Source organism: Abramis brama (assembly GCF_963993115.1).
Source record: "Abramis brama genome assembly, chromosome: 10".
Lineage (NCBI taxonomy): Eukaryota > Metazoa > Chordata > Actinopteri > Cypriniformes > Leuciscidae > Abramis > Abramis brama.
The window spans coordinates 24321002-24465180 of NC_139972.1; the positions used below are offsets into that span (position 1 = coordinate 24321002).

A 144179-nucleotide genomic window follows, 5' to 3' on the forward strand; every position below is an offset into this window, starting at 1 on the left:
AAGAAACATTCAAAAGTGGTGTAACAATCTTCTGATGGAGGGGTTAGACGCTAGTGTTTTGTTTGTGTAATCCTGGAAAAGAAAGGGGCTCATGATCAGATCTGTGATATCAGCCAGTAAGGACTCCTAGATCCTCAATACAAAGCAAAGCCATATGGACAATATTTTCACAGCGTTCTCATGGTTGTTGTTTACATTTCAAGAGTAAAATAAAACACAGAACTCTTCACGCCACGGTAGGCTATTAACTTGGCCAAGTTAGTTCATCTTAATGATGGCATTGTTCATGTGGTAATCAAGAGCATATAGTTGCACTGAATCAACCCAGCCATCTGGATGATGTATCTTGCTGATTCTGAAACACTCCTTTTGCCTTGTCAGATATTGTGAGGTCTGTTTGTCCAGCCAACAGAACACTTGAGAAGACAATGACTGAAATGGTAGGGGATTATATGAGCCAACAGCGGGAAAGATCAGTTGAAGTTCTTCCATGATCATCCAACATGGATAACAGGCATCCATTTGTAATGCCAATTCTGCAGTCCATTTAGTCACAAACAGATGGGAGTCCTGTATAGGAATCCTAACCCAGAGAGAGAAATGTCTGTTTAGAATACAAATTAAGTGAAAGGCACAATATAGGAACAAATGCACTTTAATCAACATGTACTTGAGGATCTTGTCTCCATTTAGTTTCTTAGATTGTTTTAGAATCAGTGTAATTTACCTGTTGACTTCAGGGAATGAGGGCAGACGCTGGCTTCTCGTAAACTGTTGTAAGGAATAATGGGGATTTAATTACATTGGTTACTTTATATGACTTTAGTTTTTACTGTACTGCTGATCTAGAGGCTTCTTTTAAAAATATTAAATTAAAATTTATTCCAAGTGAAATTCTCGAAAATGTAAGGCGGGACTTGATTTGGTCCATGTGGAATTGATTGGATGGTTGGATGGTTGTGGTTTGTTATTGGTCCATCTCACATGAATAACAGTAATAGGTCATCAGAGAAGAGAAGTTGCAGAGAAGAGGGAGTTGAAGTTATTTTGACTAAATATCACAAAGGCACAAATAAAATAAATCAATAAAGTGTGCACAGATAAATTATAATAAATATTGCAATATTCCATAAAAAAAAAATTGATTTCATGGTGACTTTAATCAATTCACAATAATTCATGCAACTTGAAAAATTACAAATTTATTAGTATAGGGAATGTAAAAATTTACATAAACCTATAAATGCTCTAAAGGTTGTTGTTGTTGTTTTGTAATACATAATGCATTAATCTTAACAAATTGAGCCTTATTGTAAAGTGTTATCAATGTCTGAATATGGAATCATATACTGTTGTATTGAAAAACTTTTTTTTTGTGGAAAGAAAAACATATGGGAAAAAGTATTTTTGTAACACATTGATAACAGCTGGCTACAGTGTTTGTTTATATGTTCTGTATTAACCTACTGTATATCTTAACAAAATAAGGAAGGGCCATTCGATTCATACACTCGATAAGACTCGCGCTTTGAAGTGATGCAAAGCCCTCGTGGGTTTGTGAAACGGCGATCTCTACATCTCCATCCAAACGTAACTGAACCCTAGCCTGGCCCTCACTGAGGAAACAATAATTCTCTCCTGTTTCAACAGCCCAAGATAACTGAGAATAAAATAATGAAGTTAGTTGTTTTTCTGGAATAACTAGAAGGGGCCGAGATCAGGCCTAAGGACAGTAGGAATATTTTCTTCAGGTCTGTGAAACCAGTGAAGACAAAATATGTCATATGTCATTTGTTACATGACTTTGATTATCCTTCATGTTTGCTGGAACATTTTTGGTTTGGCAGGCAAAATGTAAAAGCGCTTTTGGTTCACCCTTCTCATAGGGTTAGCAAAACATTTAGCCCTTGATTAAAGTGGACAAACTAATCTCACGTTAGGCCAGGACATTTTAAGCACTTCTGCACCATGTGCATTGAAAACAAGCAGTGTTAATTTTATACCCTGTTCTTTGCTTACTTTAATCCTGCTTCAAATCAAATCCATACCTAAATATATTCCATGCAGCACTCGCAAAATGATGGCAAATTATCAGGCCTTCAGGTCAGAATGTAGGATTTGCTTTAATCATGAACTGCATCTGGAAATAACAGTATTCAAGTGCAATATTCAGGCTTTTAAGCCACCCCACCCTTTTTCATCCTAGGCAGTCTTTGTCTATTCATGATTACTTGTCATTTGTCATTCATTATATGTATTTACCCCGGTAATAGCTTTTAGAAAATACGGCGGCTCAATTTTAGTGCCTCAATTTCTAGAGCCAAAGTAAAGCAACACTAAACAGGGAGTCTGTAAAAGTGTTCTCCGTCTAAAGAGGGAGAACAAAAAGATGACACGAGGGCTGGTATATGCTTCCCCTTGATTTGAGCCAGCTGTGAACCCATGTGCCGTTTGGGGTCTGGCTAAGGTTTTGTCCCCTGCTTAAATGTACTTTGTCAACACATGCAGACACGCACACATACACCATTACTTGGTAATTTGGTAGTACATATACATTTGAATGGCTTTGTTTACTTAAAAATGGAATCAACCATTTGTGTTCAATCAGTAGATGAATGCAGTACACTGTTTAGACCCCATTTAAGACTATTGTAAAGATAAAAGGGCAGGTGTTGCCTTTTTTTATCTACCCAGGCCACCATACTGATGTTTAAATATGTGTTTCCTGGTTTCAGCCTGTAGAAATAATGGACCCAAGCTCAAATTTCCTTGTCATAAATAATGTTTAGGTACAAACTGCAGCTGGCTGTTTTTTATATTTTTTTGTCTTTGTTATACTAAAATGGTATGCTTGACCATGCACTATATTTCTGTTGCTACAGTAGCTGCGGGGCTATTTGTCACACTTGGCTATTTCAGTAATGATTTGAGTTAGAAATAATTTGATAATAATTTATATTTCTTAATAATATTAATAATAGTTATATTTCAGTTTGAGTTAAAAGTCCAACTACACATGTTTTGTTTTGCATTGTTTTGCTTTGCTTTGTTTTGTTCTCCTTTGCTTTGCATTGTTTTGTTTTTTGTTTTGATATGATTTTACAAAGATACATGATTTTTGTTTAGTTGCATTTTGTTTTGTGTTGCATTTTGTTTTGCTTTGCATTTTGTTTTGCTTTGCTTTGCATTTTGTTTCGTTTTGTTTTGCTTTGCTTTATTTTGTTTAGTTTTGAATTTTGTTTTGCTTTGCTTTGCATTTTATTTTGTTTTCCTTTGCATTTTTTTTTTTTTTTTTGCTTTGCTTTGTTTGGCCTAGACTTGCTTCACTTTGCCTAGAGTTGTTTTGTTTTTTTTTGTTTTGTTTTTTGTCTTGCATTGTTTAGATTTTTTTTTGCTTTGTTTTTTGTTTTGTTCTGTTTTGTCTTGCATTGTTTAGATTTTTTTTTTTTTTTTTTGCTTTGCTTTGTTTGGCCTAGACTTGCTTCACTTTGCCTAGAGTTGTTTTGTTTTGTTTTGTTTTGTCTTGCATTGTTTTGATTTTTTTTGCTTTGTTTTTTGTTTTGTCTTGCATTGTTTAGATTTTTTTTTGCTTTGTTTTGTTTTTTGTTTTGCTTTGCTTTGCTTTGCTTTGCTTTGCTTTGCTTTGCTTTGCTTTGCTTTGCTTTGCTTCACTTCGCTTTGCTTCGCTTTGTTTTGTATGTTTCAAGCTATTTTTAAAACTGTAATTTTTGTTATTGTAATTGTAATTATTTTGTTACATTTTTGTTATTTCTCTCCAAAATCAGACTTCAATATTCTATTTTATATTATAATAATAGTAAAGTTGTCACATCTATTTTGAATATTATGATTTATATAATTTGTTAATTTTATTATGTGTTGCTCACATGTGTTGTTTCATAAATTATTTTCTGATTCATAATTGTTTTACCTATTTATATTTAGCTGAAAAGCACATGATGACATTGTGCCCCACTATTTAAGGTTTAAATCTACATCTATTTGTGGTTGAATGCAGTACTAGATGGGTGCTTGGCAAGACTTTGGTGCGTTCCATTATTGTATAGTTAGAAAAGAATGAAATATAAACCAAGATCAAGCCTGTCTGGATCACACTGTATCCATTACATCAATTAAGCTACAGTATTTTGACAGAGTTGTAAATCACTGCAGACAGACCGGTTGAGATTGCCAGGGATGTGTCTCTCTGATATGACAGGGATTGTGTAAACAGACAGAAGAGCCGTCAAATAAGGGCCTCAAGAAGCATGTAAGGACCATTTTCTCTAAGGTAATATTAAAAAGAATAAAACTGAACTGTTTGTCAAAAAGTCTGATATGTTTGAACATTAATTCATTACCTTTTCTGTACATGTTCACAAGTAACATCTAAATCTACCTCTTGTGATTTCACAGCAAGATGGGAAGGTTTCAGACACTCTCTTATGAAAATTCGTCTCAAACACACCCGGCAGTGCTGTGGACTGCAGGGAAACTGGCCAAGAGAAGAGAAAAACAGTCAGTAAAGGGAGCCAATTTGAATGAGGTAAGTGACAGTTTGATGTTATGTGAAGGGACTCGACTAGCAGGTGCTTTGGAGGCTTTTTTAAACAGACATTTGAACTTTTGTGATTTGTAAAAAAAAATTTTCCAGGCCTAGAACAGCGAGGTAACAAGAGTGAAATAATTGACCAAATGAATTTAGCAAAATGACTTTTCACGTTGCCTTGTAATAAATCTCTCATCATCACAAATCAATAGGCCAGACCACCGATCACAACTGACCCTTGCATAAGCGCACCAGCATAATTCAGACCACTGTCACTGAAATAGCCATGGTGGAGCAATTTCAAAGTCTGTGATTGTGTGATGTGGCCAAAGGACTAACCACAAAGTACTGCACCAGATCCCTCAAAACATTACCTGGCTTTTCCACTCGAGTGGTTTATAAGCTAAAACGGGCAATATCCCTCAGTTAACAAACAATTGTGCTGTGCAAGTCTCGATGTTTGGGTGATAAATGCATGAGATGTGAACATTTGAAATAAGCAACAGAGTTTGTTTGGATTCCTTGCAGTAAAAAAAACAAGATAGCAATGGAAAAATGTTGTTGACAACCAGTAAGAGATGTAAATCAGCCAATATAAACACATTTAAACAGATAGCAAAGAATTCTCACTGAATATGAGTTAGTTTTATACATTTGATAAGGAATTTGCTTATATTTATGTGTTTGTGGAAACTCATTTAAATGTTTTTCCAGGAATGACAGTGGCATTGCAATGTGTTCAAAGCATCGTAACTGTGTTTTCCTGTGGTTTACGCAAAAGCTTCGAGACAGTTGTGCAGATTCACGAGAGCTCGGCCGTCTCCACTACTTCTCTGACATGTTGGCTACATATGCTCCCCTGATAGATCATCCTAATCAGTGTTAGCATTGTGCAGACCGTAAACATTTCCAACGTAAGATTAATCTTTCAGTATGTGTTTTGTATCTTGCTGTAGTTTGCTGGCGGCAACGTTAGACTGACTAATCTTTTCGGTTTTTCATAGTATCCTGTTTATGATGGTTCAGCTTTGAAATTAAAATTGGTGTGACAATCTATCTAAAAAAATCTATATTAAGTCTATATTATTTATTTATTTCTCCTGTCAGCAGAGGGCCTGGATTGAATTCTTCTGATTAAAGCGGTTTGTGCAGTGCTGGTGGGGATTTATTTTGTGATAGTCCAACAACTAAGACTTTTATTACCCCAAATTGCTTCAGAGGGACTGTGTTTGCAATTGACTTACAGTAAATTGCTTAGGATAAATGTCTGCTAAATTATACATTTTAATTTCCGCTTCATTTTATTCGGTCAAATCAAAGATGTTGTACTGAAAGTACTTTTCTCTGCACCCATTACCCTCCCTTCTAGCATGCATCAAGCTGACATGTAATAAACATTGTAAACATGACCTCATTGTGCAAAGTGTAGTGTGCGAACTGCCATTAAAGTCATAATCCGAATCATACAGAGTAAAAGAATGGCCCCGCCCCGCCTCAGTTTTAACATATTTACCCGCAAACAAATAAATACAACAGAATGACAGTTCTGAATTCAACAGGAAATAACTGTGGTCACTCAGACATCGTGAATCAACTACATGTTGAAAATGAGCTTATGGGTTTGCTTGGTCTTGTTTGCCTGATGGGTTCCGCTCCACCCAGATACAAATGTTCTGGTTTCTCTGCAGATCCCAATAACATTTAGTCATGTTGTAAACATTTAATTGAGAGTTTACCAAATTGTGGGCAAACGTTCATTAGCTCAGATGCATTCATAGCTGTTTTGGAGGCCATTTTTAACCTGGTGCACATACCTAGTGTTGACGTCAATTTGTAGGCTAGCTTGGAAAGCTATTTTGTTCCTTTGGGAATTTATAATGGGTTTTAAGCATACCAGTTTTTAATTTATAGGAAAAATAAGGTCTGTGGTTAACCTTACTTGAAGATATAGTAATAAATGACACCTATTTATACAGCAAATGTGAATTTTGAAACGGTTTATGCTTTAAAAATGTAAATGCTAACAAGGACTACATCTACCACAAGGATGCATTTACGTGCTTGACCAAGTTAAGAAATTATATGATCTATAAGTTATGACAATATGTTTTTACATTGCTTTAACTCATCAAAATAAGTTAAGCAATTTTAAACTTTTTTTATAAGTTATACAAGATTCAAATCATTTTTTAAAGTCAGTTTAATGTAATATAAGTTGAAACGACTTAAACATCCAAGCTGATTGTACTTAAAGGAGAAGTTCACTTTCAAAAAAACTTTTGCTGATAATTTACTCACCCCCATGTCATCCAAGATGTCCATGTCTTTCTTTCTTCAGTCGCAAAGAAATTAAGGTTTTTGATGAAAACATTCCAGGATTTCCCCCCATGTAATGGATTCTATTGGGACCCAAACGGTAGAAGGTCCAAATGACAGTTTAAGTGCAGCTTCAAAGGGCTTTAAACGATACCAGACGATGAATAAGGGTCTTATCTAGCGAAACGATCGGTCATTTCCAAAATAAATAAAAAAGTTTAAGTTTTATAAGCACAAACGCTCGCCTTGCTCTGTTCTGTGATGCGCGTTGAAGACGTCACGTAATACGCAATTACGTTGAAAAGGTCACACTTGACGTGTTTACAAATGTGCGGAAGGAGGACCATATACACATTTTCAAATGTATTTGTGTCAGTTTATCGTTTAAAATGCCCATTTCGTGTGCGTATCCTGGGTGTTTTAATATTAAAAAGCCAAAAAGAACATTTTCTTCAGGACAGAAATTTTTCAAGCGTGACCTTTTCAACGTAATTGCGTATTATACTACAGGGCCGTTGAATGCTTGAATCTGATTGGTTGACGAACGTTCTAAGGTGTGCATTATTTTCAGGGAAACGCACGGCTAAAGTAGTTCCAGGCAGGTCTTGACCGCATTACAGTTCCATATCACTTCGCGTAGTTAACTGTAATAACGGAAAATAGGATACAATTCATAACAAGAAAAAAACATGCAGCCCCATGCGCTTGATCTGCAATTTTCAATGTCTAGCTTCACAATCAATAGAAACATGCAGTTTAATTTTAATAAATAAAGTATATAGTCCTATCTATATTATAATAAATAGAAAATTAAACTGAATATAGGCTAAATAAATGGATAGTCCTGCAGTACGGATTTTTATTGCAGATAATAACAAATAAATAATTATTGATAGGCCCACTTGGGCTTTGTGTTTCATTTATTTGGCTATAGTCTACTGCCATCTGTCAATGAAAAAAAAAGAAGAATGAACGAATTAATTAAAACGAATTAAATTAATAAATAAATAATAATATTGACGCAAATGCTTTTCTGTCTCATTATTGCAACATCTCTCTCTATAACTGCTGCATTAATAACTGCATAAAGCCGGGGACACACTAAGGCCGGTTATGTAATTTGATACTTATGACTGATCATGTCCAAACGCGTGTTCAGCGCGTTCAGTCTGTGTTCAAAGTCGTGTTTAAAATCTGCTGCTGCGATGAAAACAGTCAGAGAATGTGTCAGCTAGTCGTGTGTCCCCAGCTTTAGTCTGCTATCAGTGGCTCAAACCTCCGTTACTAACTCTAAAATGACGTTTTGGAATTAGCAACGGAGGCATTGGACTAGATGCGTAAGAAATTAGTCCTACATACAAGAGCGTTTTAATGACAAAACTTTACAAACGTCTTGAAATACATAATCTGAACAATGTTTCGAGGTGTGGTAACTGTAGTATAAGCGGAATAATTGACTTCAGGCCGTTGAATTATTAGAAAAATAATGCACACCGAGGTGTAACGGCCACTCCGCTTCGCGTCGTGACCGCATTACCACCTCGGGTGTGCATTATTTTTCTAATAATTCAACGGCCTGTCGTCAATTATTCCTTACTTACGTGACGTCACGAACGCGCATCACAGAACAGAGCAAGGCGAACATTTGTGCTTATAAAACGTAAACTTTTTTATTTATTTTGGAAATGACCGATCGTTTCGCTAGATAAGACCCTTATTCATCGTCTGGTATCGTTTAAAGCCCTTTGAAGCTGCACTTAAACTGTCATTTGGACCTTCTACCGTTTGGGTCCCAATAGAATCCATTACATGGGGGGAAATCCTGGAATGTTTTCATCAAAAACCTTAATTTCTTTGCGACTGAAGAAAGAAAGACATGGACATCTTGGATGACATGGGGGTGAGTAAATTATCAGCAAAAGTTTTTTTGAAAGTGAACTTCTCCTTTAAAAAATTTAAGGCAGCAACTTTTTTTAACAGTATACCAACTCTTTCTATTTTTGAAAAACAGTAGTTTTATTGAGCGAGAATGCATTAATTTGATCAAAAGTGACCGTAAAAACATTTATAATGTTACTAAAGATTTCTATTTCAAATAAATGCTATTCTTTTGAACTTTCTATTTAACAATGTAGCATGTTTTCACAAAAAAATATTAAGTAGCACAACTGTTTTCAACATTGGAATGATTTCTGAAGGATCATGTGACACTGAAGACTGCTGAAAATTCAACTTTGTCATCAAAGGAATAATGACATTGTAAAATATATTAAATTGTAATAATATTTAACAATTGAACTATTTTTGATCAAATAAATGCAGCATGGTGAGCATAATAGTCTGACCCCAAACTTTTGAATGATTGTGTACGCTGTAGATTAAATAGGAAAGTAATGTTAACCACAGACTTATTTTCTTATCCTAAGCTAAATCTACAAACTGAACAGCTCTATTACCTTGTATCGATAATAGTTACATCATCACTAAGTAAACATATTGTTTAGGAGTATAACTGAGTGAAACATTCAAAAGTTTCTGACCTTGTTTCCTGTCCCAATAATAGTTAGATGTCTCTCAGCCATGTGCTACCGAAGGAAGAGCATCTGTATCTTTATTTTCTTTCCCATCAGCAGTTTTTTGGACTCGAGGGTGTATGAGACAGATTTTTTCTTCATTTTTCAGCCTAACTGACTGCCAAGCCTGACTTCTCCCTAAACTCCTTTCATATAAATAAACTATATAGTATATTTTTCAGGAAAACTTCATCTCCTGTCTAATGTATTTTTGTATCTAGATTTTGGCATGGCCTTGTGATCCCATGGGCTCTTAAACGTTATCACTTGATATACCATGTAGACTGCAGTACATGTCGCTTCTGAACATTCAGGTCATTGTCATGGTTTATTTGTACTCTTTTAGTAATGGCTGAAATATTAAATATTAATTGATTCCAAACTATTTATGTATACATTCATGTTTTAAATAAAACATGAAATACTGCACCGTTCTTTATACACATTCACAACCAATGTTTGTTGCATGTGCTTTAGTGTTATTTATTCTTGAAGGACTTATAATATAGAATGAGTTCACTTACTTAAACAAATTGAGTAAACCCGTTGCCTTAAAATTATTAAGTAAATAAACTTAATGCTTAATTGAAAAAAAATTAAGGTATGTGAACTTGACAATTCCACGTTACTTTTTTTGATTAAGCATGAAGTTTATTTACTTAATAATTTTAAGGCAACGGGTTTCCTCAATTTTTTTCAAGTTAAGTCAAGTAACTGATCACTCACAGTGTAATATATGGAACGAAATATCTGTCAATTTATAGTTTAAATAAGATGAATGGAACTTTCCATAATTTTTTTTCTTAATACATACTGAATGGGAAACCATCCAAGTAAGACTGCAGTGAGGTTTCCTATAGGAGGCTAAAATACATTTCTGATATGTATTGATAAAAATATTTGGAAAGGTGTTTTGCACCATAATGAAACTATTGAGTTCTGTACAGTACAAGGTCCTTATGAGTACTTTGCCTTTATCTGTGTCAGAGGGATTTATATGCAAACAGACAGTGATTTGTACTTTTTGTTGTCTCCTAGGATTGATGGGGTCAGAAAGTGATTCAAGGTTATGGCTCCAGCTCTGCAGCAGATGAAAGTAAACATCCTCCAGGGCGTTCGGCATGCTTCTCTTAGACAACCACCAGATGGGAGGAAGTTACATGACCTGACTGTTGTCTTGGCCTTCGCTCGCTCACTCTCACCCAGACCACATCGCAATTTGCAAACCTGTATGATAGTTTTCTCAAGATTACTTTTTTTTTTTTTTTTACACTTTTTTTTATATTTTTGTCATGTCATGACTGTGTATTATATAATATAGATTGCATGGTTTGAATTAATTATAAATCAGAGGGTGAACTAATTTATTCTAACTGGTAATATTTCTGAACAAATAAACAGTACTAAAAACAGTACTTTACATTTAGATTAAATTTAAAGAATATATAAATTCAATTCCTTCTGAAAAAGACTGGTGGCACCAAAGTCTGAGCAAACCACGTCACAATGTTTTGGCTCGCTGTCGCCCCTGTTCGGTGAAGTCACGCTATTACCACGCTCTTGCACGTGCTTTATGAATATTCACGCGGGAGTGGGACGGCTGGTGTCGAGTTTCACTCGAGGAGGTTGGGAGCGTGTGTTGGAAGTGTGGATTCTGGAGTTGGATGCTGTTGTCGAGGCTGACGGACTGATTTCATCCTGTCTGCTGCGCTCAGTTCGGAGGACAGAGCCCTTTTGAACTGGTGCAGCGTACTCTGAGCTTGACAACAACAGGGGAAATACAAAAAACTGGAAATATACTAGTGGAAGTTATTGTGGCACGCGAAAGTTAACTTGTGGGAAGATGGATATAATCTAAAACGGATTTTTTGAAACGACATTTCATTTTTGGGTGGTTTTCCTGCAGTTGAACGTTGAAACAGACTGGATCTCTCTCACTGAAAAGCACGAACAGATGAGTGTAAGTGTTTCATAGACATTGAACTGAGATTTGATATCACATAATTAAGCGACAAAACTACAACGCTTTCATCTTAGTCAACGCGCGCGATTATGGCAAGCCGTTTTAACATTTATTCCTTAAAAACTGACTAACGTTAGAAGCTATCTATCTTGATATCACTAATAGGCTACTTATATTTTGACTTAATAAATAGCCCAATAAGCCAATAGTTACCCAATCCATCTAATAAGCCACTTATTATTTTGGACACTATTTGGACAATACTCACTACTTATTAATTTGGACAGTTGGACTGTTCCATAACTATTCCAGTTTTACTGTTATAAATATCAGTATTAAATAAAGCAACTGTAACTGAAATTTGTTGAAAAACCTTAGTGTCTGATAGTGTAGAAGAGTAGGCCTATAGATAATGAATAGATAGGCTAACTAAAGAACAAGACCTCATGATTAGTTACTGGAAATAGGAACGGTCCGGTCAACAATTGGAATATGTTATTAGTACAGAAATTACAAGATTTTTGGTGCAATTGGACTACTTACTATTATTAAATTAATAGTAACTTAAAGATAGATAATCTAAGAATACATGTTAACACAGCTTGCCATAGTCGCTTGCAGTGTATGGGCTACTTTGTGGGCTAGAATGGAAGCATAGCATAATGTCAAATTTTGTCGCTGTGCATGTTGGGTACCTGTCATATACATTAACAAAGATTTCTGAATTTCTCATTGCAATAGACATTGAAATCACTGCGGTTATTGAGCATTGTCGTACGTTTAGAAGTCCATGGCCATGCATTTAGTTTTACTGCAGTGTTTCATGTGCAATCCAAAGCTTTGGTGAGACCATTGAGATGTCAAGGGAGAAGTTGTAACTCAGACTTGAGAAAATTGTTTGTTTGAGTAGGTCTACATTGCATTTGTTTTTGGGCTTAATACATCTTCGGGTCAGTTGTTTGCATCTATAGTTTAGATTTATGATGGTTATGGTGATTGTAAATTTTATTGTGGTTATTGTATGGTTATCGTAAATGTGTATATGATGGTTATTGTAATCTTTCTGAAGTGGACGTGCATGCATTGTTTTTGTTTCTTGTAGACGGGGTAGAAATGGAGGTTAGGCAACTCTAAAAATAAAAAAAAATTCTTGGAATGAATCAGACCTGCACCATACTGTTAGTAATGAATCAATGCAATTAATCTGACAATCTGTCATAATGCAGCTGATATTTATATCAATACTAAGTTAAGAGAGCTATTATATTTCTTAACCATGACTCACAATACACAGTAGAAGTCGGCTGGTTAAGAGATTTTCTGTGGTTCACTGCTGCAGTTTGACCACTGAGCTACAGTTATTTGTATATTCTGCACTGCTGTTTTTAATCTAGGCTTGTATTGGTGTAACCCATGTGCGGGCCGCAAAAGCCTCCCAAACGTTTTTTTCATTGAGGGGGTGATTTGTATTGCATAACTTTAGTTCTTTGCTTTTGAGAATGAATTAGAGAATACATAAAAGGCCAGAGGAGCAGCTGTGGCAGCCTGTGAAAACCTTGAGAGGTGAGCTTAATAAATCTCGCCTCCAGTCTATTGAAAACGGAAGGTTACTTATCAAACTAAAGAATAATCCCTACAAAATGAATGTATCTGGTTTCAAATTCAACAAATAAAAGTGTTGCATCCACTATATCACATACAACATTTCCAATTAAATTACAGTTTTAATGTATTTATTAATGCCACCCACAGCCTGACCTTTCTTGGCCAGTGTATCTCAGATAATATTTTTGGCAATGTGTTGGACCTCAGAGGAAATCAGTTGCAGAATAACAGGGGCAGATGTCCAGTGGTCATTTATTTAACTTGGTTGACACGGCATATAGATTTTCTCTCCTTGCAAGACATTCCTCTTAAATTGGTTGATCAGTGGAATTCTTTTGTTAGCCATAGAGAAGTGCTGTGCTTTTGTGTTGGTGACTGGCTGGGGTTCATCTAGACCGCATTCCAAATCTCCCTCTGAGGATGAGAATAATTAATATTCAACAAGATAATAAGGTTGTTTTCACTCATTCAGCTCAGTTGACTTCCATTTCTCTGGTTCGTTGGTTGCCAGTGTGATACTGCAGATATAAAGCTACTGTTTCCAACTCTCTCGTTGAATTTTGAGGCTATTAGATTATAACGCCCCGCCCATCACCATCCGTTTGCTGAACTCCACATGTTCGCACTCACGGTTTTGGGATCGATCCACAAGATTAGTCAGTCACATCCCAAGTTAATTCGTGTTTCAGTTTGTTCAGGTGAAGTCATGAGCTTGAAAATGAACCGTGTTCCTCACGCAAATAAGCAGACTGCATCAGGTTGTTTATAGTATAATGGTGTTTAAATAAGAACAACATGTTTGATTCAACAGCCACAATGAAACATTGAGAATCTAATAAATCAAAGATAAAACTAGAAGGCGACTGTGCTAGACAGGAAGTGTAGTTTATTCTGGAGCAAGCCGGGCTGAGGAAAGGTTTAGAGCTTGAACCGTTTTTTATTAGTTTCTAGACTAAGCGAAATGTATAAAGTTTGCTAAGAAAATAGCAGCAGAGTTGATGTCTGACCCTCAGACAGAGCAGAACCAGATCGAATGCTGAAGGGCTTTCAAGACATTCCAGGGATTATGTCACCAGACTCTCGTCCCAATGGACGATCGGTTAATTTCTCAGCTCCGTCCCTGACCTCGGACTGTCTCGGGTGAGCTGAGATCCATTCGGATGTTGGGGGAAAAAAGCGGGGTCGTTGCGCAGTCACACACTCACAACTTTACATCACTCTTGATCTCATCCTTTTGGCTCAGGAAACGATTCTCTGATGATCAGACAGTTCCAGTACCTCTTCTGTGGTGTAGTTAAACCCATCCTTACAGGTCTCTGGTGGAGCTCTAAAACCGTAAGCAGTTGCAGCATCTGGTCTCCAGAGTGGTGAGCAGAGATTGCATGCCAGAGGGCTCTTGCCCCTCGTCTGCATTTCTCATTAGGTTCTGAAGGGCGGTGTGTCTGTACACATGTCCTATAAAGCCATGTAGGGTCAGTTTGTGACCTTCTTGTATTTACTGAAAAAATGCCTTTGTGCCCTCCTGCTGGTTGCTTTTAAGGGGACTGCCACTGTAGTAAGTGTACAGTTTATGACAACTGTAATATGATAATGAATACCTGTAATTGGGATTTTGCATAGTTATACATGTTTGTTGCCCTTAGCATGCCTAATAATTATGGCATTATGACATTCATTGAAACACAGAGATGGGAGATCATGCTGTGCACACACAAACATTCAAGAGCACAGAAACTTATCAACGCTGCCCTGCAACTTTTATTTAAGGTATAGCTCACCCTAAAATGAAAATTATGTCAGTCATTTACTCATTATTTTAAAGCATCATTTACTCACCCTGGTGCTGTTCTAATGCCTTATTCCTTGTCTTTTTCGGACCACAAAAGGAGAATAAAAAAAGAAGAAGATGTCTTTCAAACGCTCCCGTGTGTATCTGTGTAAGCACTCGGTGAAGAGCGTCATTGATGTATATTTACAAGTTTCTGAAGCACTGATCAGTGTACCCAATCACAGACATATTTGATGAGTGCGTGAGCACAATGGCCAATCAGAGGCGTTTGCGATTCCACTCAACAGCGCTCAAAGTGTCATTTCAGTTTCAGCGTCATTTCAGTTTCCCAATTTCAGTACCAACTTGGTACAGCAACAACACTACAACACTATTATAGGCCATCTCTTATGAATTATTATGACTTCATATGATTCTCTAATTAATTCCTTGTTGAAAAGTCACTTTCACCATGAAATATATAAGGTTTCAGAAGTAAAATGGTTTGTGAATGTTGTTTTGTGTTGATTTCTGTGGAATTCTGCAGATTTGCCCCCAAAATCAGTGTAAAAAAATCTGAAGACAATGTATTTTGTAGCTGTCTTTCCAAGAGACAAAGACTTAGCCTAAGATAGTACATAAACATAAAATGGATAACTGTCAAAGTAGCATTTGTAATAGGCGTAACTTGAATCTCCTGAGGGACAGAGGAAGACAAAATATTGCGGCTATGGCTTGTACGTCTCAACCTGATATGGATGTGTTTGACTGTGGGTTCAACAACTCAAATATATATGGTTCTCCATATGGCAACAGGCATACCGGACATGATACCTCTCTTTGAAACGATCCGCAAATGGGATGGTACAGTCTGTGTTCAGTTAAAACTACACATAGTAAATTTCATAAACTCTGTACTGAACTCCTCTGCTGAAGCCAGATGTTTCCAATTTCGCACCGTAACCGAAGCTGTATCAGCTGGTGTCATGTTCAAAGGACCCAGCAGCACGTGTGGTTCTTTGTTTTCTTCAGCGTGCCGACCTCTTCCACAAACATTTCCACAAACACACTCAGCAGGTTGGAGGGTGTGGGAAAAAGATGGTCCCCTGAAGCCAGAACATCCTAAATGCTGGCCAAACCACGGCTGATAGGGCCTTGTTTTTTTCCCCCATGGCTCAAATGTATCTGATGTAGATTAGCAGTGCATATATCTGAGGCCTGCAGGTGGTTTTCTTCTTTCCCACCAGCTCCTGTGGTGCACATCTACTATGGCTTATGTTGGACTACTGTACTGAGAACTTGGGATCAGCTCAACCATTGAGTAAAGGGATGGTGGCACAAAATGCAGTGTTTCCCACAGGATTTTGTGAATCCGTGGTGGGTGGACCTTGGTACCTCTAGGGGGGTCCGGGGGCTATTATGCCCCCCGTATAATTTTTTTGTAAAATATTTTGTAAAAAATTTATTTAATTCATCAATCTGGCGCACTTTGGTAGTTCAAAATTAAGAGCTCCTACCCATATTTAGTGTGCAAATTGAACAAAGAAAAAGTAATTGACTTGTACCTGAACTTTAAAAGGAGTCTCAACCCTTTTTTTAGTTGTGATATTGTATCAGTCTACATTACACTACATAGGAATAATATTATAACTTATTATCATTATTATGACAGTAATAGCCATACATTGTAAAACAAATGCACTGAAAAATAAATGAAACTTTCATAATTGGTTTTGTCCAAAGTTCTATACTTGAAAGAGTTAAACACGTGAGCACGGAAACTGCCGTCAAAAGTCAAGCTTTTATTTTGGCGGAAAACAAGTTTACAAACGCGTCTCATTACAACTCTAGTGAAATGCTGCAATCGTCAACTATGCAAATGTGAAAAAAATGCGTAACTGGTGCCTGCTGCGTTTCCAAATGCACGCTAAACTCAGCACATGCACAGATAGAGTTCACTGCATTCATTCACTGTGAACTGAGACGCCGAGCTGATCACGTGCTGATCGCGTGAGGGAAGTGCACACTTCTCTTTGCGCAGCGCAAACTTTTTAAAAGGACACAAAGCCTTATCGCACTTTCGATTTTAGTTTGTTTGAGAGCAATGGCGGCCGCCACAAATAAATCAATGTATGGGAATCACTGAAATGCATTTTATGAATCCCATCAGCATTTTCAAAGTATTTTGATTGTTTGATTCGCCTTAATGATTCTGGTTCCTTAATGGCTATATTCACGATTCTTATAGTATTTGCAAGGAATAGATATTTCCACTTTTTTTTTTTTTAAAAAGTAAACCTTAAAAAAAAAAAAAAAGACTAATTTGTTTTGGAATTGGAGTGTACTGGTTCTGCTGTATGTTTTTGGCTTTAGAAAAGAATCAACTCATTAGACTTATTTGTTTTTTAATCGGACTACACAGGTTGCACTATTTGTATTTTATTAACTAAAAAGAGTCATTCGTTTGGGAGTCGGTTCCTGCATTATAATTATCATTGTTTTATAAAGATCCGGTTCTGAATAGGAATCGGTTCTTGGTTCCCAACCCTAGTTGTAGGCGCAGTGTGTGCGTGGGTGGTGTTTGCAGATTTTTAAGATACTCCATTATTGTAGATAAGTGCTTCAACATGAGGCTTCTCTTGCCAAGTCTCACTGGATCCGAGTGATTTTCTCAAACACCCAGAAGTTGTATTGGAATTGATCACGATTGGCCAGGTTGGTTGTTTTCTTTGATTTCTTTTGGTTATCTTGTAAAAGCAATAAAATATTAGGAAAATAATCCCAGTGTGACAGCATGTTTGCTTGAGATCAAATGATAGTCAACGTGAAGTTCATTTGGCCCAGCACTAAACATGCTTTAAAATGGAAATATTTGAGTTGCCCAATGTTGAGATTGATTGTGTTACTTTATGGCTGCTTAGGGTTACTTTTTTAGGTCGTTTTGGCTTTCAGGGTCTTTTCTCACTCATCATTTACACTGAAGGGGCCAATATACTGTATTGTCTTTACCTCATTCGCCCTCTCAATCTAACCAAAATGAACTTTAGAAAAAACATAATTCTTTAAAGCCGTGTTTGCAGTCATTACAGTCTTCCAGCGTGAGTGTTGTTTGAGGTGTCGTGAGCAACGTGGACTTCTTCCACTGGTTGGGAAAACGTTTTGGACATCGAGTGATAGATGATCAGTGTTGGTCTGGCCAGCTGTGGTTGTTTTCATCCCCAGCGTCTTGGCCAAAGTGGTTTCAGTGTTTAACAGAGCAGCTTCTTTGGGATTGTTTAACTCCAGTTTTCTGCTCTGTCAGATCTTTGGAACCGTTGTGTGGAATGAAAGTTCTGGCTAATGGAGGAAGGCTGCAACACTTGCTCAGAAATATTAGTGGTCTAGATACCCACAAATCTGCTATCTTCTATTCTTTGGAATGGAAGATATATATATATATATATATATATATATATATATATTTTTTTTTTTTTTTAAGTACAAAACTGCCCTGAGGTGCTTGGAATCAGCAGGTGTGAACAGCTTGTAAACCATTATTAAATGTCATTGTGGAAATTCTTTAAATTAGATAGGGCAGACTTATTTTCACTTCATCTGTGTCAGATTTTGTCAAGGGATAGACTGTGCCTTGCACACAAAGTGTTTTCTTTTTTCTTCAAATGGGCCATTTTCTATAATTAAACCATGAGCCCTTTGTCATATTAAGTGGTCTGGGTTAAACACATGACCCAGAGCGCTGGAAAGATGCCCAAAGATGGAAAGTCAGAAACAGTGATGTAACACCTCTAACATGCTATTATAAAAGTAGCAAAATATTAAGATATATGGCCAACGTCTTGAATGGTTTGATCTGTATACACCCTACAATATAAATATGGTTTATGAATAATACGTTATAGTCAACCTTTATATTTAGATTTACGAGGACAGAGAAATACTCTTGGATTCAGAGGCATTAAATGCAAGAATAAGAAACTTATCTTGGACAAAATAGCAGTTGTCTAGGTTCGTTTGCTGTGGTACATGTCCAGCCCTTTGGAGGGCTGCTCCAGCCGTTAGTAAAAGTGGCAGTGCCCGTTGAACACATCTGTGTAACTTTCTTTCAGCCTTTGACAATGTTTTGGACATTGCCTCAATGTCTGGAGAACAAACCTATACATCATAGCTAACTTTCTGCATTTTTAGCTTTTCAAAATACATCACTTGATGATTTATAAGCTGTTTTTCTCATGGGGACCATAAAATGTCCCCACAAGGACAGGGATTTCGGATATTGCCATCTATGTGGGGATATTTTGTCCCCATAACGTAGGGTTTACCCGGACCACACACACACACAGACTTATGGTCGTTGTATTTAGAGGTTTGGTGCACATAATCTACGTTGGAGGTATTTTGTGTGTGTGTGTGTGTGTGTGTGTGTGTGTGTGTGCTTGCCTGTACTTTCTTAAACATACGAGAGTGTTCCTGCTCGTGTGTGTGTGTGTGTTTCTCAGTCCCTGTGATGCTGACAGACTGAAATTAGCTTTGGATTCCCATATGCACAGGGCAGGCTTCCAGCAGACCCCAATTACAATGCAGCAAAGCCAGAGAGGGTGCAGGGCAGACTGTGTGGAGCCCTCCTGGTCTGCTCCGTCGCTCAGGCACACACACACACTACACACTGTCACTACCACAGACTTGACAGACTACCGCAATGAGGCGCACAGCACGCACTGATCTGACTCACACACACTGGCACTTACACACACTTTTATATGGACACCTGCATCATCAGACTCATTCACACACATTTTAGATTAACCACATGTGCAGCTGTGTGCAAGAATCAACACCACCAGTTATTCTGAAGTTAATCGAGTTAAACCTACACACACATTGAGACATACTTACCTACTTAAAACAAATACCCTGTGGGGTATAAAGTGAAAAGAATTAGCATTAGAATTTTGCAGAAGGGAAAAAATATATAGCTGGAGTCCACCACCGGAGGGAGCCTGTCTGATTCCTACAGTATGACAGAGCAAAAGTATTTCCTGTGAATCTGTTTTTATTTACTTTATGAAAACATGTGAAATTCTGTGGTTTATAGTAAAGAATTTTGCAGTGATTGAGAATGACATGATTATTTTCCTTGGCCTGAAATTGAATTTTGTGGCTTTTGGTAGTAATGCAGATGGTGACAGGCTCATCTTAAAACTGCTCATCATCTCTCTCTCTCTCTCTCTCTCTCTCTCTCTCTCTCTCTCTCTCTCTCTCTCTCTCTCTCTCTCTCTCTCTCTCTCTCTCTCTCTCATTCTCTCTCTCTCTCTCTCTCTCTCTCTCTCTCTCTCTCTCTCTCTCTCTCTCTCTCTATATATATATATATATATATATATATATATATATATATATACGTATATACACGTATAAGCACATGAGGACAAATAGGAGGGTGTATTTGTATACAAATATATACTGTATACACACACAAACACACACATAGTAGTTTGAAATTATGCAGCTTTTGAAAACAAGTGTGCATAAAGTCCTTAATGTGTGTGTTTAAATCTAAAAGGCACTGGTAATCTCTGTCTAGCTTACTTTTGAAAATAAAGGGGGTCAATGTGATTTACAGTGTTGCATCTTTGGATGTGAATACAATTTTCCTGTAGTACTTTTATTCCACAAAAGGAACCAGAAAACCACTCAATTCATTATTCCTCGGATAATAAGCTCTCAGTCATAACTTTCGAAATTTCATCTCCTTTCTTTGCAGATCCTTAATACTTGAAAAGCTGGCCTAGATGAGTCAAGTTCCTCTAACAAGCATACATACATATTTAAGCTGTGTCTTGAATGTTTATAATTCATTTGGACCCAGAAAGATCCTACTCCAGGAATCATCTATAAAAGATTTTGTTTCATAATTTCAGCAATAAGGTCGTCATAGTTTGCAGGTCCACAAGCTACAATTTTATGGATGAGGAATTGCTAATTTAAAAAGGAGCTGGAGGAACACTCAGAGGAGACCTTTGTGGTTTTAATATATTAGAATTGGCCCACCAGCGTTTTTCTAGCTTCATTTTGTGCATTAGTGTTGGCATTAATATACGACAGGGTTAAAACTGAGTTGGCTTTAAAGGGTACTCTTGGCTCTCTTTTGCATCAATGTGGGTTGCAGTTGTATAGTTTTACTAAAAAAGGGGGGCTCATGTTAGCCACAGTCTCTATTTTAAGCTCCTGTCCATCACTGCACTGATATTTTGCTGTAGGAGGACATTCCTTAAGTTTACACCCCAAAAGAAATGAGAGTTGATGTAGTGAGTATTTCAATGAGGGTTTCAAGCTTGGATCTCTCTAACATACATGCCAAAATTGACTAAAATAATCAATATAACAGGATGAAATATTGACTCAATTCAAAGGATATGTTCATCAAAAGACACAAACTATGACTTAAAACAATAAGACTGTGATTTCTTTTTTTTTTTTTTTTTTTGAATACAGACTAGAGAAGCTTTTCGCATAAGCTGCAGCAATAACGTCTTGACTTATTAGCTGACAGTAAGGTGCAGGAACAATGTGTGCACATGGTGTGCTGCTGCATTATTAAAAAAGAACCCATGCAACATGTGGAAAGCCACTTAAGCATTCTTGTCATAACTGTAACCGAGCCTGCTTTTGTAATCCATCTTTCTGTAATGCATGCTGCTTCTTTTTTTGATAATGTTGGACTGTTTTCTCTTAGTTCACTTATGCTTGTTTCTCTAACTAATGTCCTTTTCCATTTGTCCTGTCAGGTTTTTTAAGAAGAATTTTCAATGAAGAGAGAAGGAAGGACAATTATGGATCCATTGCATCAAAACAGGACTTTGAAGTGGTGGATATTGGTGATCCTCTATGTGGCACTACACCTCATGACCATCCAATCATCTATGGCGCCAGGAACATTGCAGCTCCAACTAGATGAGGAACAGCCTGCAGGAACTGTAGTAGGTGACATCAGTGCTGGCCTCCCACCTGACATGATTGCAACCCACTATTTCATCTCAGATCATCAGGGTACAGGTGTTGGCATCGATCTGGATATCGACGAGAGTACAGGGATCATAAAAACAGCAAAGGTCTTGGACCGAGAAGTACGTGACCGTTACAGCTTCATAGCAGTAACCATGACCGGTATAACAGTAGAAGTCACCATCTTAGTCAATGACATCAATGATCACGCACCAATGTTCCCCAGAAAAAGAGCCACGTTTAAAATCCCAGAGCAGACAACCATAGGCACCAAGTTTCCTCTTGATCCGGCTGTGGATGCAGATGAGGACCAGCTCACTACGCAAGGTTACATCATAACGGATGGAAATGTAGGACAAGCTTTTCTTCTTGAAACCAAACGAGGATCCAACAAAGTCCTTTACTTGGATTTGGTGGTCAATGCGGTTTTGGACAGAGAGACAAGATCTTCGTATACACTACTCTTGGAAGCATTTGATGGTGGTTCACCCAAGAGGACAGGACAGATGATCCTGGACGTGACTGTGCAGGACATCAACGACAACGCCCCAGTCTTCAACCAGAGTCGCTACCATGCAATGATCTCCGAGAACCTTCAACCTGGGAACAATATACTGCAGGTGTTTGCTTCAGATGCCGATGAAGGTGACAATGGGTTGGTTCTTTATGACATCAACAGAAGACAGAGTGATCCTGATCGCTACTTTGTCATTGACTCTCGAACTGGAGTTATCACTCTGAACAAGCCTTTGGATTTTGAGATGAGAAGAGTTCATGAGCTTGTGATACAGGCTCGGGACAATGCCAGTCAACCAGAAATCACCAATGCCTTTGTGACCATCCAGGTGCGAGACTACAACGACAACCAGCCCACCATGACCATCATCTTCCTCAGTGAGGATGGTTCTCCACGCATCTCTGAAGGAGCACAGCCAGGCCAGTATGTGGCTAGGATTTCAGTCACGGACCCTGATTATGGAGAATATGCCAATGTGAATGTATCTTTGGAGGGGGGCGATGGAAAGTTTGCTTTGACCACCAAAGACAGCATAATTTATCTCATCTGCGTTGATAAGATACTTGATCGTGAGGAGCAAGACCACTATGAACTCCGAGTCATGGCCACAGATTCTGGCACCCCTCCATTACGGGCAGAGTCTTCATTTACCATTCAGGTCACAGATGTTAATGACAACCCACCTTTGTTTGACCAGCAGGAATACACCCAGGTTATTCCAGAGGTGGCCTTTCCGGGAAGTTTTGTTGTACAGGTTACAGCACGGGACAAAGACCAGGGGCCCAATGGGGATGTTCAGTACAGCATCCTACAGACTGAAGGAACTCATTCAGATTGGTTCAGTGTTGACACAATTACTGGTATTGTCACCACCCTGACCCAGCTTGATTATGAAACTGACCCTATACCGAGTGTAACTGTTGTTGCAACTGACAGGGGTCGACCGCCACTGTCTTCTACAGCAGTGGTCAAAGTGATCCTACAGGATATTAATGATAACGAACCTGTGTTTGGCAGCAAGTTCTACAATGCATCCATCAAGGAGAACGCCGCAGCAGGGACCTGTTTCATGGAGGTAGGACTATCATTTCTTTGTCTTCAAATGCTGAATTTGTATTATACTGATTAATATGCAAAATTTGGGGGCTTTTTAAAGAATGACCTGTGTGAAAACCCCAATGTGGAATGACTTGTATATATTTAAGACATATTGCTAGAGTGCTCTTTTAAAGTGTGTAAAATGAGTAAATGGAAACAGTCGTTTTAGGAAATTGACTTGGAAACCAGCATGATGAATTGTAAGATATTGAAGAGTGAGCTTAAGTAAGCTTTGTTTGGGTTGGACTACTTCAGTAGGGAGTTACTCTCCTCAGGCTGTGGGAGATTGTTTTTTACTAGCTGTTCTTACTTACACTTCTCAATGGTTTTCACTATATTGCATAAGGTGGTTCAGATAAGTGCACATTTAAAGGCAAAAGACTTCTGGTTCTGGTATTTACAAAGAACCGGTTCTAGATTCACAACCTAACTTTTCATGTGAAAATGACATTGGATAAAGTGTGAGGGGTCATTTGAGGTTTGGACTTTGGTCTCATCTGGCCAAGAATTCTTAGTCCCTGTTGTCTGCTTACTATAAAAGGCACATTCTACGTTTTATCAATGTCTGTACAGGGACTTCAAGGTTTTTTCTAATAAGTTTCTCCACAGGCAAATACAAAGCTCGTAATACATTTCCTAGTAAATCAAAACGTGTAATTTCACATGGTCACATATCAAGTGAAGGCACATTAATGCTTTCTCTGTGGTGGATTTGTGCTGGCGGGGGTTGAGACACACTCCAGCGAGCTGACAGAGGGCCCAGCAGACGGGAACTTGGCTCTGGGGTTTCTCCGGAGAGAGGGAGGATCGTGCCTGGGAGAGATTTTGGGACTGACTGACTGCTTTCTGCTACAGAGTGGGAATAGGAGCTGCATAGGGTCAAGTGGGAGGTCTGGGAGTAAAATTAGAAGTTTATAGTGGTATTACTTAAGTTCGGAATTAGGAATCGGATCAGCAGCACTCAGGTCTACAAATCAAGTGCAAATCAAATCTGATTGTGGCTCCTGTCTTGCTGTCAGTTTCCATCCTCATTCAATGAGTGCAAATGGTTCACAGACAGTTGCGAAAAGACTTGAGTTTTCAACATAAGAACAAAATAAGGAGTTACTAAGTCTATCCTTACAACCATCAAAGCAAACTTGCCAAGGACGAGGTCCAAACCAACTGTCTCTCAGGCTGTGGCACAAATGACTGCTGTAGATGGGAGCTGGCATGCCACTCAAGAGCAGTTGGGAGTTTGATGATGCACAGACTGCAGAAATCACTGCCAAATCCACATCCAAGCATCACAGCACGGCACTTGATGAGTTGCTTTTTTCCCTTCATCATAGATCCCTGTGCACAGAGTTCCCACCGCCTCCCTTTTTCTGAATCAAAGCTTCTGTCCAAATGCCATTACAATGGGTCTATTGTGATCATTCATTTAACATCTGAACCGAGCTTGATTTCATTTTTTCCAGTGTATCCCTCAGCAGAGCATGATTAGTTTAATGTGTACTGGCACTGGTGGTTTACTACATTTACATTTTTTGTCACTTTGCTTGTGCGTCACTGCCGTTGGGCTGAGGAATAATTAAATTGGTTTTATTTCTCTTTTGGTGGAATTTCCACTCTTTGTAGTGTGAAAACTCTAGCTACTCTCTCCAGTTTTGTTTTAACCGCAAAGATAACACGCAAAAGACTTATAAAATTATAAGACATGTTACTAAATTCTTAAAATGACCATAACCCTGCTTTCAATTATTACTCTATTATTTATAAGGCATAAAACTGAGTTGATAATCAGTGTTGGGTTGGGCAGGGTTTTTATAGTTTATAATTTTAATTAATGTTTTTATCAAGTCAGTTTTATTTCATTTTATTTTAAATTTGTCTCCAAGTTACTTTTCATTAGTTTTCATGACATCATTGTTAGTTTTATAGTTTTATACTTAATATGTTTAGTATTTATTTTAGTTTCAGAATTTTAGGGCTGCCAAAGTTAATGTGCTAACTTGTATCATTCAAAAATGTTTAAATTTAAGTTTCTCAGCACTTTCTAGTGTTATTTGTATCTAGTAGCATTTTCATGTTTAATGGAGGCGCGTTAGGCCTATACATTTTTATAATATATTGTGTATCCAAAACTAAAATTATTTTTATCTTGTTTTAGTTATTATGCTAGTTTTTGTTTTTATTTATTATATCATGTAGAATATTTTCTTATGTTTTGTGCTGTAATAATTACTACAAATTTTACAAACTTTTTTCAACAGTCATTTCATCAACCGGAGGTAATTTATTAATACCTAAATATTGCTCCCAGCTGGTATCATTCCAAATCCCAAATCTTGGTAACTATCTATCCATCCCTGCTATTGTGTGATATTGTGAACCCTCTAACCGTTTGGAAAGTTTGGAGCTGTAATGGAGGACCCAGATGAAAGGCTTCTCTTTGGTACATGCGTAAGAATGGCTTGAACTCAGCTGCTGTTTTGTCTCTTCTGCAAGGACACTTCACTTTTTTAGGCTATTCACAACACACTCCAACTGTGGTCTTGGACATGTTCACCACCGGGATGACGACAGTTTTTCACTCTGTGTGAGGCAGCTGCATAATTGGTACATCTAGTCAAGTCTCCTTTTTCTTCATGATTTGAATTGAGAGAGCTGTGAAAAAGATGGAGTGTGGTTGCTCCACAGGTCTCCACAGCACAATAAGGCAGGAAAGGCCTTTGTCCCATTCAGATTCATTGAACGCCTTGAACAATCATCTGTTAGCATAGTCTTGTTAGCGCTGCATTTGATTTCTAAAGCCATTTTTCTCTTTTTTCATTGAAACACTCATCTTTGTGCTTGTTTGTTCTATTTTTCATGACTGTATAATGGGCTCAAGCAAACACTACTGTTCTCATGCACAGTAGGGCTGGGAGATATATTGAATATTTATTTACAATATATAAGCTGTGATTTTGCAGGTGTTATAAAATTAAACAATATTATGATTGCAATGATTTTATTGCACTTTTTGTTTGGCCATTATTTTTCCTAAAGACCACTCAACCCTCTACGCACTCCTTGACAATAGAATCCCCATTGGATAGTACATTTTTTAGTTTACTCGCCAGACTGATCATTTAATGATAGAACTCTAAAACTAAAACTTGGTAACCATGTAGGCCTATTTGTCATTTTAACTGAATTTGCGTGTGTGTGAGAAACACAGCACTCTCAGCAAAGCGACGGCGGGTAGTGCGCCTTCACACTAGAGTTTACGGTACGTCAAATACGGTACGCATCCATCAAGATTAATTGAATTACTACTGTAGTACAGATCGCTTGACGGAGAGCAAAACTCTCAAGCACTCAGTCAGTGTTCAGTAAGTGAAAATATATCTATGCTAAACTTATACTTAGCCTCTAACATACACTGGCGAGTAAAATCTAAGAATTTATTAGCCAATGGCTAATGAAAGACATTTAGTAGCCCAGAGTGAAGATAAAGTCACAAATGTGAGTGACTTGCTACTTTAGATTAGTTTCACAATTCTTTTTCTCATGATTCATAAGTATGAGAGGCATATTTAATAGGCCTAAATCTCAGATTTAAACTTCAGTAGCAAAAACAATGTTAGAATTGGTACATTTCAGAGAATAGATTAAGCAAATCAATGAATCAACTCTGAATTGTTACAAAGAATCTGTGAATTTCAGTGAATCGATCCAAAATCTGGTTCCAGCTTCGTTCCAGAGTTACTGCCTTTAAAAATGTTTATGGAAACATCCGTGTGGCATTTGTCATATATCAAAATGTTATAAATAGGTATGTGTGTGTAATTATGGAATTTTCCTTCCTGTGTTCAATCAGTAAAGAACATTGTGTAAAACTTTATTTTTAACTAGATTTTTTTACTGTTTTGAGCTTGGCTACGATGTCTGGTTGAAATTTAAATTAAAATTATTATTCCTCGGATTCCTCTGAGGTTTAATGGCAAACGTTAACTTGACTTTTAGGGATGTTCTTCCTTCCTCATGGGGAGCTGTGTACCTCCACAGCTTCTTATCTGATCTAACTTCACAGCTCATTAAGAGGGTGTCAGTACAACCACACCACCCCCTACCTTCTTAGAGAGATCTGTCAACACTGGAGGCTCTTTAAGAACTTGAGAGGAGTCTGAATATTTGAGCCAAACCAAAATATTTTGGCATTTGCCCGTTTCAGAGCTTTGAGTACAACTTGTGCGTCTATCAGTTTTCCCTTTAGCCTCAAAGACGTTTCCTGTCTCAGTCGTTTCTTGGCAACTCTCAGCTGGAAGTGAACTCCAAGTCCTGCAATGTCCTTGAAAAGACATCACTGATATTGTTCCATTTATCTTCCAGAGTCTTTGATTGCCCCCGTAGTTTAAAAAATACACTCGCAGGGCTTTCTTTGGTCAAGGGCAGCACTATATCTGTCTGCTTCATTGCCAAGGTGTATTCGTGTTCGGGACAGTTTGGGGGATATTACTCGTATCACAGCATCAGACAAGTGCACTCCAGCTGTGCCTTTTTTCCTGCATCTTTAGACATTAAATCACCCAACTTGTTGAAATGTCGGAGGCAGAAAGAGGTTTCCGACTACTGACAGCATCTGCCCCCCTGATATTACCTGATACCTGATTATTTTACACACCAATTAGCGGAACACGGTGCAGATCCATAATTCATCCGGACTACGAAACATAAATACATTTACAAACAAACATATAAAGAGGACATAAAATAATTTTTTATTATCTCTTTATCTATCTATTTATGCGTGTGTGTGTCTGTTTCTGAATTTTCGCAGTATTGGCCTTAAATTAATTTGACATTTTGTTTAGGCACTCTAAATGAATACTCAGTACTCAATACATATATGCATTGGAGGAAATATGATCTAAAGTTGTTAAATGCTTTATATATATATATATATATATATATATATATATATATATATATATATATATATATATATTTTTTTTTTTTTTTTTTTAAATGTAATCTATTTTGTTGTATTGCATCATGATTTATGCTTGGAGCAAATTTACATTGATGTTACTGCTGTGCTTTTACTTTTCTTCTTTGAATGCGAGACTCAAAACATCAACAAGCGAAGCTCAGCAGGCCTTTGCATGGACCTGGTTCATGGTCTGAGGAGGAGTGGATGTCTGCATGCCTCATTAAGCTGCATACACACTACCATATGGCATTTTTCTCTTGATCAGATGTCCAGTTTTTTTTGTTTCAGAATATGCCTCAGATGCTGCCTTTTTCCACAAGTCTCCAAAAGCCATTCTCCACTTTTCAAATGACTTGGTCACACTGCTTCAGTGCACACAAAAGGCGATCATTTCTCCTGTCTGGTTGGATGCCAGACAACTTTGCATAGTTTGTGCTCTTTTTCACAATGGCCTTCAATAAGAGAATCATAGCAACCGTTTTTTTTTTTTTTTTGGACATCATTTCTTTGGATTCTGAAGCAGAAACTGTGTAGAAAATGCCTGGGGAGCTCAACATGACTGCTTTTGGTTATAGAAGTTTACTATAGAGTCATTTTGTTAAGAATAAAGAAATTCATATTGAATTGACACATTTGAATGCTGTTTATTTGCTTAAATGCAATAATGATGAATTCAGCGGTCAACTAGTTGACAGACCAATTTATATATATTTTTTTTCTGAAATAAGTTTTTTAATTGCTTTCTGTATTATGCTTTTTTAATTCAATATTTGTTGGATTGTTTATATTTCATGCTTTTTTTGTTTTGATATTTATTGTGTGTATATAATGCTGCAATTTTGCACATAGCTAAAATGCAGGTTAAACAAGGCATTTTTTAAACAATTACAAGTAGCCTCCAAATATTTGCAAGTTTTGTAGATGCTTTTTCGTAAACAGAAAAAAACCCAGCCCATCGAACAGTTCCAAGTGCTCTTCTTCATGTTGTTGAATGTTGCTTTGCTAATATTAACTTTTGAGCTCCCTGTTTAGTTGTTTGCAATTGTTTACAGCCATACCTTGCAATCAGTGTAACCAGCTAAGCAAATACAAGAAGAGGGAAAGCCAATCAGACAGTTTTGGTGGCATACTTCTGTCCTCTCCCCTACAGGAGCTCTATTGCTCTGGGCCAAGCCTCCGCTGTTTTTAGTTCTCCTCCGTGCTTCTCTTTCCTGCCGCTAACTGCCGTGCCCCTGCTACCCTGGCTCTGTGGTTTAGCACTGTATTTACACAGAGCAGCCAAATTGCAGGAAACGAGATGTACTACTTAATGTGTTTGCAAATATAATACTTCCTCGAGCACTCCGTTTGAGGCCAAGCGGGCGCACTGAAGCGAATATAAACATGGACGCACATCTGGACATTTTGTGGGTGTCCAGGTCAGAGTTGCTCCACTTGAGGCAACTGCCTGTTTTTATAGCACACAGAGCCCATCAATTCAAATCCAATGCATCTGTCCAACTGTAGCAGGGTGGGGGGGGGGGATGTGTGACTTAGGGTGTGAAGAAAAGTGCTCACAGTGCACCGCTTAACAGTGACAAATTTAGGATGTGTGTCTGTGTAAGACAACAGCAAGAAAGAGGGAGAGGACAGACTTGTGGACTATGTGGTGGTTTTGGTGTTAGTGATTTTGGAATAGTACTTGGGGTGAGTTGATGAAAAATTAAGTCTTTCTTAGTTTTGTGGTTTGTTCTGTGTTTTCATTATATCTGTTTGGTATTCACTGTCAGGCTTTAGGCCTTAGTCAGGATAGACGCCATATTTAGTTTGACACGAATGAAAATGAGGCTGTGAGGGATCGGAGTACCGTTCAAATCGTTGTACTGTCTTATGGTTCTTTTTAACGTCTAGTTTTTACAACCTATATGTTTTTAATCCCTTGAAATTTAATGAAGATGAACATTTTCAATGTTTTGTCAATGTTTTTCAAAATGGACGATGACCAATATTACATTTAGGAACACAGAATATATTGGTACCATATTGGTTAGCAGACAGTATTAGTGATTTTTCTTTTAAATTTTCCAGTTTTAGTTGATATTTTTCATGCTCATTTTCTCATTTCTTTTTTACATTCAAATTATCTTTACCATCAATTAACGCAAACTTAGTTCATCTTTAAAAACGAATAATTTACTGAAAGTTTAATGTAATAGTGAGCAAATATCTAAATGAATATAATTTTTTTATATTGCACATTATAATGCTGTGATGCGTAAACTTACTTGTAGCATTTAAAACCATTATTAGGGGTTCAAGCATGAAATGCTGAAACCCTATTGTAATTGTAAGGATTCGTAAAACGCATCGTGCAGGACAAACCGTAAGGCCTAGAGACTTGAAACCTGGCCAGATGGTAGGCCTCAATGTGGGGACAACCTATCAGAGTATGACCCCGATTGGCCCATAGGTGGCGCTACAGCAACCAAAAGTTCAAAATCGCTCATAACTCTTAGACCGTTTGTCCCAGGATCAAGTGTCTTATATCGTTGGAATCCTTGGCTCGAGGCGGACAAAATGGCTATCTCCGATTTGGATGTAGGCAGGGAAACATTTCTGCTATGTCGAATTTTGTCCAAAACCTACTTTTGCGAACTAGTCCCTGGTTTTTCGCCCGATCGGAACCAAACCAGTCTAGGACAATTCTCTGGACTCTCTAGATCAATAATTATCAAAAAAAAGTTGAACTTTGGCATTTGGGTGGCTGTAACAGGGTCATTTAGAAAAGGGGCGTGGCAAAATACACTCAAAAGCCTATCAATCCCAAAGGAAAACTCAGAACTTGACCAAAATTGATGAGCATATGTGTCAGAACACGGTGAGGAAGCATGCAGAGTTTCATGGAGATCGGACCATAGGTGGCGCTATAACTGGCAAAAAGCCTTCATTCTTATTAGGGGTTCAAGCATGAAATGCTGAAACCCTATTGTAATTGTAAGGATTCGTAAAACGCATCGTGCAGGACAAACCGTAAGGCCTAGAGACTTGAAACCTGGCCAGATGGTAGGCCTCAATGTGGGGACAACCTATCAGAGTATGACCCCGATTGGCCCATAGGTGGCGCTACAGCAACCAAAAGTTCAAAATCGCTCATAACTCTTAGACCGTTTGTCCCAGGATCAAGTGTCTTATATCGTTGGAATCCTTGGCTCGAGGCGGACAAAATGGCTATCTCCGATTTGGATGTAGGCAGGGAAACATTTCTGCTATGTCGAATTTTGTCCAAAACCTACTTTTGCGAACTAGTCCCTGGTTTTTCGCCCGATCGGAACCAAACCAGTCTAGGACAATTCTCTGGACTCTCTAGATCAATAATTATCAAAAAAAAGTTGAACTTTGACATTTGGGTGGCTGTAACAGGGTCATTTAGAAAAGGGGCGTGGCAAAATACACTCAAAAGCCTATCAATCCCAAAGGAAAACTCAGAACTTGACCAAAATTGATGAGCATATGTGTCAGAACACGGTGAGGAAGCATGCAGAGTTTCATGGAGATCGGACCATAGGTGGCGCTATAACTGGCAAAAAGCCTTCATTCTTATTAGGGGTTCAAGCATGAAATGCTGAAACCCTATTGTAATTGTAAGGATTCGTAAAACGCATCGTGCAGGACAAACCGTAAGGCCTAGAGACTTGAAACCTGGCCAGATGGTAGGCCTCAATGTGGGGACAACCTATCAGAGTATGACCCCGATTGGCCCATAGGTGGCGCTACAGCAACCAAAAGTTCAAAATCGCTCATAACTCTTAGACCGTTTGTCCCAGGATCAAGTGTCTTATATCGTTGGAATCCTTGGCTCGAGGCGGACAAAATGGCTATCTCCGATTTACTCGCCCTTCAGGCGCCAATTTCGAGTAAATTGCATTTTTTTGAAAAACCTATTTTTGCAAACTTCTCCTAGGTTTTTCGCCTGATCGGAACCAAACCACTGCATGAGTATTCTCTGGAGTCTGTCAATCAATAATCATCCAAAAAATTCAAAATTTCAATTAACGGTCGATAAGGGGAACCAAAATATTTGATGGCACCAGGGCCACTTTTACTAAAACGGTTATAAATTGTGAACAGAAAGAGATTTTTTTGCTAAACTTGGGATACATCTTCCTGAGCTCAACCTGAGATCACTTGAGAAAAATCGCAACAATTGGCCACTTGGTGGCACTATTAAATGGTTATAACTTGTGAACGGAATGAGATATTTTCGCAAAACTTGGGACACATGTTCATGAGCTCATTCTGAGGTCACGTGAAAAAAAGTCATGACAATTGGCCACTTGGTGGCACTATAAAATGGTTATAACTTGTGAGCGGAAAGAGATATTTTCGCTAAACTTGGCACACATGTTCATAAGCTCAATCTGAGTTGACATGAAAAAAATCGTGACAATTGGCCACTTGGTGGCGCTATAACAGTGAAAAAAATCATGAAAATAGCTATAAGCGCACCCAACTGTTAGTCTACTGAAAATTGGCACGCAGTGTCTTTGTCCAGGGTGCCATGATAGTCTATGAGAACATTGGTGTATCTCAAAAAACTCAGTATACGTCATTGGCACAATGCCTTGAAGGAGCCTTAGAAGTTTCAAGCCAGTGTTTTTTTACAGGAGTGACCTCCTAAGACTCCTGAATCCTTGCAGAGTCCAACAATACCAAACATGCCAGGCTCGGCTCGGCTCGGCTCGACTTGACTCGGCTTTGTTTGGTTTTCCATTGTGTAAAAGTTGTACCTGTACCTGCTTCCAGGTACTTTTTTTCGTACCACCTCCGGCGAGGTTCTAAGTGAGCTGGGGCAAGCTGTGGCGATACTAAAATGTGACGTGAAAACACGGCAGACTGCTGATTGGTCAGAGAGAATTGTCACTATTCACTGCGTCATCATTGCACGCGCCAGACGGAGTATCCTGAATAAAAAACAGCAAAAACAAAAACATCCAAAAACAGCATACACTCGATTTCCTCCATTGTCCATTGTGTGTGGCAGCGGATGTATCTCGCGTAGAAGATTAAGTCACGGCAGTTTCCTGCGGCGTCGCTATGACGACCAGGTACTATTGTGGAGGTACTATCTGCAATGGAAAACGGAGCGAAAAGCGAGCCGAGTCGAGTCGAGTCGAGTCGAGTCGAGACAAGTTGAGTTGAGCTGGTACTGGTAATGGAAAAGCGCCAAAAGTCTCACCTTTCAAATGTAGTCATTTTTAGAGACATTTAAACAATAAATACCGTTTTGTGACTCTTTAATGTGTCTGACAGATCGCTGTAGACTCAAGGCTCAGTTAAAGCTGCTCGTGAACCGATCATCTCTTCCTTCTAGTTCATTTATAGCATTAAAATAAACATGAATGAACATAAAAGGAATGTTGTTTTAAAGTGCTAAGACGTCAGTACACTTTGTTTTTCAAATTTAAATCCTCCAAAGTTAATCTACTAACTCTCCTGACTGCTTTGTGGGACAAAATGGCGGATTATGATTAGTCAGATCACCTGTAAATCAAACTCCCTGCGAAGGGTCAATTGAGAATGCTCGTGCGCACAATCCTGATCTAATCGACAACTTTGCAGTTGCACATAGGAAAGCCCGGAAAATCCCGCTATAATGTAAGAGAGCATCTTTTTTTATGTATTTGGACCTAGGCCTAACAATGTGTTATGGTGCGCTGTCACCAGTGTTTTTTTTTTTTGTTTTTTTTTGGTGAGCGTAGGCTCCTCCTGATTTTGTTAGTCATCTCATCTCTTATATGCTGTGTATGATCATATCCTGCCCTATTCATGGTAGCCTACTCGCGGACATTGCGTCATCAATGTCATCAATTGCGTCATCAAGGGGCCCGCCTTGATAATCCTACTTAAGGGCCCGGTGTTGGCTCGTTACACCACTGAATATAATTGTCTAAACTCCTTATCAAAATTACATATTTACAACAAATTTGACACATATATATGGGCACACTTTGAGTACTACTAATAAAAGTGGTGGAGATCAGGCAAGACTGTAAGAAGACTCAGGCAAAAAGGTGCTATAACTGTAAAAACGTTTTAAACCATATATTTCCTATGGTAAACTGCCTGTATTGGCTGTAAATTGACTTTTTCATCTATGATGGCAGTTGTTAAATGCTTGCTAAATAAAACGTAATGTCTTTTGATGCTTGTGTGCTTAAAGGCCTTAACTGCTTGAACCCCGATAAATGCTGCTTGCAGCTTTAATTTTTATTAGTTCTCCGCCATAACATGAAAATAATTATCGGCCTGTCCGTATTGGCCAGAATTTTTACAGCCAATTGAACGAACTATATTTCTATCCCTCACTGCTTTGTTGACATCAAGTTAAATATGCTGTCTAGCCAGAGACTAAGGTCTACTGAGTACCACTAAACCTAATGCCAGTGTGATTTGCAGTTGTTTTTCCTCCCATATCTGACTGAGTTTTCTTGAAATGATTTTTTTTTAAGGTTTTGGGGGTCCAATGCTCACATCTGGAATCATGGTAGTGCTGTTTGGGTGGTGAGTGTCCGTCCTGCTTGTATTAGATGGTCTAGTGAGGAAGTGAGCAGCACCTCTAAAGATCACCACCACGTTTCTGTGAAAATAGTGATGGATGAGAGACAGAGAGATAGGAAAGAGGAAAAGGAATCTCTAGAGGGACAGTGGTGTCTGAGCAGTTGGAGGGAAGCCTCAAACCAGCAGCTGGAGTTTCCCAATGATGTCTCTTCCTTTGTTAAATGCCTGTGTGGCATCTATTTATATTTCCTTTTTTTTTTCACTCACCATCTTTTTGTCAGAGGAAAAATCTTTTTTCTTAATCATATTTTATATGTTCATATTTTTGTCTTGTTTTCCATCAAAAAAAAATAATAATACTTTAAGAAGGAATTGTTAATTATGGATAATACTTTTTTTTTTTTTAACCTCAAATAAAATAAAAAAATAAATAAATGAAACTGGTAAATGCTACTCATAATTTTTTTTTTTTCTTATTCTATCTCACCAAAAATAGAAAAAAAGATCTCACAATTATCTGTTTTTATATTTCATTCTGAGGCGGAAATAGACTTCCTTACATTTTAGGCACATCTTGTTGCACTGTAATTTTATGGAAGTGCCCTCTCGTAATTCGTCTTGTCTTTTTATATATATTCCGGCCTAAACATCATAACCGCTGAGCAAATTGTCTCCATATTCAGAGCATCGCTGCTTTAAAGAATGCATCCCTTATGTCTGCCAGCAACCTCAGGCCCCTGATTAAACTCTGCCAGTTGCAATAACGAGAATGCAATAATGCTACCAAGCAGGCGGCGCTCGGGAACTGAACCGAAGTCAGATGTTCCTGGTTCTCATTCTGAATAGGATTACTTGGAGTTAAGTGAGATGAGTAATTGTTAGTGTAAAGGTGAAAGAACATAATTTTGTTTGACTTTGCTTCATTTATGAGTTAAGGTTGATGTTGAATAACGCTGAGAATAATATGTTTGTAAATGTGTTGCTTACTTGGGCGAAGCACCTCTGTAAATCTCAGCTGCAATGAAAAAGGTTTATTAGGGCCGATATACACACAGCAGAACACTCAAGATGTCCTGCGTCAGAACAGGAGGAAGGAGACGGGGAATTTGACATTTCAGTAGTCTACACTTGATTTCTTTATGTATTTTAGAGGTTGTGCACTCACAGCTCACATTGCTTTTTGATTATATTAATAAAAATGTCTATCTGCTGCTCCAGAAACCAAATGGCTAGTGTCCTAGGATGTTTCTGACATAGCAGAAGTGAATCCACGAAGACCACATATAATTGTGCTGTAAATCAACTGCATATACAGTAGTTTCACAGTAAATCAGAAATGAACAGAATCATTGTTGTGTTATGAATCATCATTAGAAGATATCTTAAGGGTCTCTTTGTAAGTGATTTGTATAATCGTAAGGGTATAAAAGTGGGAAGAGGCATCATAATCACTGCCCTAGATTCCTTAGTAGATTGACTCAAATGCACCTGTGGGACTCCTGGAGAGAACTGGATTTATGTAAGCAGGGAACCTCCTCAGATAGTCTGCAAGCTTGCGAATGAACTAGCGTCGAGCTTAGTGATTTTAGCCGCTCAGGTTTTTCTCTCTCGAAAGCGATGATACATCTGCCCTCCCTCACAGCTCATAAATACAGGGGGAATTAAACCGTCCCCCCTTGTGGTGGAAGGTTCTTTAGGACTTTTCACCGATCGAATGGAAAACCATTGACCTTCCGCTCATGAGATTTTACTAGGTGTTTGAGTAACTGTTTTCCCTCTTCCCTTTCTCGAGCAGGGCAGTGCAGTCAGCCTCGAAGGACTTCATGGTGCATTGCCCAGAAACGTTGTCTTCAATGACAGCACCTTCATCTTCCTCGAAGCCTCCTCAGCTCCATTAAAGGAAGCTGGAGGCGGTAGCCAAGAGCGCAGAGGGCTTGTCAATGATTCTGTAAAACAGACGCAGTGTTGCTGAGAGGGTAACAGGGGTTGGACGAATGTTTCCAGCTCCGAAACAACTCTCAGGTCAGAGTCCATTGGGGCTTTGTGATGGAGTGCTAGAGAGTAGATGAACTGTCTAATGCAGTGCTTTTCAAACTTTTCCGCCTGTGATCAAATCAGAACTAGTAGTCAACCAATATGCATTTTTTTGTATAACTAATATCTTAGAGAGCAGGGTGGCCAATGGCCAGTACATGAAAAAGCAAACTATTTAATTAAATTGAGTGGTTTAGTCCAAATTTTCTGAAGAGACACCATTGCTTTATATGAAGAACAGATTAAATTTAGGCTTTTATTCACATAACATTCATCAACACACATTAGATATGGTAAACGGAAGCTCAAGCATGCCTGCTTGACGTACGAGAACCAATGAGGTTCATTCTCGTCTTACGCAGCACGTTTGAGCTTCTGCAAGAACCAATGAGGTTCATTCTCATGTTACGCAACAAGTTTGAGCTTCAGCAAGAACCAATGAGGTTAATTCTCGTGTGTTACGCAGCACGTTTGAGTTTCAGCAAGAACCAATGAGGTTCATTCTCATGTTACGCAACAAGTTTGAGCTTCAGCAAGAACCAATGAGGTTCATTCTCATGTTACGCAGCACGTTTGAGCTTCTGCAAGAACCAATGAGGTTCATTCTCATGTTACGCAACAAGTTTGAGCTTCAGCAAGAACCAATGAGGTTCATTCTCATGTTACGCAGCACGTTTGAGCTTCTGCAAGAACCAATGAGGTTCATTCTCATGTTACGCAGCACGTTTGAGCTTCAGCAAGAACCAATGAGGTTCATTCTCGTGTTACGCAGCACGTTTGAGTTTCTGCAAGAACCAATGAGGTTCTTTCTCATGTTACGCAACAAGTTTGAGCTTCAGCAAGAACCAATTCATTCTCATGTTACGCAACAAGTTTGAGCTTCAGCAAGAACCAATGAGGTTCATTCTCGTGTGTTACGCAGCACGTTTGAGTTTCAGCAAGAACCAATGAGGTTCATTCTCGTGTTACGCAGCACGTTTGAGCTTCTGCAAGAACCAATGAGGTTCATTCTCATGTTACGCAACAAGTTTGAGCTTCAGCAAGAACCAATGAGGTTCATTCTCGTGTTACGCAGCATGTTTGAGCTTCTGCAAGAACCAATGAGGTTCATTATCATGTTACGCAACAAGTTTGAGCTTCAGCAAGAACCAATGAGGTTCATTCTCATGTTACGCAGCACGTTTGAGCTTCAGCAAGAACCAATGAGGTTCATTCTCGTGTTACGCAGCACGTTTGAGCTTCTGCAAGAACCAATGAGGTTCATTATCATATTACGCAACAAGTTTGAGCTTCAGCAAGAACCAATGAGGTTCATTCTCGTGTTACGCAGCACGTTTGAGCTTCTGCAAGAACCAATGAGGTTCATTATCATATTACGCAACAAGTTTGAGCTTCAGCAAGAACCAATGAGGTTCATTCTCATGTTACGCAGCACGTTTGAGCTTCAGCAAGAACCAATGAGGTTCATTCTCGTGTTACGCAGCACGTTTGAGTTTCAGCAAGAACCAATGAGGTTCATTCCTGTGTTACGCAGCACGTTTGAGCTTCTGCAAGAACCAATGAGGTTCATTCTCGTGTTACGCAGCATGTTTGAGCTTCTGCAAGAACCAGTGGGTTTTGTTTGTTCTCGTGCGTTAAGCAAGTATGGTTGAAATTCTGTTTTTGTTCGCTGATCAATGTTTGTATGTGAATAAAACCTACATTCAATCTGTTCATCATATAAAATCCAGTCTCTTTAGAAAATTTGGACTAAACTGCTCAAAACATATGGATTAGTTTTACGATCTCTTTATGAACTTTTTGAAATGAGTGGTAGTTGCGTGGACCGTCAGTGGAGGGACAGAAAAATAGAAAATATCTTCATTTGTGTTTTGAAGATGAACAAAAGTCTTACGGGTTTGGAATGACATGAGGCTGAGTAATTGATGACAATTGTTTAATTTTTGGTTGAACTAACCCTTTAAAATTGCATATAATTTTGAAATTAGAAATGTGTTTGAGAACACTAATTTATTTCCATCAGGTGCCCCACTGGAATCCAAAGACTAAAATCTTTCGGTGCACTGTCATCTTCTGAAGCTTTTTCTTAGATTATTTGATCAACCTAACTCTTTCATTCAAATGTATTTCTCACATCAGAGGTGTGAGGTATCCCACACAAAATGGTTAATGCATAGCTAATGGACTTTGTACATGGCACAGATTTTCAAATGTCTCTAATCAAAAACATTAATGCTGTCAGAAAACTGTTGTTTGTCTCAGGGATAGAAAAGCGGACTTACAGGGTTCTGATGCCATAGCGATTCTTCTTTCCGTTTGAAGTCTGGTTCAAGTGTAAACCTGACTGCTTTATCAAAGCCTTCCTTTTCTGTTTGAGAAGTGCTTCTGACATTTTTAGCAGCATCCTCAATGTTTTTAAGTCAAGACACGAACCTGATCACCTCATCTCCTGGATGACATCCAGAATCTCTCAACATGAAATCAAAACAGACCCTGTTTACTTCCTTTATACACATTTCTGGTGTTTTTGCTCACAATTCTTCATTTCAAAGTAAAAAAATATTTGTCTTTGTAATCTTTCATCAAAATGTAATAACTAATAGCCTCTTTTTTTCATTGACATCACATGAAAAGCCCAGCATGGTCTCTTTGTTTAAAGTGAACCCAAAGCCAAATAGATATTTAGACATTTATTAAAGGGATAGTTCACCTCTCATGTTGTTCCAAACCTGTATGAATTTCTTTCTTCTGCTGAACACAAAAGAAGATATTTTGATGAATGTCAGTTCCATAGCATTGACTTCCATAGTATTTTTTTGTTCCATACAATTTTTTTGTTCCATACTATGGAAGTCAATGGGGTCCATCAACTGTTTGGTTACCCATATTCTTCAAAATATCTTCTTTTTTGTTCAGCAGAAGAAAGAAATTCATGCAGGTTTGAAACAACTTGGGGGTGAGTAGCCTAAATGATGACAGAATTTTCATTTACTAAAATTTACTAATACATTTTTAAAGTTATATCTCAACATTAGTTAATGCACAATGAACTAACATGAATGATTAAGGTATAAGTATTATTAACATTAATATTTTAATATATTTAATATGAAAGTACAGTACATTTTCATGGTTCAGTACTGGTTTTAAATTTTTGTAATAAAGTTCAGCACTATTTTATGTGGGTTTTTTTTTTTTTTTTTTCATTCAGTATCCATTTAAAAAAAAAACTATCGGTTGATTAATGATTAATCCAATATGGGGCCATATTAATCCAGCGTGGGCCAACCTGGTTATTGTTATCAGTATAATCCAACATCGGTCTACCTCTAGTAATTTTTCTTGTTTAATGTCTTGCTTCGGTCTGAAATGTCACATTATGAATGGCGTTTCATGTTGACTTTCAATATTTCAGATGCATTCAGTGCTGTGACTGTGCGGTAACATGCACTGCTTATAACTGTATTACAGTAAACACACCAGTGCAGTGCAACTCGAAAGCTTTGGACGCTTTGGCAGAGGGACCGGTTTTCTTTTCTATAAGTCAGTGTGGCATAAATCTGTACTGGTGTCACTGTCTATCAACTCTAACACTGCTAACCACCATCTATGCTGCTTACTCAAATGTGATTATTTATGACCTCGTTCTCTGGCTTTCTCTCTCTCCTAGCTTTCCGAGTTCAGTATCCTGGAGGATCCATTACAGAGGCATTTATTTCTCATTTATTCTTTATCCAATATCATCCAGAAACTCCATGCATGCTTCCTTTCATTGCTGAGAAGGAAAATATGAACCTTCAGTTGCAATTCAAATGTCCAGATCATTTGAACGACATTAGAAAAGGTTTGTTATAGTTGCTGATTTGCACGCACATAAATGTTCAAGTATACAGGTTTAAAAACAGGTTTCAGCCTTTATTCCACTCTTAATTGAAGCTCTGTCAGCACGTCTTCTCAGAGAGCCACATTTAGCACGCCTGGAGGAAAAATGACCATTGGCGGCTGCTGAAAAGGTTTATGATTGAGTGAGAGGTGCCGCTGCGGGATGTTTGAATCTGGGCCTAATGACGTGGGTTAAAAGAGAAGCTCATGGGTGTTTTTGCTGGTGTCTCACGATGGATTTTAACACAAGTAAAGGCTTTAAATATAACCATTAATCTGTGTTTTCCACCGATGAAATGAACTACAGCTATTCATCATGTGAAGAGGCACACGAGCACATGACGTACCTTGGCAACGGCAGTTCATGGAGTGGCCGCTGAAGGCAAAGAGAACAAAGAGAAAAATGGATGTCCGAAAATGTGAGAGAACAGAACAAAGAGCAGGAAGAAGGGAGATTGGCACGAAGGCTCCAAAAAGACAAAATCAATACTGATTGATGGAGGCACAGATAGAGAATAGAAGAGAAAAGAAGGTAGAGGTACTTCTCACTGTGACGAGAAATGACGGGCTGCAATATTGGTTACCATGACAATGAGAACAGACTTTTTGTCTGTGTCTTCTGCTAACCAATTTATTCCTGTGGAGGTTTTTCTTTTTTAGCTTCTCTTCTTGCTTGCTTCTTTACTGGAACTCGTTCTCTATTTGTATGTGTTTTTCACGCAGAAATCAGGATTCATCTCTACCATTCAAAAGTTTGTGAAAGAAGATTCTGATTTCTGAAGGATCATGTGACACTGAAGACTGGTGTAATGATGCTGAAAATACAACTTTGCCATCACAGGAATAAATTACATTTTAAAATATGTTTTAAAATAGAAAATGGTTATTTTATATTGTAAAAATAGTTAGTTATAATAATAATTTTTGATCAAATAAATGCAGACCTACTGAGTATGAATGATAGGGACTTAATTCTTAGTTTGAGTGCCATTTCTTGTGATTTTGTTTCTTAGTTATGCTTCACTGTGGCTACTATCACTTCTAGACTTATTAGTTAAGAAGACATAGCATCTCATTTTGTGGAGTTTATCATTTTGTCTAATTCAGTGCACTCATCAAAGGTTGCTTAGCTATTAGTGGATTATGTCTCTAAGTGAGTGAGTTTATTCTACAGAAAATCAATGAGCTGTTTAAGAGCAGATACGTTTGTTGAGTCTGTTGAAGGTTTGTCTGAAGGAAAGCCTGCTGCGTTTGGAGAGCCCTGTGTGTTTATCTAGTATGTGTGATGTATGCCTGGCCGACAGTGGCAGCACCAGGGCATGGGTCACTGAGAGCCAAACTCAAAGGACACACCGGCAGACTCATCCTCCCCCTCTCTTCCTCCTCTGCTTCTTTCTCCTCTTTGTTTCTGGTTTGTGTACATACGAGGCGACTTCCTTGTCTCGGCGGATCTGTCTCCCTGGGGTCCTGATAAGGGATCTGGGTGGTCTGATGAGGTGCCAGCATGATTAGATTAAATTTATTATCCGTTTTCCGCCAGACATGGAAGAAATGAGACACTATTGGAGCAGACAACACTTGTACGTTTGAAAGAGACTAATCTCACACCTAAATAATGTAGTCTCTCTTATTCGTGTCCACTGATGAGACACTGCCAGCTATAGGGTTGGTGATGGGTCAAACAAAGTCATGACGCTTATTTTTATTAGATTTTTCATTTATTTTGAAATATGCTGATACTTTTTTTCTTGATGGTTACACCATATTACACTTTTAGAGTCATTAATTGCTATCAAGAAGATTTTTTTTTATTTTTTTGACATATGTCAATAATATCAGTGGTATTTCATATTTCTTGGTGGCAGATTCAATAGCACACCAAATTCAATATTGACTTGTTAGCTAGACCTTTGTTTTCTACCATAGCTTGCATTGAGTTAGGGTTTTTTCCTTGCTGCAGGATTTGGCATGTACTTTGGGTTCATAAGTGAACATTGTCAAAAGATTGGCCAAAACACACAACCTGTGAGGACTTTTTGGCATGAAAAACACTTGACTAGAGTGTCAATCAATGTGGCTATAGAATTGCCGACCATTAGAAACACCTCACAATCCATCCTTTAATTAACTCTCTGATTTTCTCCCTGGATAAAAAACAGTGAAGCTTAAGTGATTTGATTATATGTCACCTTTTGTTAGTTAAGGACTTGAATACGGGCCTGAGACCCTGACAATATTCCTTAGTAAAGTTGAGCTCTCCGGTCCAATAAAGACAGAGAAGTCTCCAAAACAATCCATCCGACATCATCTCATGGACATTTCTTTTTGCACTGGACTTTTAGAAGTAGAAAAGAAACTTGCACAGATCATCAGACAGACCATCTGTTTTAATTCGTTCAGAGAAAGTGTTGATGATTGTAATAAGAGATGTTCTTAAATATTTATAGCACTTGGTAGCTAATAAATTACAAGCTACTGTACCTCTGATACAGGCAAATTGTTGTTTTGTAGAAGATTAGTTCTTGTGTTTTTTTTGGCATGACCTGCAAGTAAAATGCAGACTGTTGATTAATACCCATTGTATGAGTAGACGTTTTTTCGGAGATATTTCTTAAGAGCGTTAAAGTCAAACTTTCCCTCTAATGACCACAGATTAGCTAATTCATTCTTACTTGAAGATGCCTTCGTTTATTTCATTTACAGAAGCTGCCTCTTTGTTTCCTGCAAGCAGGTGATTTGAAGTGCATGCAATTGGTGATTGTTATTGGTGAATGCTAATGTTATTTGAGATATAATAAGAAATGCAGTCCTGCTTTAGAAGCTTTTAAGAAAATGTCACTTTCTTTTTCCACATATGCTCCCTGTTGAGTTCATTAGCCTCAGAGGCCTTAGTCGTGAGACTAGCACAGTTTTAATGAACACTTCATACTCTGCTTTCACTGTCGGTGCTTTGATATGACTTGCGGTGGTGGTAGCGGCCGCTTTCTCCTTCTAAGCGCCTATCGTTTTTCCATATCACAGTCCATCGCTGGCTCAAATAATAGAGCTCATTAAATTCAACTGGTAGCTTAGATTCTGTAATGCTGGAGACACCAAGGTTTGGTGTGGTCTGCTTGGGTGGTGTGGTGACGGTATTATCGTTACATCAGAGGATCAACAATGGAAAGAATTGCGTTCTCTCTGTAGTAAGTATGACACTATTAGTGGCTAGTCTTCATCTTCAAAGGACAAGCATCTCAGTGGTAGGCACTGCAAGTGTTAGCACTTGTAATGGAGCATGTTAAATAACAGAGTATATCAATTATTTGTAATTATTTATATCAATTTTATAAATATAGGGGATGAGTCAGATTTTACATAGATTTGCAAAAGATTAAATTATTGCAAGTATTAATTATATATTTATTTTTGCACTACTTTATTTTATACTTTACTTCTTTTTTTGCTCAATACTTTATTTTTGTTTTGCAAAACTTTATTCTTTAGCAAATCTATGTGGCATGGTTTTGACTCCATATAGGAGAGACCAAGGCTTGCTGTCACATACAGTGAGGAAAATAAGTATTTGAACACCCTGCTATTTTGCAAGTTCTCCCACTTGGAAATCATGGAGGGGTCTGAAATTGTCATCGTAGGTGCATGTCCACTGTGAGAGACATAATCTAAAAAAAAAAATCCAGAAATCACAATGTATGATTTTTTAACTATTTATTTGTATGATACAGCTGCAAATAAGTATTTGAACACCTGTCTATCAGCTAGAATTCTGACCCTCAAAGACCTGTTAGTCTGCCTTTAAAATGTCCACCTCCACTCCATTTATTATCCTAAATTAGATGCACCTGTTTGAGGTCGTTAGCTGCATAAAGACACCTGTCCACCCCATACAATCAGTAAGAATCCAACTACTAACATGGCCAAGACCAAAGAGCTGTCCGAAGACACTAGAGACAAAATTGTACACCTCCACAAGGCTGGAAAGGGCTACGGTGAAATTGCCAAGCAGCTTGGTGAAAAAAGGTCCACTGTTGGAGCAATCATTAGAAAATGGAAGAAGCTAAACATGACTGTCAATCTCCCTCGGACTGGGGCTCCATGCAAGATCTCACCTCGTGGGGTCTCAATGATCCTAAGAAAGGTGAGAAATCAGCCCAGAACTACACGGGAGGAGCTGGTCAATGACCTGAAAAGAGCTGGGACCACCGTTTCCAAGGTTACTGTTGGTTATACACTAAGACGTCATGGTTTGAAATCATGCATGGCACGGAAGGTTCCCCTGCTTAAACCAGCACGTCAAGGCCCGTCTTAAGTTTGCCAATGACCATTTGGATGATCCAGAGGAGTCATGGGAGAAAGTCATGTGGTCAGATGAGACCAAAATAGAACTTTTTGGTCATAATTCCACTAAACGTGTTTGGAGGAAGAAGAATGATGAGTACCATCCCAAGAACACCATCCCTACTGTGAAGCATGGGGGTGGTAGCATCATGCTTTGGGGGTGTTTTTCTGCACATGGGACAGGGCGACTGCACTGTATTAAGGAGAGGATGACCGGGGCCATGTATTGCGAGATTTTGGGGAACAACCTCCTTCCCTCAGTTAGAGCATTGAAGATGGGTCGAGGCTGGGTCTTCCAACATGACAATGACCCGAAGCACACAGCCAGGATAACCAAGGAGTGGCTCTGTAAGAAGCATATCAAGGTTCTGGCGTGGCCTAGCCAGTCTCCAGACCTAAACCCAATAGAGAATCTTTGGAGGGAGCTCAAACTCCGTGTTTCTCAGCGACAGCCCAGAAACCTGACTGATCTAGAGAAGATCTGTGTGGAGGAGTGGGCCAAAATCCCTCCTGCAGTGTGTGCAAACCTGGTGAAAAACTACAGGAAAGGTTTGACCTCTGTAATTGCAAACAAAGGCTACTGTACCAAATATTAACATTGATTTTCTCAGGTGTTCAAATACTTATTTGCAGCTGTATCATACAAATAAATAGTTAAAAAATCATACATTGTGATTTCTGGATTTTTTTTTTTTAGATTATGTCTCTCACAGTGGACATGCACCTACGATGACAATTTCAGACCCCTCCATGATTTCTAAGTGGGAGAACTTGCAAAATAGCAGGGTGTTCAAATACTTATTTTCCTCACTGTAAGTTGTCAAGTCTAATTAGATTAAAAAAAATATATATTTATGCTGGTTTCAAACAAATTTTTAATAGAATATTTTTTGGGGAATTTTGTCTTCCAAATTAATTGTATTATCATTTATTTGCTATAGCTCAACACAATAAACATGAAAAATAAAATGTTTTATATTTTATGTTATTATATTGTACTATTTTATATTAATACATATATTATATAAAAAATATATTTTAAGTTATGTTAATATTATAATATTTGTTTGCCAAAAAAAATAGGATTTTTCTTTCTTTCTTTTTTTACATTACAACCTTTTATTTGTTTCTGTTGTGCATTTTTAATTTTATTTAAACTTTGCTTAAGTTTCTTATTGTGACAACTTACTCCATATAATCCGACAACATACCCTGCTATTGGTTATCTTGTTGTGTGGGCAATACTTGTTTAAAAACTAACTTTTATGTAGACAAGACTTTAAGATATATGCCACACAGAAATGGTCTTTCAAACATAAACTCACCTTGAGAATTAACTGGAGTAAAAAGTGTGACAAGTATCCCCAGTCTCTTCCTATATATGTTTGTTGCATTTATTGTTCACTTGTTTTATTCGTGATGAAGATAGAACAATCAGCAAGTGTTTCTTACAGCATCATTAATTAATTCAAATGAATTCAGCCGAACCCAAACCCCTTCTCTTTAGCTCCACTCTCAAAATCTCTCCGAGGTTGAGAGTCTGTTTGGGCAAGGTTACCATGGAGACTATTTTGATGAGGAGCAAACAACTACATTTCAATTGTTTGCATTGGTCTTTCCTCATGTATAAGCTCAGTGTTAGTCTGCTAGTTTAATGCAAGTGAGCATTGGAGAGTAATAATCTTGCATTATTTACCATGGCTGTGTAGATGAATCAGTGGTAAATCCTTATTTAGAGGTTGTCCAGATACATTATCAATGGAACCAGATAAATTCCTTATTAATCCTTACTAATCATTCTGATATGCTGATTTGCGGATCAAGAAACATCCCTTAATATTTTTTTGTAACCATGTAAAGTCTTTATTTTTCTTTTATTAATGCTCCTTGCTTTGAACAGTTTTATTAATTTCTTAAAAAAATAAAAATCCAGAACTTTTGAATGGTAGTGTAAATTGTGTGAATATGTCTCTCAAGCTACAGCTAGAAGATCTCAAGATCTTACATTCTTTGATCTGAGCTCATTAGTTTGCTGCTTTTGATAATTATGAGACCATTTCATAAATAAATAATTTCAAATAAAACTCTAAAGATTTTAGATTTCTGCCGATTGGACCGTTTTTTACTTCCAATGCTCCCCGTTGAGCTTCACAAGTATGACCTTTCACCCTGTTGCAAACAATGAGAACTTTAAGTCCTGAGCTGCATGTTACGTGTACATGATCCTTTAAACACACAATACTAATTCTAAGACTTCATTGGCACAAAGAGTGTGCTGTGACAAATCAACTTCTCATACAAAAAAAGTTGATTTGACCTGTAAATGGCTGAAATTTACCTCAACAAATTTTATCGAAACGTATCATTTAACAAACTATGACATGACCAACTCTGAAATCATTTTAAGTGAGGTAAATCTCTAGTTTGGACCTTTATATTTGAACCACTAACACCAGGTTGTCTCTGTCTCCCAGGCGAATGGATGTAAGACAGCCATATTGTGATGGTAAACATCCCGTCTGAAAGCGGAGGGACCCCCAACTGGGGTCATACACATAACCGCATTGTACGTGAATTGACTCCTCATGTTGGATTAGCTGGTTAAATACAGTGATCCTTTCCCTCAGACGCACAATCATGACATTTAACGCATTTGAATGCGGGTCTCAAAAAAGGCCACCACGGTCCTTTCAGCATCCGCCAGCTCAGTTTCCCCGCACCATTCACTGCGACGATCACACTGGCGTGCTTGGCAACCCTGAAAGCGTACACTTAAAATGCCACATGCGGAAGTATCGAGACATCCCTCGTTTGGTGAATGCACACCATTGTGGAGCATAGACGGGACAGAAAAGTCATCAGCGCATGCAGTGCGACAGAACTCTGTGTAATGTATTTACTCAGCTACAGCTGCCAAGATAGTTTGAGAGAAAGTTTGGCAAGGAAAATAAATACTTGCTAAAATGTATTGGGATCCAGAAAAGGCTTTTTTCATTTTCCAGAGACTGAATCCCAACTCACGAGATCAGGATAAAGAGGAATGAGAGAGCTAGAAAGTTGCGGAGAACTGAAGAACGGGGGGTAAAAGTGGAAAATAGAGGGGTATGGGGTCTGATAGCAACTGAAATAAAAATAGATGGAGATGGTGTCTTGATGAGGGCCGCCTGCTAACCTCTCAGGCGCCACACTCCCCGGCTGAGGCGGGCCCCAGGAGCGGGAGGGGCCAGACCACAAAACCATCTAGTTGCTGAGGCTGTTGTACTTGCACTTGGGGGTCTACAACTACTGAAGAGGGGTATTTTGCTTGCGTTACACCCAATAGATATCACTAAAATAAAGATTCTGTGGTTCCATGAAGATTTGTTTACATCCATAGAACCCTTCCAGGTTCTTTATAGTGGAAAAAGGGTCTTCAGAATATTAAAATGTTCTTCATAATAGGAAAAAAAAGTGGTTATTAATAAAAACCGGTTCACTGAAAAGTTCTTTGGGGAACCCAAAATGGTGTTTTTTTTGTTCCTAGTTTTAGTTTATTTGTTCTTAGTGTGAAGAACATTTTAATAATTGGAAGAATCTTTTTCCACCATAAAGAAAAAGCTGGAAAGGTTCCATGGATGTAAAAGGATCTTCATGGAACCATAGGTGGCAATAAAGAAACTTTATTTTTAAGGGTGTAGTGTCGTATCTACTTCTGTAAATGGCTAAGATAGCAGCAGAGCAGAAAGTCTTCCTAACCCGGGTTCAGAGAGACGTCACAGAGGAACGGTCCAACATTTGATTAAAGAGTCTCTACCCAGCAGGCTGTGAACGGATAAAATGAGTCAGACTGATACTCATGGCTCTTAAAGCAGGCAAAAAAAAAGCTCAGCGTAGCATCAGTTTCTGTACTGAGGGGCCTGTTCCACCTGACACAACCCAGCGGGGATGCGGTGAACCTTCAGCTGATGACTTCATTACTTACAACATTGCTTTTAGGTTATTCTCATAGGAAACAGCTGAAGGAAAGCATCATTTGATTTGCATTAAGGAAAACGTCATATTAGATAAGCTTTCAATCAGAAAAGAAAGGTTTTTGTGTAGAAAAGAGTCTTTCACTTAGATTTGAGTGGCTTGAGTCACTTGTTTACTCCATTAGGGCATGCCAGGTAGCTTTAGAGAATTTTAGCAGTTAACTTCAATGCAGCTGGGAAATGCAACAGAACTGTATATGCTTCCTCATATGGAATGCATTTAAAGGAAAAATATTTTCATAACAGTTGGAAATTTTAGATTTTAAGTGGATTAAGGAGGCTGTATGCCGTTTTTCTCTCTTCTTTTCCAAGGGACATCTGGATCCCGTTAGCTCTTTATGGACAATATGTCATTTCTCTCCGCGTGTCATCCTGACACTGCTTTTTTGATTGTCTGTATGTGTTTAAAGAAGGACTGCTGGGTTTTTACAACATATGTTTGTGAAACACAAGGATTTTTTTTTCTTTTTCTGAAAGGAAGGGAAGTATAAACTGGAGAATTATTTAATTTTTAAAACGTGCTATGCAACAAAATTATTGAACATGTAATTTATACATTTATATAAAAAATACATAAATGCCAATGTGTGCTTCTGCTAGCTAGCAGTTAAAGCCATTGAGAATTATGTATTGCGTACCCAGTTGTTATCAAAGTGATATTACTCTTTGTTTCATAAGCTAAACATCAAAAAGTAACCCAAAGTCATTGCTCTTCCAAATGTATTCTTTACGATCTGACCTGAAAACTATAGATTTCTTCTTCAGTTAATCACATTTTGTGCAGTCCTATGAACAGTTGGATCTCATTACGTATAGAGTGTCTGCCTTTCTGTGTCTTTCTTTGATTTGCTGTGGTGTTTTTCCTCTGTGGGTCGTTTGATTAATGTGGAGAATTTTGGTTGTTTCAGATGCTCTAAGAAGCACTTACTTCATTTTACTTTATAACCCCTGGCCAGTATCCTCTCTTACACTGTTGGTCTAGTTCTGGAATATCTGTCACCATCTTCATTCTTCTGCCACCTCTCTTATTGACTTCTCCAACTCAAACAGTGAACTGTTTTCGCTGTCTTTCAGTTTTCTCCTTAACACCTTCCTAAAAATCCTCTCAAGCCGCAGGTTGGTAGTCCGCTTCATTATTGCAAATTCTTGAATGAGCTTTATGAATATTTAGCATGCTATTCCAGTCAAATATAAGCTGTAAAGGCTGCCACATAATGTGTTTCCCTGGAAGCCTGTCTGAGTTTGTGGACTAGACGTGGCTCCACCAAAATGGGGGTTTTGTTTGCCTAAATATTTCATTACTAAAGCAAGACCTCAGTTCTGAGTCGGGACACCATTCATTTTGATATTTGAGAGTTGAGTGTACCATCTCTTGAAGGAAAGCAGGGGGCCGATGACTTTATCTCCAGGCAGAAGTTAAGACCCTCTCATCTGGTAGCAATCTTTCCGTGAGCCCGCTTCAGCCAACCACAGTCCAATTCATCAGAAACTGTCATCTGCCCGTGGAATAGTGAAAAAAGCCAATGGATGGGGGCAGGACGTTGAGTGTAAGCGTGGGGAGAAATAGATGATCTTTTAAAATGGAAAAACTCCAACTCAGCTTTGCCATTTGCATGTAATTGCTTTAGGATGAAGCAGATGCAGGTCTGGATTTGTAAATGCAGTGCGTTTATTTTAAGACGAACTCGACCTCTTTAATGCGACATGCAACCTCTGGTCAGCAGTAACTGTCTGCTCATTATTCTTAAGAAAACAATGGATTGTGAGGGTAATGAGTCTAATTTAGTCACGCACTGAGCGTGGAGTTGATTGGGTCGGCCTTTTCATGTTGGACAGGCTGTCACCATGCTCTGTTTGGTTAGAGTAGAATTAAATTGCCCACGGATTGCAGCGGCTCCTGAGAAAACAGTGTGAATAGGTGCAAGCCGTGATGAATGGCATACAGAAGATCAAAGATGGGATCCTTATTTAGATATCCTGATCAGTATTGCTCTTTAGCAGTACTTGAGAGATTTTTGTTTTTGATCTGCTAGTGTGTCTAGCCATAAACACTAAAATATAGACTATTATTTATAATGCCAAAGCCAATAAATGGATGATAATAAACTTTCAATTGTTAATTTAATATTATTTTTTATACATTTTGATATTGTTTAATTCATATTAATATGAATTAATATTAAGAATCAATAAAAAGTAATATTCTGTTATAATAATAATATTGTATTAAAATGATTTTTTTAGTGTTTTAATATGATTTTTTAACTAGATTATGGCAAATGTAATATAAATAGAGGGGAAAGGAGTATCTGTAATATTGACCAGTAACTGACATGGTACTAATATCATGCATCCGTGATGTATTACATTATACTTTAAGTCCCTAAAATATTATATTATTTTATTTTTAAATTGCAATTACCTTTGCGGTCATCTAACGCCTACTTAATCTTTAAAAACACTAATTTATTTTAAAATATTAAGATTATTACCATTATTAGTTAATATTAATACAAATAAATATAAAAACTAAATCTCAAAATGAGTATCATTTAAGTAATGATAAATGAATATATGAGATTTTAATATCATCCATTTATAGGATATTATTATCAGCCTTTTGTCAGCTTCCAGAATGTTTAAATAGAAGCCGAATGTCTGTGAATATCTTAAATGTGGATGTTTTTAAAGAGAACGTTTTATAGAATCAATAGTACGCTAGCTTTAAAATAAAACACAATAACTGACATCAAAGTGATGCATTAGCATCGAAATTCCAATGGACCAAAACCGGAGGAAGAAAGTTCAACATCTGGGTCAAAACTAATGCCACAAGGGATTGTGGAAGTTTAAAATGGACTGTAGCTATCTAAAAGATATGAGCCAATCATATCCGCTTAGCCCGAAAGACCTAAAGCACCAGGATCCCAAGTAATATTAACGGGTCTTGTGTGAAGATAAAACGTCCATCTCTGAACTTAATATCTGTCTGAGACGCTCACAAATACATCCGATGTGAGCCATTCGAAAGTTTCTCATCAAGGAGAACGGGGGAAGTTTAGTGCAGTCCTGCCCCTGGGGTTTGTGGGATACTGGACGTCTGCTCTTAGTTGTGCACTTGGGAGGAAATTAAGAGTCTCTTCGCAAAGCCGCCCAAAATGAGTTGGGCAAAGCGAGCATGCAAGGGCTCTCCTCGCCGAAGCTCTGAGAGTCAATAGGCCAGAGATGGTCCTCTGAGATTAGTTAGAGAGAATAGAGCCATGTCAGAAACTCAGCTGCCTGGCATGGAAACTAGAGATGGTGCACAGATTTCCCCTCCCTTATTAAATATCTCCTGGGGAAAGCCAGGCAGTGCCAGAGGTTAATATCCTTCGCTAAAGGCCTTGACCTCCAAGTGACAGACATCATGTGAGATGGCACCAATGTGTACCACAAAAATCTCCCTCTGGTTTATAATATCTGTGTGCTCCCACACTCCTTCGTGGAGTGAAACTCTTCTTTATACTGTTTCCTGTACTAGCCAGGGTGATACTCAACCCTCTGAGAACTTTCCAGATCGTACAGCGTCAAGAAGGCCACTTTCACCCAGCTTTGAGTGGTTCTGCTGTCATGAGTAATTATGGATGAAGGAGGTGCAAAATTCTTCCATGGAAGCAGTGAACTTCCTTGAGACAGGGGTCAGGTTTTTCAGTGGTGAGTGTATATGTTCTTACCTTTCTCTAAAGAAAATCAATCACATGTTTCATGTTACAGTGTAGAGTTATGTGCCATTCAAAATAGAATTGAGAATTCCAACTGAATTGAATTTAGGCAGCAAACAGCATGCATAATTGCAGTTCATTTCACAACAAGTTTAGTGATCTGACCGTAGCTCTTTCTAGATGGTTGCTAAGAATTTGTGTGTGTGTGTAAGACATATCTTCTATGTCTTTATATATAAGTAATGACATATTTTCTTACATATTGTGACGTAAAACAGAGTGTAATGGATTATCCAAAAGATCTAGGATGTGGACATTGTGTTTAAAAATGATGAGGTCAAAGAAAATGTTAAAATATGAAACATAAACATGAGTGAATCGTTCACAATAGGATCTATAACATGCATTTAGAAAACAGATAGTGTGAATTTTAATGTGTTCTGGTGATTGCCAGTGCATTGCCAGGATGTTGCTATGTGGTTTCTAGGGATTTTGTGAGGTTGCTAGGGCATTTATAGTAAGATTTTTTTGTTATTGTTGTTGTTTTTGTCATCCATACAATGGGGTCCGGTATTGTCTTGTAGCCCTCGGACATTCATTATATGGACAAAAAAAAGATATGGAACGGCATGAGGGTGAGTTAAATGATGACAATATTTTCATTTTTGAATGGACTATCCCTTTAACTTGATAACACCTCAACAACATCACTTTACTTGTCAACCTCAAGAGTGTTGACCTCTTTTTCATTTTGTTTGTTCAGGGGAAAGGTTAGCATAACTCTCTGCGATTGCACGGAAACACAGTCTGAGCGTCCGAAGGCTTTTCGAGGCCAGCTGTCCTGACTCTTACTCCCCCAGCAGGCATGTGTTTTCCCCTCAGCTCAGATTTTTAATATGAGTCTCATCACGCAGTGCTTGGCCTGCTCATGCAGTTGTGTCTGATCGTCTGAGCTCAGCCTGGTGGGATGTGTGTGCTATTATGTAGCGCAGATCATTTACTACACCCAAACAAAGGCACACACATGCCGTAGCCGATATGACCACACACAGCGGCACATTTGGTCGGCTTCACACATCCCGAGACACATACACACACACACTTCAGTCACACCTTTGCTAAGCCGCTTACAAATGAGTGTGTTAACGAGTGTGCAAACAGATCAGTCAACAGCTTGAGTGTATAGATTGAATGGGAATTGTTTGAATTTTCTTTGCATTTCATGCCTAACAAAGAGAGATTGTTGTTGGGTTTCAAACTCTTGGGTCGCTGGGTCTTGAGAACCGTGCTGCCCTCCCGTTCTTAGTCTTCATTCATCTACGGTGTCATTCACCTCCCAACCCCCACATCCTGAATCACACTTCTTGAGCTTGTTTATGAAATGCTAGGAGAGCACGACTCCCAGAGGATTGAAATGGAGAGGAGGGATGTCTGCGACCCACAACTATCATCCCACAGGTTCAAATTGTGGTCTGGCGGGGGTAGCGGATGAACGGGCATATAAGCGGCGAATGTCAGAGTGAGTTAGTCCAGTTGCCTGTTGTGGTCTGACTAGACCGGGGAACAATATTTTTCTAAGATTGTCCGACAGGTTCAGTTGGTCTGTTCGCTTCCTCACATTCCTATAAATCGTGTCCAAATCCAGCGATACGCTGGAGGCTCTCCACAGGGCTTGGATTCTGCTGATTTTAATCTTTTCACTCTCACTGCTTGGCAGTTGCGTCCGTCTTTCTCAACACTTCAGTTGAGAGCCACACAGAGGGCTTCCCATGACCCAGACTGAACTTTGGATTACAAAATAGAAATACTATTGAATGTTTGTGTTCAAAATTTAAATCAATCACATTTTTCGCCATCAAGATACTTTTGCAAATGTGTTGTTTCTGCTTTCTCTCAGCTTGTTTACAATTATTCAGTTGTAACTGGTATCTTCAGGATACACCAGTCTGATAAAGTGTGTGTGTGTGGGAGGTTTTTCAGTGCAGCCACTGCAATAACTTCCAGCCTTATCTAAGAAGTATTTGACTTCTGCTGCTTTATTCGTTTTAGTTCATTGTAGTTGCCCTCACAAATCTTAATTCACTTTGTCAAGGCGTCACCTTTTTGCCTAGTGCACCATTATTTGTTGGTGCTTGTTACGGTGAGCATCACTATTACTGATACTCATGTTAAAAAAATTAAATGATTTAAATATTACATTTCAGCATGGAACATTCCCACGATGAGATGAATGATACCTCAAATGATGCTGCTTTTGATATGGTCCAGTAAGCAACCATAACACTTTTGCAATTGCACAGCAACTTGCTAAAAACATATTTTGCACCCACATAGCAATGCCCTTGCAACCACCTGGAATAATTTGCAAAACAATGTGATAAAAAATGATTCAGAACACCTTAGTGACCATATATAGTAGTAATGTCCAACCATCCAGAACCTTCTTGCCACCACATAGCAACTTGATATATTGATCTGGGTGTTTTTAGCAACCACTGATCTTAACTACTTGCATTCCCTTTAGTAAATCTAACAGTCTGGTTGTTATTTGAACTCAAATAAAAGTTCTGAATGAAATACCTCCTGTAGATGTCTGCAGAGAAATAAATAAGATCATCAGTATTCCCAGTAACAGTAATAATTAGATTTCTAAAATAACAGACTGATGCAATTTCTTAGCTCACTGATTTGGCCCTTGTTTGCTCTCAAACAAAATCCTTTGAGCTTCACGTATTGACTGCCAAATCCCGATATTCTTTTGCTTTGTTAATAAATCACAGAATCGGATTCATCTACTCGCCCAAGTCGAACCTAATTTTGCGGCCTTTGGAAAGAAGCACCTGGCCTTGAATGCCACGACACTTGTTGAGTAACACAAATTATTCAGTTCCTGGAAGGAATTGTGCGGTTTTGCCTGCCAGTTAGCATTGTTGTTAGCTTGGCAGTCACGCAATCAGACCCAGCTGCCTGCATATTCTGGTCCAGATTGGCGGATCCGTCAAGCCCTTTGCACGAAGTTGGGAGTGCATCACACTGTAATGCCAGCTTTAGCGGTGATGCTAGTTTTTAGCAAGATTTCCATCAATGCCTGCATGCCTTGTATGTTTCAATGCATTGCTCCAATCTGGAGCTGTTATGTGAATCAGTGATCAAATAATTGAAAGTTATTTATTATACTGGTTCTGGTAGGTTGTCTGTGATATTTAGCCAAATGCTAACAGGTTTAAATCTAGAATCTCCTATACTGTAATTGTGTTGATTGGAAATGTATTTATTGCTCATGCAAAAGTGAAGTAATATGGTATTGGCCCAGTTGAGTGATACAACATAGTGACTCAGTGTTTTACCTAACGTCTTTCCAAAAAAAGTGGGCTTTACTCCAAAAGTTATCTTCTGTTTCCACAGCCTTTGTAAATAGAGTCTCGTTAGCCAGCCAAAAAAAGGACAATTGGGATATTCATGATGACTGGTTCCTTGTTTCAAAAGTAGTAGACATTGAAGCATCATTTTCATTGGCAGATTTCAGTTTTCTATCATTTTCAATCAATTAATTCAATGTATTATATTGACTGTGCAGATGAGTTATATCCTTGGAGGCAAACGTCAGCCTGACCCCGGCTGACCTCTGCACAATCCTCATATAAAGAAACCAAGAGTGGTTTGTGTGACTCATACTGGAGCTCTTTTTCTTTCACAACCCAAAAAGTATTTGGACACTAAAGCCACACTTAAAACTGCATGAATGCCTTTTCATTACAAGTAATATAATATTAAATATACAAAATTTGCATTTTGCGTGATCCAGTCATTGTTAAGTAGAGCTGCACGATTTGTGGGGGAAAGAAATCTAATTGTGAAATCCTTGACCTTGTGGGGATTTTTATTTATTTATTTATTTTTTGGTCCCCATGAGGAAAACAGCTTATAAATCTGTGTTTTATGTTTCTTGAAAAAATAAAAATTCAGAATGTTTTCTGTGATGGGTAGGTTTAGGGTTAGGGCATAGAATATACAGTTTAAATGATACATAAAATATACAGTATAAAAATGATGATTGTCTATGCAAAAAAAAAACAAAAAAAACATGAAAATCCAATGTGTGTGTTTAAGCTCCAGGTTTGCTGTAATTTGTTTAAAAAAAAATGTATTACTACTAAAATATTACAGAAAATAATATTTAATTGACTTTTATTTTGATTAGTCGTGCAGCCCTATTGTTAATTGTGGCTTAAGTGCCCAATGTGTTTTGTGGCCACTGTATTTCCTCTCCAGCGCTCTCTCATTCTGTCCAAATCTCATTTATTCTCTCATTTTGAAGACTGCATTGTTGTGTGTCTGCGTCTCCTGGGCCGCCAGCCCACCGGGCTAATTCAGACAGCCCCCTGTAACCGTGAGAACACTTTTAGCGTGCTATTGGATTAGCCTTTGAGCACTACGTGGGCTAATTGATGAAAATGACCCCGGTGCGGAGAGCAGAGCCATTGTCTCCGCTGTCACAAAGTCTCAAGCCATCAACAGAGAGCCTAACAGGATTTCTGCACACACGCCATCCATCCCTAATTTGTTGGCCCGGGAAACTGTCAAAGTCCGCTGGAAGCAAGCTCGGAAGCGGGCTGTTTGTTCTGGTTTTACTGTGGTAGATTAATCAGCCGCTGCCAATCCCGAAAAGCTAAGTGTAAATGTAATGAAAGGAAAGTTGACTTATGTGATTGAAAACAAATGGGACTTGTGATTTGGACTGGTGCTGTTACTTCTATATGGTCTCTTTGAGCCTTTGATTTAGTTAATGTCATGATTATTTAACAACCCCCAAGGTTTCTGATCACACCAATTATTCACACACGTACAATGCGTTCTCTGATGTTGTTTTATTAATTAAAAGAGCTGATTTGCCTGCTAGACATGTTGATGTATTTGCAATATAGATGATGTTTTTCAGATCTTGCTCTTTCTGTTCTTTCATTGCTCTCCCACTCAACACTACCACACACACACTTTCTAGAGCTCTACGTGTGAGAATGGAGCCCTAAAGAGTTCTTCTGACCTGAGAATAATGGCTTGCTTGGTTTCCAGAGTGTTGCATTCAACTCGGTGGAATGCTGTAACCATAGATTACCTGACAATTAAACCCACTCATCTCACCACAAACCCTGCAGTAAGAGCAACTAAATATCCAAGGCTGTCAGGTAAGGCGTTGATAAACAACATTAGTATAGAAATAACTCACAATGTTACCCAACACATGCTATTAGATGATTACACAACAGTTTACATATTTGAGGATGTTTATAGGCTGGATTAGCTTTGTGTTTTAATTAATAGTTCAACTTGGATGCGTTAAATTGGTCAAAAGTGACAGTAAATACATTTATATTTATGTTGCAAAATATATTTATTTCAAATAAATTTATCATGATAATTAAAAAATTATCATGGTTTACACAAAAATATTAACTCATTTCAACATTAAAGATAATAATAAGAAATGTTCCTTGAGCATCAAATCAGCATATTAAAATGATTTCTAAAGGATCATGTGAGGACTGGAGTAATGATGCTGAAAATTCAGCTTTGTTATTACAGTAATAAATAAAATTTTAAAATATATTCAAATAGAAAACATAATGAAGAAATGTTGCTGTTTTTACTTTATTTTTTAAAATGATTTTAAAATCATTCAAATTATGTGATAAAAAAACATGCCTGTACTAAATATAAGGCATTTAATGTATATATTAAATGCTTTCGTTTTTTTAGATGATCTGTTTGGTAGTAATATTGATATAGTTCATACTATTTTATTGTGATTTAATCTGGTCAATTAACTGGTGTACCAGTCCATAATTAATTATATATATTTTTTCATTTAAAGCCTAAATTTAATTCTATAGATATTTAGGGGCTGTGCAAATATGGGTTTGAATTTTGCAATGGTTATTCTGAAAATCTTTTAATTGTGATAAATGGACATCGCTGTGGTGATTTATGGGGTTAAATTACTCCGTTTACATGTCCATCAAGATGATATCCATTCACTGAGGAATTCTTGGAATCTGCGTTGTTCATTGAAGTAATTGCAAAAAAAGGTGCTTTTGTGTGTGTTCATCACCATGGTTCACTGGTTTGGGCAGACCTGCCTGTTTCCTCTGCGTGACAACCCATCGCCCTGGCAACTGTTGACAGATTACCACAGCAACTCACTGCTGATGTCACAAAACCTGCAGGCATTCACATTTATACCTTTTTACATTTATCTCTTTCTTTTACAATGGTCCATTTCACTTGTTTTGGTCACTGCTGGTAGAGACAAAACTTTTATCACTTTATCATGTTGCGTCTGGTAAGGACACTTTGTTACCCTGTATTTCTTTGTTCCTTTTGGACTTATGTTTGAGACACACTTAAGTTTATTTAAAAACACAGAAAATAAACCAGACTGATTGGATTAAATTTCCCCTGTCTCCTCCTGCTGGTTGATGTAACACAGTTGTGAGTCACCTCAAACCGACACTAGGCTACATTACATCCAAAGATTTCCCATGAGTCCTATAAACACACAAGAAACTACCACAGATGTGAGACACTTGAGCAGACTCTTTTTTAACCAGTTGAATGAACTTTTCTAACTTCATATTTAGATATACAGGCATATAGATACTTGTGACATGAAACCATTTTGTAGTACTTTACCTTCTGAGGGTCAGATTCTGATTTGTTTCGACAAGTGCAACCCCATTTTCAATGCAAGTCTCTGTGAAGTTGTTCAACATTCTCCTGTAGTTTGATACTTGGACTTGATCTGCCTTGTTTTCATATATTTCTAAATGACTTCAAATCATGGTCTTTCCTCAGGCATTTTAATTAGTTCTTCTAAGATAATCCTCCCATTTGAGATTATAATTGCATAAAGCGCTTTCACACTTCCAGAATGTATTGCAGTTATAGGGTTTCATTGCTGTTTCTCAGAACACAGATTAATGACATTTCAAAATGGTTACTAAACATTTCAGGAATTAACATTGTATTGTTTGGGATAAGCTTCTCTTTGGCATTGAGTGTAAAATGACTGCTATAAAGAGGTCCTACACAGCTAATGTAGGGTTTGATGCATTCAGGACACAAAATATGAAATTTAAGAGCATTTGGGAGGTAAAATGAGTTCCTAACCTTTGGTAGAATAAAGAGTGTGCTTTCTTATATCTAACCATTGAAAGAAAGCTTTTTGAAGTTTTTTGTTGTCGTTGTTCTGACAAGAGCTATTATGGCCTTTGAGGATCAAATACATACTTTGTTGTTGCACACTGTAATGCATTCATTTCGACTGCACAGTAAATAATCTCTCAGTTTGTAAAAACAAACAAACCAACGTGTTGACAGAAATCCATTTACAATGGAAGTCTTTGTGGCTATTGAACGTTTGCCCCATAGACTTCCATTGGAATCCCGTAACTGTCAACACTTTAATTTGTTTGTTTTTTTCCAAACTGAGAGACAGTTTGAAATGATTGATTGATTGATTGATAGAGCTTAACTCAAATATAACCTCGAACATTCATAAAGAATCAATCCAACTGCATTAGATTACACAAACAAAAGTCATGTGTCGGATTGGATCAAAATGGCCCTTTAAAGGTCAGAACTAAACTTTTTTCACTTTTTACAGTGTAACGAAATGAGGGTCCTAAGTGTTATATATAGGTTGGGCAGTTTGCCATGAGTTCACAGCGCTCTGCTAAGAGAGTCAACAATAAGCAGATGAGTAGGTCTTGTTTGTGTGCGCGTGTGTGAGTAGGACAGAGATATGAAGGAAAATACAGACATTGTTGAGTGCATCAAAAGAATTTGGTGTAATGCTACAGTAGATATCTGCCTTTTCTGAAGGCCATTTCCCAGGGTTTGGAGAAAGACAGAGGAGTTTCTGTTCTCTTAAACAGTCCCTTGTGTACTTTAGCTTGAGAGTTGGCTTCAAAGGGCCTTGCTTTAACATTCAGTTCATATGCAAATGTATATGAATTGATGCACGCCAGTGTAGGTGTAAGTTAGCACCAAAGTGGCTGTGTTTTCTTGGAAATATGTTTTTGAATTGCATGTTATTAAAACCCATCACTTGGAGAGGTTGCATGAGGTCAATATTTTTATGCCCTTAGATGCTTCCTACTTTAAATTCTGAAGATTTTCGTTCAGGGCCAGCAAATCCATTCTATATGTAACATCTGGAGAATCAATGAAGCCAAAGACATCTGGAGCCCCTCTTCCTGTACACGGCCATCAAGGATACTGAAGTTCAACGACTGGTCAGTCAGCTGTAATTATAACCTAATTCGGTCTTTACAGTATAGGAGAACTATGGTGTAATTTTCGGCATCACCACCAAAGTTTTATGACTGTGGTTTCACGCATGATCACACTTTGGATTGACTATTCTTAAATTTAACTTCTGAAATGATGTTTCCTAGCCTGGTAATACCAAACTCTGCTACTTCGCTTTGCTTCGTAGACAGAGTCTGGCATGGCATAATTGAAAAGCGTTTTCTTTCTCGCTTGTCTGAAGTTTAAAATCATTGGTTACCCGTAAGCCAATCACATAACGTTTGGTTATGGCGTGTGTTATGCGCATGCTCAGCCACATCTAACTTCCACTGTAAACACATGTATGATGCGAAAACAAAACCATCGAGCGAAATACCAGAGTGAACGTGGCTGTGAACGACTTTTGCAGATTTTGTGAAGTAAATCTACGCATCCACGGTACAATCAGCGTCTACGTCACGGCTCTCAGCCCGCCCTCTGTTCGTTGATTGGCCGGCTGTTTTCAGGCCGGAGGAAAACGGAAAGCTATTACGCTGTCTCAGACTGAGTACAGAAGCGAAATGAAATTGAACGGAAGTACGAAGTCTGACGTAGTCAGGCTAGATGTTTCCTACTGTTTCCTTAAACCAGGGGTGGGCAAACTACGGCCCGCGGGCCACATACGGCCCGTTAGGCTGTTTAATCCGGCCCGCCGAGTATTTAAAAAAATTGTCTTAAGATCGCATTAATTTTGCCTTTTTTCTTGCAATACTTTGCGTTATATATATATATATATATTGCGTTGCATATATTTGACAATCGGAATATCAGATATTGCATGCCATAGCTAACAAATGTAAAAAAGGAAAAATGACATGAAAGCAGATCATCATTCATCAGCGCTGTTGTGGCTGCGGTGCGTCACGTAACAAGCAATGACGCGTCACCATGGAAACCAAACAGACAGCGACTTAAGCGCATAGACTTGGTGCACGTTAATTTTTTTTCCGTTTTTGGAAACTCACAGAGAAAAAAAATGTTTGGTAACCGCTTGCACACCTTAGTTTTTCCTTTGATTTGTCTGCTATTTAGTTTCTTTGCTCCTCTGGATTTGTGGATGTATCCTGACTGATTCCGTTTACCAACCTTTATCGCCCAGCTTTCGACTACGCTCCCCTGTCTGCCATGTACAGAACCCGTTTTTTTATTTATTAAATGTTCTGATCTGCCTTTGCTTTTTATGTTTTATTTTATTATTCTTAAAATAAATTTGTATATTCGTTTATTTCGTTTTTTTCCACAAATGTATGACTTTTGGAAGTGCAAATTGCCATGCAGTTTTAATAAAGTTGAATTAACGTAACCTGTCATTTTTACTCTTCTAAGTGTACACTTGCAGGTGTTTTGTTTCTAATTTACTGTTAGGCCCATTAAATAATAATAAGGATAAACAATATTTAAAAAGTATAGGCTATAATTATCTAACATCTGACTAATTAAAAATTAACATCAAGACATAACATGCTAAATGGGGGATATCTAGCATAAAAAAATGTATTGTCACAATGTCGTCTCTCAGTTGTTGAATTTCGCACAGACATTGCCACAACGTAAATGTCTGTGTGCTCAGCCCGATCTCATGAAAGTGCGAATACCACGAATTGTATTTGTAGTGCTTATGATACGCAGTTTTCGCGTGCATATAATACGCACTTTATGGCCTGTAATAGGCACGCACTCCGCACCCCTAATCCTAACCAAGGGGTTTACAGTGCGTAGCATATGCACGCAAAAAACAAAAACATTTTTGGCATATAAATGGCACGAGAAATAAAATTCGTGGTATAGATACGCACTTTCATGAGATCGTGCTTCATAATCTGCTACTGGGCCGGCCCTCTGTCAAATTTTTAAAACCCAGTGTGGCCCTTGAGCCAAAAAGTTTGCCCACCCCTGCCTTAAACTGTTATACTCGGCCTCATGTCATTCCAAACCTGTTGGACATTCTTCTGTAGAACACAAAATAATATACACTATTGTTCAAAAGTTTGGGGCTGGTAAGATTTTTTAAATATTTTCGTCTCTTATGTTCTATTAAGTCTATTATGCTCACCAAGGTTGCATTTATTAAGTTGGCTTGAGAAAGCCAAGTTACTGAAATGCTATTTAAACTTAGTTATTCTTCTTCTGAGTCAAAAATTTCAGACGACTCCTAGATCTTTAACTCTACAACCTCCAAACTCGGGTCAGACCTTCAGACTGTTCTGATCTTTTTTAACTGATCCGACTTACGGTTTTCCTAAAAATGACTTGCAAGTTTTCCTAAAAATTTAAATCTAATATTTCTTTGTCTGTCTGTCTTTAAGCTTCAAACTTTAAGCTTTTAAACTACTTCAAACTATTTCAAACTGAAAACCTTTGAAAACCAAAGCTTTTAAAACTTCTTCAAACTTTCTGGTCAGGCTTTCTCAAGCCAACTTCAAAGTTTGTCTCTCTTTTGTTACTTTTTTTTTAATCTAGTTTGATCTAAAATACAGTAAAAACAGTAAAATCGTGAAGTATTATTATTACAACTTAAAATAGGCTAATTGTTTTATATGTGAATAATTTATTATTGTGATGACAATGCTGAATTTTCAGCATTATTACTCCATGATCCTTCAGAAATTATTCTGATATGCTGATTTGCTGCTCAAGAAACATTTCTTATTAATGCCAAGTTTGAGAATTCTTTAATGTACTGTACAGAAAGGTCAAAAGAACATTCAGGTTTGTTACTGCTTGTCGTGGATGCATGTGTACCACAGATACAGAAACTTTGCTATTTAGTTACTTAAAAGCTGTATTTATCTTCATGATACTGTCCTTTTTACTCCACCAAGCTGCAGTTACCTCCCATTTTACCTCCAGGATCTTTGGGAGTACAGACAAACAGTGTCTCAAGTACACTTGGGACCATATTTCCATTCACGTTGACCTTATTTTACATGTGGATTATTTACAATGCAAGACTCCCTGAACCCAGAGTGAACCCAATCTTGGATCACCGTGTTCATGGAGTTGTCCCAAGTCTTTATGAAAGGCATATGCTTGCATAGGCTTTAATACAAAATGTAGCATACATCTTCATTCTGCACGTCACTGATTACAGTTAAGTGAACATTAGTCACATTCCTGTTAGAAAGGTTGCAAGAGGTCATGTTGTCTTCGGAGGGGAAGTTGTTTAGAGAATATACTTGGCTTGATAGTTCAGGAAAGGTTACGCTGGGTTTACCGTGGTTTTGTTTGTAAAGATTACCTCATGCACTTTCAATAGCTTGAGTACATACCATACAGATTTAGAAACGTGTAGGAGCTGATGTAAATACTCATTTATCATTTGTAAGGGCTATTTAATATCTAATTTGTACCACATTCAGGTTATAGTCGCTCATGTTTCAGGTTCAAGGGTTTCAATAAATTGTGGTTAGTTCATATTCCTGAGATGTTATGACATGTTTTGCATCATTTGTATTAGGTTTGTTTCCCAGTAGATACTGTATATCTTGCCTGTCATAACATATCTACACAGGCTTTTATTAGTGTACCTGCAACTCTTTTCGTTTGTCACCGAAACGCTCTTTCCAAATCTCTTGTTGGTTTTCACTGACCGCTGTACCCAGTGCTCTCTGCCAATTTGTGATTTCATCTGCTTCTCAAAAGCCCGTTTAATAAGGAGTTTGATCTTGAACAACACCGTATTGCTTTAGAAAACAAGAAAAAAAGCATCTGAAGATTGCACAAGACAGACTGCAAAAGCCATGAAGGAATAATGATTATATAAATGTTTGCAGGTGAGAAGATTAGTGCCGCTAATTAGTGCCGCTTCATTGAAAGTGCCGCAATGAAGATAATTCATAGATATTGTGGCAGACTTGAATTTGGATTTTGTTCAGCATCATTTTAGGATGTGTCAAATTAAAAATATGAAAGGAAAATTTCCCAATAGGATGCATATTGTTTTCTATTATTATTTTTACAGTTAAATGTACAGATGCACAACAGATTTTAGTACAGTGTATTGTATGTAAATGGAGTCTAGTCTTACATAAGCGTGTTACCGCTAACTATGTAGTTTAACAATGTTTCTGTCTGAATGTCTGGTATAGGCAGTTTCAAATGACAAGAAAACAGTATTATGTGTCAAATGTTGTTGAATTTTTTTTGTTATATTATGTAAAACCAGAGAACTTTGAACATGGAACAAGAAGAGTGGATAAACTACTGTTTTCTATGGGAAACGTGTTTAACTCTGCACTTGTGGATATTGGGCAGTCCCAGGAATTTCGTTTTTTTGGCCATTGCGTGCAAAAGATTTGTTTGAGGACTGTTAGCACAGTTGCATATGTCCTGCCTCCTTAAATGAGTAGTTAAACGTGAGATATAGGCTGTCAGAAATAGTCTCTGTAAGCAGCGATAAATCAGGACAAGTGCTTTTTTCTGTGACTTTGTCAAGAAAAGGCGAAGGAACAGAACTAAAGTGATTTCCCTACCCTAGCGGTTTCTATTCACATTATGTCGCGTTCCTTGGATAGACCTCTTTGTGGATGTATTTGCGAATGGACAAAAGTGTGGTGTCAGCTGTGTTCATGATTGATGAGGAGAAAAAAAATGTTAGAAACATTCCATCCACACCACCCACAAAATCTTTTCATGTTTGCATCATGTTGAAAAAACATCTTGAGAAAGAACTGTATATTCGGTTTAGAAATAAGGCAACTCGTATTTGAGGCGCAAGAAGTCTTGATATTGTTATTCCGCTTTGACTATGTGTTATACACACTGTTAAAAGTACAGCAGATGCATTCAAACAGTACTTTCACACTTCTGCTGGCTCTAATTAGGCCTTTATGTCTTCAAAAACAAAGAGCTAGCTCTCGGGATTGCAAAAACCGTATTGCAATTGCAGATCATCAAAAGCTGAATTTATTTCAAATTCAAATGTGACTAGGTCTTTATGCCATTATGAAAAATGAAAAAAACTCGCTGTAGCTCATGAAACGGCACAGTTGGATTTTAAATAGTGCGGTTTTGAAGTTAAGATTTGTAGTGAAGGCTCAAAAGTTTGGTCTTATGTCAGCTCAACCCATCTTTAATGCAACCAGAGCCTCGGGATGACAGCTGTGGTCCTCCATTCTGTCTTCATGTATTATAAAAGTCGAGCCTCAACTCTTTAGCTCCCCGTAGCCTTTATCTGGTGGTGTCGGGCTGCCTGTAGCCCTTCGCCATGTACTAGAAATGAGACGTAATCCTCTTGGTTAGTCATTGATTGGACCCCTTTTCCCTCTCCATACTCTTAACACACTTTCTACTGTTTTTTCCACCTTAAGAACATCGGCTATCATGTGAGACCTGAATCTTTAACCCATCAAATGAGCTTAGGTTTTACTGGTGAGGCAAAGTCCGCTAGATCCCATGATTCATTATAAATCCGCCTCTCCTTTCGTTTTCTTCATCTCTCTCTCTCTCTCTCTCTCTCTCTCTCTCTCTCTCGCTCTCGCTCTCGCTCTCGCTCTCTCTCTCTCTCGCTCTCTCTCTCTTTCTGTCTCTCTCGCTCTCTTTCGCTCACAAGTACAATACATTTTTTTGAGCAAGTTCAGCTTTTCTACTTAACACTTCCCCTGTCCTGAGCGCTCCCTCGGTCTTACAGCATGCATGTTCAAATCCCTCATTAGCCCCAATACTGCTGTTCATATGGATAAGGACCTTAATTCCACTTGTTTGCGTTTTAGGAACTTTTTTAAAAATTATTACTTATAGATGCAGAATAATGGAACATTTTAACACACTTTGCATCTAGCTGAAAGAAAGAATGTAAAAAGAAAAAAACTTAAAAAGTTAATCTAATCGATTGGAATATGCTTCCAGAGAGCAGTTTAAGTTTTAATAGCAGGGATTTTGACATTACCTTCATAACCTTTGACCCTCGCAGTGTCGTTCCAAAGAACTGAATTTGGAATAGCATATATTGATACTAATCGCACTAAATCTTTTATACTACCTTATCTTTATATGGCAGTGGTAGTATAGTATGCTGTTCCAAATTCAGCCCTATAGTGAGCTGCCAACTTAGACATCATTTAAAGGGATAGTTCACCAAAAAATGAAATTTTGCTGTTAATTTACTCACCCTTGGGCCATCCAAGGTGTAGGTGTCTTATTTCTTCAGTAATACAGTAAAGAAGATTTCTAGCTGAAACTGTAGTCCTTGGTGATTCATATAATGCAAGTCAACGGCTACCGTCACTTTGAGAGTCAAAAAAACATACAGTAGACATGCAAAACAAAATGAATACCTGTGGCTCCTGACGACGCATTGAAATCTTATGAATTCATTTTGTTTTGCCTGTATATGTTTTTTTGACTCTCAAAGTGATCATTTTTGGCTAAAAATCTTTTTTGCTGCTCTACTGAAGAAAAAAGACTGAGAGTGAGTAAATTAACAGCAACTTTTCATTTTTGGGTGAACTATCCCTTTAAGGCATCATCAGAAGCAATCCTGATGTGAAGGCTGTTCCTGAAGAAACCTTCTTTTGGCAAATATCTAAAACAGAATTGCATGTTTTTTTGCTGAGAAAACAATCCCAGAATGCACTGTAACGAGATCAGTCAAGAGAAGTATTGATGTTTTTTTAGTTTTTTGAAGAATAAAAATACACATTTAATTCAGTACTAAAACATTTCAATACAAAATAGTTCAATCTAGTTGAAAATTAAGTTTTACCCACTTTGTGTTATGTATGTTATGTATTTTAATGTTTATTTTCTGTATGCACATGCATGGCTCGCAAGGTTTTGGAACAGAATCATACTTTTAATTTAAGAAGCGACTAGCTATTGGTGAACTTTTTAATAAACTAATCCAAAATTATGTTATTCGCAACATGTTATTTTAGTTAAAAAAAAAAATAGATGCTTGTTATTAAAGACAGACCTGGACCTCCCAGGTTCACTGATCTGCCATGTTTTTATAGGTGGTGGTTAGTGACCTATGATGATTATCACTGCTAAAGTTGCAATTAAATGCAGCGTAATGCGTACAGTAGTCTACATAAATGGTTCTTGCTCTCTTTTTTGGAAAATGCAATGCTGTAGATTTGCAATTTCTGCTAAATTATTAAAGTGAACCTCAACCTAATATTGGCTCCATGTAATTTAGGGTCACATTCTTGCGTTTTAATGTGGTTTAGTGCCTGTAACTAGTGGCTTTTCTCTGCCCCATCAGCAGATTTCCCCAGTAAGCCGGAAAAATAGAAAAAACATAATTTCCCTAAAGTGTAGCAAAGCTTCTGTAGATTTCAGTCCAAAACTCTCAAATCTTCCCATAAGAACTATAATGTCTGCAATGCCAAGTGGAAGTTGGAAGCTTTCTTCCTTTATTGTTTCATATTTTAGAGTTTGTCTACTGTTTGTTGAAATTATACTGATCTACCAAAAAGAAACTTATGCTTATACATTGTTTAAAAAATAGTAAATTAAATGATATATATATATATATATATATATATATATATATATTATAAAAAGTATTCAAAAGTATTTGAATTATATATGCTTTTATTTAAAAACAAAACAATGCCTTCATCCTTTTTTTTTTCTCATCTGTGTCTGCTTGTTGATGGTTTGGGTCGGTAAACCTTTGAATATTGCTCTATAGCAAGGCTACATCCGGGCTGAGGAAGCATATTGACAGTTTTATGCTGAGAGGCCTGGTTTGGAAAGAGGCTTGAGAAGCTGCCCCTACAAAGCCAGAGCAAAACACACGCGAATGTGGACGCCTTTCATGTTACAGGTGCTTTAGAAATCTAGCCTGTTTACCGCTACTGATATGAAGACCATATGTGGCCTCACGTGGATGTCCATATAGAGGTGTATTACAGACGGCATAAATCTTCCTGTCTTGAGACCACGTTCTCTGTTATGCACATTCATGCTTGTGCTTGAAGTCTTAAAATGCAATTCACAGTATTGCGTAACCTGAGAACAGATGGATGGATGTCAGGATGAAAGGGAAAGAGGAAGCAAAAAGGATGATCTAGGAATGTGGTCTTAGCTGAACCTACTGACCCCTCAAAGTTGAAAAAATAAAGCAAATAAATTCAGTTGAAAATTGCATTTATTTTATTTTAAAATATATTATTTTTTTTAATGAAAAATTCTTTAATATTTTTTTTAATTCTTTTTAAATAAAATGTATTTTCACCTGAAATCCATTGGTATTAAAATGTAATCTTCATAGATTATTTTAGCAAAATAATTGCTTTTACATTGTAATATCTACATATTCATGTGGTTAGAAATAAGACGATTTAAATAAGTAGAACAGAGACTAAAAATATCTCAAAGATTTTGAGATGGACAGGTAAAATAAAGTGGTTGAGGTAGATATGGAGCACGTCAAAAGAAACGGCACTTTTGCCACTTTTTTCCTTTATGTCTAGTTGTAGTATACTGTGCACATTTGGTGAAGACATAACATTAAAGACAACATGAAATCAAAATTGTGAATATATTATAAATTAAATAAAAATGCTTATTTTCTTTCATCAAAGCGTAATAACTTTCTCTGAAGCCATTTTTTTTCTGTGGACGTAATCTAAGTCATGTGGGAGAGCCGAAATATTATTAACCAATAACCATTTTCCACCAACAATGTCGTAGCCTATAAATCCAATTCCAATTTCATTTGGAAATACGTCTCCTTATGCAAGTTAAATTACATTTCCTGTTGTCTTTATGATGTAAGACAATGATTTCTTGTGATTCAGAATTATACTTTCATATAAAGCTTCTTTGAAGCAAACAGAAGGTATTTATTGTGGTCTTAGTCAGCATAAACCTCATGGACACGTTGTCATTATTGGATCTCGACTCAATTAAACAGAAGTGGAATAGGCCACTGAGTCAAGTTACAGGTCAAGTCCCTGGAGAGCTGCGAGCCAGCTGTCAGCGAGCTTTTGAACATGTGTGTATGCTGGATTGGGTGGTATGAAAATGTGTGTGTGTGTCAACCGAGAGATTTAACTTCAGCTTTTCCATACACTCTTAAAAATAAAGGTTCCAAAGGGTGGTAAGTAACGTCATAAGATAACCATATTTTGTGCCCCAAAGAACCTTTCAGTGAACAGTCCTTAAGGGTAAGGATAAGGACACGCAGTCTCATGAATAATTGAGTCATCGATATACTATGGTACAAGAAAACGTCACATCCTATGACATTAGCACAAAGACAAATTTAAACAAGTAAGATGAAAATAGCGCAAAAATGCTTAAAATAAACTAGTTTTGAACTTAAAGGGTTAGTTCACCCAAAAATGAAAATTCTGTCAGTAATTACTCACCCTCATGTTGTTCCAACCCCGTAAGACTTTCGTTCATCTTCGGAACACAAATGAAGATATTTTTTGATGAAATCTGAGAGCTGGCTCACTCCTTCATAGGCTTCTAGGTAATTTCATCTGCCGGCCCAGAAAAGTTAGTAAAGACATTGTTAAAATAGTCCAAGTGACTACAGTGGCTCAACCTTAAGTTTATCAAGTGACGAGAATACTTTTTGTGCGAAAAAAAAAAAACTAAAATAATGACTTTATTCAACTATTCATTTTCTTCTGTGTGGGAAGAATTTTTGTAATTTTGCTGCTTCTGAAAGAGTAGAGAATCTTAGGGTCAAAACACGGGCGAAAAGAAGCAGAAACAAGTGATAGAAGCATTGCTTAGGCACATGTAGTCTGACAAAAATGCGATGCTCAGCTTTTTGTTCAAAATGTTGCTTTTTTTTTTAAGCCTACCCACATTCAAGTGTTGATTAAAAAAAAAGAATGCATGAAGTTGAATAAATATTCATACATCAAAATATTTTGCGGGCCTTGAATATGTTGTGAAAGTTATAAAAAATGCTGGCGGTGGTTGGCAACTTTAAAAAAAAAGAATGTTAGCGGGGAAAGAGTCAATTAATTCAATTGGTTATTGAGGTTGTGTGTATATGCAGGTGTGTGTTGTGCATGTTTATTTTCCTTGTACATGTAGTGCTTGAGTGTTTTGTGACCGATATGGTTGTAAAGACAAATTGCTCAGCCGTCCTCTCTTAAATGCCATGGGTCACTGCGTGCACACTGTCAACATTGAAAATCAAACACACGCGTCCTGACTTGATTTTTATGGTCATCTCTTTCATATGCCTAAGCTGCTGCATTTAATATTTTCCTGGAGATAACAATATATGCCCTGACATTAAAAGGCCCAGATGTCTTTACTCAAAACTGTGACTTGCCTAAAGTCATTTGAGTGACGAATCACTCATAACAATAGAGCAGGCTGTGACAGAGACTTTGATTTATGAGAAACACAAGGCTCATTGAAAAAGAAATGCTTTTAGACTGAAAAAAGCCACTTCAGTAAAATGGCACAGCAACAGTTGAATCTCATCCCAGCCTGGGATGGGGTTGTGTGGTTCAGACAATCCTCAAGGATTCTGAATTCGTTCTGATGGTTCCACCATAGGATTAGGCTTTAAACAGCACTGTCTCATATTAAGGCTGAAAAATTATATTTGTGCTCGCTGAAAACTTTCCATTGCCGGTTCTCTCCTTTAATAATGAAGATCATTTGCTTTATTTAGAGGCATGAGATATTACATGCACCTAATTACAGAGGCAGATGGAAATAACAAGGTTGTGAAAATTGCATTTTTGCAAAAAATTGAAAGTTTGATGAAATAAATCATTATATGACCATTGATTTGCTTGCTGCATGTCATGGAAGAACATTTGATTTGGAAAAAAAATCATAAAATGGGTAGTGTAACCCAGTACAAATCCACAAGCTGAGTCCTGAAAACTTTTTTCCAAATCAAATATATTTAGGGCCCAAGCCCTGAAAGGGCGAAGGCCCTATTGTTTTCATAAGGATTATTTATTTTATTTTTTTCTTCATTATTTTTTTTTGTTGCCTTTTTTGCCACTTTTGGGGCCCTTAACATGCTCAAAAACTCTTGAAATTTTGCACACACGTCAGAACCTGCGGCCATCAGGGCCGGACTGAAGCTGGTACTCGGGCGTGGCAGGGGGGCTCGACAGCGCCCCCTGGAATGGTGTCCGAAAACTTGGTCCATAAATCAAACACGCTTGCATGTAATAATATGAACCAATTAATTACAAACCAACAGTTACAAAAATCAGTACGTATATTGGTCTCATCGAGCCGGACAACTTTCTAATTTACAGTCATTAGCTCCGACCAACAGGAAGTCAGATATTTTGGTTTGAATGTGGATTTCTTTGCAAAATCAGCCTCTGAATTTTTACCCACTCCTCTTAAGTGGTTTATTTTATTCCCACCAAACTTTTTCAACATGATGAAAATACATTAAAGATGCTAAATTGTGAACGGATTATACATATCTCAAACGGTTTTGCTATGGCGAGGGATTAAAGTAATGTCAAAAATGGAAACACTAAAAGCCTCATATCTTCTAAAAATGTAATTATACACCATTTATTTCTATATAAAATTATACAAATATCAGAACTAAACCCATTTTATTCTTTTTTTTTCAATTTAATAATTGTTTAAGTTTAAAAACAGCCAGAATGTTTTTTTTAGTCCAAAAAATAAATAAATCATGTCATTCATAGTGCTATACTGCCCTCTTGTGTTCAAAATCAGGTAGGCCTATTGTATTTATCTAAAAATATACTAGGTATGTGACGGTGAGAATATTTTACCACCGGTTAATCAACGGGGTTAATCAACATTAATCAATGTTGTGGAATATTTTGAGTGTATCATAAAATAAGAATAAGGTAAGACAAGTAATATTTTCTGTCTTTTATATATATATATACATATATATATATATATATATACATATATATGTATATAAATATGTATATAAATCTAGCTGCGAGCAGCGATGAAGGGCCAAAGCCGGCAGCACCGGCACCCCGGTGCCTTTAGGTAACTAAAGGCACCGGGGTTGCGGTGCCACCGGCTTGGGCCCATAATCGCTGCTCGCAGCTATATTTTATGTTTAAAATTGTGTGTGTGTATATATATATATATATATATATATATATATATATATATATATAATTTAAAATATATTTATTATATATTTATTACATTTAAAATATATTTTAGTAGAAAACTTTTATTTTAAATTATAATAATATTTCACAATATTACTTTATTGTGTGTGTTACCTTCATTTGTATAAACTGATCTAGACGTCTCAACTATCCCATCTCAATGTTGGTATAGACGCCCACATGTGGTACATGCTTGGGTCACACATAAAAGACAGAATGGATAGTGTTTGAGGTGAAAGGTCACAGAGGGGCAGGTGGCCGTTTAGGTGACCTTTGATCGCAGACCTCACATGGCAGTCACACCCACTGACTGATCAGATTATACTTAATTTACCCCGCTTATGCGTCTGTGTAGAAAATCTGCCACAAGGAGTGAATATAAAACATAAATGTGAGCACTTAGCCTTAGCAGTTTGGCAGCTAAATAGTTTTATATCATTAAATGGGTTCATTATTCAGTTCCCTGACATGCCTTATCTGTTAAAAAATAATAAATGGTCAAAAACACTGTCACGTAATATTTATGTATTTCTAAAAGTATTAGATGAGATTGTGGTTTATGTGGGTTAGGGTTATATGAAAAAAAAAAAAAAGTGTGTATATATATATAGATAGATAGATAGATAGATAGATAGATAGATAGATAGATATACACACACATACATTCTAGCAATTATGATTGAAAATGATAATTACTATTTAGCAAATAGCAAAAACTACTTAAGCGAACAGTCACCTTGATATTCATGAGCCAATCTGAAAACTCACAAATCGTTCCTATTCTTCCGTCTGCACGTACAACCAGATCATCTTGGGAATGTGTGATATCACAATCCCCACTTGTGTCCGACACATTCTCTGGCCATGTGCGATCAGATAAATGTTCTATCATTTGATCTGTGATAAATTAGGTTTGACTGTGTGGACGCCCTGGTGTGCCTCAGTTTGTTTATCATAGGGAATTTGTTATCGCCCCTTGTATATACCATTAAGCAACCTAATAAATGATGCAGAGCGCACAGACTTCTTATTAAATAAACTTATGCTGAAGGTTTGTTACACCTCTCACTGCGGGCAGCTCTGAACCTCAGAGGAAGCAGTGTTAAAGCGTACAGTGTGTGACATTCCTCGAAACACACAGCAGAAAACACTAGGCTGTAGATAAGCTTATGTTTGTAACATATGAATCCCGAAAGATTTTAAGTGTCAAAGGTTTCCTCTGAGAAGGATACTGTAATTATCTGCGTCTCAGACTTTTCTCAACAAGAAATTGGATATTTAAGCTTAATTTGAGCAATTTTTTTCAGAATTTTAAAGAAATGGCAAAAGTGTTAAAATTATTAGTGTATGAAAATGAAATAAACTACTTTTATTGAAGCTGACAGAAAGTATAATAGTATATTAATTCATTCAGTCATTCATTCATTCATTTTCTTTGTGAACCTTAACTCTCAAAACAATGAAAAAAGGATGATTTTTTTTTTTTTTTTAAATTGTTTTTGCAGCTAAATAAATAATCTTTAAGACATCTCCTGGATATTGAAGACACAGACCCATAATAACGGTCATATCCTTTTACAATTGAACTCGAAAGTATTTATTGCCATCGTGTACTCATGGCTGACCCTCGGGTTAAGTGCATTTGGCTTCGTTTTTGAAAGACTAGCAGGCAGTTTGTATGTACAAATTCCATATCCACAAGAATCATGAATCAGAATCAGATCTGTTTATTTGAGTATAAGTAGGCCTATACATCAGATGTGGGTCAATGCTTAGGATACTCATCAGTATCAATGGAAGAAAAGCATGCATGTTACTGTGTGTCATCTATACAGACAGAAAACATAAGACAGTGCTACAGAGAAAAAAAAAATATTTCCCTCTAAGTGTAAAATATATGTTAGTGATACTTTTTCATATTTAGAAAATCCCCCTGGAGTGATAATGTGATGGAATGGGAGGATGCTGAAGATTTGAGGATGTTTTATGTAGATCTGGACCAGGATGGGAGAGATGATTATTTTTTTAAATGCCTCAAGATGTGCATCATCTCAGTGTCTCAACTAACTGTGCTGTAAATTAACAGGGGGTGAATTAAGAGATGTAGAGAGTTCGATGGGCTTGTCTAGCTGATTTAGGGTGAAGTGCATGCAAAGCCTAACAGCATTCTCCACCAGTTTGCTCTGTGAACAAAATAAGATGTGTGAAAGCAGTCCTGAAAGGGTTCAAATGGTCAAAATCAGCACCAGTATTATTTTAGCATCAATGTGGTTTTATTTGTAGTTTTAGCTAACTAAAATATGAGCACGATCAGCTGATACTGAGCATGCACGCACTACCGAACGTACAGGTACAGCGGTTCTCGGATCACCGGTACAGAACCGAGAACTGTTTCTTTCGGACACGTTCAGCATACTGAGACATGCATCGACTTTTCCGTTTTGTCGACTGTATAGTAAGGTTTCAGCAGTTCTAAGCTCAGCACATACAGGCCTACTGCTTCAGCGCTTCTCGAGTCAAGAACTGGTTGCAGAAGCGTTCTGGAATCACCAGTACAGAACCGAGATCTGTTTCTTTCGGACACGTTCGATACGGAGAACCGATGAGCTGGAGATACTGAGCATGCGTGATAGCACCGTCTCTGAACCGAACTTCCTTTCGACCAACTGCATGCTGTGCTGATACATGAGCACAGGTGAACCGAGGACTTAAATGAGGGCGAAATGTAAGTTTATTTAATAACAAATAAAATTAAATTAATGAAGATCAGTTTATTCACTTTATAGGCTATCATTTAGACATGTGAAACATCCACGTTTGCTCATCGCCTGTAGGGTTCATTTGCAAAACGTAAATGTAAGAAACTTATCCAAGATGATTATGACGATGATTACTATTATTTAACTGAAGTTATGATTACAAATGCCTTTATTTGAATGTATTTGTATCCGCCGGGATGATAGAATTGACGTCATTACGTGAGGACGTAAAAGAACTGGTGAACCGTTTTTTTTTTAACCGGTTCATTGAAACGAACTGTCCGAAAGAACCGGTTCGCGGAAAAGAACCAGACTTCCCATCACTACTTTTTGTATGACACACAAAAGAGAATATTTTGAATAATGTCTGTGTATTGTTTATTTTTTTTGGTCCATCCAGTAAAAGCCAATGGGGACCAATGTTTTTTTTGTGTGTTTTTTTTCTGGATCCCAACATCGATGAAAATATCATCTTTAGTGTTCCACAGAAGAAAGACTTTCCAGTTTAAAAGATGTTATAATAAAAAATTTTGCTTTAATAACTATCTTTATAAGAAAGACCTGTTTTCATACTATGAATGAAATCCCCCAAGGCAAAAATCCCCATAACATAGAAAAAAATTTCTGGGTTTCCTGGATTTCACAATCCAAAGTCTCCTGCATTGCTTTTGTATTTATCTAAGGTAAGATATATATACCCCAATATAAACATAAGTGTAAAGCTGGCAGGAAGAGTCAAAGGTTGTGCAAAAGATGTTTAAATATTTCATATCTGGAGCGCAGTGGCTGGAAATAGCAGTTATATCTGGGCACCAGCTGTTGTTTCGTAAGAAAACACACTGCATTTCTTTTTTGTTTTCTCACTGAGGAGGCTGTGATCTGCCTGAAGGCTTGTTCTGGACAACAAAAAACAGAATATTTGGTTTATTCATTTCATCACAACACTAAACATTTAGTTTTCCTCACCAGTGATGTAATGTTGACGTCTTCAACCAGCAAGTGCACCTCAACGTCACATGACACATGCTTAACCAAACATAAGATGGTTTGTTTGCTCTGGTTTAAGCTGGTCTAGGTGGTCCCCAGGCCTTGCAGACTGGTTTTTAGCTGGTTGGTCAGATCGTCTCCCAGCCTGACTATCAGCTGGCGATTGTCCTGGACCAGAACTGAACCTGGGCAAGAACCTGGACCAGAACTGAGAGACCATCTAAGACCGCCAATCCTGCTTAGGCTGTTTTTTTTAGCAGAAGATTGAATAATTTGCAGATGATGGAGCAAAAACTCTGTAGGAGTTGAGCCTTGGAGCTTTTGGAGCTCTTCATGAGTGTTAAAAATAGCATTTTGGTTACAAAACCAGAAGTTAACACATACTGTAGCAGAGGCCGTAAACTCTTTCCACCTGTCAATACAGTGAGACTTAGTAACATGAATGACTAAAACATGATCTTAAATAAGAGAGAAAGCATCAAACTGCACAGTTGTTGATGGGCTACATCCGGTTTAATGGATTTATTTGTCAAGAGAATGATTTATGTGTCCCCTCGCGGTGCTATATATGATGTATAGCTTATTTGAATAATATCATTATGCAGTTAACTCAATTTTTTAGGTAAAAGACTACAGTATACTGAAAGACGTGTGCCTGTATTAAGAGTGACTGTTACATAAATTACAAACATCATAATAAATGAGGCTTAAGTTAAATATTTCACAATGCAAACGTACATGCACAAGTTCATAAATGGGTCCATTGATGCAGACGGCTTAATTATTTTATATCTGAGAAGCGAGGTTTCATTTTTTAAGCGTTCAAACGCATTTGCAGCTGTGCTCGCCTTGAACATACAAATGTGCATTAGTCACCTCATCTATCATAACGTTCACCACCCAGATTCGTGTCACACCTTATAATATGCCAAACATTAATACTTTCCAAGCTTTAAGAAACTGGGAATCTCTGTTACATGTTTTTTTTATTACAGGATGTCTACCGACTGTAATCCTTTTGGCCCAAACAGATTCTGTTTTTCTGTTTTGCTTTTAAAAGCAAGTCCACTGTCATTTTTCACAGAGGTCATTATTCCTCTAGTGACAGTGTGTAGGCTTCTAAATGAATAGCCTGTTTACTTGCGCAAACAAGTGCCAGCAAAACCGAAGAAATTGATCTAAACAGTCTCTGGCCTGTGCCGTCTCCTTCACTAAACTGTGTGTTTTCCTACACTCGACCCCGGCTTGAACCGGAGGAGGAATGACCTCCGCCGGGACCGTCCCACTGCTCTAAAAACAGAAGTCTGAGGGCTGCGGCCCAGAGCGTCGTAGCACGGTTTGGCACACGCCGGTAACCAGCCCCAGCGGGCCTCACAGAAAGCCGTGTTTATCGGCCAGTGGCACGGGCCTATGTGTGTTTATAGGGACGGCTCCAGAGAGCTGATATTAGCTGTGTGACCTAAACAGTTATTTTAAAGCGATAGCGTCCAGCCACGCCACACACAATAACGCCACTCTATATTGAATGTTGCTGGTTCAACTCTTAAACTGTTTAGGGGTCGTCCTATACTGTAATCCAACATATATTATTTTTGAGATAAAAAGAAGTGGAAAAAAAATGATGGACAGGCAGAATAAAAGAACTATAGAAAGGGTAATGGGAAATTTTCTTAATGAAGGACAAGAAATACCAGACATTATATGAGACTTTAAAGCTTTTTTAAAGAATATGGTACTTTATCTATTTTATATATATCTCACAAATCACATTCTCTACAGATAATGTAAAAATGTAGCAACTTTCAATATAGAGGGGCTTTATTGTGTGTGGCGTGGCTGGATGCTATCGTTTTAAAATAACTGTTAATAATAATATATTATTATTATTATATATATATTTTTTTTTAGATTGACTTTTTATATATTTATTTATTTATTTTTATTTATAGTTTCAGTTTTCATTTATTTCCAGTTAGTGATTTTTAGTGCTTGAACTTATTCGCATGTTCAGTTTAATTTTAACATATAATATTTATATTTTATTTCAGTTAAGCAGAATGTTTTAATACTTGTATTATTTGTTAACAATATTAACTCTGATATGTTCGTTATGAATATATTGAATATATTAAATTTCATAATTTGGATTTTTGTTAGCTGTTGGTACTTAATTTAGCTTTCATGCTCAATTCATATACTGCACACATTGATTTTTCATGCCACGTTAACGGTGTATGACTATATATTTGAGATGTGAATATATTTAAAAGAATGTTTCAACTGTTTTTGTCCATGTTATCAAAGTCAGTTAGGTCTTAAACAACATTGGACTCTATAGTATGGACAAAAAACAGACATTTTTCAAAGAAGTCTTCTTTTGGGTTTCACAGAAGACAGAAACCAAAACCAAATGGGCTTTTAAACAGAAATGCTGTGTAAATAGAAGTTTCCATTCCCATACTATGCAGCAAATATGAACTCGGTGTGCCAGTTTGTGATGAGCTTGAGGCAAGCAAGTACTTTGCTCTCCAGCAGAGACTGTGATTAAAGCCTAGTGAAATTAAAGAGCATGTTTGTGAAGTGTCTCCTGGGTCCCTGCGCAACAGTAAAGCACCTTTCCATTATCATCTGTATGTAGACCATGAAGTGCCTGCAGCCACAGAGGGAGAGAGAAAGAGAGAGAGAAAGCGTTTACTTTGTTCCATGTTGGGAGCTTGTTGGACACTGTTTCAGAGTGTCATGTACAAACAATGGAATTACGCTGAGATCATTCTGACATTTTGATGAGATCTTGTGGATTTTTATGATCTGAATATTTCTATTCAATCAGAAGAGAATAGATATACACAGTATTTTGAGCTTAGAGGTTTGTGCATGTGGAATGACACATTGTGTGTTTGAGTTCATCTTGTCATTTTTCTGATCTAGTTCTCCTTGTTTCATGTCTCCCCTCTTACTGTTTCTAGCAATAAAGTGGCAAATTTCAATCAACAGGTATTTCAAACTACATTTTTACATTGTCTGTAGAGAATGTGATTTGTGCTTGCCCAAAACTTGCGAACACAATTATAAAACTTTCTGTGAGGTTTTTACTGTGTTGTTATGCAGTTTCTTGGGAGTTCTGGATGGTTGCTAGGTACCAAATCCAGGAGTTTAGTGCCAACTTTCATCTCACAATGTGGGACGAATTATATTAAATGGTTAAATGGTAATAGGTTTGTTCAAAAGTAAGAGCAATAGTGGTGCTCACCATAGTGATGCCATGTATTATGTGTTTGATGACAGCTGTAAAGTCAAAACAACAGATCTTTTATAGAAGATCTTTTTTTGATTGAAATGTTTAAATGCATACTTTACTTGGCAAGTTTATGGTTTCCTTTAAACTCATAATAGCAGTTGTTCAATAAATATAAGATCAATACCACAGAGGCATGGGCCTAATTTTTGTGGGCATTGTTGATTTTGTTTGTTTTCTCATAAATATATGCTTTGAACGTTGATTTACAAATTGGAAGCAACCATGAACAAATCAAAGACATCTGGCTGCGAAAACAGCATTAAAAGACTGAGTGCAGGAGAATGGCTATTAGCTTTTGCCTTGAGGACATTTATGAGTGATGTGGCCAATGACTCCTACTGACCACGTCTAAATAGACATTTCACTGAAAGCAATATATCTAGCAGTCAAATGATGTGGACATACTGTCAAGTCCACTAACATTCCATGTGTTTTCATGTAGGCAACAGAAACTTTTACCACATTCATACTTTAAAACACTGACCATACTGCATTTAACCCGTATAAAAGCCGTGCTTTCTGACTTTTTCAAGGAGACCATGCAAAGGCCACAATGTATCGGAAAAACCCTGGTGTTCTCTGCAACTGGCCTTTCAACAACCCATCCGACACTGGTGCCAGGCGGCAGGGCTGCGGGTGGAATTTGCTACCGTGTGCGTGTTGTGTTTGTGCATGCAGTCCTGCGAGGGAGTTATTGACCAGCAGAGCGGTGCCATAAGCCACATCAGTACCGTTAGATCCCATAGCGGGCATGGTTCGCATTATTCCGTCTCTGCTGACGTCCCTTCAGCATCCCACTAAACTCTCAATGCAGTTCATCTGGGTTCGTTCAAGTTTCTGAAAAGCGGAGCTGGTTTACAGCTTCAAAGGCAATAATGGTCACCAGTATGCCGGAAATACATAGCCAAAGCTATTTGTTTCGAAATTTGGCCCATTTTTCTAAATGAGTGTGGTAAAAAAAAGAAGCTTTTTTAATGCTTTTATTTTTTATTATTTTTTTATTTTTTATTCTATGCACGTATTATAACATCAATGTCCACATCCGCTTTCAAGTTGTCCAAAATAATCACCTTCTAATATTCTCATGATTTTGCCATTTCCTTTTCTGTATGAAAAATAACATGGCTCTTTTATGCTTTCACACACACAAAAAAAAAACATGTCTCTTACTGTATGTGGCATTTCAAAAATAACCAGTGAGGCCATTGAACTGACAGTGATTGGGACTCCAGCATAGAGCTTATTCTGTAAGGCGTGATGGGGTCAGTGCAAAGGGTCACCAGGCTTACATTTCCAGAGGTGCTTTTGGCATGTTTATTGTTCCTGTTAAAATGACCACTGGAAACGCTTGGGCTTTAAATTCTCATGGGTAAAATTTGTCAGAGGTGGCACGAGTCTTAGTTTTGTTAGGTTGGCTTCCTGTTCACTCTGAGCTTCAGTAGACCTTAGGGGTCACTGGTAAACACAGTCAACTCTTAAAAACATCTTATACAAGTGGATGACCTGCCTGTAAAAAGATTATAATCAAAAGCAATGATCTGTCTGCTATATGCGTACTAAAGCATTGAACCCAAGATGAGAGATGCAGTGTTTGCGTTCTTTGTGCTATATTTGGGTTTTGACTGGTGTATATTAAATTTATATATTTTTTATTTATTTATTTGGGATGTAGCACATCATCCATATGGACTATTTTTATTAACCTAATGGTCATGCTCATTATGGATTGTCATTGTATAGAAAGAGCTCGATGTTCCACGGAAAAAAATAACCTTTGGAACATCCTGAGGGAGAGTAATTACTGACAGAATCTTCATTTTCAAGTCTTTAATTTGATCTCTTGACTAAACTGCTCGGAGATTGTCAACACATCAATGTTTACTCAAATACATTTTCAAACATTTATTTGACTGTCGAGTTCTCTGAAAGCATATCAAGTTATTATTACCCAGAGTCCATTTTGAGCTCATTACTCCTCTTGCAGCCATTGACCCCTCTGTCTCTGCTTCTCCTCGCTGAGATCCCCAATCTATCACTTTTCGCTGTACATATTTTGATGCCTTAATCACCTCCAGCTGTGAGGGCCAGATGAAAGACAAGCACTCACAGTTATGGAGAGATGAGAGAAAAAGGGGAAACCATACTCTATAGTCCCTTTGCACCAGTCCTCCTGGTGTCATTAGTCCTCTTTATGCTGAATTGGCCGTCCTGTGATCTTCTGCCAAAAATCTGCACCTTACCCCGGCCGCAAGTACCTGCTGCTACCCCTCCCCGTCACCGTCAAGGCCAGAGATGAAAAGCTCAAAGCTGTGTTATTTTAGAAACCAACACCTTTCAAAAGTCTTCCAACCCCAATATTTACATCCAAAACTCAGGCCTTTACACCATACCTGACATAAATTGTGGTTGACTACCAGAATGCAAGTCTGCATCTGATAAAAATGTGAAACAAGACCAGTCGGTGTCAATCCAAGACTTTTTGACCCTTTCTGGACATTTCCTGATGACAGTGTCCTGGCGGGCGGCTCGTACCGGCACAGCTCCTAGGATGAAGCCAAGCTTCCTTGCATGAAGAAATAATTAGGGTGCTCAGTGATCTTGACATGTATATGATGTTTTACAGGCATCCCATTATACTGCAGATCCCTTTTAATGGACATCTGGAGAGTGCCGCATGCTTCACAGATCTGGAGGAGCGCTCCGATGATGTCATGCTGATCCATTACTCAAAGAAAATATGTACAAGAGATGTTTGCTAATATGATATCGCCATACTACGGCCATTGACAGCTTGTTCTTTGGTGTAAAGTTGCAGTAGATGCAGGTCACGGTGACTTTGGGGTTTCTGCCAGCCACTTGAAAGGGCGTCATAAAATGTACGTAGAGAATGCATCTGGTATGTTTCATAACACGTGTCTGTGTTATGTTATTAGCTGTTTTTGTCCAAATGGACATCCATTGGTGATTGTTGAGCAATGCAATGAGTGAATGTAGTGAATCTGTTATGTTTTATGATTTTGACAGCATATTGGAAGATGTGAGAAACAGAAGTATTTAAAGGGATTGTTCACCCAAAAATGAAATGCTGTCATAATTTATTCACCTTCATGTCATTTTAAACCCATATGAATTTCTGGAACATAAAAGGAGAGAATTCAGAGAACATCTGTGAATTTAATACAATGGTACATCCATCCATCCATCCAGTGGTAATTTTGGGATGGAAACGCTGCTTTATTTGTAAATATTTTTGTGATATTCTGATTTTCACATAAAATAAATTTGCAACTTGGAAGAAAAAATAGCTATTGTTCATGCTCGCTAGTAGATTTGTGTTTCTAGTCTCGGTCTTGAACAGGCAAGACATGTCAAATGCTTCAGCTCTGTAGCTGTAATGAGCCGGAGGGATGTGCGGCTTTTACTCGGCCGCCGGTCAGGAGGGCCAGAAAGTAGTAGGAGGTATCCAGTTTCCCCCTCTTCCTCAGCTCTCTGAAGTAATGCCAAGAAGAGAAAGAAAGAGAGCGATCTCTCAATAAACAGCTGTAATAACTCATAGCATGTCCTTCAATATATCAGTCCATGTCTTTCTGTCACCTTTCCCTGCTGTCTGTCAGTTGCACACATCTCTTGACACTTCCATCTATTTTCACTCAATGCCTGCTTTCATATTTGTATTTATCCATCAGTCAGTGTTTGTGCGTGTCCTCCCATGGGTTTGGGAATCGTCCATCAGTGTGCTGTTTTTGTCTGTCTGAAGTCATGTGATGTGAATGATAGCCTCAATAAAATGCTGTATTGAAATTATTGGGAGCAAAGTATGTTTATGGTGTGCTTGGCTTTGTCTGTAAGTATCCTTCTGAGAAAAGAATGTGCTGTTTTCTGTTTGATCTCTTATCTCCCCCGCTATGGAATGAAATGAGATATAGCACCAGATTGAAAATATGAAAGCCATATTGTGGATTATACTGAGAGACTCTAGATTTTAGACAGGAGTTTTATCCTGTATTTAAACACTTTTGAACTAGAGGCCTTAGTTGGTTATTTTTTCCCCCAAATTTAAACCCTGTCATTTCACTCTTATATCTAGAAATGTCTATAACTTTCTTTCTTCCATGAAAAAAAGGAAATATTTTGCATTTGCTCTTTTATAGTTTCCAAACTAATCCATTGCTTCCATATGTGGAACTTGTTGCAAGTTTCTGCAACATTGAAATAAAAATAACCATTGCTTTCGGTCAAAACTCTGAACATTAGCTGCAAAGAAGATTCTTGAAGCTGAGCTTTTCTTTTGCGTGAGATCATGCTGTTTCAGTTGGATCACTCTGTAGGTTTCTTGTTATTTAAGTAAAGTCCCCACTGTACGCTCTCCATGTCATGTTTGTATTAGAGACGTCCAGATGGGTCCAAATGACCCCATTGCCAAGTTACACCAACTTGCTGCCTTGTACTGCTGTTATTTGGGGGGTTTGTCTGTGTTCGGGTGATGTAGTTTGTGATATCTTTGGTTTTATGTTTATTGATGTCTTCACTGAGAAGATCAGTAGTACAGAACGGGTCTTACAAAAGTGTTTGTCAAACAGACTCTGATTGGCTTGTTAGCAAGTTCACAAACTGTTCTGTCGACTGCAATGTTTAGTTTGGCTGCGAAAGCTTCCTGATCAGATGGTTTGGTCTTGAATTCTGTAAGATGGTTTGTTTGACTAGGAACGTGCCACAGATTTAGATGAAGCAGTCCTGAATTCTGAATGAACTACACTTAGCAAATCTACACATCTTGCATTGTTGTTGGATCATAGATATTAGACATAATTTGCATGGAAATTGTCCCACGGAACAGTTTCAAAGTCCTCTATCAATCACTGTTCCATGCAATACTGTGATCATATGGCCAACTTACAGGTAACCTTGAGTCAGTGGTTTGTCGACAGACATTTTACAGACATCCAAGTAATAGTTTTGCATGTTCATTCCAAGGTGGTCAATTTACAAATCAAAAACTTCATTATCATACCCAGCATTTCCTTTTGGGAAAGCATCAGCCAGGTCCCTTACCCACTAAATGAGCTGTGTAGCCTTGAGGAAACCCAATGCAGTGAAACCAGATCCCTTGCATTAGCACAAACTAACGAGAACTGGACAAGCTTATTCTTTCTCCCTATTAGTCTTGTATTCGCTTACTTGAATGTTTCTTTTTCTCCCCTAAAAAAGGAGTCAAGAGGAATGGTGGGTGAACCACAAAACTCCACAAGTTAGCATTGGATTCCTTTGGCTTGTTCTGCAGTTACAGTTCGCCCAGCCAATGTCTCACTTGGCTCGTTCAGGGCGGTTCGCATCTTTCACTCACACATGGAGAGAGAGACGAGGGAACTGTAAGAGCTGCAGAACGTGTCCAATATTCTCACTCTTGTCTCACTTTCACACTTTGGAAATAAATTATGGATGACGATTAAATCACACTCAACATAAACACCAAACCTCTGTTTGTTTGAGCATCCTTACGTCGGGCTCAACCAATAGTGTGAGTTTTGGGGCGGCACTGTCTGTTTGTCCAACCTATTGCAGATGGGGAGAATATGTTTGAATGTTTGTAATTCACTTTGGTGGTTCACATTTTAACTTTTTTAGACAACTGTGATGTAATATATGTAGCTTTTGAGATTATTCAAGAAATTTATTAGGTGAAATTCAATTTTTGAGGTCATCTTGTGCATTGTGCACAGTTGGCGTGTCTTGAGTCTGCGTGTCTCCATGAGTTACGGTGAGGAAAAGCACAGAGGATTTAGCAGAGATTTTGAGAAAGCAGCTCAAGCACACTTTGACCCACTTATGATTCAGTCAAGATTGAGATTCCACTAAACTTCTTATGAACTGTTATTGTACTGGCAAAGGCAACCTGCTTCTTAAACAGTACATCTCCAAATCCCTCGGCTCCTCCGCGTGCGTGTGTGTGAACACGTACATGCTCTTTGTTTTGTTTTTTTTGTATGCATGCACTTTAGGTGCCCCCTTTAGGACTCGAAAAGACAATCATTCAATCAGTCATCATGATTACTGGCATCTCACCACATATTCAAACACACTCTAGAAATTATGAGCTTGGGTTTCTCCCCATTTTTGAGAAGCCACTTTATTTAAATCCTTTTTTGTTGGAGAGATGGAAAAAGAAACTCAATCCCTCTTCTGGTTTCAGTCTTCTACCTTTGAAGGGTTTACATGCTTAATACGGATTGTTTTCTGCTGTCTTATTACATGTACCGTGCATATAGTCAACCTGACAGATGTTTGAGTACAAATATATGATTTCTTATGGTGACCAACTTACTTCCTTTTCTCATACATCTTCCATTCAATAGCTGCTACGAACAGCGCAACGACCGAGAGGAAATATTTATCTTACAGTGCTGCTTTGGAGCTCTTTATTTAAACTATATTGAGACCCACAAGTCCCCCAGACATTTCCCTGCTTTCTCTGCTCAAGCCAGGCTTTCATGGAAAATGGCTTTGTCCATGAAGCAGATCCTTGGTCAAACCACCCTTCCACGGTTTGTTACCTCAAACTCTCGCTGTTCAGGCCTCAGGCGTCCAACTTCTGTCAAGCTATCGTGAAGGGAATAAGGATAGGTAGTGTGGTATTTATGAATATCATGCCCCCCCTCCTGCTCGGTTGTAAAATGTCAGGGTTTGCTTCAGGGCCTTGGATGGTTAAAAGGTGGAACATCTCTCCGCTGTGGGCTGGAACTTCTTGTATTCATGATGATTATTTTTCCTACACTTGCTCCACAGCCTCTGCCAGGACCCGATCTCAGACTCGGATGCCCTCATCTCAATGCCATTAGAATCTGTTACAGCCGTCATCCACTCTAGACGGCTTATGGTCAAGGTGTAATGTTGTTTGAGAGTAAATTTCAGACGCTGAAGCAGTATTTTTCCTTTTATTTGATGAATAAGAAGCTGGATAGAAAGTCATTTCGCTTTCCGTGTTTGCATTGAATGGCAATTAATTTTCTCCCACATAGTCATCACCTCTATACAAGTCTCTTTCTGTCTGTCTCTCTCTCTTCATTTGTTTATCTGTCTGTCGTTCTCTCCTGAGCTGTTCGCTGTGGCTGGGAAAGTATTTATGTCTGCAAGCTGCCAGTAGCTTCCCTCCTCTTGGCTTGGTTGATCAAACCCAACTGTAGCCGAAGAGCTCTCCATGTGCTCCCTTAGTTTACCGCAGTATATGTACCTGCTGCAGAGCACCAGAGCTGTGTTTGAGTGCCATGGGCTGTGAACCAAGTCAGATAAATGTGTTGTGGTATTGCTCAGTGGAGTCTCAGGTTTATTTGTGACAGGAAACTGCTGAGTGGTCTTGGAATATGGACATTTAAATTAAAACTACAGCTGGGGAGTATATTGAATAGTCACAATATTATTAATGAATATTAATTTTATAATTCAAATATATAATTAAAAATATTTCTATATTTTAATAATTATAACTATGATTATATATTATTATATTCTTTTATTATTATATTTATAATAAAAATAATTGTATAGGCTAGTTTTTTTTTTTCTTTCTTTCTTTTCTTCATTCAACACTGAGTATTGCAGTAAGGTTAATGCACTTTTTATTTGGACATTATGTTTCCTGTTTATCACATCATTTGATGTTTCACAATCTGTCTTTGGCTTGCAATTTTCGAATATGACAGCATTTAAGACTGATGTTTTAATATATAGTTTTATGTTTTCAACTTTTATGTCTTAACTTATGTATTTAACAGTCTCTCATTTCAATTTCAGTAGCAATGTTTCATTTCTGTTAATCAGTTCAAGTGGTTTCAATGAACTGATTTTAAATTAAGATTCAATTATTTGTTTGCATTTGTACTCAAAGTCTCTTTGAGACACTTTATGTACCTAAATGTTTTGATTAAAAATATGTGTAGGTAAATATTGATGTTTATGTTCAAACTATTATCAGTTTGGTGGATTTAAATGAAAATTTAATATAATTTTCCAGTGTTTTTTATTTTTTTATTTTTTTACAGTAAACAACATGACTTCATTATTTTAAAGTAGACATTTTTATTATGCTTTACTCTTTTTACATTTTTAATTTAATTGGCAACAGTTTGTTAAAAAAAATATTGTTCACAAAAAATATCACCCTTTTAAATGATTTCCGAGCAAATACATAAATATGTATATCGGATACCATCAAAGGGCTGAAAATATTGAGATTTTATTTTTAACCTACCCCAAAAAAAGGGATATTGATACTTATATAATTATTCCTACTGAGTTTAGAAACAATTACTAGTTAACATGAACAAAGATCAGGACCTGTGATTAAATCCCATTGAACCATGGTCCCAAACACTAAAAGAGTCTGGCTTCTCTGCTTAAGCTTTTTGTTACATTTGGCTGAACTTTAATCTAATGTGTTCTCTCTTCTTCCAGGTTACAGCTACTGATGCTGATGGTGGGTCTTTTGGCTCCATCTCCTACTCTCTGGGATCTGGTCCAGGCTCAGTAACCCCATCTCAGTTCACCGTTGGCAAGCACAATGGACAGATCTGTACTACCACCAGCCTGGATCGTGACCAGGGTCCAGCCAACTACGACTTCACCGTTACAGCTGTGGATGGGGTGAGTGTCTCAAGCAGCCACATCCCTCATCAAATATGACTGGACTGTTTTCAGAGGTGCAGTAAATTATGTCCATTTTGGCCTCAAGTGAAAAAAAATTGCATGCATAGTAATTCTTCAGTAGTGGTTTAGCATCTTGTGCCTAAGTAATACTTTAAAGCATACTTAAATACTTTAAAGGAAATTTCAGCAGACACATTAAAGCGCTCTGAGGCAGCTGGGCCCTAAAGAGCACCATCTTGTAATATTTAATAAGTTGGGGCTTTTTCCTGACATGCCATTTGCTCCATATGGGATGCCTGGCGAGCAAGATGTTTTGCGACAAGAACCGTATCCCATGTGTACATTGTCCCCTCGGCAGATTGCAGTTCTCAACAGGGAATATAATCAATCTACTTCCTCCCCTCGCAAATGTTAACTCCGTAATTTTTGGACTTTTTTGACTACAGATATTTAAGGGGATGTTTTCTGTTTCTTAAGATTTTTAAGCCTGTTATGTAGCCAGCCTCCATCAGTTGGTTGTATAATTTATTATCTAGTTAGATTTGATTGTATATTCACCATTAAAGCAAGTGTTAACCGATTTATTCTAGGGTGGACTAAGTTCAGTGGCATACGTGCGGGTGGACCTGATAGACATAAATGACAATAGACCAGCGTTCTACCCTCTGAGCTATGCAGTGAGCCTGAGTACGCAGAGCACCCCAGGGACCTCCGTCCTGAAGGTGACTGCTCATGACCCAGATGCTGGGGAGAACGGCAGAGTGACGTACCGTACTGTACCTGGAGGGAGCTCACCTTTCTTCACCCTCAATAAAGATACTGGTGAGAAGATTAAATCTACCCTCATTTAAAGTTCAAAGTACAAATTCAAGGACCATAATCAGTGCACTTCAACATTAGCCACATTTGCTATCATATACAAGATTTTAAAACCATATAAATATATTTTTAGATCAGTAATTTATTTATTTATTGTTTTTTAAAGAAGTCTCTTATGCTTACAGGATTCTTTGATTATTTGAAAGTTCAACAGAACAGCATCTATTTGAAATATTGTAACAATAAAATGCATTTACTGTCTCTTTAATGTGTCCTTGCAGAATAAAAGTATTAATTTCTTTAAAAATAAAATGATCCCAAACTTTTGAATCGTGTGGATTTCAGGGTGTTCAGAATGGTTTGATGTATTCTGATAACTTTCAATTTAATAGAAACATTTATTTTGGTTGTGCATTTCCCAGGAGTGATTTCACTGTCACGCGCTCTACATGGAAAGGCAAACTCAGTCATTACGATGGTGGTCTCAGCCCAAGATGGTGGGGGCCTTACCGCTCCAATCAATGCCAGGGTCAACATCAGCATAGTGGCAGGACTGGTTGCACCCCCTGTGTTTGAACAAGCTCAATACTTTTTCTTGGTCTCTGAGGATGCCCTGCGTGGAACACAAGTTGGAGTTGTGCGGGCCAGCACTAAGAATGGTGGGTGAGCTAATCTCAGAGGTTTTTCAGTCCCGCCCCTTTGGTCATAAAAATCCCAATTCAACATGTTTAAACACACAAAATAGACTTCAGTGCATACCCACATTTATCAGTCACGTTGGACTGTGTTCAAGTGCGCTGACAGATGTCTTCTGGCTTTTTTCTCCTTGGTGCACCACTTGTACAAATAGGCATTGAACAATTGTACATACCTCATTTACAATCAACATTAATCATTGATTCTGTTTCACCACTTGTTTTTTTTAACAATTTGCTTTGGATATTTGAAGCACTAAATTCTGGCTCATGTGTTGAAAAATAACTCTTTGTCTTGTTTTCTTGCTACACTGTGAATTGATGTGTCTCTGGCCATTTCCCTCTTGGTTCTCAGGTGTCTTGAAGGATATATCCTACACTATTAGCTCTGGTGACCCAATGGGCTACTTCACTGTGGATTCAGAGACTGGGGCCTTGAGAACAAGCTTGCCTCTGGATCATGAAGCCCAACCCAGCTTGAATCTGGAAGTCCAGGCGCACTGCGGTAACCCCCCGGCCTTTGGCCAGACTAGGGTACGAATTACAGTGTCCGACGTCAATGACAATGCGCCCGTCTTCTTGCCCTCATCCTCCGAGTCATTGATTTTACCTGAAGACACACGGATGGGTACAGTGGTCTACAAGGTCCAAGCAGAAGACCGCGATTCTGGACCCAATGGTCTTCTGAGTTTTGACATTTTTAGTGGCGGTGCCCAGAGAACCTTCAGCATTGATCGCAATAGCGGGCACATCCGCCTTATTGGCGGTTTATCGTACGAGACCATACCCCGCTATGACCTGCAGGTGATTGCCAAAGATAGCGGCGCACCTCAGCTAAGTTCTACCTTCACCCTGGTCATCCACGTTCAAGCCGAGAACAGCCAAGGTCCCATGTTCGATAGCCTCACGTATCGAGTAGAGCTGAAGGAAAGCACACCTCTCAACACACGCTTCCTGCAGGTTCGTGCAGTAAACCGAGATGGCGGCATCACCGCTGGACCATCTTCTACGTCTTCCACCCCACTAGCCTACCACCTGCACCCAGACGGTGATGCTGCAGGGTTTGGCATTGTGTCCGAAAGCGGCTGGCTGTTTGTGAAAAGTGCTTTGGATAGAGAAGCCAAGGAGATGTACCTGCTCACTGTACTGGCCACGTCAGGCAACGGACAGCTGAAGAAGACGGGTAGTGCCACAGTGCGTGTGTCAGTGATGGATGAAAACGACAACACCCCACGATTTACCCAAGAGAGAGCATTCTTGGCATTGCGCGAGAACCTGCCGACAGGCACTGGTTTCGGCCGAGTGTCTGCCAGCGATCGAGATGCTGGTCTCAATGGTCGGTTGAGCTACCGCCTGCTCCATCTGGATCACCACTTCCAAATCAACTCCCACACAGGTGAGAATCAAATATGGCAGACAGTCCAACAGACCAAAACAACTTTGAGTGACAAGGTCAACTTGGCACCTACACAAGTTCTCTTGTGGTTTGTGGTATCATTTTTGTCTGTATTGATTAAGGATGTCCAAAACTACATATGTTCAAATTTGACCAGTTGGTGAGTTGTTTATGAATTAGTTAGCTATTTGGTCTTGAGTAAGCACTGTATAATTTGGCTGGTTTAGGGTCATGTCAATTAGCATTTCTTAAAAGTTAAGTAACAGCTTTCTAAAGAGACGTTTAGCATGCTGACAGTTACTGAAAGTTAGCATGCTGACTGACAGATATTCAGCTAATAAATAGATAAAATAATTACTATAACCTTCAATTTCAGAAAGCTATAGATCACAATCTTCACAAAAAAAGTTATTTTACTGATTGTTAGCATGCTGTCTTAGAAGTTTTACAACTGCTAACATAAAGCTAAAACAAGAAAATCTATATAAACTAGCCAACCTCAGTAATCCATTAGTCAGTTGTTGAATGGCTAGTTGACTATTCTGAACCCTCCTTAATGTGGAGCTGTTGAGCATACTGGACATCACACAGCTCCAGACTTCTGGCAGCTTGCTAACTGTGGGGGACCTTCTTGTTGATGTCAGGATGTGCCATCTGTGCCTTCTGCCACTGACATTTTCCTCTGCAGTGAAATAGTTTCTCACTCTTTTTCTGTGTTTTCCATCTGTCCTGCTCTTTTAAAGGTGAGATAAGCACAAAGGTTTCCATGGACCGTGAACTTCAGTCCAGCTACCAGCTCATTGTGGTGGCTCAGGATGGTGGGACCCCTGCACGCAGCGCTACAGGCACTGCTTTCATCACGGTTCTGGATGAGAATGATAATGCACCCTCCTTCAACCATGCTCAGACAGGAAGAGAGCTCTTTCTGCAGGTATGAGAGCTAATATTAGCTTCATAATCCTCAGAGCTATATCTTCTAGAATAGAAAAACTGTACATTTATAATTTTTTTAGGAGTTCACTAGCATGTAGATGCTTTAAAGCTAATACACATGGACTAATAGCAATAAAACTTGAATTTGATTTTTTGAGATATTTTAGATCTTGCTAAGCTGATGAGATTTCTTGAAACAAGGCAAATTTGTTCAAAAGAAATAACTTTACTATTAAAAAGTTTGGCGTCAGTAAGAAAACAAATGAAAACCTTTATTCAGCAAGGATGCATTCAGTTGTTTATAAGTGACAGTAAAGACATTTGTAATGTTACAAAATATTTCTGTTTTAAATAAATGTTGTTCTTTTGAACTTTCAATTCATCGAAGATGAATAAAATCACGGTTTCCACAACAATATTAAGCAGCACAACTGTTTTCATCATTGATAATAGTAAGAAATGTTTCTTGCGCACTAAATCAGCATATTAAAGTTATTTTTGAAGGATCATGTGATGCTGAAAACTTGTGTAATAGCTGCTGAAAATTCAGCTGTCATCGCAGGAAAATTACATTTTAAATACGTTAAAATAGAAAACGGTTATTTGAAATTGTTTTTTATCAACTAAATGCAGACTGGGTGAATATAAGAAAAAAAAAAACAATTTTAAATCTTACCATCCCCAAAGCTTTGAATGGTAGTGTACTATATGTTCTAACATTTCTACACAGACTACTACATTTGGAAAATTATACAGATTTTATAAATAGTTGTGAGCTGCATTGATTAAAAAATGTTAACTGAAATCTCTATACAGGCGCTAGAAGGTCAACCATCTGGATTTCTACTGGGAACCATTCATGCAAAAGACCCTGATGAAGGAGAAAATGGAACTATTTTCTACTCTATGTCTGGTAAGAACGATGCATAAGTGAATAAATCAATTAATCAAAAACATCTTGTAACCACATGCAAAGTTTACAACGATAAGCATTTTGTCTTGACTACTGAACATGAAACTGCTATGCAAAATGACACAGTCCCAGCTAATCAAAGGATATTTAATGGTAAATGTGCTGTGAAGAGACATTTCAGACCAATGAGATTTGGACGGGACGGGGTGGGGTTACCCATTGTGATGCCACTCAAATAGAAAACAAACACTTAACAAAATGATTAATTCCGTTGCAGCTGATTTAATAAAAAAAAATGTTAAGATTGCACTGCATACTGATACTTTAAAAGTATGCTGGTACCAAAAATACATCATACCTGACCCATGCGATAATATTCCGCTGTTTATCAGTTTAGGCAGTGTGACGTGAAGTGTAGAAGGTAATTTACTGAATTTGACACATAACTATTTCATTCTGTATTAATTAAATCCAGACGGGATCTCTAACAACACAGGATGGTCTATCCAATCATTCTTTATCTGGTTAGGACCAGTGTTGGGGGTAATGCATTAAAAGTAATGCGAGTTACATAATCAGATTACTTTTTCACGTAACTAGTAAAGTAACACATTACTTTTAAATTTGCAACAATTTATTTGTCCAAGTAAGTTACTTTTTCAAGTAAGTAACGCAAGTTACTTTGTTTTCCCATGTATTGACTGACAGCTCTCCGTTCCCCATGTTGAGAGAAATCCGGAGTGAGATGCAGAGGCATTGTGTGTGAACATGATGCTTATTGTAGTTCTAGATTGAATGTGAGCATTTACTCATCTCACTTGAACAAAAATAGATTCAGCATTCCTCAAAATGAATAAAAACAGTAAAATGCAAACTCAGAATATTACACAAACCTGCTATAATTAAATATAACACAAATATACTTTATGTATTTAATCTCACTTTATTTACCAATGTATTTGCTGCTGACTTTTGATGGCCAAATTCAACCATATGAATAGGCAAAAATGACTTTTAGATAAACATCATATTTGTGTTTAATTTTTTTTATTGCTGAAGTAAGTGTTTGTTTTCTCAGGTGAGAAAAAGTAACGCAAAAGTAATGTAATGCATTACTTTCCGTAAAAAGTAACCAAGTAACACAATTAGTTACTTTTTTAGGGAGTAAAGCAGTATTGTAATGCATTACTTTTAAAAGTAACTTTTCCCCACACTGGTTAGAACATACAGTGATGCACACAAACTTGTCTTTGATTGCCCGTTCCATCCTGTCTTTGCCGTAGGTCCTAGAGCTGAACGTTTCACTCTGAACCCAAACACCGGAGAGCTGCGGTCCTCTTCCCCTTTGAGTCATTCTGAGCGGCCTGAGTACAGTTTCATCGTTCTGGCCTCAGACCGAGGTTCACCCCCTCAGAGCTCCACCATAACACTGAAAATACAGGTCAGTCTCCCTCCAGGAATCAGGTGGGACATATGAAACAGTGGCAAGGTTAAGATATACCTAGAGTCTGTGAACCAATCCAAATCATGCAAATTTAATCCACTGGAAGACAGATGGATTAAACATCCCCTCTGGACCCTCATTCTTTGGCAGCTTTCCTGACAAATTTCCTAACAATGTATATTGTACCTTGATTAGTTATGGCTATAAACCTTCAAAAATGGAAGTTAATACAAGGGTCTTTGGTCATATCAGAGATTGGCTTCATCGTAAGTTAAAAATAACACCTTCCGCCACATGGATCTACTCATCACCTTTTCATAACATGCAAAATGATTTATTTAATACTGTTATATGAAAATATGAACTTGTAGATTATTCTCTACAGGAATGGATCCGTTTACATCCACTCTCAGGTTAAACAGCATGTGAAGGAAATATGGAATGATCAAGTTGGCCTAATCAAGGCTTACATTCTTGCATTGCAAATTTCCATAGCTAGCTCATCTCTCCTAGTCCAAGTCTTGTAACCTTCCCCAAGCAATGCCGGGAAAAATACTCTCAGCTGGCTAATTTTAGGTGCTCAAAGATGAATTTCTTAGCCTTGACTTTTTTTCCCTCTCCCTCTAGCCGTTGTTGTCTGCAACATTTTAAGCGTGATATTACGGTGTAAAACATTCAAAGTAGGAGTGACCGTCTCCCAGCTGCACCGATACAAGTGCCAGCTGTGCTTTCTGCTATGTGGTGTCAAAGTCTCGTAATACAGTTCAGTAGCCCTTTGAAGAACAGAAAAGCTCCTTGTGAAATACCCCAGTGATCAAATTAATATTTCTCCAACTAGTCAACAGAGTGGAAACAGACACAACGGACATCAACGGTAGTAAATTCCAACATGCAAATGCCTGGAAAACACATTTATGCTGTGTAATCATTTAATATTGTTGTGTATGTGCCAAGACAAATAATGAAGTTTATAATTTATATCTAATTAGAATAAAAAGAGCTCTGGCAAGGTTTTGATACTTTTAGAAATCAACAGTTTGATTTAAAAGCAGCTGTGCGGAAAAAAGGGGAAAAAAGTTGATCTTTTGTTGGAACGTGCTTTGACGTGTCATTTACCGCTTAATGTGGGATTAATTACTCCTCTGTCCTATTATGTTTCATTAGAAGACTTGGCCTCAAGAATCTCTTTATTGCCAATATACTAATCACACTGCTGCGTAATGATGATTTAAGCATAGTAAAAAATTAATAGGTTATTCATGAGCACCTGTATTGCAGTGCATACTTTTAACTAGGGCTGTGAAACGATTAATCGCGATTAATCGCATCCAAAATAAAAGTTTGTGTTCACATAATATATGTGTGTGTACTGTGCATAATTATTTTGTATATATAAATACACACACATGCATGTATATATTTAAGATTTTTTTTTATTTATACATAAAATATTTATATTTATATATAATACAAATTATATATACAGTATATTTAAGCAAATATTTATTAAATATATACATGCATGTGTGTGTATTTATATATACAAAATAATTATGCACAGTACACACTCATATATTATGTGAACACAAACTTTTATTTTGGATGCGATTAATCACGATTAATCATTTCACAGCCCTACTTTTAACACATAACGTCTAAGGATTAGTAACTAGCATGTCTCTGAGTTTGTTTATGTTTTTCCTTATCTAAATGTTTGTTTCCATCTCTCTGTATCTGTCTTTCTCTTTCTTTCTGTGCACATACACACATACACAGGCTCTAGTAACTATCAAAACAATGTCTCATCTATGAAAAGAAACTGTGCAGGCTTCCATATTAGGAAGTGAGGTTCTTTTGCTTTGAAGTGAGTCATCTATGAGGATTCTGTATTTTTATTAAGAATATTTGCACATTTGAATGTTCTAACAGTTTCCTATTCTGATTATGTTTACTTTAATCCAGTATTGTTTTTCCTGGCAGGCACAGACCCATCAAATTAACTCTGATTAATGCTAGCAGGTTTGTTGTTTGAGCTTGTAACCCCCCACCAAAAAAAAAACCCTTTATTTTTCATTCTCTGTAAAAAGAATAGAGAATGTGGGCTGCAATATGTTTCTGTTTTGTTGGATTTGTAGTCAACTGGCAGGACTAATGGGTTGTAGGTCTGTTCTGATATGTAGTAAAATAAAAATCAAATAATAAACCAAAAGACGAAAAGATAGATCTTTTGTGGTTTATAGTAATAAAAAATAATATGGGACATTTTTGTTTACTTTCATTCCCATTTGGCTTGCTTGTCAGTTTTGCTTAGTATCAGTCCTGTGTGGTTTAGGCAAGTCAACAAAATACCTTTTTGTATATGTTTGTACTATAAACAGTGTTGGTAGTGTGTTCGCAATTTTAGATCCAGTGTTGTTTTAGTATCATTGATGTACTATTATAGTTGTCAATATTTAGAATTAGATTTTATTTTCATATTGTCTGTTTTTGAATTTTAGTTACAGATTTAGTAATTTTGTGGTGTGTTTTTGTCATTTTGCTATTTTTTTCAAAGATAAGTTTTAATTATTTTAGTAATTGTAATGCAAAAATGTTGCCTTGTCATCGAGCTGAAATTAAATAGTTTTTTTATAGTAAGCATTTTTTTAAATGTTTTTTTTTTATTTCAGTTTATTTTATTTTAAGCAGTGACATTTTTTATTGTTTTAGTTAATGATGATAACAGAAGGAAAAAGTACAAATAGTAAAAATATACAGATAGTAAAATATCTACAAAAATGTTTTTATTGACTTACCATGGCAGCATAGGACTAACATGATGCAAAACTGACAAATAAGCTAAATAGGATATATATTAGTGTTGTCACGATACCAAAATTATTGTTTCGATACCGATACCAAGTCAAGTATTGCGATTTCGATACTTTTTCGATACTTTTCCTGAAAAGGGAGAAACACTCTCAAATATCATTGCTGTGCTTTATTTTAAAACCGGGACAACATTCTAATCATATAACACACTAATAAATGAACATATGAACAGCAGATATATTAAACATTTGAACAAAATATGAAATATCAAAATATAAAAAATAAATTAGAGCAATGACATTCAAGGTAAAAAATTTTATACATTTAGCAGCATTATCTCATTTATCATAAGAAACATAAGAGCTTTATCTTGATTCTGAACTTTGAATAAAAATATGAACAGTGATTATATTAAACAATGTTTAATATTGGTAACATATGATAAGCCTCATTGGTGATATATTTGACGTGGGGAGAGAGTTGTGGAAGGCCTATACTTCATGTTAAACATAAATATATAGCAGCAAAGACAACGTCGGCAGTGTTGACGGCAAAATAGGCTACAGAATAATTCGTTCTGTATTAAGAGGTGCAATATTTGAAAATCGATAATATTTTTTAAAATTACATTTATATTGTATTTATGTCAAAACTTTGAAACATCAAAATGTCATTTATTAATATGTATTCGTGTCAAAATGACATAGAAACATCTTTTCCTATTCTATTTTGCCTGGAAACGCTTCCAACACGCTTGCGTGTCGCGTGAAAAATAGGCGTCGGTTCTATTTCTAGCATGCACGCGTTTTCCGCGCGTCTCTCGAGCTGCGCCCAGACGCGTGTGTCACGCAGGCAGTTAACATGGGAGCCGAAATAAAAACGGACACGACACGCAGCCAGTGTGTCGCCGGCCATCTGGAACGCGGTCATTCTTAGAAGTATCGATACTAATAAATTAAGGAATCGTGACGTTTTTAATTTCCGATTTACTTTTGAAGTATCGGTGCACCGTGCAACAGAGCAAGGTAGGCAACGTACTTCCATATGTCACTCCTCGCGTCATCTTTTTCTACGAGTCGTGGACCACTTGTGCTCGCACATGCAGCCATCTCGCTGTAGTTTTGTCACATGACACTGACAGCGGCAGGTTCTTTGCTGCATGCATCAGGAAAAAAACACCGACGTCCATAGGGAGGCGTTTTTTTTTTTTTTTTTTTTAAGTATCGATGCTGATAAATTTAGGTATCGTGACGTTTTTAATTTCCGAGTATCGCGATACTTTTGAAGTATCGGTACACCGTGCAACACTAATATATATATATATATATATATATATATATATATATATATACATATACCTTTTTTTTTTTTTTTTTACAGTTGTAAAGTTGAATCTAGTTTAATCCAATGAGCTCCATTCCTGTTGTAGAATGAACATGCCGAACATTTAGCAATGCTTTGCATTCATCCTTTCAGCCTCTTAATCTAATACATACATGTCTTTCTTTACAGGTTCTGAGCTCAAGTAAAGGATCGGCCACCGCTAACTCCCAACCATTAATGCTGAATTCTGTGGAGGGAGCTAAACCCGGCTCTATCGTGGGATCTGTACGTTCACCTGATTCTCAGACCCTTCCTGAAGCAGGCCAGGTCACGTACACGGTGGTGGGAGGAACAGACTTTGACGGCACCTTTGTGGTAGAACGCCAGACGGGTGACGTTTACCTGGCCCATGAGCTTGACTTTGAAAAAGCTCCTCGATACACTCTCCAGGTTGAGGTGGATGACTTCTCCATGCCCCTCCCTAAAAGTCACATTGTAACATTGGTAATTGATGTCCAGGACAGCAACGATCATGCTCCCGAGTTTCCCGAAGACCCCGTCATCATAGTCGTCCCTGAGAGCGCAGATCCTGGGTCGACTATCTACACCTTCCAGGCCATTGATAAAGACGGAAGTGGACCCAACAGTGAAGTACACTATTCCATTCTTCAACAGTGGCCAAACGTCCCAGATCTCCTGTTCCTGGATCCAACTACAGGAGGTCTCTCTTTGGGAATGATGCTGGATCATGAGAGGACCTCTTCACTACTCTTGGTGGTTCAGGCGACTGATTCAGCACCCGATGTCAGTCAGCGGCGCCGCGGGACAGTCACAGCCCACATATTTGTCACTGACGTGAATGATAATGGCCCTGTGTTCATCTCACCGTCTGTGGTGAGTGTGATGGAGGACCAGCCTGTGGGCTTTGTCTTGGTCTATGTCATGGCTGTAGATGCAGACCAGGGAGAGAACGGACGAGTGACATACCGTATCCAGAGCGGCAACACCGGAGCAAAGTTCAGCCTTAACCCAGATACAGGTAAACTAATCAGCAACTCAGTCTGAATGAAATGCTTGATGTTCACTATATATTTTTGTTCCCTTTTCATACTTTCATACATGAAATATATATAAAAATTTATATATTCCTGTGATTTAATTTTAAGCATTATTACTCTTTCAGTGTCACATGATCCTTCAGAAATCATTCTAATACACTGATTTGGTACTCAAGAAACGTTCCTTATTTTTATCAGTGTTGCAAACAGTTGTGCTGCTTATTATTTCTGTGAAAAAAAAAAAATTCAGGACTCTTTGATGAATAGAAAATCTAAAAGAACAGCATTTATATGAAATACAAATCTTTTGTATCATTATTACTAGGGGTGTAAATCGGACAGTTCATCACGATACGATACGATATCGATTCTCTCAGCCAGCGATACGATATTTGCCGATACCTCAAAAAATGCTGTTATACGATTACGATTCGATTCGATTCGATTCAGGGCTAAATCGATCAATTCATCGATATTTTAGAAATGATGTGCCAAGTTTACACAATGCATATCAATGCACGATCCATATCCATGTATTGTTGCACCCCTAATTATTATTAGGGGTGTCACTTTTGATCAATTTAATGAGTTTCATTTACAATACAATACAACAATACAAAATTATAAGTGATTTTAAGCACATTTTAACTCCTCCTAATTTATAAAACAATGCTAAACACCACAAAGATGCTGTGATGGGTATGTAAAATGATAAGAAAGGTTAGCACTAATGCAACCATAATTGTGCATATTGTTTGTTTATCTTTTGAAACCTTGTTATTTGAGGTGTCTTGCATTTTGAGTGATTTTCAAATGCTGTGGCCAATTACTCAACCTACTAGTAACATTAGGACATGCAGCAGGGATTGAATTTATGTGTGAACAGGACATTAAGGGATTAGTTTTCTGTCATCATTTCCTCACCCTCATGTCGTTCCAGACTTCCATGGAAAATTGCATCGCATGCGAAACGCACCTTCATGGTGATTCTGCATTTCTGCTTGACTCGCATCTTTCCTCTCCTCCCAAGTCAGAATTCTCTAAATGCCCTTTAGTTCTCTTAATCCTAAAAACTGCCAGCTCAACATCTCATCCATTCTGAGAAATGCTGTCCTGTGCTGTGAGTTCTGAACAGTTTCTCTCATCTCTGTGTGTGTGTTTGTGCATTAGTGGATCATTCATGACATAAAGCAGAAGTGTAAGACAGTACACTGGTAGCTATTTACAGCATGTTCTGCCACTAACAGAAAGATCAGGTTGTGTTTCTCTGTTCCATATAGTTTGTTGTGGACCTTGATATGCTTGATATACCACACTCGATATTAAGGATCCGAAATGTATTGAACTAGATCAAGTCTGTACTTTAGCTTGTGGTCACAATGCTCGAACCTGTTGTACTGGTAATTGCAATAACAGACTACAGAAATAATTGTATATCAAAATATAGTGCAATCAAATATTAAAAAAATTGAAATATAGGCAAATATTATATAAGCTTAAAGTGATTTTAAGTGAGATTGAACCTCTTTTCTATGCAGTGAAAGTACAGTAAATGGTCACCAGAGGCTGTCAAGCTGCACCTGGTTTTACAGAAAAGGTTTAAACTAGTCCCAGTCTAAAATGCATGTTATCTCAAGATGCACACCAGTAATGTTTTTTTCTTCTTCTAAGGAACATTCATAAGCTACTTAAATGTCCTAATTGAACTAAGGCCTAATCTGAGTTTAACAAGCCCTGTCTTTGATACCAGGCCAAAAACACCATAAAATTAGTCCATACTACTAGTGCATTGTATTTTAAAATATTTTGAAGTCATATGTTGGTTGTGAGAACCAGAGTGAAATTAGAGTCATTATTCTCTTCTGAGAGTTTTGAGATCATCAGATATGAGAATCAATGGCAGGCATCATTGAAGTCAAAACTGAAGTCAAGACAGGTGAATGATATTTGAGAGCTGCAGCAGATGAAAAGATTAATTACATTGTATGGCTTCTGAAGACCATTTATGATAGACTTACTTTATTATACTTTTGTGGTTCTTTATCACATTTTTGTAGTTTTGAAAACTGTTTGTCTGCATTCACTTTCATTGTATAGAAAAGATCTGCATCAACTTTTCATCAAACTTTTGTAATCCATGAAAGCAAAAAAACATATGTGTTTGGAACAACACAAGGTTGAGTAAATGATGACAGGATGTTCATTTTGGGGAGAGCAGTCTCTTTAAAATAACATTTGTCTGCTTTGTAAATGACAAACCCTCTTTGCAAACACTTTTACTTTGGAAGCTCATTATTAATGCTCTCAGCTATTAACATGAGAATAGAAAAGCAAAACATCTCCATTCTTCCTCTTGGTTTCTCCTTACGTTATCGTAGCACAAATGTTGAGGAGTCAAATTGTCTGAAAATATTCAAGCTGGTAATACTAACCAGATTAAAGCCTCAGAGGCATGTTAGCTCAGCGTTATGGAGATAGAAGAGAGGGAAAAATAAATCAAGACAGAACGAAAACACCCTCTAGTGTCCTAGTTCCCATCATGCCTTTACAGCCTGCTTTGAATCACTTCGTCTGGTTCTTTAAAAGCATGAAATTGAGATTGGATCAATAGGAGCACCGCTCGCTTGTGGTAGGCTAACGACAGGGGCGCTGGCACCCCCAAATTTGAGCAGGGCACGGCAAGCAGGGCCGTTGCGTGTCTAGAGTGCTTGTTTATGCGCTCTTTGTGTTTGCTGTGGAAAAAACTCATAAACTGCGGCCAGATAGTTGAGCTGTTACAGTGGCTCAGCGAGTGTTCAGGTAGGGAGGGCTCCGCATGGGAAAAAAAATATTATTGAAATACGTCGCATGACTTACACTCATTTGTAACACAGCAGAAAGGCGTCAACTCTTCGTGCTGTGATGTTGCATATGCAAGATCAAAGTGTGCTACAAGATGGAAATCATTCGTTGTGCGAGCGTGTGAATGAGGCTTTGCTTAAGCGCGAGTGGTTTTGTTTTAAACAATTTACATCATGGCTTCATTACTGTGTAATTGTTTAAATGCAGTTCAGCAGGCGATCACTCACAAGAAATACCAGACACAAAGCTTATTACATTCATCATATGGTAGCCTAACACTTTTGCTTATTTCCTCTTTAGGTTCTTTGTCTATTCTTAGACCAATTGACCGTGAAGAGCAAGACCTCTACAACTTGACCATAGTGGCAGAAGACCACGGTTTACAACAGCACAGCAGCTCCCAGTTACTGTCAATCCAGGTGATTGACGTAAACGACGAGGCGCCGTACTTTGAGGAAAGTGAATATGAAGCTTTTATTGCAGAGAATCAGCCTGCAGGAACCACTGTGCTGGTCGTTTCAGCTTCTGATATGGACCAAGGTAAAATATACACTCATATATTCTCTCTCTCTCTCTCTCTCTCTCTCTCTCTCTCTATATATATATATATATATATATATATATATATATATATATATATGACATATATATTAGGGCTATTGGTGGTATACTTAAATATTTTCTAATTTTCATTAATAAATATTTTAGTAATTTTAATTAATATAATTAAACCATGTCTTTGGCCGTTATGTCACATCAAGCGCCATGAGTGCCACATTTATAAGACTTACAAAAACATGAAGTTGGTACTTTAATCTTGAATTAGTCTGATGATAGGAAAATTCCTTCAGAATGTACATATGAGTCAGGAGCATGATTAATAACGGTAATTTTGTACCCCGTTATGGTCTTTTTTTAATCACACTAAATTTACATGTTAAATTAATGATAATAATACATTTTGTTTACATTCCCCTGTATCTCTGCCACACAACAACTCAGATATACTTGTCTGATATTAAACGGTACTGTCTGTAAATGCATGCATTGAGTGAGAAAAGTTCATTTCCACCTTGTGAGATTAGTGATGGTCACACCATCCTCTTTAAAAGTGACACGAATGTTTGTTTACTGCTAACATTTCCCTAAAAACACTGGATACCACAGCCAAACCCATCACAAATAAAAGTGTGTGGTTTTAATTGGTGCCAGCCGGGGGGTGGTTGAAGGGGAGGGCTGCATTCTCTTGGACTTACTCAGGGGCAAATAAAACAGAAGGATCATAAACTTTCTCTCCATGAACAATTAGCGAGGTAAACAGGTGACACTCTGCCAGTTTGCTCGCCTTTTGCACGCGATCTGCCATCCAATACCAGAGGGAAGGCGATTGAGACCAACTGCTTAGACAGCGGAATTAACTACAAACAAATAAAAACAGGGTGTGCTGCCGTGTTTATTCATTCCGTGAGAAAAGTCTATTGTAAAAAGTGAACATAGCCTCTTAAGAATGATGGCTTTTTTTTCCTCAGACGTGATCATTTGAACTTGCATTTGGGGAAACTGTGCAGATTCATCTAATGTCATGTCTTTATGCTTTTTCCATAGGGACTAATGGAATCGTGATGTACGGAAGCATTGTAGAAGATGATTTCAGTATTCATCCGGTGACAGGAGTCATAACCACCTCCAAAGCTTTAGACAGGGAGGCCCAAGGGGTGTATGCTGTGACAGGTACCTCAGGCAGAATGCAACTACTCAATTGCAACAGAGAATTTATTCTCTTGGTTTCTGCCAATGTCATGTCACGGTTGGGCATGCATTTGTTTAGCCAGTTTATAACCTCTTTCTCATTAACAGTTTATGCCAGAGATGGTGGTTCTCCTCCCAATTTCGCCAAGACCACAGTGCGCGTCACAGTGTTGGATGAGAATGACAACAGGCCGGCTTTTGGGAGAGTGTACTACAGTCTGGAGGTGCCTGAGAACCAGGAGCCTGTGACGCTCTTCACAATTAGAGCCACAGATCAAGACTCCGGGGACAGTGGGGTGGTGCACTACAAAATCACTGGTATTAATGCCATGAGCAATATTATTGTTGTTGTATATGTTAAATATTATTATATATTTTATACAAACAGCTAATTGTTCACACGTTTTGTAATGGCCAAAGTCATTTTCAGTTCTTTATTATTTATTTATTATTCAGTTCTTCAACATTATTATTATTATTATTATTTTTTTCTCAGAGGGAGACCATTTTGGTGATTTCCACCTGGACAGGAAATTAGGTGTGCTGTCCACCTCTAGGCCTTTGGATCGAGAGTCCAAAGCAAAGTACACCCTCACCGTGGAGGCACAAGATCAGGGTATACCGCCCCTCACCAGCACTGTCACTTTGGACATCAATGTGCTGGACCTGAATGACAACACCCCAGTGTTTCCCAGCAGCAGCTACTCTGTGGAGGTATCAGAAGATGCTTCAGAAGGGTCTCTTGTTTTGGAGGTTTCAGCCTCTGACAAAGACGAAGGGTCCAACAGCCAGTTGGTCTACTTCCTGAGCCGTGAATCCAGAGGTATGTTCATTGTGGACCAACACACAGGTCGCATTATTACAGCGGCAGCTCTCGACCGAGAAAAAGTGGCCTCCTACAGCTTCCAAGTCTACGCCATGGACTCCTCAGTAGCCAATCCCCGTAACACTTCCGCTGAAGTGACCGTCCAGGTCTTAGATGTAAACGACAATGCCCCCTTCTTCATCACAGACCCGCTCATCATCAATGTCTCCAGCAGTAGTCTCTCCAACCGTAAAGTGCTTGCCACCATGAGAGCTGAAGATAAGGACTTCGGTGCAAATGGATCTGTATTTTATCGGTTTGCGAATCCTGTCAAAGGCTTCACCATAAACTCCTTGACGGGGGACATCCAGGCCACTGAGAAGCTCAATGCGCTGACCCAGAGCCAGCGGACCCTCATTGTGGAGGCCATGGATCAGGGTAACCCATCGCAGTCCTCTCTGGGAGTGGTGGTTGTGTATATCCGAGAGCAGAGTTACCAGGGCATCCGCTTCTCACGCAACACTAGGGATGTGAGCCTGCAGGAGAATGCAGCTAAAGGTACAATAATGTCTAATTGCTGTTCATTTGTGATATCCAGCTGTAGCTCAAACTGTATAGCATGAGGCTAGCAACACCAAGGTCATGGTTTGATTCCCAGCTGATAAAATGTATATTTTGCATGCAAGTCATAATGCCAGTGTAATATAAAAACAGGGGAAATGAGTTGCACGGCTAAATATCCAATGTTGTCCGATATGATAAATAAAAAATTGCAATATTGGATGACACCCTTTATGGTAGTAATATTGTGCATCACTACAATCTCTCATACATGCCAAGTTGATGGAAAATGTCCTTTAATCATCAAAGGTCTTGTCTTTTTCATAGGTACAGCAGTTGTTCAGATACAGGCTCACTATCCTGATGGATCTAGCAGTGGCATCAACTACAGCATTTTCAGTGGCAACAAGCTGCAGTCCTTTAGCATCAGCCCCCACACAGGTATGATAGTAAATCTAAGTCTTTGCATCAATATTTTTGTGTTAGTAGTCTTTATATTGGGAAAGATGTTTCACTGTTAATCATAATAAATTCATTATTTTAGGTGAGATTTGGGTAGAAAGTTCCATGGGTCTGGACTTTGAGGAGACCCCACGGCTCCGCCTGGTGGTCAAGGCTGAAACCGCATCCTCCAGCTCCTTCATGGCAGTCAACCTTCTCCTACAGGATGTCAATGACAACTTACCACGCTTTCAACTTCACAATTACGTTGCTTATGTTCGTGAGGCCCAGGGTTATGATCATCCTATCATTCAGGTGTAGTAATATCCCGTCTTTTTTCTGAATGGCTGAGTGTTCATAAAAGTGTAAAGTTGTGGAGTACAACATCCCTTGGCCTAAATGCAGCATATTTTCAGTGCAAGCTAGAAGAGTTTCCTTTGCGTTTTCACAGTGTTTTCATTGTCCATGGTGAGAATATAGGCTTAGCTGTCCAACATAGCCACAACCAATTCCCCTTTTAAACTTTTTTTTTTAAATAATTTGAGTTCCAAAGCCAACATTGCTTAGGGGGTTATGTTACGTTCGAGCAGCTGTTGCAAATCTGCCTGTGTTTTTATTGCCAATTTCACCGGTAATTTCCTCAGGTGTTGGCAAATGACCTGGACCAGGGTCAGAATGGGCAGGTGACCTACTCCATAAGGTCATCATCCATGAGTGGCCTCTTCAAGATCGACCCTGTCACAGGCAGTATATCCACTGCTGCCATCATGGACAGAGAGATCTGGACACAGACTAAGTACTAAGTTCTTCCTTCCACTATGTTTATGTTGTTTCCTTTTAACTAAGAACAAAGAGTCTGTAGATCCTTAAAAATGTGTGATTGAAACGTAGTCTTAAATTAAATTTTTATATATATATATATATATATATATATATTGTTGACGGAATGACAGAAGACACTTCTGTAGAGGCAGATGCACTGATGTGGCTTAAACCTTGATAAATATTTTTTTTTATTTTTGTTTTAATTATATTTAGAATTTGCATTTAAAACATCTTACATTTCTTTCCCATCAACATGAAAATAGTCTGTGAGAATGCCCAGACTCTGACACTAATTTTATTGTTGTGTCTCCAGCCTGGTTATTATGGCAACGGACAGAGGCACTCCTCGGTTAGCAGGTTCTGCCACTCTCACGGTGATCATTGTAGACTTGAATGACAACAGTCCCACCATACCTGTTCCACATGAAGTCCGGATCCCTGAGAGTAAGTTGACTGCTGTTTGAACTCAATATCATTGCTGTAATCAATGAACTAAATTTCATATTTTTTCTGGCAGACAAACAATGAGACACACCGTGCTGAAAGATTGACTCAATTACCAGGCGTTTTTCTCGCCAAAGTCCTCAATGGTTATTTCCTGTCACTGATGTTGTACAATGTGTCCAATAATGATTGCCGTTGTCCAGCAAAACTTAATAATTTTGAAAGGTGCAACCAAAAATTGAAACAAGTTAATTACATATTACACAGGGTTATCAAGATTGTCTATTTCTTTCTCTAGATACTTTGATTGGAACCGTGATCACTCAGGTCACAGGGAATGATGTGGACTCTGGGCCTGCTCTCTCCTATTCCCTTCTTCTGGACTCAGACACTCAAGGGAAGTTTGGAATACACCGCTTTGGAGGAGATGTGTCCTTGACCGCCTCTCTGGACTTTGAAGAGAGAACATGGTACATGCTGACCGTCAGCTCCTCAGACACCAAGCAACAGAGTTACGCAAATCTGACCGTGCTTGTGGAGGATGTGAATGATAATGCCCCAGTCTTCTCCCAGGACCTTTACGAGGTACGTCAGAAGAGATCACATGTTTAGGATGAAAATTGATAGAAAAAGTACATTTCTGTAGTTTACTTTGAATTTAAACCCAATATAAGATAATTGAATAATATAAAGTAAACAGTTATTTGACCAATCAGAATTAGGTACTCCAGAGTAATAATAATAGCAGATTACATAAGCTTTACAACTCTAATATCTGTTTAATGAATCAGTTCCTCTGGTTAACATCCTTAAAAGCACTTGCAGTTTATTTAAAATGGCAGTGAGACATATTTGTATTCAGAAAATATTCCCTGTGAGCACCACATTTGAAAAATATTTCTTGAAGTAAAAAGAAATATAAATTGATGCTATGTTCTGCTCAAAGCAGTCAGTGTTAAGGCCGATTTATGTCTTTGGCAGGTGACTCTAGCAGAACACTCGACAGCAGGAAGCTCAGTTATCACAGTAACTGCTACAGATAAGGACTCTGGAGAGAACGGAAGGATAACATACAGGGTCGTGTCAACAAAGGACATGTTCTACATTGACCCAAGCAATGGTAAATTATCCTTTTATTCCTATTATCCTTTTGTATTTATTGTTCTTCATCCAAATCATTGTCAGATGTCTTGTAGAATCTTATTTGTAAGGATCAAAACAGTTGATGCAGTGGTTCTTGGATGTTTTTTCTTCAGGGCCCACATTGTAGGAAGACAAGTGGCAATCCAACACTATATCAATTTTATTAGTGAAACAAAAACACTGAATGAATACACTGAGTAAATTAGAAACAACAGAAGTAGTTTGATTTACTAGCCTAATGCATTCAACAAACACTACACCAAATATTGTGTTGCTATTACCCATATTACCAAGGACAGATATATTTTTGCCTAAAGACTCCTAAAGCCCTGTTCTTACCTTGAATCTTGTCCTGCAATTTCTTTTCATAGGTACTCTGTTCATCAAGCAGAAGGTTGAGTTTGACTCGCAGCGCCCTTCCATTTTGGTGATGATTGAAGCCAGTGATAGTGGAACACCACCATTGAGCACCCTTAGCACAGTTCAGGTGCATGTGTCTGATGTCAATGATAATGCCCCTGTATTCCACCAGACTGAGTACAGAGCATCTGTATCCGAAGACGAAGTTCCTGGTTCGACCATTCTAACCCTGGAAGCGGTGGATGGGGACTTGTCTAGGGACAACTGTGGCTTTGATTTTGCCATCGCCAGTGGGAACATCGGTAATGCCTTCCAAATTGAGAGCAGTGTTCGCTTCCTTGAGGGCCATGGATTTCAGACCGTTGGAACGCTAATATTAGTTGATAAGCTTGACTTTGAGATTGTGAATGGCTACAATCTTACTATTGTGGTCTCAGATCGTGGCATACCACAACAAAGCTCAAATGTTCCAGTTTTAATCACTGTAATGGACACCAATGATAACCCACCATCCTTCAGTAGGGCGGAATACAAAGTTGTTGTCAATGAAAGGGCAGAAACAGGAACAGAAATACTTCAACTTTTTGCTGTGGACCCTGACTCGACACCTAATGGAGAGGTTCAGTATTCAATCAGTTCTGGTGATGAATCTGAACTCTTTTCTGTAGATCGGTGGACTGGGTCCCTTCGTCTGCGGAGGTCTCTTGATAGTGAGGAACAATCTTCTTACATGTTCATTATTCAGGCCTCGGATGGTCATGGCCACTTTGCTCTTGCTCCTGTAACTGTCGAGGTCAAGGACATCAATAATAATCGGCCTTACTTTCCTCTTAAATCACTTACAGCAAGCATTCGTGAAAACCAGCCCCAGAATGCTCTAGTAACCATATTACATGCCATTGATCATGACAAAGGAGCATACGGAGAACTGAGATATTTCCTGATGTATAATTCCGGCAATGGTAAAGATTCCTTTCTAGTGAACCAAACCTCCGGTGAGGTGCGAACCCGCTTTACATTCGACTTTGAGAAGACAAACACTTTCAATTTTATTGCCATGGCAATGGATGCAGGCAACTACTCTTCTACAGTCACAGTGCAAGTTTTTGTGACTGGTGAAGATGAGTATGACCCCATTTTCACTAACTCAGATTTCACCTTCCGTATACCTGAGGGTGCCAAGAAAGGGCAAAGCATCGGCCAAGTAAATGCTAATGATGAGGATGGAGGGGTGGACGGCATCGTCCTCTATTCACTCTCAAACAGTTCACCTTACTTTGAGGTCAACACATCTACTGGAGTGATATCCCTCAAGATGGATGCTTATCATCGTCATATAAGCCGGTCTAAAAGAGAGACACGTCAGATGACATTGGATGTTATTGCCCACAGTCCTTTGGAGAATTCCCGAAAAGCTTCTGCCCAGATCACAATTGATGTCACTCACACATCCTTTGGCTTAAACACAGATATGAATGTGGTACTTGCCAGTGCTATAACAGCTTCCTTGGCAGCCATTGTGTTCCTGATCATAGTTGTTGTGGTGATATTCCTCTTGAGATCCCATAGGTACAAAAAACAAGAGACTTGCACCAGAATAGTCACCAACAGTATTGTTCTGGAGAGTCTTGAAGATTCGAAAGTTCAAGGGGATGATAAGCTATATCATCAGACCCTTCCTGGTTATGCAACAGACCAGACTGGGAACCGAGGAGGTACCTACACACGAGGTGGGTCTCTTGACCCATCTCACTCTAGTGGACGTGGTTCCGCCGAAGCCGAAGCAGCAGAAGACGATGAGATTCGGATGATTAATGAATATCCACGAGTTTCTAGTGTCTCCTCCTCTATGCAGGAGCACATAGCTGCTCGTGGGCCTGACTCCGGTATCCAGCAAGATGCAGATCAGCTGTCTGACATTTCCTGTGAGCCGGGGATGGATGCAAACCAATGGTTTAAAGGGAAGAAACTGGGAAGTTTAAGTGGGACAATGTTATCAAGCCAGTTGCCAACTTATCGGGATGAAGGAGGTGGATATCTTGGGGTTGGAAGGGGGCTTAACATCTCACATCCAAAAGATTATGCTTTCCCAGAGGATGGTAAGCCTGCTGTCGATGGTTCTCTTACAGCAATCGTGGCTAGTGACGAGGAACTGAGAGGCAGCTACAACTGGGACTACCTCCTCGACTGGTGCCCTCAGTTTCAGCCTCTGGCTAATGTCTTCACAGAAATTGCACGATTAAAAGATGAGAACGCACCACCTAACCCTCGGCGACCATTTCATCCCAAAGCAAAGACTGATCCCAAGCCCAGAATTGACCCTCCTCCCCTAATTACCTCTGTAGCTCATCCAGGGGCCAAAACTGTTTTGCCAAAACCTGCTGTAGGCCGAACATTTCCCCACCTTTCCTCATTGCGACGATCTCCTATTGACCATGATGGCTCTGTTTCCTCAATAGCCATGTCTCCAAGTTTTTCTCCATCGCTTTCACCACTTTCAGCACATTCCCCTGCCATCGCTCCTTTTGGTGGTCACTCGTCCTCCATTATCAATACAACTGACCACTCCTTAGAACACGAGGAGACAGAACTGAGGATTTAGTGCAGTCTAAGCAAAGGATTCCCGAAAGGATTCCCACCTGACTCAGGTTCTCTAAAAATGCCTCTCTGGCATGGTCCTCAACATCATGTTGTATGTAATGTCGCCCCACTGGCTGGCCAGAGGTTTTGGTGCTTTTGTCACCCTTCTTTAGACTTACTGACTTGAGTTGTAAAAAATGACTTTTTATAATGCTGTTCTAATGATCCTGAAGATCAACAGCATTTGCACATTTTAAAGGACAGTTATGTTTGATGTCAATGTTTTGTAAGAGAAAACACTTTTGTATTCTATATTTTTGTACTGATGTTTTTTGTTTAAAAAGAATGACACATGTCAAGCGGTTGCTATAACCTGTGATTTTATTGACATTCATTTATATTTGTATATTTGTGGCTGTAACAGTATGTTTGTTATCAGAGCTTGTTCTAGTTTATTAACGGTTGCCATTCTAAATTGTTCTTCTAAGTATGTTCGGTATTAAGCTCTTAAATGTTTGGGGAACATGTTTTGCTGTCAGTATTTATAAAAAAAAAGGTTACAGTATCTGCAAAATGCCACTGTACAGTCTTTGAAGGTTATGCTGCAGACCACAGTGATCATTCATTTCTACATGCTGCTTCCCCTCCCTTAGCCTGACTAATGGGAACACAATTGTAGCTATGAAGCTAAATATCAAAAACAAAAACTTGGTAAGGATTTCGAAATCTAGAAAAACTTCATTAACACACTAAAGGACTTTTTCATTGTTTTTAAGTGTTGAAGCATAACAACTTTAACGCAAGAACACAAGCTATCTGTATTATTTTTTTAAAACTACAAAGAATTAACAATAACAGAAATGTTAAAAAATTTTATGTCCGCTCTTATCAGCACCTTGGAAGAGCTGACACTTACAACCACCATAACGTAACTGGAAATAACGTGTTGTCCTTTTTTGTTCTCATGTGTTTTTTTTTTTTTTTACAGATTTTAACAGATATCCTCAAGGCCAGTGAAAAGGTTATGTTGTTATTACAGTAAATAGGCTCCAAATAGGCTTATGCTCAACTCATTTTTACTGGATGTTAATGTTTGAATAAATACATCAAGCTATCCAATAACATACATAATTTGACCAAAAAGATTCTCTCACAACTCCACTACTCCCTAGTCAAGGTACTGTATAGGTAAATTTTTGTAGCATCTTTCGTACATTGCAGTGGGTAAACAATTGGTAAGTTTATTATACCACAAAATGCTGGATTACTTTGTTTTTGTGTATGTAAATTACATGGCTCAATAATGTAATTACACCCATATTTGTTTAAAAGCACTGGTGATTTGATTTTAGTGACATATTTGTTCCTACAATGTACAGTTTGCATTAAAGTTAAAAGATAAAGAAAAAATATGTTCAAACTAAATAATGGCAGCATTGTACATTCTCCTAACAGGATTAATTTGTAGCCTTTTAATTTGCTTAAGTGATTGTGAATCATTTTTTTGTATAATACTTTAAAGATGATTGTAAATGTTGCCATATGACCATACTGTGCTGAAAAAAAGTCAGCATGCTTTTTTTTTCCTGATGCCCATTGAAAGGCTCAACTTGTAATTATGAAAATTGACAGTGCCTATTGAAGAAAAACATTGTGTTTATGAGTGAATGTTAAAAGTATGTTTTGTTCAGATTCATTTTTTGAGGTTAGCCTGATTTAACAGGATATCTCTTTACTTGTTTAAGAATCCAATATTTATGGCAGATACTTCACTTCTGTACACAAACAATTCCTCACTCGTAACTGTGAACATGTTATACTCATGCTGCCTTGAAGGAAAATAAATAACGTTCAGTTGTTCTGTTCTCATTTAAAAAGTTTCTCATAATGTTTGAATCACTGTTCATAATGTTTTACGTGAATGAAATCTGTTTACATTAATTTTGAATAGCACTGTGGTCCAAAAAATGGCCAGCTGTTTGTCTTACCTTTGTACCCAATATAATCCAAAGGGCATTGATGATAGGTTGTGGTGTTTTTATCGTAAATGATGACCAGAAAACACTGAATTTTGGTCAGTTTCCACCTTAAACCTTTTGAAGAGTTTTTGGGGTTTTTTTGTGAATTTGACAAAGTGCCTGATTAAAATGTGTTTCCAATAATGAGCCTTAGTATACATATTTTTTTATATATATCTAAAACAAGACATTTTTTGAACTACATTGGAAATTTGAACTGTTTTTCAGTTGTAAAGCTATAAGTTACAATATATATATTCACCATGCTTAGCTAACCTTCAAGGCTGTCCACTTCAAAATTGCTTAGATGCAGAACCAGAGCTAGATGAGGTAATTACCATAGTACAAGGACTGGGCAGAGGTAAAGCTGCTGGGGCTGATGCAATACCAGGTGAGCTTCTCCAAGCTGGAATTGAACCCCATAGCCAGCCATTTCCATCAACTCATTTTAAAGTGCTGGAGCTCTAAGCATGTTACCCAAGATTTCAAGGATGCAAAGATCACTACACTCTACAAGAACAAAGGGGACCATGGAGATTGTGATAATTACCGTGGCATTTCACTGTTGTGTGTCACAGGAGAAGCCCTGGCCCGCATCTTACTGACTCGCCTTCAACAGCTAGCTAAGGTCATATATCCTGAGGCCCAATGTGGCTTTCGTTCCCAACCGCTCCACAAGAGACATGATATTTGCTGTGAGACAATTACAAGAAAAATCAAGACAACAGAATCAACCGCTCTACCTTGCTTTAGTAGACCTGACCAAAGCTTTTGACTCGGTCAGCAGAGACGCTCTTTTTATGGTCCTGCAAAAGGCTGGCTGTCCTCCCACCCTTCTATCACTCATCAGATCTTTTCATAATGGAATGAAAGGCCAAGTTCAATCTGATGGTGACCTATCAGATGAATTCCCAATAAATCGAGGTGTGAAACAAGCCTGTCCTTGCTCCAACCCTCAAAATAGAAACATCAAAAAAATAAAACATCTAAAAACAAATAAATTGTTATTCATAATTGCACAAAAGCAAGAATAACTAAAACTAAATAAAAACGATTTACAGGCCAGAACGAGTTTCTGTTTATTATAACATGATTGCAGCGTTGAGCAATGTAGCCAATCACAGACATATGTGTTGATTTCTTGAACACAATGGCCAATGAGATCATTTAAGATAGAATCCACTCACCACTCACTGTGTTTTTGTTCAGTGCTGAATTCTGCATGCTGGCAAATCCTCTGATTATAAATTATAAATTCATTAAAAAAATGAATAAATAATATGATTTAATGTAAAATTATGAAGCATTTATATAGGTCCAAACACTCATGTCCCACACCCGTGGTTTCAATGTTGAGAAACTTAAAATTAGCTCATTCTTTTACAATATGACAATATTTCAAAAAAATTAGTTGTATATACATATGACTTTACACCATCTTAAAGTTATTTTTTTGTTTACTGATTGTTTATATGATTTTTTTTCATCTAAATAAACCTGTCCCACACTTTTGAGTCCTTACAGCAACACTGAAAAAGACTCTTAATATGACATTTGTTCAAAGCCAAACAAATCTAGTTTCTATGGAAGCAGAAATTAGCATGTGAGCACATGTCTGACAGATTGGTCCACCTCTATTAGGTCACTCACAAGATCCAGAAAAAATAAGATAAAGATCATCTTTTCTTCTTAAGTATTTATTGTGCGTCCTTACCATTCAGCTTAGTAATTGTATGTTTTGAATTACATTTTAAAAATTAATTTATATTACTGATGAATATATATTTGTTGCTAAAAGTCAAAACTGATGTATCAGACCTTGCTAGCTGTCAGTTATCTGCAATATTCGCAAAAATGTCATTTCCGCAGCATGTCTTTACCGCAGGATTTTTAGGTGTTTCGGTAAAGACTGTGTGTTGCGGTAAAGACATATTCAAGGTTTATACTGTATTACATTGATCAGCCACAACATAGGTGTGGTGAATATCATTTATTATATCAGTACACTGGCCCCTATCAAGAGGATATATTAGGCAGCAACTGAACAGTCAGTTCTTGAATTTCATGAGTTGGAAGCAGAGAAAAGAGTAAGTGAAAAAATCTTGAGTGACTTTCACAAGGGACAATGGTGATGGCAAGACAACTGCATCAGTGCATCTCCAAAACAGCAGGTCTTGTTTACGTTTACGTAGGTGTTTACGGTCTGTAGTCATAGTACCTACCAAAAGAGGTGCAAGGAAGGACAACCGGTGAACAGGGTCATGGACTCCCAAGACTAACACATGCACATGGGGAGCAAAGGCTTGCTCTGCCTGGTCCGATCACACAAAAGAGCTACTGTAGCTCAAAAAATTGCTGAAAAACTTAATGCTGCCCATGATAGGTGTCAGAACACACACTGCATAGCAGTTTGCTGGTTTGCAGCAGACCGGACAAAGTGCCTATGATGACCCCTGTCCACCACCGAAACTGCCTACAATGGGCATGTGAGTGTCAGAACTGGACCACCCAACCAAGAGACAGCAGCAGGATGCACTATGGGAAGAAGGCAGGCCGGTGGAGGGAGTGTGATGGTCAGGGCAATGTTGGGAAACTTTGGGTCCTGGCATTTATGTGGATTTTACTTTGACACGTATCACCTGCCTTAGATTGTTGCTGACCATGGCAATGGTGTTCCCTGATGGCAGTGGCCTGTTTCAGGAGGATAATGCACCCTACCACAATGCAAAAATTGTTCAGGAAGGGTTTGAGGGACATGACATTTCATTTCAATTCATATGGATTAGTTTTATGAACTTTTGAAGCCACAAAGTGGTAGTTGCGTGGACCGTCAATGGAAGGACAGAAATCTCTCAGACTTCATTAAAAACGTACTATTAATCAAATGAATGACTCAATGACTTACTCATTTAGACATTTACCGCCACTTACTGGCAATTTTAATTTCTAATTTAGAGTATAATTTTATTTGAAAAAAATCATTGAGTCACCCTCATGTTGTTTCAAACCTTATTGGCTTTCTTTCTTTTGCAGAACATAAAAGAAGATATTTTGTTGGTAGATAATATTAGTAACCAAACTGTTTTGTTTTGTTTTGTTTATGTGTTATAAATTCTATGCTGAATCAAGTAAAATATTTCTTTCTAAAATTACTTTTTCTAATGTCTATTCATGCTTTTCTCATTTATCACAATAATGACTTTAAATTATCTTTTGGGGGTAAATTATTTGCCAAATTTGATGTGTGATTAATTAATCAGCACAGCATGTAATTAATTAGATTAAAAAAAATATCACTTAGACACTTAGACCCTGAATCAGTACATACTGTTATTGCAAAAAGGCCAATGGTATTTTGAACTTCAAGTATGCTCATAAAGCATAGATCTAGCTGCAGTCTGGCCATCTACTGAAGTTTCAACATGCAAAGTCAAAGTGACAAACTGAATTCCAAATAGAATCCAGATGTTCAGCCAGAAATTGGAGAAATATTGATGTAGATTTATTGTTAGAACGTCAAATAAAAATATGTGTGATTCCCCCTTGAATAAAATAAATACTTTACATATGAGATAGTTAATATGTGGTTCATGAATGAAACTGCAGGCATACAAAGACCACAGAATCCTAGTTTAGCTAATGTTTATGTATTTCCGTCAGGTCTCAAAGCTCATGCACAAGCTGATAGGGGAAAAATTCAGTCTCCCCACCTGTCCTGAAGAGGAAGTACCAGATCATTTGTCTCTTCCAAAACTGTCTCTATAGAGACCAAAGATATACAGCACACTAGACACTGCAGCCGGGGCCTTATAATTAAATCTTTAAAAAGCCAAAAAATAAGGGTTTAAACCATGGAGCCTATAACAGTTGCAAAAAAATGGGGCAGTAACAAACCTTGTCACACAAGAGGAAGAATTTAGTCATTATTCATCCATATTCAGACCTTAATGATTTGTGGATCTTTCAGAACATGTTATTAGAGCCATGCCATAAACAGCTTGGATTACAGGACATGTCATATACTGCAGACTCTCCTGTGAATATTGTGTATATTGCCTTGAAAACACAAAGAACCGTCTAGGATTAAACCGCAAAATACTCCCTGAAACTAGATGTTGAATGTGGATTTGACTAAAACATTTATACTGTACCGAAGCACATTCTAAAACTTTAAATAATCGTGTTAAACAGTGGTATTCCTGGTGAACAACTGTTACCCATGATGCTATACAGAAAATACACTAATAAGAGAGTCCATAACAGCAACACGCACCAAAATAGCTCTTTAGCTCCGCCCACTCCCATGAGGCACTGCGAATTAAGGAATCGAGTCGATGTCCCTATATTCTCAAATTACTGAAATGTTTGTATATATATATATATATATATATATATGCATACTTTGCAATAAACTCAAAATATTGTTTTTATACACATAATCAACATTCTGCCAACTCTCACGCATTGAGCGTGAGACTCACGCAATTGACACTTTTCACACGCTCTCACGCCACACATCCATTTTCTCACGCAAAGAAAAACTGCGGAGCAAAGAGGTACTTTTAATATTAAACTAATTCTCAGCTCTTAGATTCCGTCAATTATATTACGAAATTCAGACAAAAATACGTTTGGCACTTGTAAATGTGACGTGACAGATCGCTGAGCGCCTCAATTCAAGTGCACGTGAACCAATCATCTGTTACTTTTTTATTTAAAGACGCAGTACAACTTACCGAAAATATACATAATATCGACCAATTAGTGTTTTTCAACCACGGAAAGAGGTCAATATAACAGCAGGAGAACAATTATGTCACATAACGTTACCTTTACCTCAGGAAATCCATTTAATGAGCATAGCATGTTAACTGAATAGAAAAAATAGCTAGAGAGGAGATTTTGCTGAGCACTATATTACATATTTATTATATTTTTACTTATGTCATTAAATAATTGTTATTATAACAAAAACTCCATTATGTTTAAATTAATTTGTTATTTTTAACCTTTAATAATACCAGCAGATTGGTCCCTCTATGTTTACAGCATTAGGTGAGATTATTTTTTTAAATAAAATTTAAAATAAACATGTATCCAAATTAGTCAATATTGAATCAAAATCGGAATCAGATCACAAGAATGGAATTGAAATCTTGAAATTTTTGTCAAGCAATAATAAAAACTGTATCCTACCAGTCATTGTACAATGTAAACATTGTAACATGTTGTCACTAAACTTCATAAAATTCTATTTAGTTACCAAATGTTTTGACAATCACAATTACACTTATTGTGATGCACTCCAATCTCACTCCAAGCTAAACTCAAAAGTTGGCAGCCCTGCATTCGTAAATGAGTAGTTTGATGTTTCTCCATTGTTTTTAATCCGATTATGCTGTTCGCAATGTTTCATGGGATTGTTGTTCTTTTCCTTTCTAAAGCTGTTTAGTAGCCTACACTTGAACCTTTATCTTTTTGTCCGATTTTCAATACCTTTTTTGCTTCAAATCAAAGTTTGTAGTTTTGCGATTCACCTTGTAGATGATTGGCTTGGTTCATAGCTTATAACTCTTTAACAGAGACTATTTTAAAATCTCTATGGGAAAAAATGAATTAAATAAATTACGTCCGGAACCAGCGCCGCTGAAAAAGGGGGCAGGCACTGTTGCACTCTATGGGACTAGGGACTATGGGACTAGGGACTAGGGACTGGGACTGAGACTAATACTAGGACTAGGAATAGGACTAGGACTAGGACTATGGGGCTAGAGACTGGGACTAGGACTATGGGACTAAAGACTGGGACTAGGTACTGGGACTATGGACTGGGACTGGGACGGGGACGGGGACTGGGACTGGGACTGGGACTAGGACTAGGACTAGGACTAGGACTAGGACTAGGACTATGGGACTATGGGACTGGGACTTGGAATATGGGACTAAGGACTGGGACTAGGACTATGGGACTAGGGACTGGGACCAGGACTAGGTTGACGGGGACATTAAACTTCATCAGCTGAACAGGTAAATTATTCTACTCATTAGTCCACTTTCACAGTCGAGTTGTGTTTATAATCTTGCTCATGCAAACTATCCAACTCAAACTTTAGGGAAACATGCTTTTAAACACAGACTGAAAGAGTTGTCGGAGGCTTAGGCCATGTCCACACTAATACGTTTTCGTTTGAAAAGGTATATTTTTCTCTCCATTTTGGCCTTCCGTCCACACTGAGATGCGTTTTTATTAATGAAAACTAAGCTTTTTTGAAAACGCACTCCAAAGTGGATACATTTGAAAACGCCGTTTTCACGTTGTAGTGTGGACTGTGAAACCGGTGGTATTTAAAAACGATGACGTAAATTTAGTCATGTGATGCATATTGTACCAATAGATATTCATGTTTATACCAGTATTGTGCCTGTTATGTGCTATTCACTTTCACACTGTTGCTAAAAATATTCTGCATTGCACACTCTTCATATCACAGTCCTGCAAAGATGACAGAATTTACTCACATTTGCTGTCCTGCGGCAATACATGAGAGCAGTTGCGTTTTAGACCAAACATGGTGCGACCTGGACTGCATCAGTGAATGGTGAGATATTTTATTAAATAAAATGATCCTGTCAGAAGAATTGCACGATAACTTCATTATTTATTTTTCCATCTGAATCATATCAGTGATCTTTTGTGGGGTTTTACGCATGCGCAGTAAGGTGAATTTAGCGTTTTCAGGCGTTTTTCAAAAGTTTCTCATCCACACTGAAATGTCCGAAAATGCCTGAAAACGCTAGTGTGGACGGAGAGCGTTTATAAATGAAAACGCCGTTTTCAAATGTATCCGGATTAATGTCGACGTAGCCTTAGTGATGATGACGTTGTAGTCGAGCGGCCATGGTGTAGTTCGGTTATATCCTACATTTAGCTTTTGACTTCTGCCGATTGTATTTACACTTCAAAATTGATTAAAGTTGTCTTCATTTGTGAATATTATCACGATGAACAAAACATGTAAAAATCATAAGCTTTACTTAGGGTACGTTTAAACGACAACAATGTGCTTAAAACTGAGAGGTTTTTCCTTTGAGTTTTCCTCGTACAGACAACGCCATTGTCTAAACGATCCCCATTCACACAGCTCCGCGAAAACTACTAACATTAGTAGATGGCCATTTACATTAGATGGCGATGAAACACTATAGACTGAATACGTAATACGCATGTGCATGATGTCATCGTCTTCAGAGATTCGCTGTTTTGTTGTTTACACGGAGACCATTTTCAAAAACTTGCACTTTGAAACACTTTTCCATAAGTTTGCGTTTTCAGATACCCATAACGCCGCTGTCGTGTAAACGAACGGCCAAAACGCATAAAAAGTTTTACGTTTTTAGTTGAAAATGGTGTCATGTAAACAGCCCCTTATTTACAGAGCTTCATTTCTACTATAATCCAAAAACCTATGGAAAAATCCTATTGGGGTTTTGTCGAGGGAGCTATGGATGCTAACTTCCGGGTTGGCCTACAAAAATACGTCATCCCTGCACCACTCTATTCCTCAGCAAGTTATCGTTGCATATCGCAATTTTAAACTCAAGATCACGTTGGCTGCATTCGAAAGCTTAAAAATGCTGCCTTTGGAGGACGCATTGCAAAGTAGGAAGGCATCAAGGCACGTCCGAATCCAATGTACTTCCTGTCTCCTGAGATACCTTAATCTGATTGATTTTGTAAGACAGCATAGATCCTTTGGTGCATTTGATATCCCACAATCCTGTGCTTTCCATTCTGTGACAGTTAAGCTAAAAAATAGTCTAAAAGTTGCGGTTGGTGGTCAGTGTTTCTAGTGAGAAATTACTATTATAATCATTAAATAGTTGCTTAGTTATCACAGAAGCTCTCTCCAATTTGCTGTAGAGACTGTGAGGCAACAAGTCAGTTGTCTAAGTTTTTAGACGCAGCCGTTCTGTCTGCACAGAAATGTACGGAGCCCCAAAAGGGACTTGGTGATGGAAAAAAATATGAGATTGGAGGAAAAAATTATATCAACGCTTTTGCATTCTCTTGCTGTCTTGTACTGTATCTGCTCTGACACACAGGGTTGAGGATCCAAACACAGTCTTTATTAAGGGGTAATCCAGAATTGTAGTACAAAAACAGGCAGAGAGTCAAGACCAAGGCAAGCAGTACAAATAAACTGAGAAGGAAACACAGAGTAATACAATAAACCAGGTAAAAGATCCAAACCATGAGACAAAGAAACCCAGAGAGAGTGCTCAGAGATTCAGTGTACACACATACGAGACTTTGCAACGAGTGACTGAATGAATCAGGCTTATATAGGCAGGGACTGACAATGTAATGAGAAACAGCTGAGAACAATCAGGGATGATGAGACTGGTTAGGGAGTTCTGGGAAATGTAGTCCATGTTGGAATGACAATGAACAAGAAGGGAAAGCCCTCTGGTGGATATCAAGAGCACTCCAGCTGGTGATTGTGACACTCACAAATGTTTTGCATTTGCAAAGAAACTTTGTTTTCGCTTGCCTTTGTCCTTTGTGAGTGAATGTAAAAGATTTGTAATATTTTTTTTCTCCCATTTAATATTTTTCCCACCACCATGTCCCTTTAGGGGCTCTGTAGAAATTAGGAAAATTAGAAATGTAATGATAGTTTCATTTTGAAATCATGAATGCATTAAAAACATATTTGTAGCCTATATAAACTGCAAGGATTCGTTCATAAATTCATGCATTCTGAAACTCATTTTTTAAGTTTAAGTAAGGAGAAACATTTAATTTACTTTTAAAATAGCATTACATCATAACCAGGTCTGCATCAGCGGCGCTGAACCGGCATTGTGTGAGGACCGGGAACGACACTTGCTGACGTCACCAAACGAGGTATGAATATTCACTGATGTAAACTATTACAAAAATATATCCTGCTTCTGCCAGCAATTGCGCTAGGCTTTATTTTATTTTGATTTTAGAGTTCATTGAGGCGTTTTGTTGAAGGTCAATGAGGATTAATTTGCTCCTATTACATAAGAGTTAGATGGAGAGTCTGTCTCATACTTTGGTGCATCAGCTAACTCACACATACAAGAAGTTGTGTGGAAACTCTGTTTAACGTCTTTTTTTTTTTTTTTTATGTCTGATGGAAAGATCACAGTTGGATAGATTGTTTTTTTCTACACCAGTTTCTGTTGACACACTCTTTGTGTTTGCTGAAGCTAAACACCACTGTCAAATAACTCAGGGCCATGTGGACTGTGTTTCTGGTCATTACAACTCTCATTCGAAAGCAAAAGAGTCCGTCGAATGACTGTGTTATTTAATTGTTAGGCTTTTGATGATGCATCATCAATTTTGCTAAATGTTTGTGTATGGCATCTGACTTTTTTCGCTTTGATGAGGTCAGTTTGTTGTGTCTACATGGGTCAAAATGGAGACACATTAAGCCTTGTTGTGATGGTGCCACTTAGAACAACTGGCCTGAGACTAATTTATTCTGACATATTGCTTTGATGGCTTTAAAAACGTCTTGTGGCCCTTCATAACAAAGTTAGTAACCTTTTATTCAACCTTTCCAAGGGGCTCGTTGGCTTTCTTCGCTGGGTAGGCCTGGCATGAGTCTTTAAATTTAATGACAATAACGACTGTTGAATTTAATGATTTTAGCAGAAGGGGAAGAAAAAGAGAGTCTATTTTGCCCTTTGTCTAAAGGGTTCTTTCATAACGATGCCGACCAAGCTTGGCAGACCCACAAAGACGGATATTTCTAGTCGCCAAGGGCCCCATAATGTGCTTTCTTTAAATATTGTCTAGATTTCCATTCATCCGATTGCAACTCAAGTCTCTTTACTCCTATGAAAGAGAGCTTAAACGTCAAAATGAGACTTCATATGCACTTTTACATCTGTCATGTGATGTAAATTCATTGTGGGGTGGGGTCTCAAATAGTAATCCTGCCCACTTCAATATTTGTGCACTCCTTAGGACCTATTTACACCTGGTATTAAGATGCGTTTTGGTCGATCGGATCACAAGTAGACGTGGCAGACACTTACCTGTTTACACCTAGTGTTTTAATCCGTCTCTTTTGTCCTCTTTCACTGTCCTGCTTCTTCGAGTGGAGGGTCTATGGTGTGTAAATGTTTTTTTTTCATATCTTTTGATCTAGTGGACAAAATGAGCTTACGCAATTTACATAACACGCCCGGAGATGATGGAAAAACATACGGAGTTGATAAGCTTTCATTTCTGCTCTGACATCCGCAAGATCACGCTGAACGAGGAGAGTGAATGTTAGAAATCAGGAATGGTGAGAGAACATAATTGTGCTTGGTACGTTTTTTGTCTTCAAACCAAACTTGGGTCTTCAGCCAACAAAGTCTAGCATGCTTCCCATAATGTTTACGCATTAAGTCAGTAGGCGGTCTTTTATGCCTGTTCGAACACATTCGACCACATGAGCGTTTACACTACAAAAGCAATCCGGTCGAATGTGTTTTCGACTACCTTTGGAAGTGGTTGAAAGTGGACAAGCTTGAAACGTTTTAGGCCAAGTTTACACCTGTATTAAGCGTCGTCCACTTGTGATTCGATCGACAAAAACACATCTTAATACCAGTCGTAAACAGGGCCTTAGAGATACAACCCCCAGAGGGCCTTTTATCTTTCCTTCTGTCTTTTTGCATGTTTTTGTTTTTTCCTGCCTTGATTTCCAAAGTCTTGCCAGGCTACTTGCGTGACTAGAGGGAGCGAAAAAAAGTGAAGTCTTCAAAACCCATTGGCACGCGATCCCTAATCTATTTTTGGAGCACGTTCCTTTTTTCTCTCAACTTTAGACACACACACAAAAAACAGCCAGGGGAAGAGAGCCAATTGGAGGGTTGAAGGGGTCTGGTTCTCATTTCAGGCCGCCCTGTTTCCCTGTCTTGCCCTGCCAGAGTGAGAGCCACTGCGGTGGGGAGAGAGAGGCGGCCGGCTCGGGAGGTGAGCAATTGCGGCCCAGGCTCTAGGCCTGCCACTCAGCCGCTGTCACTTAGCAACCACCTGCGGCTGGTTCTCATTAGTGGCCCCAGCTGCTTGCGTTTCAGACTTCCACGCTTTACTGTATTTTGATTCATTTTGTTTCTCTCTTTTGAAGGAAAAGAGTTCACCGTGATGAAAATATGATTCTTGGTGTGCCTCAATCTCTCGCAATTCGTTTTCATTAAGTAGAGTCTGGCGTGGCTACTGGGTCCAAAGCTGACAAGGACTAATTGATGACAATACTTATTATTTTGAACTCACAGACACTATTTTGTGGCCATATCTACTCATCTAGCATTTCTTGGTTTCACTCAATAAGAAATTTATAGGGAAACAAAACAGATCTGATTGTGATAACTGAAATAACAGTATAAGAGGTCATTGTTTCTTTTTGTGTTTGAAGAAAACAGTTTTTAATAAAGGTATTTGCATAACCTAAGCATGAACTTATGTGCCTTTCAAGTGGAGTCAGAATGTGATTACAAGTTTCCAACACATGAATAGCAGAGCAAAGTCATAGTTGTGTTTCTTCTAAAATTACAAGTTTACCACTCACAAGTCGCAGAGTTGTAATGCTGGAAGGAGCATGTTGATTTGAAATGTTGTTGAAACATTATAATATAGATATCATATAATATAAATATATATACATATCATATATATATAATCTGTATATACTGTAGAGATTAGTAAGCAGAAAGCTAGTCCGTAGTGAATACAACGGAATACAACAATACAATTACATGCTATATAATAAAGGTGTGATATACAGAACAGCTCATAACTGTTACTTACTCAACTTTTTTGCTTTAATACAAACATTTACTTACATAATCTGTAAATATTGTTTTGTTTAGGCTACTTCCATGTTATGTTTCTGACTTTACACGTTTCTGGTGTGTTGCTGTAATAACAATGCTACCTTCACGTGCTATCGGAAATTTCCTACTTCCTACTGAAGTCGGGATTATGAGCTCATCACATTCAAGTGCTTTGTTGTCGGGAAGAACAGGAATCTTGTAGGTCACCAGGTTTATTCTTCTATTTATTAGAACAATGCTATCTTAACTCATACAATAAGCTTCTAATGATTATATAAATATGCACTACTTTAATGACAAGACAAGGCGATGTAGCTGTTGTGGAAAAAACGTATAAAGAATAGCCGTCACAGCAACAATCGTTCTCTTCTCCGCCGTGTTTAAAGTTTGTGGCCCACCCATCTCGGGAACTTGAGTATCAAAATTATCCCTGAGCTTCCCAATGGTAAATACGACATGAGACCAATTTTTAACTAGGAAACTCGTATTTACGTTAATTCTGACATCACGTGAAGGCAGCATAAATGCTCGTTTCCCAGGTGCCCTTGAAGGCACCATAATCACAACTTAAATAACTTAAGAATCTCCATGGCATGCTTTAACATTTGAATGGAAAGGAGGATTTGTTTTGGTTGTTTGAGTTGTTTTTCACCTGAGCTGTGAATGTCATGTGACTAGGCATAGGCAAACCTTGGCCTTTTTAGGCATAGGCAAACTAAGCGGTTGCTTAAATAGGTGTCCTCAGCTGAGGGGGCACCAATGTGTGGAGACAGTGTCGTAACTCCATAATTTAAACCCACCCAACCCCAGGACCTCAGAGGAGAACCAAGGAGAACCCCCACTCCTGCCAATCATGGTCAGAAATGGCCCTGTGCCTAATTAACTTGGAAAATGGTGTAGTTACAGTATCTACCAGCAGGGTCTAACAGCATCATGTTACTCAACCAAACCTTTATCCTTTGTTGGTAGAAGTTAAAGAAAAAAGTTTTTTTTAAGCCCATCTACCAAGTCGAACATTTTCACTAAGTCGATATTTGTATTTAGCACTGTTTTTTTCACCCACCTCCACAACTCTTTCATAACAGACCTGTGACCCATTTTTGGGTCATGACCCACTAGTTGAGAACCTCTGTGCTGAATGATAGAAACCACTGCTCAATTTTCTTGTATGGTAAAAATGAACTTTTCAAATGCGTTTCCTTTCATAAACACTCCTTGGGTTCAGTTCAACTCTCTGATGACTTGTAAAAACGTTTGCTTGATTAACCTGGTACGTGTGGCAGGCCGCTGAGGCTGCGCTGCATACATCAGCAATTGGCATAATACAAAAACAAATTATTGAGTGGAATAATAAACTTCACAGTCCTATACAATGTGCCCAATGGACCATTTCCCACTCGTGTATATGTATCAATCATGCATGTGATGCATCATATGCATAATTTTAGAAATTAAAATTATTTTATAGAAAATATGAAACCCCAGAGTCTCTGAAAAAGAAGTTATTTTATTGTCGCATTGTTATTCTTGAGCATATGCCATGTTAATTTAACCTTGCAAGTGAAAGTTGGGTTATTTTCCTTAGTTCTATCTCCATGGGACCTTTGGGTCTCAAACTGGATCAGAGCTTTAGTTTGGGGAGAGAGAGAGAGAGTGAGATTGATGGAGTGAATGTGGATGGCTTCCAGTCCCTCGGTGACGTGGAGAGAGGAGAGAAAACAAGAGAATGATTGTTTTGTTCTCTCTTCAGAGAAAGTGCTGCTGCAAACAGTCTAAACAGAGAGGAAATATGACATTAAACACTCTGATATCCCAACTACTCCACTGGACAGCTGGTCATGTGACTCAGTAGACAACTTAATCCAGACACTCTCTAGTAAGACTGGAAGTAACCTAAATATGAATTTTCACAGAATAGGCCCTTTTATTCCTGTTGCCACATTGTTATAAATGTGGTTATCATCACACAGGCCTCCCAAAAGGTAAAGGGCAAAGAGAAAGAGAGAGCGAGAGATCCATGATGTTAACATGATAACACTCAGATGCATGATAACAAATTATCCTTATTAACTCAACTCACAACATCATTGTTTCAGGAATCTTCATTATGGAAATTCTAATTTTCCAGGGTGTGACTGAACAGTTACCCTGGGCTGCCTGTGAAAAACAACAGTGGAAAATTAAGAACAATGCCAGAATGTAACTTGGACTGGTAATAAAACAAGGTAAGCCAAGTCAAACTTGATTTAATCACAGTCAGACCATTGAACACTGTCAGTAGTTACTCTACAGAAAAAAAGCAGGAAAAACAGGAGTTCAATTGCTGCAATACACCAATATTCAGATGAGGAGTGAATTACCAAGACTCTCCAGTGGTGTTTTTAATGCAAGAATTTCTGTTATTGCTCATACTTGGGTTCAATGATTTGTTCTAAACTTCCAATCTTGAGTATTAATGTTCGTCGTGTAACTTATCCTTGACATTTTGTGCTATGGATGTGAATAATACCTTAAATTGTGCAGCTTTTTATATAATTTAACCAGTTTGATTTGATTTAATTTAGACCACAAGTCTTCATAACCCCTTCGCAACGGCCTGGCAACAACCCACAACATCATAGGATTATGGTTTTGCAAACTCACTACAATGCTTCATGATATTTTTCAGCCTTAATTACTTAGTAAACTACTAAAAGTAGCAGCTCTGATTGCATCTCTTTAAATCTTAATAAGGCCATCAGATACTCCGAGCTCTTAATCTTTGCCTGTCAAACTGATGGCTTTCATGAATTAAAGGCACATTTCAGCTGAAACATGCTCTGGGGTGTTTTTTTCTTTCTTTCATTGTGCTCATGTGAAAGTCATAAAACAGGTTACTCGACTCCTGACTGTTTTATTACCAAATTCACAAGTGAAAATTTAAATGGTTTTACGATAAGATGAGGGGAAAAAAAATACATTAACCCTTCAAGAAAATAAATCTGCTCCGACTTCACAGTATAGCTGCTGGAGAAAAGCCAACATTTAATGACACTTTAAAAGCAACAGAGACGTGGAGGTTAGAATAGCGCTAAAATCAAGGGCTCAAAGGAGAATTATTTGTATCCACGGTGGCTAACATTTAATATGATTAAAAATCGGCTCAACCACAGCATCGAAGTTATAACTTGGTTTCAGGCAGGGTGGGCTGAACTTAAGAAAGGTGTTAGTGAAGAGAGACGCCAAATATGATTGGTCTTTGGAAAGGCCCTGTGAGAGAAATCCCATGGAGTCAGAGGTCTAATGTGTGGAATCGCTCAGCCAAAATCAAGAGGGTGCAGCCAGTGGAGAGAAGGCCACTGTGGAGGAATTTCTCCATCTACCAACTGACACAGTGCTTAAGCTGCACAAATATGCTGTATTTTCTTAAGGAGCACTTATAGACTCTTTATGCTTCAAAAAAGATGAATAGGGTGTTGACAACAAATGGCATGCAAAATCAATTTTAAACTATGCTTTGAAAACAAGAACAGGAGCGACTTTGCGCATGCATATAATAAAGACAAGTGCAACAGAAAAAAATAGAAAGCAGTATCTTTTACAGTCTGCTTAAAGTGTAGTGTTGGCATTGGACTAAAAGAATGCAAATTGTTAGAAGTAATTCTACTATGACCAGTGCCTACTTACAAACATCTGTTTTTTTAAGCTATTTTTAGCTGTTTTTGTAATTAATAGTGTCTCATAATTAATATTCACAAGAAAAGCAGATAAGTTTTATATTGTCTCCTCTTCACTTTTCAGATCATTCCTTTTCCCCTGGTTCCTCCGAGATGATACGTTGAGATGGATATTCCAGACCGCTCTTGGCATTTACTTACAAAATAATTCAGTCAGATAGTTGGACAGACACCTCAACGGCACAATGAAGAGCTCTCCCAAATCTAAGGCTCTTCCAAATCCAAGCTCTGCTTGGGCCCCAAAAATGATAAACCCACCCCTTAGTGGGCTGATTTCTGTTTGGGGTGCAGTTGAAATGGACATTTGGCTAGCCAAATTCCAGAGATGTTTTCCACTCTTTCAGATATATTACAATGTGAGGTCTCAGACAAGTGAGGGTATTTGAGGACTAAGCTTTCTAGCTGATTAGGTCAAATTAAAACTATACTCTACTCAATATTGGTTAATAGTAATGAATCATATGCACTTAATATGTAGGCTACCTAGAATAGACCACAATTTGGCCTACTTGTTTTCATATACTATATAAAACATGAGGAAGAACTGAGTTCTGGTAACATGTTCTGTTTAGTTCCTGTTAAGCCTGCCTGACCTTGTAGTTTGTTTCCTTGGTAACTCATTAGTTAATCATTCTGTTCAGCTGTGGCTGTTAAAGACAGAAAACGTTTTATGCATTTTGACCATTCATTTACATGACAACAGCGTTTTGGGGGCCTGAAAACGCAATTCTTTTAAAGTGCAGGGTCTTAAAAACGATACCATTATTGTCTCTGTGTAAACTACAAAAATCGGTGAAGATGGTGACGGCATGCACAAGCATATTACATGTTTAGTCTATTTAGTGTTGTGTTGTGAATCTGTAGTGTGGCATTCCAACACGCACAACTCAGATAATAAATACAAATAGTCTTTTATGAAAAAGGAGAATACTTATGATTAGTAGGGGAATAACAAAGCATACACACTATAACCAAAGACGATAATCGACAAACACAACTGAAAATACAGGGCAATATAAACAAGGTACGAACAAAGGAAACCAAACTAGATAGATGAAACTAATAAGTAACTACAGAAACAAACAAGGACCCAATTGTTATGGTCAGTGGCTGTAATGAAGCGCACGACGATCGAGATTCAGAGAGCAAACAGTCTTTAATAAATAAATCCAACAGGCACAGGAAAACTCAGGAAACAGAAACAACCACAACTAACGAAAACACAAACATTACTGGAGAACAAACTAAGGAGAACTCAGGGTTTAAATAACAGGAAGCTAATCGGAAGAACAGAAACAGGTGTGGGTTAATTAGCTAATGATCAGGAACACAGGCAAACAGAGAAGAACAAAACAAAAATCAAACATAATAGGAGACATGTAGCACTAATAGTTAACCAAGGAAACAGAACTAAATTGCAATGAAGCACAAGAAACAGAAATACAGGAATGATACAGGACAACTAAACATATTATATTATATTATATTATATTATATTATATTATATTATATTATATTATATTATATTATATTATATTATATTATATTATATTATTGCAACTTTAATATTGTAAGTTGTAATATTGTAAGTGCACCTTACCAACAAAATAATGTAATATGCAGTATGTAAACTTAAATAAACTTACCGTATATAAATCTGTAATCTCTGTTTTTTTTATGTGCACAAATACAGACACACATACACACTTGCCAACACCAAAGAAGAAAAAGAGGTGAGATTTATAGTGCACCTTGGTCTAGACTCTGTTAACTGATCCCAGTTTCATGTCAGACACACTCTGCTCTCACATAAGCTTGTAAAACTTGGCAAACACAATGCAGTGCATATAGAGATGAGACACCATTGCAGTCAGAACCATCTCCAGCAGTGCACTGGCCTTTCCATGCCTTCTCAATAACATTTAATACTGCTTCATACAGTTCCCATTCCCAAAGGGGCTCAGAGCTGGGATCCAGCAACAGGGTAAGGTGAGGGAATGCTGGGTGGTGGTTGGTTTGTCATTGACAAGTAGCTTGGGCTCACAAATTACTTGGGAACCTCAGAACATTTGTTTATTATCTGCCCGATAAAGGAAATCATTTTACATGCAGACAGGCAACTAAAACAATGCAATGAGGATGAGGAAAAACAAGACTTTGAGCATATGGAGAGCATGTGAGTGGAAAGTAAAACAAGGCTTGAAGAATGCCTGTGAAACACCTCAAAGATCCAATGAAATTACTTATATACATACATACATATATATCAGTAAATATAAAGTAATATTTTAGTACTTAAACACAAGTGTGAGCAGTAGTAATAGTAATGCTGGTCGTATATGAATGGAGAGGAAAGCTTGGCAAATCTGTGATGAAACATAATAATGTGGTAAGAGAGGTTAATGTGTTTTGTTCTTGCAAAACTGACAATTAACATAGTGTTTTTCTCTCTCACGCTACACTCCAAAACCGAAAGGTGTTCTGTTCTTTGTTCTAGCTGAAGAGAAAGCCCAAAATCTGTCAAAATCAATGAAAGAGTCTGTTCAGAAAAATGATATGTTGCCTTTATCTTTAACAGCCCATGCATTCGTACAACACCAATGTGTCTTTATCCCTCCACACCACTGGTGGTCCACAGTGGGTAGCAGTGTTACTGGTATCCTACATGTGCTTCAGGATCATAAGACCACGTTTGATTGCCTTGATATGCATCTGGCAGACCTATAAAGAAGTGCAGATGTGGTTTGCATTGTTTCATTTTAAACCTGGACACCACCACTGCTAGTATGTACCATATCAAAGGCTGAGGGCACTGGGCCAAGCGCTATATCTTTTATGCCAATAAACCAATAACGCAGATGAAATTTATCAGCTCATGTTAAAGGGAGACACCCTGTCGTTCTTGTTCTACAGTATTATTCTAGTGAAATTACAAGAATGTTTTGTTTAAACCAACTTCCTTTCTCACTTCACGATTCCCTACAGAGCTACGGTCCTTCTTTGTTAAGAAGCAGAACCAAGGATGTCACATCTCTTCAACCCCATGCCAAACATCACCTGCATGAGGAGTAATTGATTCTATTCTGTCTCGTTTTTAGAGGTGTTAAATCGGTTTAGCAGACAGAATCCGTGAATGGAATGCAGCAAAGCTTCTCCAGCTATTGCTGACATCCATTACTCCAAAGACAAAGAGCACATGCCAGCAAAGCACAAATCCTGCTCCGACAGACACTATGCAGTAGGTGGCAATTTAACTATTACAGTAAGGCTGAACAGATCCTTTGGATGAGCTGAGAGTTTACAACAGCCAGTCGATGGCTTCAGGGTTAAACAGTTTCTGCAAGATATTTGGTCACAATAACTGGTTCTCAAAGCCTTGTGTAAATCGGCATTATGGGTTAGGGTTACTGTGTAAATTACAGTATAGCCTATTTTATATTGCACGATTCTCGATTTTGAATCAAATTTCGATTTGAGTTTTTCTTCCCATTTTAGTCAACTCAATATTATAAAATCAAACTGTAATAAATAATGAAGCAAGGCAGGCAATTTTATTTTATTTTTGATATATAAAAATAGGAACAAAGAAGCAAATTACAAACAATTGAACAAATTGTAACTTATACAGTAAGTATAAGATGATTTAATGGTTTATCACTTTCGACCAACAGGTGGTGCAGTTACGAAATCGATGTGATGTGGTCAGAGTGAAGTGACAATGACACATACAAAGTTTGGTGTCAATATGTCAAGGCATTGCAGATATAAAGCCTGAATCGTCATTTTGGCATAATGCCTCAAATTTGCTGCTTCGGTATACGAAAATGGTCGGCACGATTTGGAGATGATACGATTTGAAGTTTGACTGACTATGGCAAAATCTGTATCTATGTTTTCGGCATAACCCAAGGAATCTATTAAGAGTCATTACAATAGGCAAATTTATTCAAGTTATTTGCATTTTTGGAAATTTAATTATAACTTTTGACCAAAAGGTGGCGCTGTCTCGAAATTTTTTGAGTACCTTCAGGGCATGGTGCTGATGGCATATACTGAGTTTCGTAATGTTACAGCAATGCATTCGTTAAGTATAGCATTTTACATCACAATACTGTAATGAAGTCAATGGCAATTTCATGTTTTGTTTTATTATAGCGCCAACAAGTGGCACAATCCCACTATTTTTTTGTCCTCAGAGTGAGCCCATACATGTGTATAGTCGATTCCATTAATTTCATCCTCTGGCTAAATGGGTCTGATTTTGTGAATAATTAAGTTAAATAGGACGAAATTAACCCTCATCCAGTCCCATCCCAAAAGCATTTGGGCCCTCCAGGTCACCCCGAGCCTGCGACCAAACCCTCTACAAACCTGAACATCGGGACAACCTCATTTATTTCTCCAAACTCCGCTCCAGAGTCTGCTCAAATATCAGCACTCAGTCCCAAATTCCTATTGACCCAAGCCCAAAGGAGGAGGCTGAGGATGAAGACATAGTCCTCTACATCACCAGCTAAGTCCGCTCCAGCCCCAGATCCCAGCCCAGAGAGTGCAGTGCTGACCATTACGGCTATTTTGTGTGTGGAATAGGGTTAGAAAGTGAGCTAAAATTGTCCTATCTGGCCCAGTGTTACGTATTGTTTCGAGACTTTTGCTCCACGTATTACTCCAAGAAAAGAATTCTCAAGTATTGAAGACGCCATTGTATTTATTCAGCATCAACTCCAAACTTCAGGCCAACTCCATGGATACAGGTTGATGCATGCTCCAAGCACACTCTCATCTCATCCCTATTCCCACATTTGTATTAATGATGCTATAACACAAATCGGAAATTGTAACGCACAAGTACGCAATAGTTAGTCTGGCTATCACCAGACCAAGCTCAGTCTTTTAAGATTGAACATTAGTCTGGGGATTTCAGCTCTGTATTTTCTACTGCACAAGAGGCGTGATCAACGGGCATAGTTCAAATTACTCTGTACACAATTGGATAGTCCTTCAACCAATCAGACCAACGATTCGGGTGACGTACTTTGCAGAGCAACGCGAAAACACCAGGCAGGAAACGTGTCAACAAACGTGTTGGTTTGTAGCATTGATCAGTGGTTTGCAGAAGCAGCAATGACATCGAGCGATTTTTGCAGGTTGTGCAAAAAAAAAAACATGAAAGTGAGTGGTATTTACACCCACTCGAGCGATTTGTTTGCTAAACTAAAGAAGCCATTGAGCATCGTCAAGAGGTTAAAAGGAATTGGATTGACGGTCATGCGGTCTCTATCGTCATCGTGTTAAACCCGCCAATAGCGCGCCAGGTGGATAAGCCCGTTTGTGATTGGTCCCCGCAGATTTGTAAGGGAAGCAGGATATAAAAATATACAGGTTTCCAGCCTGAACTGCAGGACGAAATCAAATCACCGGCAGATCGGGCTGGGTTTACCCAGTCTACGCGATAGTTTCTCCTGCGCACGAGATACGTTTCTCATGAGCACAAGATAAGTTTCTCGTGAGCACGCGAAAGTCTGTTGTTGTTTTTTTTGCTAGTGATGGGACGGTTGAAACCGGAGCTCCGATGCTCTGACACAGTTTTCAAAGAACTATTGTATCACACACTGTACCGATGCGTATCGAAATGACAATACCACATGACTGATGACGTTTGAAGCTTCGAACGCCATGCAGTATCGGAAAGTCGGAACAGCCAGTTTGAAAAAAATTGGCACTTCACGACCCCACCTGATGCATAAAAAGAGGCATTATTTATTTAAATGATTTAACACTATTCTACCCCCCAACATAAATTATGCTTTTATTATTATTTTATTATTAATATATTTTATATTGTTGATCAATATGTGAATTCGTTGACCAGGCTACACATTACATGAGTTTTGGTCTCATTGGCACACATTAATTTAGATGAGATTAGATCAAATTAGATAGAACTGTATTGATCCCACTCTTGTATGTCACTGACTCCTGAATCTTTGTTTGGTCACATGCTTTTTCTGCTCTGCAGTGATTTGTTAGATATGGTGGAGAAAACAAGTCGGACCACCAGATGTCGCTAATGCGCATTGTGTTAAAAGCTTTGAGTAATAAACCGTTCTCATTCAGTCGGTCAACTCGGTACAACACATGACTATGGGATATCGCGCTCTAGCGCCATCTGCTAAAGACACCTTTATTCACGCCTGAAAGGCAAATGAGGCATGACAACGTGGGCGGGGCCACCTGCCCACAGCATATAAATGCAGTCGTATGCGTCATTGCCTTTGTTATTCAGCTTTTCACTGTGCTGCTAGAACGCCATCACACCACAGTTTTCATAGGAAAAGCCCACGGTGGCAATTCCTGTCGAAAGGCACAAATAGAGAAAAGTGTTAAAAGCATAAAGTTTACCATTGCAAATGGTTAAAAACAAGAATTTGTCACGTCGGGACCGTGTAGGTTATTGTACAGCAGGATTTATGGTGATCAGGCCTGCACGGCTAGAGTCTTGAGCACTATGTTCTTGCTACAAACATATCAGGCTATTTGCTTGGGTGAACTAAGCAAGGCAGTGTCCGAGGGAAGACCGTGTGACAAACTCATGGGGAAGGTAAGATCCACAGCTGATTATATACTGCGTACAACATGTTGCGCGTTGGTATCGTTAGGTCATGCGATGGCCAGTACAGTGGTGGCTCAGCGCCATCTATGGTTGACTCTGGCGAACTTGCCTGAACGAGATCGGAATGCGTTCCTCGGCGCACCAATCTCCACGACGGGTCTATTTGGAGAGGGTCTTGATGCGTTTCAAGCACGATTTGAGAACTCAAAGAAACAGGCAGAATCTCTCAGGGGTTCAATGCCTAGAAGGTTTAGCAGACCAACAGAGTCGGCTGCTCAGCCAGGGTTTAGGTCGTCTTCTCGACTGCCACCAGCTAAGAGGCCGGCTGCAGCAGCAGCGTCGAGACCCAATGCTTGGGAGGCTAGGCGAGCGTATGCACAGCCTAAACAGCAGGTGGGGTCGGGAAAGAAAGACCCGCCCCCAGCGAAAGGGAAATTTTTCTCCGCAGGAAGGAGGGGACAGACAAATTCCTAGCTCACAAACGAGGGAGGATCATCGGCCCAGAGGCAGCCGCCTTCTTCTCTCAGTGAAAAAGAAACCCTGCAAAAGAGCGGGTTCAGCTTTAAGTTCAATTTCAATAAAGAAACTTTGTGTTCAGAATACAATGCCTCATGTAAACAGTCATACAATGCCTCAGGTATTGATTTGTCAGAACAATCAAAATGTTTTGAAACCGCCAAACTCACAAACGAACGACAAACGAATATGTTGTCAAAGGGGGTAAAGGCAGGGATATCCCATATCCAGCAATGCTCAATAAGAGAGGTGGGAGTTTCCCTAAGTGACGATAACACCAGTGTGCGTTCGGGCTCTGGTTCCCTGGGGATCCCCGGGTCTGTTGACAGAGGGAATTCCTCTAGGCAGAGTTACGTCACGTATAGTAGTGATGACAGATGCGTCACTACATGGATGGGGAGCTCTATGCCGGTGGAGTTCTGTAAAAGGAGAATGGTCATCAACACTGAAGGAGCGTCATATAAATTACTTGGAGTTGCAGGCAGTTCTTCTGGCACTGAAACACTTTGTGCAGCATCTACATCTACATAGCGAACGTGTTAGTCAGAACGGCCAACGCGACAGTAATGTCATACATAAACAGACAAGGGGGCACCCGCTCTCTTCCACTGCTGCAACTAACACAGACACTCCTAATATGGGCCAGCGAACACTTAGCGTCGCTCAGGGCAGTGCATGTCCCAGGCCGCCTGAATGGCGGAGCAGACCTGCTATCCCGGGGAGGACCACAGGTCAGGGAATGGCGTTTGCACCCGAGAATAGTGGCGCAGATTTGGGATTGGTTCGGCAGGGGGATTGGGATTGGTTCGACGCACTGCCCGCTGTTTTTCTTGATAACAAACAGCAGCGCCCCACTGAGGGTGGATGCGCTGTCTCATGTATGGCCCAAAACTCTACTGTACGTGTTTCCGACAGTATACCTGATACAGCCCACTCTGGACAGAGTGCGTCAAGAGGGTCTGTCACTAATTTTAGTGGCCCTGCGCTGGCCAACGAAAACATGGTACGCATGTATCATGACGTTGCTGTCAGGGACACCGTGGTGTCTTCCCCAATGCAGAGACCTGCTGTCCCAGGCAGGAGGACAGATTCTACACCCCCGGCTAGAACTGTGGCATCTATGGGCCTACCCACTGAGAGGGAGAATCTAGTGGCAGCAGGGCTCCCAATTTATGTCGTGGCCACGATACAGAGTGCTAGGGCACCATCAACAAGGGGGCTTTATGTGTCGAAATGGCGCATATTTGAACAGTGGTGCAGACAAAAGTCATTATCGCCATGTCAATGCCCGATTGCGGGAATATTAACTTTTCTGCAGGATTTGTTCGAGGAAGGTCGCTCACATTCCACATTTAAAGTTTACTTAGCGGCCATTTTGGCCTGTCACAAGGGTATTAATGGGGCCGCGCCGAGCGCGCACCCGCTGGCCGTTCGATTCCTTAAAGGAGCGAGGCGGCTGAAGCCTGTTACAAAGTCGATGGTACCATCATGGGACCTAACTGTGGTTTTGGAGGCTATGTGTGAATCTCCATTTTGAGCCCTTAGAATCATTGAATCTAAGGATGCTGTCTTATAAAACAGCCCTATTGCTGGCGCTGGTGTCAGCAAAGCGCGTAGGTGATCTCCATGCGCTGTCAGTGCATCCCTCATGCATCCAGTTTGCATACACCAAATGTCATGTCAGGGGCATGTCATGTATAGTTCGCTCTCGTTTGAGCTGCCAGCTCTGTCAAACCTCTCGACTGACTCGGAGGAAGACAGGAGTCTCCATGCGTTATGCCCTGTACGAATTTTACGCAGGTATATCGAGCAGACGCAAGCAGTGCGTTCATCCGACCAACTTTTTGTGTGTTTTGCCAACCCGGTTCGTGGGAAACCACTGTCCAAACAGTGTCTTGGATCGTGGAGGTGATTTCAATTGCATACAAAAGTAAAGGGTAAGCTCTGCCGGCATGGTATGGACGCATTCTACAAGAGGCATGGCAACGTCATGGGCGTTGTTTAGAGGGGTGTCAGTAGACAACATTTGTGTGGCAGCCAGTTGGGCATCACCACACACATTTGTTCGGTTTTACAGACTAGATGTCACTGCTTTGACAGTGGCTCGGTCTGTGCTTACTGCAGGGGCTTTAGACCAAGGACCGTCACTCTCTTGAAAAAGGGTCATGTGACAGTGCAGGTCCCTTACGTTTAGTTCAGCGACTTGGCAGGGCTTGAATATATGTCCCATAGTCATGTGTTGTACTGAGTTGACCGACTGAATGGAAACTTCGAGTTATGCATATAACTACTGTTCCCAGAAGAAGGAGGGAAAATAGGTACAACACCTCTGGGCCCCGCGCAGTCGGAGGCTTGGTGAAGAGCTGGACTGAACAAAGGGAATGACGCATTCAACTGCATTTATATGCTGTGGGCAGGTGGTCACGTCGTCATGCGTCATTTGCCTTTCAGGCGTGAATAAAGGTGTCTTCAGCAGATGGCGCTAGAGCGCGATATCCCATAGTCATGTGTTGTACCTCGTTTCCCTCCTTCTGGGAATAGTAGTTATATGCATAACTCAACGTTATTCGGCACAATTTTATGAAAGCCTCAAATGCTTCAGAAAGCATTGGTTTCCCATCACAACTTTTGCAAAGGTCCTTTTAGGTAATCCATTAATATTCAAGGAGACTTTCAATATAATACTCTACATACCATACAGGAGAAAATCGAGGAGAATGTACAACCACATAACACACAGAACTTAAACAATGCAGGACAAGGAACAGACAGAAACTTAGGGCTTAAATATACAATCAAAGGAGGTAAAGAAATAATTAACAAAGTACACCGGAACTGATGATTCTAAACAGACAAAAAGGGCAGAGAACAGAGGGGAACTGAGCTAATTAACAAACTGGAAAGCTAACTTAGAACAAAGCATGAAAAACATACAAAAAACAAACTCAAAACATGACAGTTTCATTGTTCCCACGGCTTTCGGCCCGCCCTTCTTGCCACAGTGTGCTTACTGCATCGTCTCAGTGATTGTTTTGCAGGTTAACACATCCACAGCATTAATGCTTGAAGAAAGATCTTTTTAAGCCTAATAATGACAGTTTTCTGGCCTCTGACTGTAAGCAACTCTCTTTATATCCTTTGTCTGCACATATCTACAGTATTTATCAGTCAGCACAAACCAACCCAAGTGATATTTTTTAGGACATGAGAAGTTCATAAGACACTCACTATCCTTTAGAAAAACAGCATGTTTTGAGACAAGATGGCATAGATAGTGTGAAGTATTTTCCTCCACTTTGAAAATAGGAATAATTTTCTCTTTTATGTCCTGTGGAAATGAGATGTCCTCTCTTTGGCTCTCTGGATCTGCATGCAGTCTAGAAAGTGTCTGTGCTCCTATGCCAAACACAACAGCCGAGCGTGATGTAAATCGCATGAGGTGACCGAGGCAAAGGAAGATGCATGTCTGAGCTGACAGAGCCAGACATTTCCATTAATAGCTTGTCAGGGTGCCTTGCATTCATTCATGGGAAAACTCTCCAAAAGATGGAAATGAAAGATTTCCCATTTTCCCTATAGCCTATCAGAAATACTCCTCCTTGGCATTTCACAACAGTTATATGTAACTGAAGGGTAATGTAGACAGAGCGACTTAAGTTGAGACAATAAGGAAGGAACTACAACATGTGCACACCCCTGTAAGACATACCCAGGTAGAGGGTTATAAACTCCTTGTCCACACCAGAACATATGTTTGGCTTGTTAAGGTCACTTGTGAAAAATGGCAAATGCTTATGCAAGTCTCAAGCACTTTATCATGCAAGAAACAATCTTAAAATGTCCAAAAAAGACAGAACTACTTCTGCAGGTGGTGTGTAAAATAGGTGAACTTTAAGAGATGTAGCCTTAGTCTGGTTGGAATTAATATACTTTAGCTGGTTATTTGTGGGATTCCCTTGCTCCCGACTTTTTTACTTTTTGTTTAGGTACTTTAATGGTTGAGGATTTAGCGAAAAAACTGAAAACTGGTCTTAGACCAGCGCTTGAGAAATAATAAATATTAGATGTTCACATAGACTCAAAAAGCACTGGATCTTCAGGGGTCATGGCCAGAAATAAATCAGCTGTAGTGCTGTAATGTCAGTTACTCTGCTAACACAGAGATAATGATGCTGTGATACTGCGCAAGACAGAAAAGTGTGATATAACACATATAATGTGAGAAACTTCTCGTGTTCTCACCCACAGGGTCTTCTCACGTCATATATCTGCATACATTGTCCAGAAATTATCTAAATCTAAATCATTCAAAAGTCTGATACAGTATATGACTGGAAAAATCTCTTTGGCTATATTTATTTATATATACATCCAAAGAGAGCTTGCTTGCTTATTTATTTATTTATTGATATATTTATTATTTTATATGTATTTATTGATCTATTTAAATCATTTTTTAAGTCATTATTTATTTTTAATTTTAATTTTGACTGCATAAAAACTATTTATTTATTTATTTATTTATTTATTGTATGCCATAATATTTGGTTTGTTCCACTTTTTTATCTATAATGACAGCAGTATTTGGGCTGCATGAACTTCACAAGTTTGTGTAAAACCTGTTGACCATGTTTTATTCCTTTTATATGTCATAACTTTATTTTGTTTCCAATATTTCCAAAATTCTTTCTCTTTGCTTCCAGGTTTAACACATCTGGTCTAAGGTAAATTTGTTCCAGTGAGGATTCTAGATGCGACTTTGGACAAGATCAGCAGGGAAATGCTATGCATTGCTATGCATTGTCCTATTACTAAATTGAGGGTTAAGAGGGTAGAATGTGATTCTTCATTGAAGTACCGGAGACAATGAGCAAAGGACATAACAGAGAGACATCCTAAATAAGCCAAAAACAAAAGAAATGTTGATATAAATAAACATCTAATTAAATATAGCAAAAAATCCAGGCCTTTTTCGCTTTGTTACTTCTCTAAAAGGGTGGTCAGGCAGTATTGTGTTCTATATAATTTCATAAGGATATAATAAACAATTGTGTGCAATCTTAACGAAGCAGCACAAATAGTTCAAATGCATGGCATTCAGAGCTCAGATTACTGCCTGTAACTTCACAGGACGTGGCCTTTAAATTCTCTGCATCTGCCATTGCGTGCAAGCCATGTCTGCAGATGCTGGGAGCCAACCACAACTAGTATTCACAGAAAACTAAATTAACACTTTGGAGTTTATGCTAACCACCCCGCTTAAATAGTTTTTTTTATACAAATTTGTGGGCTCTTTTTGGTTGTCTTTTTGATTATCCAGGTGAAATTAACAGGAAGAGCTATAGTGTTACCAGCAGGTTGGTGGAGCTGTTATTGGGTTTTACAAGCTGCTCTCACGACACAGGGTCAAACGGTGGCAATGGAAACTTTAAATGGAAAGGATTTTTGATAATGGATAAAGCAAGTTTTTTTTACTATTTAGTAAAAATGAGTGATAGTTACCCCCCCAAAAAAATATTCTGTCATTCTTTACTCACACTCATGTGCGTAAAAACGAAAGAAGACATTTGGCAAAAGCAGGTTTGACTGAATAAATTGTGCATTTTTTAAATCATTTTTGGGTGAACAATCCCTTTAGTGTCATAATATGGAATAATTCTGTGACAATGTGGAAGTGAAAGTTTATATAGGGCTGTGGGTGGCATTTCTTCCAAAACAACCACAAAATCAAGCAAAAACATGTTAACTGCTTCATAACAAGCAGGAGACAATGGTTTTCTGGTCATGAACCATTTTCCCAAGTGAAAGTTTTCGTGGTTTCTTAGTATCTTTAGTCCCAGACTAGAAATTAGGGAGGAAAGTAACTTTTTCAAAAGACCAGTCTATGATAGTGAGCTATGCAATTTCACACACCCATTTTTTATTTTATTTTATTAAACTGTAGTATGTCTCTACAGAGACTCTAGAGAATAGAAAGAAGAAAAGATAAAAAGACACACTAAGATAATAATCTGTCGTCTTCCTTTGAGCCAAAACCAATTTCATTAATATTCAAAAAAGCTGTCCATAAACAAAGTATTCCTGCCAGAGAGCTGTGTAATATTCACATAGAGGAAAATTATTCTGTAGACATGTGGATTTGGAACTAGCTGTGGCATACAAAACCCATCTTCTTGTAAGTAGCGTATAATGTAATGCATTTATATTTTGCATTCAAACTGTTTCACCGTGTCAGTATAATATGTTAAATAGGCAGAAGTTGAATTATCATGGAAAAAATGGCGCTACATAGAACTGGAAAACCAATATTGTTTATCAGTTATGAAAAGCCAAAACACTCGACAGTTTCTGGAACGCCACTAGATACTTTTTTCATAATTTCCTTGTCAAATGATTCCAACTTCCCAGCATAAACTCGTTCAGCTGTGGTTCTTCCTCACCATAGCTATAACTCTTGCTAATTCCAGCTGGATTAAACAGTGCCTGAAATCCACCCAATTTAGCCCTGAAATATAGTTGCTTAATGGATGATAGGCGACATGGAAAATAACATCACTGTAATTTTTTTGCCAAAATCTGAAAAAGAGAACAGCTGCTCTGAGAAGTTCTTTGCTCTTCAAATATCAAAGTGATCTTTCCTCTTATGAGAATTTGCAAGCTGGAAAATCAACATTTTGTTATTATATTTGTTAAAGTTATTATACTGTAGGTTCACTTTAAAGGGATAGTTCATCCAAAAAAGAACATTTTGTCATCATGTCTACACCCTCATGTTGTTCCAAACCTGTATGAATTTCTGTCTTCAGCTGAACACACACAAAAAAAGATATTTTAAAGAACGTTGGTAACCAAACAGTTCATGAAAACTCATGCAAAAAAAAAAAACTATTCAAAACTTCTCTTCTTGTGTTGCAGAGAAGAAGAAAAAACAACACACAGGTTTGGGTGAATAAATGATAACTATTTCTTTAAACATGTTGTGCTTACTTCTAAGGATTACGTTGTTGTTTCTTTCTTTTCACCTTGTGTTTTCAGGAAGAGGTTTAGTATTTGATGTTCACAGTCACGCATATTATGGATCCATAACAGTGACGAATTGCACTCAGCCTGATTCAACAGCAAGCAGGAGGAAAAAAAAGGTTGACAGTTTGTTTGAAATGGCACATTACAAAAACTATAAAAGGACCAGGTCCATATGCTACACGGTGTAAACACGGAGCAATGTTTGTAATTATTTTGCTTGGGAATAATGACATAGCGGGTAAGACATCTAGAGCATGGTGTGTTGCCATGTTTTCTTTCTTGCTTTTCTTTGAGGTCCTTGTCTCTGTGCCTTGATTGCAGTCGAGGAACTCAAAAAGG

At 38.3% G+C, this 144179-nt stretch overlaps 1 protein-coding gene across 1 annotated transcript; it reads left to right on the top strand.

Annotated features, from left to right (window-relative positions):
* The first annotated feature begins 10529 nt into the window (after positions 1-10529).
* dchs1a (dachsous cadherin-related 1a) lies at positions 10530-115077 on the top strand. The gene is made up of 21 exons (XM_084126972.1): positions 10530-11398; positions 21557-23365; positions 88757-88945; positions 89539-89770; positions 90190-90426; positions 90818-91858; positions 92602-92789; positions 93608-93704; positions 94988-95145; positions 99472-100321; positions 103482-103721; positions 104787-104912; positions 105039-105248; positions 105427-106293; positions 106624-106737; positions 106841-107052; positions 107382-107533; positions 107876-108006; positions 108305-108591; positions 108988-109126; positions 109521-115077. The coding sequence occupies exons 2-21, from the start codon at positions 21578-21580 to the stop codon at positions 112109-112111; spliced, it is 9849 nt and encodes a 3282-aa protein (XP_083983098.1). The 5' UTR covers positions 10530-11398; positions 21557-21577; the 3' UTR covers positions 112112-115077.
* Positions 115078-144179: the final 29102 nt, after the last annotated feature.

Bases quoted from the DNA above. Each gene is read 5' to 3' on its own strand.
- dchs1a (XM_084126972.1), top strand. From the start codon at position 21,578: ATGAAGAGAGAAGGAAGGACAATTATGGATCCATTGCATCAAAACAGG. The intron at 88,946-89,538 runs GTGAGTGTCTCA...GATTTATTCTAG, and splicing joins CCGTTACAGCTGTGGATGGG to GGTGGACTAAGTTCAGTGGC. The intron at 93,705-94,987 runs GTAAGAACGATG...TCTTTGCCGTAG, and splicing joins TATTTTCTACTCTATGTCTG to GTCCTAGAGCTGAACGTTTC.